The sequence below is a fragment of the Mesoplodon mirus genome, assembly GCF_964341445.2.
Source record: "Mesoplodon mirus genome assembly, chromosome: 2".
Taxonomy (NCBI): domain Eukaryota; kingdom Metazoa; phylum Chordata; class Mammalia; order Artiodactyla; family Ziphiidae; genus Mesoplodon; species Mesoplodon mirus.
Genome location: NC_138977.1, coordinates 86,496,709 through 86,640,887, shown reverse-complemented (window position 1 = coordinate 86,640,887; position 144,179 = coordinate 86,496,709). Strand labels below are relative to the sequence as shown.

At 36.4% G+C, this 144,179-nt stretch overlaps 1 pseudogene across 1 annotated transcript; it reads left to right on the top strand.

The window, feature by feature from the left end:
• Positions 1 to 126,150: 126,150 nt before the first annotated feature.
• LOC309797262 (5'-AMP-activated protein kinase subunit beta-2-like) lies at positions 126,151 to 127,581 on the top strand (annotated as a pseudogene). Its single transcript has one exon. The product of its transcript is annotated as a 5'-AMP-activated protein kinase subunit beta-2-like (transcript).
• The last annotated feature ends 16,598 nt before the right edge of the window (positions 127,582 to 144,179 follow it).

The window sequence follows — 144,179 nt, the reverse complement described above, 5'->3', positions numbered from 1 at the left end:
AAACTTGCATCTCACTGTTCTGCAGGGTGGGAAATTCAAGATCAAGCCACTAGCAGATTGAATGTCTGGTGAAAGTTCCCATCCTAATTCTTAGATAGCCATCTACTTGCTACACCCTCACATGGTGGAAGGGGTGAGGGGGCTTTCTGGGTCTCTTTTTTAAGGGTACTAATCTCATTCATGAGGGATCCACACTCATGGCCTAATCACCTCCTAATACCATCACCTGGGGGTTAGGATTACAACATCTGAATTTTGGAGGGACAGAAACATTTAGACCATAGCACCTGGTAATACTGTTATCTAAGGAGAATGAGGAGAGTTGCCCCAAACAACCCATAGTTGATTTCCATGAGAAGTGTAGTGCCACACAAGGCAAGCCCAGTCTGAAATCATTAAACAAAAATCCTGAGACTACATGATTTTCATTTTAAACAAACGAGAATAGAGAATTGTCATATAGCACTTTCATGACAGTCTTTCAAATAGAATGTCATAAAGATTCAGGTCCTTCTTATTTACTTTCCAAAATGAATGTGATCCTAAAAAAATGCAAACTTTAAGAAAATGGAATTAGACAATCCATGCTAATATTCATCTGGGAAAAAATGAGCAAGCAACTACCTTAGAGAGTTCTTCAAAAAAAGAGCAAACTATTTAGATGGACTAGCCCAAATATATCCAATTAAACTAGTAATTAAAAGTGTGCAAGGTACCACACAAATAGGCAGACAGATCCATAGTACACAATAAAAAAGAGGCTAATGAAAATATACATAAAAATTAAGGATATAATTAAGGTAATATCTCAAATCATTAAAATAGTTTTTTTAAAAGCAAGAAATCATCTGAGACAGTTCATATGACCTCTCTGAACATACCACAAGACCTATAAATACAATGTAATTTTTAATAAACTGCAGTCTGTTAAGCATTGTACTTCTCTTTGTTCTCCCTTCTTTCTTTCCTCACTCCCTTTTGTCCTTCACTTCTATTGATACTTCCCTGGAGCTATAAGCTTTCCCTTAATAAAGTATTAGCACATTATATTTTTGTCTCAGGTTCTATTTTCTAGGCAATCTAAGTTAAGCTAGGGGTCAATGACCAGATGGTCATGGCAGCCACACTGGGGCCAGTTTCTTACTGGCTACAACGAGAGCCTTTCCAAAACCAAGCTTTGCCAAACGAGCCAAGAAGATCAAGAATAAGTTCTGAGTGCACGAGGACCCCAAGGACACACTGCTGTAATAATTCCAGGAGATCACCCACCTGAAATCTCATCTGGAGAAGAAGATTCTGGAAAAGTGTCTCTGGAGGAAGAGCAGCAGCATAAAGAACTATAGCATAAAAAGCAGCAGCATAAAAAGCAGCATGTCAGCCCTGGTGGGATACCATGAAGGACCAGTAATCAAGGTCTGGGAGGCCAAAGAGGAGGATAATAATAACAACCACCACCACCTACCCAGCCTCCTGGAGCTAGCCTTGGATAAAAACATGGATAATTAACTGCAGGTGCAGAAGTAGTAGAGCCTGGTGAGTGAGGAGAAGCAGAAGCTGCTAGAGATGAAGGAGAAGATGCTGGAAGACCTACAGCAGGAGCAGCAGGCCACAGAGCTGCTTATAGCCAAGTACAAGGCCATGGAGAGCAAGCTTCTCCATTGGGGCAAGAACATCATGGATCACACCAAACAGCAGCAGAAGATACTGAAACTAAAGAGTGAGGAGACTGCTAAGCAGAAATGCCAGGAGCAGGAAATACAGCAGGAGGTGATGACCTGAGATGAAGAGACCATGTAGTTCTGGGGCAGAAGTCAAACCCAAGAAACTCGAGAAGCTCCATGCCAAGCAGCAGGAAGTGAAGGCAGAGATCCAGGACCAGTAATGATGAGTATATCTGCATGTAGCAGGACCTGGAGAAGGCACAGAATGAGGAGACCTGGGAACTCAAGTTCAAGTACCTAATCGTCAAGAACTTCATCTCCCCTGAGGAGAAGGACAAGATCATAAACCAGGTTTTTCTGGACTGTGAGGAGGAGCAGTAGAAGGTCCAACCACCTGTACCAGCTGGGTTTAATAACAGCCAAAAGAAGCAGCAGCCCATGTCTTCAGTGGACTACATGAGGCCTATCAGCTGGCACACTCAGTTACCATGGCAATGGGGTCCCACTCCAGCCACGGGGCTGAAAGTATAATGTTTTTGGAGTTGGATATATCCCCTTCAGATGCGTTTGTGATGGAATCCTCTCATGACTAAGAACAAGAACCCATGCACTATATATGGAGAGGCTCATGCAGCTAAAACAGCTTTCTGGAAATAACATCCAGGTCTAAAGTCTGAAAGTCCAGGTCCTCGTGCCAGAGTCCTCAGCGGCCTCCACCCTCCACCACACATACCTCACTGGCCTCTGCTACTCTGCACCCTGCGACAGTGCTAGACCAAAATGACAATCTGCAGTCAGGCTGCCCATCCAACAGACTCCTGGGGTGGGGCAGCCAACCCTAGATCATCTCATCACCTGCTTGGTGTATATGTGCATGTATGTGTGCGTATGGGTGAGAGGGTGAAAATCTGGCAGACCATGCCTCTACCTGTTCTTCTTAGCCCCTTTTATTTCATTAATGTTTTATTTATGGAGCTCAGTGTGGGAAGAGGTGTCCTTGCCTGAGCTTTCTTGGCCTTCCATGGTCACTGCATAGCCTCCTTTTCTTCTGACATTAGACACCCGCAGTGAGACCTTAAGCTTCGTCCCACCATCTGCCCCCAGAAGGGAAGGTGGCTAGTGCCTATGAAGAAAGTAGTTTTTCAAACTGGTTTACTCCATAATCTCCATCTCCTTCAGATTGACAGTGAGCATCTCCTAATCACTTTCTGGGACTAGAGAAAAATCCAGTTGTCTACTGAGGACAAGAGACATCTTGAGAGGGTTGGGCCTGTGCTCCCAAAAGAGAAAACTTCACTCTCAACTTTCCTGGCTTCAGACAACCTCTTTCAGCTTCTTAGGCGCCTTTTCAAGGATTTAAATGAACTTACCACACAGCCCATGCTCGGCAAGAACTCATAGCTTCCCAAATTCTGCTTTCTGCTCACCTTTCCAACCCATGGGTGGGAATTGTGCACCATCCAGTTGCTGCCTCCTTGGGACCTGAAAATGGAATAGTAATGGAGACAATGTGGACAATCATAAAGGGAAGTACCTCCTCCAGGTCCCTTTGTTTCTATCCTCTCCAGGAAGTAACTTTGGTCAACAAATGATCAAGCCAACTCCCCATGTTTGAGATGTTGCTCCTTTCTGCTTTGATCATTTTCCCTGCAGCTTCCTGGATCCCACTTCACAGTGGGATGGATTAACATCATTTTCCCCCTGGCTAAACATAGGTATTGAAACCTGTTGCTTTCCCCCCCTCATTTAGTACAGGTGACTGAGACCCAGGCACAATCTACAACTTTGCTTATCACCCCTGTTTCTGAATCACATTTGTTGGGCATCATTTTGTTGAAAACTGACCCTTTCTTCAGCATTGTGCAAACTGATCCCTAGATAAGTACTCCTCACCTTCTTTTGTGACATCCCAAGATGTCTCCACGTATCTCAGGTGATAAGCAAATTTCTACCAAAAAGGGAGGGGGGGAGGGTAACCCAGAACACAGCTGGAGGGGCACAAGCAGGGCTGTGCTCCTGGCTTAGGGACACAAGTTCCAACTTGATGTTGATGTAGGGGTGGGTGGTGACCATGGGGGCAACATCCATGTGGAATAATAGTGTAAGGTCCCTATCTGCCTTCTACAGGGACTCAGAGTAGCAGGTGTCCCTGTGCTGACACTTAACCTCAAGTAGGCTGAGGGTCAGGTGGGTGGCCTGGACTTATCACATTGGACATGGGCTCCTACAGTCGTCTACCCAACCTGAGTTTGCATCTCTGTTTCCAGTGCTCCGAGGGGTCACAGAGAGACGGTCCAGGAGAGGAAGACAGGCAGGGTGCCACGGAGGGCAGAGGGAGTGTTCCTTTTGCCCACCATGGTTTAAGGCATTCCTCTGAGGCGGCGTGTCCTTCAGAACAGTCTGCATTCTGAGCCAGGCCGGGCACTAGAGTGGTGGCTAGAGGCTGGGCAGGTGGGCAAGAAGAGGGAGACGCAGGGTCCCCCAGCTTAGGGATCTGCCCTGAAAGCACAAATATCTGCTACGAACTGACCAGCCACTGACCCTTGGGGCAGACATTCAACTCCACCTGCAGTGGCCTGGGGCTGTGTCCCCAGTGTGTTCTTGAAACAAAAGGAAACTCCGGAGTGCCATTCTGTGTTCCCAGTAAGGCAGCAGGGTTGGGGGTGGGGTGGGGGGGCGGAGAGTCTCCTTACTGACCCCTGGAACACGTCCATCTCTGAGAAAGCGGGGTTCAACACCGCTTATTCTCACCTTCGTGCGTATGTGTACTGTGCTCTTTGCGCATGGTGTTTTTTGCGGTCGTCGCTGTTGTTTTACAAGTTTACTTTGACCACTGAACTGAAGAAACTTGTTTTCATTGTTGTTGACTTCATAAAGTTCTCCTTCTTCTTTCTCATTACAGAAGGAAAAGACACGGAATCCCGAAAGGAAGGGAGAGCCCCTCCCCACGGCGGTAACGAGGAGGGGAGGGTCCTCAGGCCTCGGGCCCACGGGATGAGGGGCGGGGAGCGCCGAGCTCGCAGAAGAGGCTGACGGCGGCTGTGTTGCCACAGAAAATCGGCCCCAGCGTCCTGGCAGCCCAAGCGGGCGGCGCTCTGGGCGAGCTGAGGGCGCTGACGGTGGTGCTGCTGGGGTCGGAGCGGCTGTAGTCGCAAAGGGAGAGAGAGGGTGCGGGTCCCGCCGGGGATGAAAGCCGTGCGGCGGCGCGCAAGCTTCCTCAGGAGGTCCTCAGCTGCGCCCGACGAGCTTCCCACAGGTGGTCCTCGCAACTTCTCGCGCGTGCGCAGAGAGGCGGTGCTGCGCCAGCTCGCCGGAGGCGCGGACTTCGAACTTCGGCAAGTCGTGCTGCCAGCCGCCAGCGAAGGGCAGTGTCCCTGTGTGAGTTCTCAGCCCCAAAACGTTCTCGCACCCTGCGTAGTGGCACTTGTGCTTTCTCTTCGGGCTCCGGTCTCTTCTGTCCCCTTGTAGGAGGCTGGGCTCGCTGCTGCCTGGCGTCTTGCTCAGGCTTCGGCTTCAGCTGGGCTGGCGTTCTGGCTTGTTGCTCGCGGGGCGAAGGTGGGGGCGCCTCTGCGCCTGCGCCGCCACCTTGGGGCGGGTTGCGGGGCGTTGGGGGGGTACGCGGAGGGAGGGCAGGGGTCCCACTACTGGCCCCCACGCTGCGCTCTGCCGGGGCGCGCACCTGCGCTCGCCGGTTGAAGCACGCCGGGACCCCTGCCACTGGGAAGTGGAAAGCCCCGTCCTTGCCTTCCTGGCCTCCCAGGAAGCGGGACAGCGTGGCGGGTCAGCAGCTGGTGGGCCCTTCTGACCTTGTGCAGCCGAGTGGCTGGGCAAGGACAGGAAAGAACCAGAACAAACTTCTAGTTATAAAATAAATAACTAATGGAGATGTAACAGTACAGCATGGTGACTTCAGTTAATATTGTATTGTATCTTTAAAGTTGCTAAGAGAGTGGATCTTAGGAGTTCTCGTTACAAGGGAAAAACCCAGCTGTTTTGAATTCTTTATCAGGGATGTTTTTAGGATCCGTTACTAGCAGATTATTGTGATCCCTTGTTGGTGTTATGTTTCCATGATTTTTTATGTTTCTTGTACTTCTTGCAGTTGCTGTCCTTCCATTAGAAGTAACAGTCACTTCTAGTCTTTACTGACCGATTTTAGGAAAGAAATACCTTCCCACTGCCTGCTAGGAATTCTTAGGCTTTCTCAGTCCTTCTGTGGATACACCTGCCTCACACTTCTTGCTTCCCCTTGTGGCAGAATTCTTAAGTTTAGGTGCCTTCTCTGCATCCTGCAACACACCAAGCAGGTTGCTGACAGCCTCCCTTCTGCTTTCCCAGTGGTGACGCTAGAGCTAAAATTACTGGTTGCTTCCTGGCCTTCAGATTGAGGCTGATTTTATGCAGTGCTCACTAGCCACCTGCCAAAGCTTGTTTGCCTCCATCAGGAGTGTGCACAAGGAGCTGGCCACACAGTTTGGGGTGTGTGTGGTGAGTTGCACAGAGCACTGGGGGTGTCCATGGGCCAGTTGGGAAGATACACCGGTGAGGCTTCCCCAGTGGCTGTTGGGCAGGCTTCTTGATGGAGTCCAAGATGCAGTAAACAGGATCCGGATCCACGTCCCTCTAAGGCCCTGAGACTCCTCTGCCACTCTCACAGCATCTTCCCTACCCCAAGTAGTGCTGCTCATGACTCAGTTCTCTGGATGGGGTGAAGAAGAAATGGGCTTCTTGGGCAGCATCTCACTTGGCTGGGGAATCTGAGTACTCATTCATATGCTTTCACTTTCTCCATGTGAGAAATCATGGGCTAAGATGGTCTATTTTGGCACTAATCTGTGCTGCCTTGAGGGAGGGATTATGCAGGTAAAGTCAGACTGTCCCTTTTACCCTCTCTAGTGCATCCAAACTCTTTTTTTTTTGTTTCCCTCCAACAGTATGCTGGAAGTACGCTACAGGGTTCCTGGACTTCTACAAAGGCACTCTCATCCTTGGGTCTAACTCTGTGTTCTCCAGGGGCCCTCAGACCACGCTGAAGGATGAGAGCCAGTTTACAGGGCACTGCAGGGTCCACAGCCAGGACCAAGGTATGTATGAATATGACCTAAAGCATGGTGGTCAGCAATTTATGATGGTTGATGTGGTCTGGGTTCCAACGACACTAAATTTCTAAACAAACAAAAAAACGAGCACGTTCTGGATGTCCCGATTTGATTTGTGATTGATTGAACTTTGAATCATAGGAGTGTGATAACACTCATAACCACTGAAATTAATATTTTATGGATCATTAAAATCAAAACAAAACAAATGAAGTTCAAACAATGTTATTTTTTTTGCAATAGTTCTATTAGTAATTTCTTATAAATATAACTAGATTATTTAAAATTAAAAAGTATACTTAATATTGCTTTTGTGTTTTCTACGTGTATAACCGTCTTTGGTGCCATACAGACTTGAGTAAAATTAGTAAATATTTTTATAGACTCCCACTGTCATTGATTCAATAGATCCATGAACTTTCAGACAGTGTTTATTACTTTTAATGAATTTTGCTGTTAGAATATCATGTTAGGTGTAATTCATTGAACTGAAGATGATATTCTCTTTTTTTCACTTTCAAAAAGAAATAGATTTTATTTTTTATTATTTTTAAAAATTTTATTGGATTATAGTTGATTTACAATGTTCTGTTAGTTTCAGGTGTACATCAAAGTGATTCAGTTATACATATACATATATTCATTCTTTTTCAGATTCTTTTTTCGTATAGATTATCACAGAATATTGAGTAGATGTCCCTGTGCTATACAGTAGGTCCTTGTTGGTTATCTATATATGGTAGTGTGTGTATGTTAATCCCAAGCTCCTGATTTATTCCCCCCCACACACACTTCCCCTTTGGTAACCATAAGTTTGTTTTCAATATCTGTTTCTGTTTTGTAAATAAGTTCATTTGTATCATTTTTAAAAATTAGATTTCACATATAAGTGATATCATATGATATTTGTCTTTCTCTGTCTGACGCACTTCACTTAGTATGATAATCTCTAGGTACAGTCATGTAGCTGCAGATGGCATTAGTTCTTTTTTATGGCTGAGAAATATTCCATTGTATATATGTACCACATCTTCTTTTATCCATTCCTCTGTCGATGGGCATTTAGGTTGCTTCCTTTTCTTGGCTATTGTAAATAGTGCTGCAATGAACATTGGGATGCATGTATCTTTTCAAATTATGGTTTTCTCTGGATATATGCCCAGGAGTGGGATTGCTGAATCATATGGTAGCTCTATTTTTAGCTTTTTAAGGAACCTCCATACCGTTCTCCATAGTGGTTGTACCAATTTACATTCCCACCAACAGTGTAGGAGGGTTCCCTTTTCTCCACACCCTCTCCAGCATGTATTGTGTGTAGACTTTTTGATGATGGCCATTCTGACCTGTGTGAGATGATACCTCATTGTAGCTTTAATTTGCATTTCTCTGATAATTAATGATATTGAGCATCTTTTCATGTGCTTTTTGGCCATCTGTATATCTTCTTTGGAGAAATGTCTATTTAGATCTTCTGCCCAGTTTTTGATTGGGTTATTTGTTCTTTGATATTGAGCTGCATGAGCTGTTTGTATATTTTGGAGATTAATCCCTTGTCAGTCACTTCATTTGCAAATATTTTCTCCCATTCTGTGGGTTATCTTTTTGTTTTATTTATGGTTCCCTTTGCTGTGCAAAAGCTTTTAAGTTTAGCTAGGTCCCATTTGTTTATTTTTGTTTTTATTTTCATTACTCGAGGAGGTGGATCAAAAAAGATCTTGCTGTGATTTATGTCAAAGAGTGTTCTGCCTATGTTTTCCTCAAAGAGTTTTATAGTGTCCAGCCTTACATTTAGATCTTTAATCCATTTTGAGTTTATTTTTGTGTATGGTGTTAGAGAATGTTCTAATTTCATTCTTTTACATGTAGCTGTCGAGTTTTCCCAACACCACTTATTGAAGAATTTGTCTTCTCCATTATATATTCTTGCCTCCTTTATCATAGATCAATTGAACATAGGTGCATGAGTTTATTTCTGGGCTTTCTATCCTGTTCCACTGATAGATATTTCTGTTTTTGTGCCAGTACCATACTGATTTTTATTACTGTAGCTTTGTAGTATAGTCTGAAGTCAGGGAGCCTGATACCTGCAGCTCCATTTTTCTTTCTGAGGTTTGCTTTGGCTATTTGTGTTTCCATACAAATTAAAAAATTTTTTGTTCTAGTTCTGTGAAAAATGCCATTGGCAATTTGATTGGGATTGTGTTGAATCTGTAGATTGCCTGGGGTAGTATAGTCATTTTCACAATATAGAGTTAGTGTGCTAGGCCCCACTGTATGTGTAACCTTGTGTGTGCCCTTCAAGAGTGGAGTTTCTGTTTCCCCTAGTCCTGTGGAGCTCCTGCGCTCAAGCCCCACTGGCCTTCAAAGCCAAATGCTCTGGTGGTTCCTCCTTCCAATGCCAGATCCTCAGGCTGGGGAACCTGACTTGGGGCTCAGGTCTCTCACTCTTGGGGGAGAACCTCTGTGATATAATTATTTTCCAGTTTGTGGGTTGCCCACATGGTGGGGATGGAATTTGATTATCTCAAAGTGCCCCTCCTACAGTCTTGTGGCTTCTTCTTTGTCTTTTAAATGTAAAATATCTTTTTTGGTAGGTCCCAGTCTTTTTTGTTGATGGTTGTTCAGCAGTTAGTTGTGATTTTGGTGTTTTCGTGAGGGGAGGTGAACTCAAATCCTTCTAATTCACCATCTTTTCTGGAATTGAGGGGCTGCTGTTAGTTTGGATGCTTGCTGCCTCCTCAGCGTGTGCTGGCTGTTATTCCCTTGATATGGGGGTGTGCAGGTGCAGTGGCCCTTGTGTACTTCTGGTATGGTGGGGGCAGGGTGTGGATCCTGCTCATGGATCTCATATGGGCAGCTGCTTGCTGTCCGTGCACTCTGGGACAGCAGGGGCAGCACTTGGCGCCTGCTCACTGGTCTTGTAGCAGTGGCCCATGTCCACCTCTGGAGCCCATGATGGCAGCTGTGGCGACTCTGAAGATAATATTCTTATTTTACTCTCTTGGGAAATAGAAAAATAGATAATGTTGATACCATAACATACATCTCCCAAAGTGCTTCTTCTAACCAAACAATTAGTGAACTATTCAGGTGTATTCACTGCATGCATCATTACGGAGTTGGCATATAATGTTTAATTTGTGAGTGAGAGCAAGATATGTCGCCTGGAATACAGTGATATGCACTTTGGCCTTCAAAGCAGTCTTCACAGAAGACTCAAAAAAATCCTAAGGCCCCTGCAGTAATCTTGTATGGAATGCAAATAACATTTTTTAAAGGTTGTTCTGCTTCAGGACAAAATATTTTTGACCTAATGCTAAAACAGGACTTCAATACAAAGATGCAGGTGAAGGTTCTTAAATAAACACACAACAATAAATTTCATGGATTTTGCATGTGTTTTAAATATTTGTATATACCATTAGGGTGTGACCTTAAATTGTTAAAATGTATTAGTTCATCTCATTTCTACATTTCAGCACATAATGCATACTCAGTATATGATTTTAATTACTTTGCTTATAGTTAATATGCTCTGATTATTATTTTTTCTATTGTAAATTTACGTTGTCCTGAGTTATACCATATTACATATATTTAATGAAATTATAGATAGTTTTATAATTCATTAAAATGTTATTACATTCTGATGCCAAGTAAATTTGTTTTTCTATTATACATATCAGGTAGGATATATTAATACACATATCAGTTAGGATATATGCAGTGGTGACAGCACTAAATCTCAAAGTAACTTAAACAAAATCAATTAATTTCTCTCCATATTATGGCAGAAATTGCTAATAAAACTTTTAGACTTATAATGCTCTTTTAGCTGACAATTAAAAAATAATGAGAGCTAATCTCCCTCAGTATGCATCTTAATTGCCTCAAATAACTGCTTTTGCTTAATTTATATGTCTGCCTCTGATCTAATCATTATGAATACTCTGATTGGGCAGTCTGGGTTTTAGGTTCATCTCTGTAGGCATGAGAGGTAAGTTTTTCTGAAAGAAAAAAAAAAAGAAGCTTTCATTATAAGGAAAAAGGATATTGAATTTTCAGAGTTCATAATATTAAGTTTCCATAGTCTAACTCTCTAGCCTTATAGACTTCAGCCTACCCCTTCAGGGATTTGGCCTCAAACTTCACATATAACCTCTGACAGTCATGGGAGCTTTGATCTCTCTCAATCTACTTCTGCTACTTCCTGTACTCAGTAATAGTAGATGTGAAGGAGTCTACCCTAGGTCCCAAGATTGAAAGTTTCTCAGTTTCTCCAGGACAGGAAGATCTGAACATTCCATTGCCTTGATGAAAACCCATGAGTCCTTCATTGCTCTTAGTATAAGTCAAATCACAATCCTTTTCTCTGGTTTATTTTCTTGTTCTTATATCTCTCCAGCTACATCTTTCAAAAACTCTTCATCCAAAGCTCTATTCTTCAGTAATATTGAATTTTTTGTGTGTTCTTTAAAAGTACTATTTTTTTAACTTATTCATTATTTATTTATTTTTAACATCTTTATTGGAATATAATTGCTTTACAATGGTGTGTTAGTTTCTGCTTTATAACAAAGTGAATCAGTTATACATATACATATGTCCCCCTACCTCTTCCCTCTTGCATCTCCCTCCCTCCCACCCTCCCTATCCCACTCCTCTAGGTGGTCACAAAGCACCGAGCTGATCTCCCTGTGCTGTGCGGCTGCTTCCCACTAGCTAATCTATTTTACGTTTGGTAGTGTATATATTTCCATGCCACTGTCTCACTTTGTCCCAGCTTACCCTTCCCCCTCCCCGTATCCTCAAGTCCATTTTCTAGTAGGTCTGCATTTTTATTCTATGTTATTTCACATGACATCTGAATATGCTCTTCCCTCTGCTGGAATCCATCTGCCTCAGTGTCTTCACTAAGCTAACATATAGTCATTTGTATTCTTTTATTATATATCATTTACTCTGGAAAGTGCATTCCTCCAAAATAAAGCTGGCAGCCAATTGGTCAGATTTTCCGATTACACTCTAAATCTGATCCTTTGCTTTTTTTCTCCCAACATTGCATATGTACGTTATAAAATAAAGTGAAAACACATATTAGGGCCAAGAGGTTAAAATGCCTGTGAATATGACCACATGCCCAAGTCTGAACTCTAGATACTAAAAGTTTAGGACAAAGGTCTTCATGTTATCATTAGCAGAAGTTACACCATGAAGCAGTTTTCAAATTCTGTAAGGTAAACGATGGGACTTCCCTATCTCTCATAATTCTGGTCAATGACGTAGTTGCTTTAACTTATAAAATTATATAAATGGGTGGATATTTTTCCAGTTATGCCAAAATGTAATGTTTAGAGTCACAAAAGTAACAGAATCAAGATAGGTGAAGGGAGAGGTAGTGGGGAGAGATGCTTAAAGTAAAGCAAGAGGCATGTTTGCTAATTAGTATTTCCTCGTTGCCTGCTCTGATCTCCTCTTCATTCTGACAGTGCTTCATGAACAGTTTTATCTATGTCTTTGTGCTATTTTTATATCCTCCACAATCCAGTGTAAGAGTTCCCTCCCACATGTTAAAGTTAATCACAGTAACTCAATGTCCTCCTGATTTAGAGATAAGCAAATATCCTGACATTTCACCCACTCAGGAGTTAATAAATGTTCCTCAAATTATTGATAGAATCAGTTGTTCACTCTCCCTTGCAAAATTTTTAGAGTAGTAAATTGATTCCTCAGCTATGCTCAGAAACATTATTAAAACAAAATAATATAGGCTGGCAGTGATTATTGCTCCACTGACTTTCTCTGACTATCTTCTGTTACCCAAAACAAAGAGAATTGTTTCATTATTGTTTGTGACTTTTCATTTGTTCAGAAGCTGGGGTGATTTATAATCAAATTTCAGCAATGGTAAGGCAAAATAAAGGTAGCAAACCACTATGGAGCCAACAAAGAACACCTCTGAGACCAAGGGTTGCTATCTCACTGCTTCCCAGATTATGCACCTCTTTGAGATATATTGTACATTCAGGCATAAATAGAGTGAGACCATGATATCTTTATAGGACTTGACCATAGTGAAAGGATAAACCTTACTTTCACCTCTGTGCATTTTGTCCTACCCACATTGCCTAGAGGCAGTGTGATGATTTGCCTATAAGATTAAATGATCAATGAATTGATGAATCATATTTCTAATTTATTAAAGTATAATTAACAGTATTTTAATTATGTAGTTCTATGAGTTATGACAAATATACATACTGATGTAACCATAACCACAGTCAAGATACATAACATTTTCCATCTCCCCAAAAAGTCCCTGTATGTCACTTTTCAGGCAACCCTTCCCTTATCCCTGATTCAGATATCTGCTGTGACTATAGATTAGTTTTGCTTCCTCTAGAATTTTATATGTATGATGTATTAATCTCCTGAGGCATCTGTAAAAAATCACCACAAACGTGGTGGCTTAAAACAGCAGAGAATGTCGAATTTATAGTTGTTGTGGGAAAATGGTTATCTTAAATAGAAAATTTAAAAAATGTAGCAAAATAGATGCAAGTACTGTACACTGAAAATACTAAATATTGGTAAGAAAAAAATAAGGCAATACTTTCCCTTTTATTTGGGGAATCCATCAGAAGGGTACACATGAAGGGGAGATATATGAAGCATGAGAGAGATTCCACCTGCCATTGTTGGAGGAAGTGGGGATATATGGAAACATGAGAAGGAAGGTGTGTGGCCTCTAGGAGCAAAGACCAGCCCTTTGCTGACAGGCAGCAAGGAAATGGGTTCCTACTACAAGTGAAAGAAAATGAATCCTGCCAGTTGAATGAGCCTGGGGTCAGATTCCTCCCTAGAGCCTCCAGAAAGGAGCACAGCCCTACTGGGTATTATAAGCAAAAGCAGAGAGAACATGGTATATTAGACATCTGTAATATAAGAGGCAACAGTCAGAAGTTACAATGTATTTATTATGGTCTTAAGTATTTTGCCTCTTTTATCCCATGGAAAAGCCAATGCTTATATTCCAGGTGCTAGAGGGAAAAAAAATAGGCATAGCAAATTTTGGCTCTTATGTGTCTTTCCTTCTGTTCCACTTTTTCTCACACAGTTGATTTGTTCCAAATCTATGCCAATAATGGACACTCTTTAGATGAAAAAGAAACAAAAACTGTGCTTGCCTATGTAAACAAAAGGTTAAAATGAAATAGCAAAAGATAGCTGAACAAAATTAGCTATTCAGGCTGATTTATTTGCATTGTAAAACTGTTTTTTTTTCCAAACTGCTTATAATTTAAATTATAGAACTTTGCTTAAGAAGGTTTAATATACCTCATTTTATTGCTGTAGAATTTAGAAGAAAATAATATATGATGGCTTTCCCAAAATCTCTACTAGAGAGGAGAGTACTGTAATCTGTAATAGAACCTAGGACCTCTTATTTCTCTAAAAATTAATATCTGTCCCCAATTTAACAAAAATTTATATTCCTATACATTATATTTTGTTAGAATGAATCCTATTTATATTCAATAGTTAATCTAAAAGAATATGTTACTTCAAATTGTATATTAAAAAAGCTAAACATTAATATAAAATAGATTTAAAACAATCTATTAATTGCAAAATATTAGCCATTAATTTTTCAACATACTATATGGTTCTCTTTTTTGCCTGTTTATTGAGCCTAGTATTTGATTATAGTGATAAAATGCATTATAAGAATTATTACAATAATTAGTCATTATGCAGTTAGTTTGGAAACCAAACCAGGCATAAATGTAGCAATAATCACAGAGTCTAGAGTACTTTAACCTAAAATAAAAAAATTCTAAACTTTCACATTTAATCTAAATTGAATTTATATGGTTAAAGAGTGTATCCAGGGAGTTTCTTTCATTAAAGTTATCATTAGCTTTAATTTTTAAAGATTTCTCCCTTATATGACAGAGTATCTACTTAGAGACTTCTTCTGTAAACCAATATTCATACCACCATCTGGATTTATAATTGAAGTGCTCTAAACTAAATTATTGTAACTTCACTGCACTTGGCAGTGTCGTTGTGATTAGAGCTGACAAGAGCTAGTGTACATTTTGTGTCTGCTGATAGAGATTCCTGTATGTTGCCAATGTAGCATAATGTTCTGCTTAAGTATAGTTCTTTGGGAAAAAGGACAGAAATATGAAAAGCAAATGAGATAAGGAGAATAGAATAGAAAGTGAGAAAGGAAAAGAAATGAGAATGAAAGCTCTTCCTCTTAGGAAAAATGAAGCAAATGATTTATGGACTTCAAGGTCTAATTGCTGCCATAAGACTGCATAGGTTACATTAGTCTAATGTGGATTGCAAGCAAATGGAAAGTATTGGTTTGAGCAGACTTACACACAGTGTGAACATTTCTGATATAGAAACATTTCCTTAAAGAAGAACCCTCTAAAATGTGCCTTTAGAGATATCTTAAATGATGTACTCAAGCGTAGCACTAGGTTCTAGATGAACTTTAGTATTAAACACAATGTCAAGATGTGCTTTATCAAGGCAATCCAAGTTTTATATCAAACTATAGCATAAGTATTTTATAATTTGATACATTTGTATTATGTTACATTGAATAGGCCTATCTGATAGAGGAAGGATGAGCATGAGAGTGATCTTATGTATGATAAAAGCTAGTAGGTTTTCTTCTAAATGTTCTAGAAAAATCCTTTACAGATTTATTTCATTCTTTCCCTTGAAATTCATCTCTCAAGAATTTCCTGAATTACTGCTAACCCTGCATTTTGCTAAAATATTAAAATTCTTATTCCAATATACTAAGAAATTGGGAACATAATAATAAAATAATGCATTTTTTAGGACATGGAATCCAAAAGTGAGGATATAGTTTAAAAATAAAATAGCTGCAGATTTTAATGTTGGTATTTTAAAAAGTTCCAGATATTTATAGCATGAGTTTTACCAAGAGAATAGTCAAATGATGAATCCAGTCTAGCATTACATAAGAAGTTTTCATTTTTTCACTATTATCACCATATTTTGGGAGGGCAGCATGGTGTAATAAATAGTTCTTGGGACTTGGCAACAGTAAGATCTCAATTAGTATCCCATTTCTGCCATTTATTGACTTTATAAACGTGGTCAAATTACTCATACTCTTGGGAGATCTGTCTCCTTAAATGCAAACCATGGTTAATAAAGACTAGATTATGTGGAGGATTAAATATGTGAAGGAGATGGTGCATGAAAGTGTATCTATTTCCCTTCCCTTTTACTGTCTTCACTGGGATAAGGAGCCCTTGTAAATCAGAGAAAGGATATACCCATTTAATTTATGTGACCCTTAACACGATTTTTTAAATTATATGCCTCGAGAAATCAAGGGAAATATAAAGAATGATAAGTCAGAATACTCACTTAATGAATAAATAAAAATTACCCTGTCCTCAACATTGGAAGACTTGAATCATAAGGATTCACCTGGGGAATTTGTAATGTATGAATATTTTGGACCCCACTCAAGCTTCTTAACTGAGGGTGAGAGGAAGCAAGTGACCAGAAACTGCTTACTGATCAAACTGCCAGACTCTGGCCCATGGGGAAAAAAGATAAAAAAGGATCTAAGATACACACATGGTAACAAAACTTGAAGTGACTAGTTATGCTGATTCTGTTTCTTCTGACTCCTGATATGGAGCTCATATAGTTAACATTTTGTTCAGAGCAAAGGTTCTCAAATGTTTATATTCAAACTAATCATTTGAGAGAACTTGTCAAATATTGTGAAACAGCTCCCAAACTGCTGAATAAAAACCACAGTAAATCAGGGAAACATCTAAATATTTATAAAGGTTCCGACATAATTCTAATACAAGTTTATATTTGAGGACCATTGTCTAGAGAATGACTTTGCCAAGAAACAAATTTGTAACCTATATCTGACTGAATAATATATTGCCAATAATTGACCCCCAAATCTCAGGACAAGTCTTCAACTGAATGACAGAAATACTCAGGAATCCATTAGTTCATATACTTATGCACTTTGACAGATGTTCTTATTATAGTACATGGGTAATGGGATTGTTAGCATATTAAATTTTGAAGAGATATGGTACAATAGATGCTTGGTTGCTCAGCTCATTGACTACCCTGCACAAGAGGAAAAATTTAGAATCCTCACCAGGAAGGTTTGAGTTGATTCCTTGGCGCGTATTTGCTGACACTGGACAAAAAAATAGCCTAATTAAATCTGTTTGAAAACGTTTGACTGCGAAAGAACAGTTTCAAACCTACTCTATATTAATCTTCAAAATAAAGGACCTTAGAATAAAATATATGGTTAGAAACTTTGACATATTTAATTTCCATTTTAAGAAACTTAAAGATATTGCTAGTCCTGATTTGGGGCATAAAACAATCTTGAAAAATATTCGAAAAGGCTATTCTTCAACTAATTATGAGTTCTATGACTGTCTCATTGGTGATCAGATTTTGGGGTAGGAAGATCTTTTTAAATTAATATTTAATAATATAGAACCAAAATGAATTAAAAACTAATAGTACCTTTGCTGTTTCAATCAAATGGGTTCCATATTTAAGTAATTATTGTATATCTTCTTCTTTATGTAAAACAAATATGTAAAATAGGTAAAAGAGCCCAACTTTTGTTGGTGTGACTCAGATTTAGGGAACAGAAACAAGTGCCTACTTGCTTACCCCTCTCTGCTAGAGGGATGAGAATAGTTTGAAATCTACCCAGCCTGTATTAAAAGAATATGTTGAATCCAAATACACTACATTCTTGGTATTCAAGGACATTATAAACAACTGTTTTAGTATTGAGCAGAGTCTAAGGAATTCTAGGATGTATGTGTGTTTAAGTGCCCTTGTATATTTGTAATGTGATATTTATATATTTGTAAATTTTGGTAGAACACCTGAGACTCTATTATAGGCTTGTTTCACTTAACTAATGAGTAAACCTGCACATGTCTGTGTTTCATCACAGTGTTGCTTATTCGGTTATTCATTCCATATCTAGTACCCTGGCTAGATAAAAGTAAAAACTAATAAATAATAATACGTATTTCTGAGAATTACCTAGAAAAGCAAGATAGCTCTCCTTGCAAGATACGAAAATGGAACTGAAAGCAAAGCTTCTTAACTAGAACATAGATGGTTTTTATAAATTTGGTTTGTGACTCAGAAAGCTCTACATGCTCTATACAGAAATACAGAGAAAATCTTTCATAAATGTTCTAGCCTGTGCATGGTTGTTCATAGCTTAAAAGAGAATACTTTATGAGAGTTAAAAAGATAATTATTGCGTGGTATGAAGATGTGCACAGGAAACACGTGATTCTGGATGCAAATATAACTTAGGAAGAAGCCAGAAGCCTGTAAAAAAAAAAAAAAAGTTTCCATGTAACCACAGGTGCTGAAGGTACCAGCACAGCATTTGAAGAAACCAAATTTATGAGCAAAGATTGATTCAAGAATTTTGAGAGCCATTTAAATTTGCATAATGTGAAGATAGTAGGAAAGGAGGCATCAGTTGAATACATAACTGAGAAAGTATTCCCTACTAAGGCAGAGTTCAACACAAAGAGATGAGCCATAGGCAGAACAAATTTCACTTAGAATTAAACCATTCAAAAATGGAAGAAACTCTGTTTCTAAATATACATTCATGCTGTTTTTAGTGAACACATAAACACATAAGATACAGCAGCAATCACAATTATTTACCAAGTTATAGGTTTGCCAGTTCAGCTCATAATTGTATTTCTATAATAATCATACATTAAATTATAGAATATTGTTTATTTTACAAGAAAAAACAAATTAATTCAATATCAAATCAATTCAATTAAAATCAAATTAAATTTCTTACCTTGCAGTTTGAAGCTTAATTTAAATATTTGCTAAAATATAATATTTTGTGAGGGGGTTTAAATATATTAGTGATTTTCACAAATTTGGAGATTTGCAAAGGTCTTGTAAAATATTGCTCACAAATGTTGCCGGCTGTTCATTCTTTTAAGATACTAATTAAATAGTAGACTTCTACTTTAAATAGTATATCAGTTTATTTGAAACTTTCTATATAAAAAATGTGACTTCTAGAAGGATAAAAGCTTTCAGTTTGCTAATTGCATTATGTATGTGGACTTTCCTTTAATTTTTTCACTAAAGAACTTTACCAGTTTAATGATTTTTTGAGTTATGCTGTTAAAGTTTGTTTTTGTTTTTCTGTGAAACATAGAAGCCTATATACCTATTCTTGCTCTGAGGAGATTGTTTCACCCTCTAAACTATATATATCAGAATAGGCTAGACCTATGCTGTAGTACCGATTTTTCTGCTATATCTCAGTGGCTAGACAAAAGTGTATTCTTTGCTCATTCTATAATAATTTCTGTGCAGTTTGGGGTGTTTCTTAGCAAAATATGTCTTCCACATGGAAGCTCAACAAAAGTTTAGATAATTTCCATCTTATGGCTCCACTCTTTTGAGGTAAAGCCTTACCCATTATTTTCTTGGCAGGGGAGGAGCAAGAGAATAGAACTCTCTAATGACTTATTTTCTGTCTTAGCCTAGAAATGACACATTTCTCCCTCTCACATTTTAATGACAAGTGAGTACTTCCTAATTAAAAGAAATATTGAACTTCAGTCTCTTTTGTACAAGGAAAGGAAACATAGATATAATGATGAGCACTAGTAATCTCTACCTCAAAAACTTAACTCAAATTTACAGTGTTTCTTGCTTAAGAAAGTAAAATCAATCAAATACTAGGGCAATGACATGAGGAACTAGATAAAACTGTGGTTTGTAACATCATTTAGTATATTTTCCACAATGAATCTAATAGATTTGCAAAACAAATGAGGGGAAATATCCTATTTTAAGTAAAATATTGGCTAGCATAATGATTGGTTCCTAAATATAAAGTTTTTCCACATAACCTCCACATAAATAAAGCCAACTATAATCCATGCCTAGAACACAATTAGGAGACACAGTCTCCTAAAAACTCCAATCTACATATGGGGGAAAACATCCAAAATCAATGTAGCCTACTCTGTAACCTTTTTCTAAGTAGAGAAACAGGAAGATTATCTGTGAAATAGATTGAGCAACAGAATCTTTATGGTAGGAGACACAGATAGCATTATCCTTGAAGGAGAAAGTCTGACACTGAGTGACAGAAATATTGGAACGTGGTCAGTGCCTGTGGATCAGAACAATGACTATTAGGGAACCAAAAGGAAAGACTGGAACATATGTGCAATCAGAGATTAAAAAAAAAGTAGAAAAGCATCACTTTGGTGGATGATAGAGGCTACATGAAGAGGAGGGATTATTGGAAGCTTGGTAGTAAAGAGATAAAGGGGAGACAGGGAAAGCTGTGAAAAATATGGAACCTTCAGAAACAAAAGAATATCACAGCATCAGAAGAGATTCTACATTTCCCGTACCCCCAACACACATACAGGAAAAAGACAGCAATTAGTAAAGAAGCTTCACTGTGCTATCCAAATATGGTAAGCTTGAACTAAGAATCTTAGCAAACCAAACCATTCAGCCTCATCTACATATAATTGACTATAATTAATGTTTAAGAACAATAAAGGGTACTTTAAAAGTATACAGAAAAAGTCACATAGCATCCACTTCAGATCTACTATAAGGAGAAGGAAGGTGACTGTCAAAACCTTTGAGCAGATGAAAACACACACCAAAAACAGTTATGAAGCAGAAGAAAATTATAACACAACTCTAATATAAATTACATAACATTAAATAAACAATGACAAAAATGAAAGAACACTGAATCAAAGTCAACAATTCAGAGTATAAATGGTTCATAAATAAGGTAAAAAACTGGAAACATGTATTAACCTTGAAAACAGTGCACTAAGCGAAAGAAGCCAATCGCAAAAGACAACATATCTTTTGTTTCCATTTATGTGAAATGTCCAGAATAGGCAAATTTTTAGAAACAGGAAGTAGACTAATGGTTATCTAGGGCTGGAGAGATGGTTGGGAAGTAACTGCTAATGGACATTTTTGGGGGTGTTGAAATGGTAAAAATGGTCTGAATTTATATTATGGTGATGTTTGCAGAATTCTGTGAATATCCTAAAAACCACTGAATTACACACTTTACATTTGTGAATTTTGTGGTATGTGGATTATTTCTTAATAAAGCTATAAAATACACACACACAGAAAACTTTAAATTAGATTGACTGAACTGAGGAAAGAAATCAAAGGAAAAGACAGAAACAAAGGCTGAATTTAAAAATTCTCGAGGGAGAATAATTTGAAAGTGTAGTAAAGGAACTTGAAGAAGGGAGTAAAAACAAAGAAGAGAACTAGAATGAAATAAAATAAGAGAGAAAAACATGAGAGATAGCCATAGTTTTGGAATATAGGGAACAAAGACACATCATAAGTATCATGGGAATGTCTGAAGAAAAAAATCACAAGAATAAAACTAAACTAACGTTCAGCATTATAATCAAAGAAAAGTCTCTGGAATTCAAAGATGGCCTGAATCAACATTTGAAAGGGTTCACTTAAATCTTGTTAAATTGACTAAGAATGATGAATCTTGACATAAAGGTATGTAACAAATAGATTAAAAATAAAGATAACAGAAATCTCTAATCTTTCAGATAAAATGACTAATCACTTACAAAGGAAAGGAAAGAAGTATGATGTGTGTAGCAACATGCAAACCAAGTGCTAATGAAGCAGTGTTGTCCATTTATGTCAGTGGGGTGTTAAAGTCTCCTACTATTATTGTATTATTGTCAATTTCTCCATCTATGTCTGTTAGTATTTGTTTTATATACTTATGTGCTCCTATACTGGACGTATATTATGTTACCGACTGTAATGTCCTTTTCTTGTATTGATTCCTTTATCATTATATAACACCATTCTTTCTTTTTAACATCTTTATTGAAGTATAATTGCTTTAAAATGGTGTGTTAGTTTCTGCTTTATAACAAAGTAAATCACCTATACATATACATATGTTCCCATATCTCTTCACTCTTGCGTCTCCCTCCCTCCCACCCCTCTAGGTGGTCACAAAGCACCGAGCTGATCTCCCTGTGCTATGCGGCTGCTTCCCACTAGCTATCTATTTTATGTTTGGTAGTGTATATATGTCCATGCCACTCTCTCACTTTGTCACAGTTTACCCTTCCCCCTCTGCACGTCCTCAAGTCCATTCTCTAGTAGGTCTGTGTCTTTATTCCCGTCTTACCCCTAGGTTCTTCAAGACATTTTTTTCCCCCTTAGATTCCATATATATGTGTTAGCATATGGTATTTGTCTTTCTCTTTCTGACTTACTTCACTCTGTATGACAGACTCTAGGTCCATCCACCTCACTACAAATAACTCAATTTCGTTTCCTTTTATGGCTGAGTAATATTCCATTGTATATATGTGCCACATCTTCTATATCCATTCATCCGATGATGGACACTTAGGTTGCTTCCATCTCCTGGCTATTGTAAGTAGAGCTGCAATGAACATTTTGATACATTACTCTTTTTGAATTATGGTTTTCTCAGGGTATATGCCCCGTACTGGGATTGCTGGGTCATATGGTAGTTCTATTTGTAGATTTTTAAGGAACCTCCATACTGTTCTCCATAGTGGCTGTACCAATTCACATTCCCACCAGCAGTGCAAGAGTGTTCCCTTTTCTCCACACCCTCTCCAGCATTTATTGTTTCTAGATTTTTTGATGATGGCCACTCTGACCAGTGTGAGATGATATATCATTGTAGTTTTGATTTGCATTTCTCTAATGATTAATGATGTTGAGCATTGTTTCATGTGTTTGTTGGCAATCTGTATATGTTTTTTGGAGAAATGTCTGTTGAGGTCTTCTGCCCATTTTTGAATTGGGTTGTTTGTTTTTTTGTTACTGAGCTGCATGAGCTGCTTGTAAATTTTGGAGATTAATCCTTTGTCAGTTGCTTCATTTGCAAATATTTTCTCCCATTCTGAGGGTTGTCTTTGGTCTTGTTTATGGTTTTCTTTGCTGTGCAAAAGCTTTTAAGTTTCATTAGGTCCCATTTGTTTATTTTTATTTTTATTTCCATTTCACTAGGAGGTGGGTCAAAAAGGATCTTGCTGTGATTTATGTCATAGAGTGTTCTGCCTGTGTTTTCTTCTAAGAGTTTGATACTTTTCTGGCCTCACATTTAGGTCTTTAATCCATTTTGAGCTTATTTTTGTGTATGGTGTTAGGGAATGATCTAATCTCATACTTTTACAGGTATCTATCCAGTTTTCCTAGCACCACTTATTGAACAGGCTGTCCTTTCTCCACTGTACATTCCTGCCTCCTTTATCAAAGATAAGCTGACCATATGTGCATGGGTTTATCTCTGGGCTTTGTATGCTGTTCCATTGATCTGTATTTCTTTTTTTTTTTTTTTTTTTCCCCCGATACGTGGGCCTCTCACTGTTGTGGCCTCTCCCGTTGCGGAGCACAGGCTCCGGACGCGCAGGCTCAGCAGCCATGGCTCACGGGCCCAGCCGCTCCGCGGCATGTGGGATCTTCCCAGACCGGGGTACGAACCTGTGTCTCCTGCATCGGCAGGCAGACTCTCAACCACTGCGCCACCAGGGAAGCCCCATTGATCTGTATTTCTGTTTTTGTGCCCGTACCATACTCTCTTGATTACTGTAGCTTTGTAGTATAGTCTGAAGTCAGGGAGCCTGATTCCTCCAGCTCCATTTTTCGTTCTCAAGATTGCTTTGGCTATTCGGGGTCTTTTGTGTTTCCATACAAATTGCAAAATTTTTTGTTCCAGTTCTGTGGAAAATGCCAGTGGTAGTTTGATAGGGATTGCATTGAATCTGTAGATTGCTTTGGGCAGTAGAGTCATTTTCACAGTGTTGATTCTTCCAGTCCAAGAAAATGGTATATCTCTCCATCTATTTGTATCATCTTTAGTTTCTTTCATCAGTGTCTTATAATTTTCTGCATACAGGTCTTTTGTCTCCTTAGGTAGGTTTATTCCTAGATACTTAATTCTTTTTGTTGCAGTGGTAAATGGGAGTGATTTCTTAATTTCACTTTCAGATTTTTCATCATTAGTGTACAGAAATGCCAGAGATTTCTGTGCATTAACTTTGTATCCTGCTACTTTACCAAATTCATTGATTAGCTCTAGTAGTTTTCTGGTAGCATCTTTAGGATTCTCTATGTATAGTATCATGTCATCTGCAAACAGTGACAGCTTTACTTCTTCTTTTCCGATTTGGATTCCTTTTATTTCCTTTTTTTCTCTGATTGCTGTGGCTAAAACTTCCAAAACTATGTTGAATAAGAGTGGTGAGAGTGGGCAACCTTGTCTTGTTCCTGATCTTAGTGGAAATGGTTTCAGTTTTTCACCATTGAATATGATGTTGGTTGTGGGTTTGTCATATATGGCCTTTATTATGTTGAGGAAAGTTCCTTCTATGACTACTTTCTGCAGGGTTTTTTTTTTATCATAAATGGTGTTGAATTTTGTCAAAAGATTTCTTTGCATTTATTGAGATGATCATATGTTTTTTTCTCCTTCAATTTGTTAATATGGTGTATCACGTTGATTGATTTGTGTATATTGAAGAATCCTTACATTCCTCGAATAAACCACACTTGATCATGGTGTATGATCCTTTTTTTTTTTTTTTTTTTTTTTTTTTTTTCCGTACGCGGGCCTCTCACTGTTGTGGCCTCTCCCGTTGCGGAGCACAGGCTCCGGATGCGCAGGCTCAGCGGCCATGGCTCACGGGCCCAGCCGCTCCGCGGCATATGGGATCTTCCCAGACCGGGGCACGAACCCGTATCCCCTGCATCGGCAGGCGGACTCTCAACCACTGCGCCACCAGGGAGGCCCGTATGATCCTTTTAATGTGCTGTTGGATTCTGTTTGCTAGTATTTTGTTGAGGATTTTTGCATCTATGTTCATCAGTGATATTGGCCTATAGTTTTCTTTCTTTGTGACATCTTTGTCTGGTTTTGGTATCAGGGTGATGGTGGCCTCGTAGAATGATTTTGGGAGTGTTCCTCCCTCTGCTATATTTTGGAAGAGTTTGAGAAGGATGGGTGTTAGCTCTTCTCTAAATGTTTGATAGAATTCGCCTGTGAAGCAATGTGGTCCTGGGCTTTTGTTTGTTGGAAGATTTTCAATCACAGTTTCAATTTCAGTGCTTGTGTTTGGTCTGTTCATATTTTCTATTTCTTCCTGATTCAGTCTTGGCGGGTTGTGCATTTCTAAGAATTTGTCCATTTCTTCCAGGTTGTCCATTTTATTGGCATATATTTGCTTGTAGTAATCTCTCATGATCTTTTTTTTTTTGTTTTTTTTTGCGTTACACGGGCCTCTCACTGCTGTGGCCTCTCCCGTTGTGGAGCACAGGCTTCGGACATGCAGGCTCAGCCGCCATGGCACACGGGCCCAGCCGCTCTGCAGCATGTGTGAAATTCCCGGACCAGGGCACGAACCCGTATCCCCTGCATCGGCAGGCGGACTCTCTACCACTGCGCCACCAGGGAAGCCCTCTCATGATCTTTTGTATTTCTGCAGTGTCAGTTGTTACTTCTCCTTTTTCATTTCTAGTTCTATTGATGTGAGTCTTCTCCCTTTTTTTCTTGATTTGTCTGGCTAATGGGTTATCAATTTTGTTTATCTCTCAAAGAACTAGCTTTTAGTTTTTTTGATCTTTGCTATCATTTCCTTCATTTCTTTTTCATTTATTTCTGATCTGATTTTTATGATTTCTTTCCTTCTGCTAACTTTAGCGTTTTTTTGTTCTTCTTTCTCTAATTGCTTTAGGTGCAGGGTCAGGTTGTTTATTCGAGATGTTTCCTGTTTCTTAAGGTAGGATTGTATTGGTATAAACTTCCCTCTTAGAACTGATTTTGCTGCATCCCATAGGTTTTGGGTCATCGTGTCTCCATTGTCATTTGTTTCTAGGTATTTTTTAATTTCCTCTTTGATTTCTTCAGTGATCACTTCGTTATTTAGTGTATTGTTTAGCCTCCATGTGTTTGTATTTTTTACATATCTTTTCCTGTAATTGATATCTAGTCTCATAGCATTGTTGTTGGAAAAGATACTTGATACAACTTCAATTTTCTTAAATTTACCAAGGCTTGATTTGTGACCCAAAATATGATCGATCCTGGAGAATATTCCATGAGCACTTGAGAAAAATGTGTATTCTGTGGTTTTTGGATGGAATATCCTATAAATATCAATTAAGTCCATCTTGTTTAATGTATCATTTAAAGCTTGTGTTTCCTTATTTATTTTCATTTTGGATGATCTGTCCTTTGGTGAAGTGGGGTGTTAAAATCCCCTAATATGAATGTGTTACTGTTGATATCCCCTTTTATGGCTGTTAGCATTTGCCTTATATATTGAGCTTCTCCTGTGTTGGGTGCATAAATATTTACAATTGTTATATCTTCTTCTTGGATCAATCCCTTGATCATTATGTAGTATCCTTCTTTGTGTCTTGTAATAGTCTTTATTTTAAAGTGTATTTTGTCTGATATGAGAATTGCTACTCCAGCTTTCTTTTGATTTCCATTTGCATGGAATATCTTTTTCCATCTCCTCACTTTCAGTCTGTATGTGTCCCTAGGTCTGAAGTGGGTCTCTTGTAGAAAGCATATATATGGGTCTTGTTTTTGTATCCTTTTAGCCAGTCTGTCTCTTTTGGTGGGAGCATTTAATCCATTTACATTTAACGTAATTATCAATATGTGTTACTATTCCCATTTTCTTAATTGCTTTGGGTTTGTTATTGCAGGTCTTTTCCTCCTTCTTGTGTTTCTTGCCTAGAGAAGTTCCTTTAGCATTTGTTGTAAAGTTGGTTTGGTGATGCTGAACTCTCTCAGCTTCTCCTTATCTGTAAAGGTTTTAATTTCTCCATCAAATCTGAATTTGATCCAAATTGAATTTGTTCCAAATTGAATTTGAATGAGATCCTTGCTGGGTAGAGTAATGTTGGTTGTAGGTTTTTCTCCTTCATCACTTTAAATATATCCTGCCACTCCCTTCTGTCTTGCAGCATTTCTGCTGAAAGATCAGCTGTTAACCTTATGGGGATTCCCTTGTGTGTTATTTGTTGTTTTTCCCTTGCTGCTTTTAATATGTTTTCTTTGTATTTAATTTTTGATAGTTTGATTAATATGTGTCTTGATGTGCCTCTCCTTGGATTCCTTCTGTATGGGACTCTCTGTGCTTCCTGGACTTGATTAAGTATTTCCTTTTCCATATTAGGGAAGTTTTCAACTATAATCTCTTCAAATATTTTCTCAGTCCCTTTCTTTTCCTCTTCTTCTTCTGGGACCCCTGTAATTCGAATGTTGTTTTGTTTAATGTTGTCCTAGAGGTCTCTGAGACTGTCCTCAGTTCTTTAAATGATTTTTTCTTTATTCTACTCTGCAGTAGATATTTTCACTAGTTTATCTTCCAGGTCACTTATCCGTTCTTCTCCCTCAGTTATTCTGCTATTGATCCCTTCTAGAGTATTTTTAATTTCATTTTTTGTGTTGTTCATCGTTGCTTGTTTCCTCTTTAGTTCTTCTAGGTCCTTGTTAAATGTTTATTGCATTTTATCTATTCTATTTCCACGATTTTGGATCATCTTTACTCTCATTATCCTGAATTCTTTTTGAGGTAGACTGCCTATTTCCTCTTCATTTGTTAGGTCTGGCGGGTTTTTATCTTGCTCCTTCATCTGCTGTGTGTTTTCCTGTCTTCTCATTTTGCTTATCTTACTGTGTTTGTGGTCTCCTTTTTGCAGGCTGCAGGTTCTTAGTTCCCGTTGGTTTTTGTGTCTGCCCCCAGTGGCTAAGGTTGGTTCAGTGGGTTGTGTAGGCTTCCTGGTGGAGGGGACTAGTGCCTGTGTTCTGGTGGGTCAGGCTGAATCTTGTGTTTCGGGTGGGCAGGTCCACGTCTGGTGGTGTTTTTTGGGGTGTCTGTGTCCTTATTATGATTTTAGGCAGCCTCTCTGCTAATGGGTGGGGTTGTGTTCCTGTCTTGCTAGTTGTTTGGCAGAGGGTGTCTAGCACTGTATCTTGCTGGTCGTGGAGTGAAGCTGGGTCTTGGTGTTGAGATGGAGATGTCTGGGAGATTTTCACCGTTTGATATTACGTGGAGCTGGGAAGTCTTTTGTGGACCAGTGTCCTGAAATTGGCTCTCCCACGTCAGAGGCACAGCACTGACTCCTGGCTGCAGCACCAAGAGCCTTTCATCCACACGGCTCCGAATAAAAGGGAGAAAAATTGGAAAGGAAGGATCGAAGGAAGGAGGGAAGGAAGGAAGAGGATAAAATAAAATAAAGTAAGATAAAATAGTTATTAAAATAAAAAATTATTATTAAGAAAAAAAATTTTTTAAGTAAAAACAAACAAACAAAGATACAAACAAACAAAAATGGATGGACAGAACCGTAGGACAAATGGTGAAAGCAAAGCTATACAGATAAAATCTCACACAGAAACATACACATACACACTCACAAAAAGAGGAAAAGGGGAAAAAATAATATATCTTGCTCTTAAAGTCCACCTCCTCAATTTGGGATGATTCGTTGTCTATTTAGGTATTCCACCGATGCAGGGTACATCAAGTTGATTGTGGAGATTTAATCCTCTGCTCCTGAGGCTGCTGGGAGAAATTTCCCTTTTTCTTCTTTATTCGCACAGCTCCCGTTGTTCAGCTATGGATTTGGCTCCACCTCTGCGTGTTGGTTGCCTGAGGGCATCTGTTCTTTGCTCGGACAGGACAGGGTTAAAGGAGCAGTTGATTCGGGGGCTCTGACTCACTCAGGCCGGGGGGAGGGAGGGGCACGGAGTGCGGGGTTAGCCTGCGGCAGCAGAGGCCAGCATGACTTTGCCCCATCCTGAGGCGTGCCGTGTGTCCTCCCGTGGAAGTTGTCCCTGTATCACGGGGCCCTGGCAGTGGTGGGCTGTGCAGGCTACCCGGAGGGGCGGCATATAACACCCTTCTTTGTGTTTCCTTATGGCCTTTGTTTTAAAGTCAATTTGTCTGATATAAGTATTGCTACCCCTGCTTTCATTTTTGTTTGCATGAAATATCTTTTTCCATCTCCTTACTTTTGGTTTGTGTGTGTCTTTCATCCTGACTAGTGTCTCCTGTCTGACACTAGTTACTTTCACCCTGACAAGTGTCTGTTGTAAGTGGTATATTGAAAGGTCTTTTTTTCTCTTTTTTCTCTCTCTCTTTTTTTTAATCCAGTCTATTGCTCTATGTCTTTTGATCAGAGCATTTAGTCCATTGACATTTAAAGTAAGTATAGGTATATATTTATTGCTATTTTATTCCTTGTTTTGCAGTTGATATTTTAGTTCTTCTTTGTTCATTTCTTCTTTTTGTTTTTCCTCTTGTAATTTGATGATTTTCTTTTGTAGTATACTTGAGTTTCTTTTTGGTTTTTGTGGATCTGTTTTAGGTTTTTGAATTGTCATTACCCTGGTTTTCAAGTATGTTAACCTGTAACTATATCTACTTGCTTTAAATTGGTATTCATTCAAGTTCAACACATTCTAAAACAAATACATTTTTATACTCCCCTCCTCTGCATTTTGTGATCTTGATGTCCTGTTTTACATCTTCATGGTTACCCCCTTACTGTTTATTGTGGTTATAATCATTTTTATAATTTTTTGATTTTTCAGAAATCTTTATACGGTCTTATTTATGTGATCTTCAATTCTTTTACATATTTGCCTTTCCTATTACGATTTTCCCTTTCTCATAGATTTTTATGTCTTTTCTACCTAGAGAAGACTCTTCAATCTTGTTTTGCGTGCTGGTTTAGTATTGCTGAATTCTTTTAGTTTTTGCTTCCCTGAGAAATGCTTTATCTTTCCTATTCTAAATGATAATCTTGATGGGTAGAGTATCCTAGGTTGCAAGTTTTTCCCTGCCAGGACTTTGAATACATCATACCACTCCCTTCTGGCCTTCAAAGTTTCTGCAGATAAATGCTGATAGCCTTATGGGGGTTTACTTGTAGCTGACTGTTTCTTTTGCTGCCATTAAAATTCTCTTTTTTAACTTTTACCATTTTGATTATGATATACCTTGGTGGTATGTATTGGGTTCATCTTGTTTGATTTGTGCTTTCTGTACCTGGATATCTGTTTCCTTCTTTAGGTTTGGGAAGTTTTCAGCCATAATTTCTTCAAATACATTTTTGATCCCCTTCTCTTTCTCTTCTCCTTCTGGAACCCCTATTATGCATAGGTTGGCATGTTTTGTATTATTGCATAGATTTCATATGTTACTTTATTATTTTTTTAAATTTATCTCTCTGTCTGCTGTTATGATTGAGTGATTTCCACTATTCTATCTTCCAGATCACTTATTTATTCTTCTGTGTCATTTAGTCAGCTATTCATTGCTTCTAGATTGGTTTTTATCTTGGCAATTGAATTGTCTATTTTTGATTGGTTCATCTTTATAGTTTCAAAGTCCTTGTTACAGTGATTTGTGGTTTTATTGATGAGTTTTCTTAATTCAATTAACATGTTTACTACCACCTTTCCTAACTCAGGGTCTAGTAGACTGGTGAGCTCTGTTTCATTATTTGTTCTTTCAGGGGATTTCTTTTGTTCTTTTAATTGGGAATACTTCCTCTGCTTTTTCATTTTACTTACCCTTTTCTGTTATTATATATTTAGGAAGAGCAGTTATCTATTGTGGTCTTAAAGGGATTTTTTATGTGGGTGCATCCCTGTGTAGACTGTGTGTGTCCAGTGGTTTTGGCGTGAGGGCTGGTTTTTGTAGGATACAAGCCGGGTCTTTCCTCAGGGTGTTCTGGCTGTTATCTCCTTGATAGGACGTGTGGTTGTTGTTGTTGGAATATCTGAATCTTGTGCCAGGTGTGAGGTGAGGCTTCCTCTCTGCTCCATGACTGCTGCTGCCCTGTCAAGGGTGCAGTCTGCTCCCCAGTTGTTGGAATAGAACCCCTGAGGGTCAGGTTCAATCAGGCTCCCTTGCCCTTGAGTGCATACCCTGGCCCCAAGGAGGTGATTGCAGAAGCAAGTGAGGCCTGTGCAGTCACAGAGGACCTATGTGCTGCCTTTGTAGGCATCTGTGGTTCCACCCAGAAGAATCCCAAGTTCACATCTCTTTCTCTGTTTTGTTAGTCCCAGATCTAGTGCAAGGCTGTATTGTGGAAGAGGCTGGGCCTGGGGGTAGGAGTATTGTGGCTACAGAAATTGAGGTAGCTGCACTGCCACCAGAAATTTGGGCTGCTTCTCTGGCAGTCTTCCCCCAGGACCTGTCTGCCCCAGATCTAGTGCTAATGTGGAATGTGTAGTGCCGGATCTGATGTACACTCACTGGGAGAGGAGTCTCTGTGTACTCCTGAGTGTACTGACAATGGCTGCTGTTGCCCTGCCTAGATCACCTCCCGGGCCTCCTGGGCTGTCTCTATGAGCTAGATCGAGTCTTCTCCCAGAGTCCTCTCCTAGGGTCTGTCTGCACAATATTCAGCACTTCACAGCCTTGCACTCCTGTGGCGCCCCCCCACATGCACACTGACAGTGTCCGCCACGACTACACTAGGATCACACTCCAGGTCCCCACAGTCTGTCCCTGCACAGCTAGACTGAGTTTTTTCTCAGTGCTTGGTTGGCCCAGATTTTGCACCAGGCTATGTTGTGTAGTGAGCAGGGCCGTGGTGTTAGCTCCATTTGGGTTGAGAAGTGTAGTGAGGAGGCAGTCACCATTGCAAGGCTCTCTCTGCCCTGATTGTTGTAAAGTCAGCATGTGCACACTCCTCACAAGTAGCGTCTAGGCTTCTCCAGCCCTTCTATCTGTCCTAGCAGTTATCCCTGAAGGTAAGTGGACTGGTCTGTTCCATGCAGGACCCTAGGACCAGGATGCCAGAATGTTGCTCAACCTGCTTGCTTGCCAGGTGAAGGTCCACTCATGTGGACCTTCTCTGCCTTTCAGATTTCTCCCAGGGGTTCAGGTGCCTATCAAATGCCTCTTCTTACCCATCTTACCCAGCTACATGGAGATCTTTCCTACAGCTTTGGGTTTATAGGAATTATTCTGCCAGTTTCCAATTCATTTTCTATGAGATTTGTTCCACATGTAGATGGATTTTGTGTATTTGTGGAAGAAGGTGAGCTCCTTGTCCTCTTACATCTTGATCCCCCTCTGTGAAATGAAGATACTCACTTTATTTCTAAGCCATGCACATGTGGAAGGTGAAAGGATGGAGAAAGATATTTCATGCAAATAGTAACCAAATGAGATTAGGGTGACTATATTATTTTCAGAAAAAAATAAAATTTAAATAAAAAATTGTTTTAAGAGAGATAAAGGGACCTTGTATATAAAAGGATCAGTTATATAAAAGGGTCAGTCCATCAAGGAGATATAAAAATTAAAAATATATATGCAGCAAATCTCAGAAGTCCTAAATTTGTGAAGAAAACATTATGAGAATTGAAGGGAGAAGTGTATAGTTCTACAGTAATAGAAGTAGACTTCAGTACCCTAGTTTTAATAGTAGATAGAACAACTGGACAAAAGATCAGTAAGGAAATAGAAGACTTGAACAACATTATGGAATAATTGGACATAACAGACATTTATAGAACACCCCATGCAACAACAGAACAATACAGTGTCCAGGATAGACCAAATGTTGTGTCACTAAATAAATATTAATAACTTATAAAAGATTGAAATCAAACTATCTTTTCTGATATCAGTGGAGTGCAACTAGAAATAAACTGAAATGTGTGGAAAACTGGAAAATGCACAAATATGTGGAAATTAAAAATACATAGATTTAAACAATCAATGGATCAAAGAAGAAATAACAAGATAAATTAAGAAAATATCCTGAGATAAATGAAAAGGAAAATAAAACATACAAAACCTTATGGGATGCAGTGAAAACAAAGAGGGATACTTATGGCTATAAATGCTTCCATTAAAAAAAATCAGATCAACAACATAAATTTATATCAAAAATAACTGTGAAAAGAACAAACTAAAACTTAGCCAAGGGAAAGAAATAATAAAATATAAAACAGAGATCAATAAAAAAGAGGACAGAAAAACAGCAAAGAAAATCAATGAAACCAATATTTGATTCTACAAAAAGATCAACAAAATTGACAAACTATAAGAAGACGCAAATAACAAAATTCCGAAATGAAAGAGGGGAAACTACTACTGATTTTGTAGAAATAAAAAGGACTATAAGAGAGTGCTATGAACAGTTGTATGCCAACAGATGGTATAACCTAGATGAAAAAGACAAATACCAAGAAATGACCTACTAAGACTAAACCATATAGAAATTGAAAACTTGAATAGACCTGTAACAAATAAGAAGATTAAATCAGTCATCAAAATTTTCCTAACAAAGAAACGCCCAGTACTTGTTGCCTTCACTGGTGAATGCTACCATACACTTTAAGACTTAGTACCAGTCCTTTTTCAAAGTCTTCCAAAAAATTGAAGAAGATGTAACACTTCGAAAGCCATTTTATGAGGCCAGCATTACTCTGATACCAAAGCCAGACAAAGATATTACAAGAAAGGAAAATTATAGGCCAATACCTCTGATGAATGTTGAAATACAAATTCTCGACAAAATACCAGCAAAAAGAATTTAACATGACCAAGTAGTATTTATTCCTGGAATGCAAGAATGGTTCAACATATGAAAATCAGTCATGTAATATACCACATTAACAGAACAAAGAAAAAAAACCCCTAAAATCAGCTCGACTTATGTGGAAAAAGCATTTGCCAAGATTCAGCACCTTTTTGGGATAAAAATGTTCAGCAAACTAGGAAAAGAAGAAAACTACCTCAACATAATAAAAGTCATGTGTGAAAAACCCAAATTAATATCATACTTTATGGTGAAAGATTGGGAGCTTTTCCTCAAAGATCAGGAGAAAGACAAGGATGCCTGCTATGACCACTTGTAGTAAACATATAACTGGAAGTCCTAACCAGAGCAGTGAAGTTAAAAAAAAATTATATATATATATATATATATATATATATATATATATATATATATATATATGTCCAAATTGGAAACAAAGAAGTAAAATTATCTCTGTTCACAGACATTTTATATTTAAAAAACCCTAAAGATTCCATATACACAAAAAAAAACCCTGCTAGGTCTAATAAATTAATTCAGCAAAGTTGCAAGAATCATTTGCAATTTTATACACTGTCAAAGGGCAATCACAAATGGAAAATAGAAAAGCAATTTTATTTATAAGAGCATAAAAAAATAAAATATTTCAGAATAAAATTAACCAAGGAGGTGAAAGCCTTTGTATACTGTAACAAACAAAATTTTGGTGAAAGAAATTAAAGAAGAAATGAATAAATGGAAAGATATCACAGGTTCATGGCTTGGAAGACTTAATATTATGTCAGTACTACCCAAAGCGATTTAGAGATTTAATGAAATCCTTATCAAAATCCTAGTGATGTTTTTGCAGATGTAGAAAACTTCATCTTAAAATTTACATGGAATCTCAGTAGACTCCAAATAGCATAATAATCTTGAAAAATAAAAACAAATTAGGAAGTCTCATGCTTCCTGATTTCAAAATTTCATACTAAACTACAATAATTAAAACAGTGTAATATGGCATAAATACAGACATATGGACCAGTGAAGTAGAATGAAGAACCCAGTAATAAACCTTTGCATATATGACCAAATAAATGATTTTTGGCAAGGGTGCCCATACTATTCAACAGGGAAAGGACACTCTTTTAAACAAATTGTGTTGAGAAAACTGGATACCCACCTGCAAAAGAATGAAGGTGGATTTTTACCTTAAACCATATACAAAAAATAACTCAAAATGGATCAAAACCTAAATGTAAAAGCTAAACTATATAACTATTAGGAGAAAACATAAGGGGGAAGCTTCATGACGTTGGGTTTGGCGGTAATTTCTTGGATATGACACCAGAAACATAGACAACAATAATTTAAAAAAAAAGATAAATTTGACTTCATCAAAATTAAAAACTTTTGTGCATCAGAGGGTGCTATCAACAGAGTGAATAACCCATGAATTGGGAGAAAATGTTTGCAAACCACGTATCTGAAAAGGAATTAATATCCAGAATATAAAAGGGACTCCTAAAACTATACAAGATCAAAACAAAATCCCAAAGAACCCATTTACAAAATTGGCAAAGGTCTTCAGTAGACATTCCTCAAAGTTAAGTTATATAAATGATTAATAAGCACATGAAAGATGCTCAACATGTCTAATTATTAGGGAAATGCAAACTGAAACCAGAATGACACACCATCTCACAACCGTTAAGATGGCTATTATGAAAACAAAGAAACAAACAGAAAATAACAAGCATTAGTGGTGCCATGGAGGAATTGGAACCCTTCTACATTGCTGGTGGGAATGTAAAATGGAGTAACTGCTCTGGAAGTCAGTATGGTGGTTCTTCAAAAAAACATAGAATTACTGCATAATACAGCAATTCCCCTTCTGGGTATATAACAAAGGTAACTAAAAATAGGGACTCTAATATATTTGTATATGCATGTTCACAGCAGCATTATTCACAATAGCCTAAATAAGGAAGCAATCCAAGTGCAGATTGACAAATTAATAACTAAGATGAAGCATATACACACTGTAGAATATTATCTACCATCAAAAATGAAGGAAATTCTGTTTTATGCTAGACACATATGGTCTTTTTAGATATGAAAAATAAGCCAGTCATGAAAGAACAAATTCTGTATGATTACACTTGCATGAGTTACCTAGAGAACTCAGATTCATAGAGACAGAAATTAGAATGGTAGATTCCAGGGCTGGGGAGTTATTGTTTAATGGGTATGGAATTTCGTTTAGGAAGATGAAAAAAGTCTGGAGTTGGAGTGTAGTGACTTTTTAAAAACAATGTGAATATATTTAAGGCCACTGAAATGTATACCTAAAAATAGCTAAAATAGCAAATTTTATGTTTTGTATATTTTACTAAAATTTAAAAAATTAAAAGAATCTAATACATATATAGTTGAGCTGTAGTAAACAAGTAAGTAAATACACAAGACTCATGGAATACTATTTCTAAAAATCTTTTCTAAAGAATTGAGTAAGGACAAGATTCATCCTATTAAATTCTGGCAGTGCAGCTGAATTTCAGCATTGAATGTATTAACTGAATACTTATAAAAGTAGGGACAACATTTCAGAATAACATGTAAATATTATATATTTGATAAAAATACAGTGGAAAATTTGGGTGAACTGAAAGAGACAAGAAAAATAGCATATTCTTTCTAATAGTAAGTAGTCAAAGAAATCATATAAAAAATTTGCTAATAATCCAAGTATTAGAAGCACAGGAAAATCCTAGTATGTACAGACATACATTGTTTTATTGTGCTTCGTTCTATTACACTTCACAGATATTTCATTTTTTACAAATTGAAGGTTTGTGGTAACTGTGCCTCAAACAAGTCTGTCGGTGCTGTTTTCCCAGCAGCATTTGCTCATTTCCTGTCTCTATGTCACATTTTAGTAATTCTCACAGTATTTCAAACTTTTCATAGTATTATATTTGTTGATCTTTGATGTTACTATTGTAATTATTTTGGGGTGCCACAAACTGCACCCATATAAAACAGGGAACTTAGTAAATGTGTGACTGCTTCACCAGCTGGCCAGTGCCCTGTATCTCTCCTTTTCCTAAGGCCTCTCTATTCCCTAAAATACAACAATATTGACTTAGGCTAATTAATAACCCTACAAAGGCCTCTAAGTGTTCAAGTGAAAAGAAAGAGTCACATGTCTCTCACTTTAATCAAAAGCTAGAAATGATTAAACTTAGTGAGGAAGGTATGTCTAAAGCCAAGAGAGGCTGAAAGTGAGGCCTCTTGTGCCAAAAAGTCAAGTTGTGAATGCAAAGGAAAAGTTCTTAAAGGAAATTTAGTGATACACCAATGGACGTACAGATTAGAAAGGGAAACAGCTCTCTTGCTGATACGGAGAAGGTTTAGTGGTCTGGATAGAAGATCAAACAAAGTACAATATTCCCTTAAGTCAAAGCCTAATCCAGAGTAAGGCCCTAACTCTCTTCAATTCTGTGAAGGCTGAGAGAGGTAAGGAAGCTGCAGAAGGAAAGTTTGAAGCTAGCAGAGGCTGGTTCATGAGGTTTAAGGAAAGAAATCATATCCATAACATAAAAGTGCAAGGTGAAACAGCAAGTGCTGATGTAGAAGCTGCAGCAAGTTATCCAGAAGATCTAGCTGAGATAATTAATGGAGATGGCCCCACTAAACAGTAGATTTTCAATGTAGGCAAAACAGCCTTATATTAAAAGAAGGTGCCATCTAGGACTTTCATAGTTAGAGAGGAGAAGTCAATGCCTGACTTCAAAGCTTCAAAGGACAGGCTGAATCTCTTGTTAGGGGCTAAGGCAACTGATGATATTAAGTTGAATCCAGTGTTCATTTACCACTTGGAAAACCCTGAGGGCCTTAAGAATTATGCTCAATCTACTCTGTCTGTGCACTGTAAATGGAAGAACAAAGCCCTAGATGATAGCATATCTGCTTACAACATGGCTTGTTGAGTATTTTAAGCCTACTGTTGAGATCTACTTCTCAGGAAAAGATTTCTTTCAAAATATTACTGCTCATTAACAATGCACCTGGTCACTCAAGAGCTCTGATGGAGATGTACAGTGAGATTAATGTTGTTTTCATGCCTGCTAACACAACATTTATTCTGCAGCCCATGGATCAAGGAGTCAAGTTTTATTACTTAAGAGGCACATTTTTTAAAGCTATAGCTTCCATAGATAGTGATTCATCTGATGCATCTGGGCAAAGTCAATTCAAAACCTTCTGTAAAGGATTTACCAGTGTAGATGCCGTTAAAAATATTCACAATTCATGGGAAGTGGTCAAAATGTCGACATTAACAGGGGTTTGGAAGATGTTTATTCCTACCCTCATGGGTGACTTTGAAGGGTTTAAGACTTTAGCAGAGGAAGTATCTGGTGGGAATATCAGGAGAACTAGAATTAGAAGTGGAGCCTGAAGATGTGACTGAATTGTTGCAGCCTCATGAGAAAACTTGAATGGATGAGGAGTTGAATTTCTTCTGGATGAGCAAAGAGAGTGATTTCTTGAGATGGAATCTGCTCCTGGTGAAGTTGCTGTGAAGATTGGTGAAATGATAACAGAGTGTTCAGAATATTACATAAAAATAGTTGATAAAGCAGCATGGTTTGAGAGGATTGACTCTGATTTTGAAAGAAGTCCTGTGAGTAAGATACTCTCAAATGGCATTGCATGCCACAGGGAAATTGTTTGTGAAAGAGAGTCAACTGATGTGGCAGACTTCATTGTTGTCTTATTTTAAGACACTGCCACAGCCTCCCCAGGCTTCAGCAACTGCCACCCTGACCAGTCAGCAGCCATCAACACTGAGGCAGTATCCTCCACCAGCAAAAAGATTATGACCTACTGAAGGCTCAGAGAATTGTTAGCATTTTTTAGCCTAAAGTATTTTTTAAAGGTTTGTACATTGTTTTTTAGACATAATGCTATTTATTGCACACTTAACAGACTGTAGTATAGTGTATACATTTATTTGTACTGGGAAACCAAAAAATTCATTTGACCTGCTTTATTGCAATATTTGCTTCATTGTGGTGTTTTAGAACCAAATACACAGTATCTCCAAGTGATGCCCGTAGTCTTAAATATTTTATAAATGAACAGAATCTCATAACAAAGCTATTGGACCACATACACATCCCAGTGTAAACATAGAGAACAAAAAAAAAAGGTGGGATATATACAAATGAAAGTAGAAATTAGCTAAAAGAGGAAAGTAGTAGAACTATTGAATAAATCAAAAATTAGTTCTTTGACAGAATAAAAAATCAAACATTGACAATTAAGAAGAGATACAAAATACAAATATACAAAATAAGAGGGAAATGAGAGGGAGAAATAAATGAGAAAATGATTGAGATAAGGAAAATTTTGAAAAACAATGTTGATAAATTTTGATAAATTTGCATAAAAGCTTATAAATGCTATGTAAAATTAGATTATAATAAATATTTTCTAAGAAATTTAATTAGTATTTATTAAATGGACACTAGTAGAGATACAGAGATAATAAAAACAAATATCCACAGGAGAATTATAGAAAGTTATCACAAAGAACCACATTAAAAAGCACTAGGCTAGATGTTTTTCAGGAGAATTTATTAAACCTCAAAGAATAGATGATTCCTGGTTACCTTACTTCTTTCTGTAGCCTAGAAGACTAAAATCATCCAGATTCTATTTCTTAAACAAGTATATTTGATGCCTAATCCTAATAAAGATTGCACAAGGCAAAAAAGTACAGATTAATTCCATTTGTGAATATCAATGCAAAGTCCCTTAATAGGAAAAAAGCAAGTAGACTTAACATTTAAAAAATCAATGGAACAGTATAGAAAGCCCAGAGATAAACCCACGCACATGTGGTCACCTTATCTTTGATAAAGGAGGCAAGAATATACAATGGAGAGGAGACAGTCTCTTCAATAAGTGGTGCAGGGAAAACTGGACAGCTACACGTAAAAGAATAAAATTAGAACACTCCTTAACACCATACACAAAAATAAACTCAAAATAGATTAAAGACCTAAATATAAGGCCAGACGCTAGAAAACTCTTAGAGGAAAACATAGGCAGAACACTCTATGACATAAATCACAACAAGATCCTTTTTGACCTACCTTCTAGAGAAATGGAAATAAAAACAAAAATAAACACATGGGACCTAATGAAACTTAAAAGTTTTTGCACAGCAAAGGAAACCATAAACAAGACCAAAAGACAACCCTCAGAATGGGAGAAAATATTTGCAAATGAAGCAACTGACAAAGGATTAATCTCCAAAATTTATAAGCAGCTCATGCAGCTCAATATCAATAAAAAAACAAAAAGCCCAGTGCAACAATGGGCAGAAGACCTAAACAGACATTTCTCCAAAGAAATGCCAACAAACACATGATTGCCAACAAACACATGAAAGGATGCTCAACATCACTAATCATTAGAGAAATGCAAATCAAAACTAACTACCATACAACCCAGCAATCCCACTACTGGGCACATACCCTGAGAAAACCATAATTCAAAAAGAGTCATGTACCACAATGACCAGGACATTGGCAGACATGGAGAGACTAGCATGGAGGCTGTGATTCAGGAGTCCCAGGATGGGGCTGAACCAGGAGGCAGAGGTGTTGGGGGCGGAGAAGGGGCTGGAGTCTGGTCGTAGCCAAAGGAAGAAATAACAGGATGGCCGGGGGAGAAAGCTGAGGCCTGAGAGGTGGTGGCCCTGCCTCTTCCCGCCCATCACGCGCTCCTGTGGTCCCCACCTGCTCAGCACCAGGGTCGGCCAGGTGAGCAGCGGCCCCAGGCTCAGGTGTCTGGATGGCTGGTTGGAACAGGGGCCTGTGCAGAGGGTTACGGGCCATTGAGGCCAAGTCCTGGGCATCCGCCCTCCACTGGATAGGCGGGAGACCTGTGTCCAGGTGGAGGAGAGCATGGCCTTGGCCTGCGCCCTGGCTTCCCATGGGGGCTGTGGGCAGGCAGGAGGGCCATCTCCTTCAAGGCACTTTCCTCTGTCCCTGAAGGCCGCTGTCTCCCAGGCAGGAGACAATAGAGCTGGAACTCGAACCCAGCACCTCCTCCAAGCTCCAGACATCCACACCCTCTGGTCCCCAGGCAGCTGAGATGTGGGACGCAGGCCAACCCTGCTTTGCTGAGCAGGAGGACCAAGCACCAGAGCTGCAAGCTGGGGGTCCCGCCTTTACAGCCAGTCCTGCAGACCCCTCGGAGGGGCTCAGAGCAAGGGCTCCCCACCCAGGGGACCCAGGAGCCCCATCTCACCCACTCCTTGAAAGCCTAGTTTTCCCTATGTCAAATGGGAATCAGAAGAACAAGTATCCTTGTATCTTACTGAGAATTGTCTAGATCCCTGGCTTTCAAGCCTTTTTGAATATTATCTAAAGTGAGAAATACATCTTATATCCTGTCCCCCCCCCAAAAAAAGCTGTTCATTGCAGCTGTATTTACAACAGCCAGGACATGGAAGCAACCTAAGTGTCCATCGACAGATGAATAGATAAAGAAGCTGTGGCATATATATACAATGGAATATTACTCAGCCAAAAAAAGAAACAAAATTGAGTTATTTGTAGTGAGGTGGGTGGACCTAGAGTCTGTCATACAGAGTGAAGTAAGTCAGAAAGAAAAACAAATACCGTATGCTGACACATATATGTGGAATCTAAAGGAAAAAAAATGGTTCTGAAGAACCTAGGGGCAGGACAGGAATAAAGACGCAGATGTAGAGAAAGACTTGAGGAAACGGGAAGGGGGAAGGGTAAGCGGGGACGAAGTGAGAGAGTGGCATGGACATATATACACTACCAAATGTAAAACAGATAGCTAGTGGGAAGCGGCCACATAGCACAGGGAGATCAGCTGGGTGCTTTGTGACCACCTAGAGGGGTAGGGGTGGGATAGGGAAGGTGGGAGGGAGACGCAAGAGGGAGGAGATATGGGGATATATGTATATGTATAGCTGATTCACTTTGTTATACAGCAGAAACTAACACACCATTGTAAAGCAATTATACTTCAATAAATATGTTTTAAAAAAGTACATTAAAAATACAATGCAACCATAGCAACTAGCCAGTGTTTGTTATAGTTCGGTTTTCTGGTCATGGACTATCTGTTTTACCTTCCCTCCCACACCACCTTCTCAAGTGATGCAACCCTAGCATACATTATCCAAATGGAAGTTCAGGGTTTCTGGGTGATTTACAGTCATTTTCTTTACAACTGAAGGTTATGCTTTATGACAGAATAATATATGCATAATAAAGAGAACTTATCTACGTGCACCCTCCTCAACACACACCCAAAATACAATGGTGTAGTGAAAACAGGATAATTGCAGTTAAAACTTCCACTACAAAAAAAAAGAAAAGAAAAAAGGAAATATTTAGAAATACACAGCAGTCTGGATCATAGCAATAATAAATTACTGCTGGGCCCAATGTGGAAAATCTCTCAACCCTGGCATAACAGGATCCTAATTCTGTTTTGTGAATAACTCACCAGTACACTATTCTCCAAGGCTTTCTAATGCCACCCTGTGGGACTGTTCCTTTCCTTTTCCATTATTATCCATAGACATATATGAAGTGGCTGCTAGGGTATATCCTTCTTTAGGGGCTGCCCAGTTTTTAGAGTCCATTTCTTACTTGTTCAAGTTTAGAGGTGGAGGGTTGATTTAAGATTAAAATAAGTAATACATTTTAAAAATTGGCTTTGATCTAATGACAAGAGAATTCCTCAAAGACATTGAGCTTCAGATCTATCTGCTTCCTGTCCATTTATGTACCAGCAACTACCTAACCACATCCAAAATAATTTCCTAATTCTAATCGTAAATTCTTCCCCCCCCTCTTAAATGCTGAACACCTTTGAACACCTCAAGGTTATCTGAAATAATGGGCTTATCTATTTAGAAAAACTGTTAATCTTAGCTTTGCACAAGGCTGTGTGATTTTGTTTTCCTGATAATCTGTTGCTCAAATCTGACTCTTATAAGTCCAGAAGCAGCCAGAATTTTCCTAACTTTTGAGAGTCTCCAAATGTTAGGACTCTTTGTTTGCTTTCATTTCATTTTGTAAACTGTATAATTATTTCTTGAACTTATCTCTTTCATAAAATATATTCCGGAAGCATAAAATAAAGGCCAGTGCATACTGTCATTTTAATTTTCACATTTCCTAGAACTACAACTTAGTAGGCATGTGGTCAGTCTACTATATCCAGGGCAACAGCCTTAAATGATGTACTGCCACTGTCCAAGGAGTTGACATGTTTCTGAGCTCTGATATCAATTTCTCAGATACTGTATCTGATTGCTAGGCCAATGCCATATAGTTTATGTTTATACTGGGAAATTGTTTTACTTCAAAGTACCATTTTTATAATGAAGAAAGCACTGTTGCTAGATAACAGACAAAAATGTGTAGTGGCACAGTCATAACAGGATTTTATTTTAAGCTCATATAAAGTTCATTTGGCGTCCCCAATCTGTTAGTTCTTCTCTTCCGAGACATGACAAAACACCAAGCCCCTTCTGTCATGAGGGAAGATGCCTATGCTATCTTTACCATGTGTCTTTCAGAGTCACTGTACATATTAATCTCAAGACAGTACAAGGAGAAGGAGAATGGAAAACTATTCCAGGTCAGTTTTTATCACCCAAGGTTAGAAGTGGCCCCATCCCTTCTGTTCACATTCTGTTTGTTCAGATTCTTCCAGCAACACGTTATTGTTACCTTGTGCTTAGCATTAGCCCTGAGGTGGCTGGAAGGTTTCTCTGTGTTCCTGTTCCACTTTCTGCTTTCAGTTGCCTCTGCACAGCTGTGCACAGAGGTAGTTTCTCTTTCCATGCTCTGTCCTGCAGCAGCACACTGCATTTCTCTGGTGCAACCTCAGTTTTAGTAAGGGTCTATGTGTCTAGGCTGTGGGAATAGATAGCACCTTCTCAGGGTTTCTGGCAGTACTCTCTATGACTAGAACTTGATTTCTATCTGTGGTAGGTTTTAGAAAGAAGAGAAGGAGAAAAAGAGAATTCCCTGTCCCTCCCTAAATAGTAGCAAACTTCTGTTTATATCAGTGCTGGGTCCAGGGGTTTTTCATGGACCTTTCCTAGGCACAAAGGACTTTTATCCTTCCTCTAGAAGTTGTATATATTTGCCTGCTTTATGGCATCAGTGAAGAGAATTTCCTATCCTTAGACAGATTTTGCCTCTACCACTCCCAAAAAGACCATAGGGTTGAGAGGATGTTTTTCACTGTCACCTCCACTTCAGTAGCTAAAGACTTGCTTCCTATGGGAAGAAGTTCCAGGGCAGGCATTGTGGCTGAAAATCATCTCATGCATGCCTGTACCACTGAGGGAATTCACTCTTGTCTTCAGCCCTGCTTAATCTTTCTCCTAAGCATCTGGAGGAAGCCTGTGGGAAGAGCTCTCCACATGTCTGTGGCTCTCAGTTATGCTAAACTAATAGCATAGCCCAGCTCGGTCACAATGATTCATCATTTCAGCCAACGTCTCATCCTTTTATTGAAGCACCTATATCTTCTGTGCTTTGAGAAAAATGAAACAGTTCATTTGTCCCTTTTCTCCTGGGAGAGGTTTGTCACTTGAAATTAAGTCACTTGGTGGTCTACAGACAAGTATTCTGTACTTTCCAGGAAAGTTATGCTTTTGTAAATGGTATGCCTTTTTTGGTTGTTAGGATAGAAGTCACATTCTCTTGCTTTTCACATCTTAAGTGGAAGCAAAACTCTCTTGATTATTTGCTATGTCTTTTTAACTACACTGTAAGCACCATAAAGGTTTTATTTATTACTGTAAATTGAAGTATGTAACACTTCGGATATAACAAGAATTAGACTCAAAATTTTAATGAATGAATAAATAGTACATTAATGAGAATATATAATGTTCTAAAAGGAAAATAAATAATATGTGTTTATACACACACATATCCTCTCTTCCCCCAAAGCTACAAACTTTTTTTTACTCTCATATCTCTGAATTTTATGCCTCTATGGCACTTGTTACAATTATATCGTATGTTTGTGTGGAGATGTAGGTATAAATATTGGATTAATGTTTTTTTCTCTCACCAGAGTTCACAAGGATATATTTTTGTTTACTATTGTTTTCCTAACACTTAGAACACTATCAAAAGCAGGCCCTCAAATACTTGTTGAATGGATCAATAAATGCCAATGATGCAAAATAGGCAACATCAGGGAGATAGCAGAAAAATCATAAAATAACAAAGTATTTTCATTTCAAACATGACAAGAAAAGTTTAGGCAACTGTATTTGAAAGAGGTATTTAAAAAATTCAGTTCAGGCTCTTTGTTGTATACATGAAGAAATTAAGGGCAGGAGAAATTAAATAACTCAAGGTCATAGATTTCGTTAGTGGCTGAGTCTGGAATAGAAACTAGGTCTCCTGACTCTAAATGCATTGCTCTCTTGACTAGTTGCTCCGAGCAAAACACTTTAAGTCATTGGTTTATGGATATAAAATTGACCATGTTGAGAAATAGGGAAAAAGGAAAATAGGCTTCTAAAATATGTCTCAGCCATGAAACCCAATCAGATGGCTATGTTGCAGCAGCTGTCTCAGGGAAGTTATATTCAGAAAAGGCAATGCATCACCAGGTCTCTTAATCCCATTGGGCAGTAAATGATTTCACAGTGTATCAGGCAGCACAGCAACTGACATTTCAATATTTCCTCCTGAAGGGAAGATGAATGCAAAATAGCTTTACCTTCATGCTCTAGCTGGTGATTTCCCTGCTGTGCCCTTTATAACATAGGTAGGGAAAAAAAAAAAAAAAAAGAAAGGGCATGAATAGAGTCTGCCAGCTATTCCAGGTATTCATAAGCTCAGAAAAAAATCTAAAGTTTCTACTAATAACAATAATAATAATAATATCCAATAATAATTCTTAACATGAACTGAATGTAATACAAATTGATTATTACTTAAATTCTTAAAACCTTCAACCAGCAATCATAAAAGACCAACAGTCTTTTTTTTGTGTGATTAACTGATAAATACATAGGCTTAGAGAGTTTAAAGGTCTCAGAGAGCTGGAAAGTGGTAGGTATCTAATTGATTCAGTTCAAAGTTACTATAATGTACATAAACAATACAGGCATAGAATGTAAAAACATAATTAATGTAAGAATCTCTAAAGTATCATCTGGATGCCTTTGTTAGTTTCTTGATTGTCATGGTCAAGGCCTAAATCCCATGTCGTGAAAAGAAATCAACTTTTAATTCTTTTTAAGAGTACATGAAATCATCTCCCAAGAAACTGTATGATGGTTTTCAAACTACCATCTTTATCAGCTCTGACCAATTAGAAGATAATTAGACCTAGCTCTTTAATTTCACTTTTTTTTTGTTAACCACACGTTAAAAATAAAAAGGAGCAGGTAATATTAAATTTTGTAATATATTTTATTTAACTCAATATGTTAAAGATGTTTTTCAATTCAACTTGTAATAAAAAAAATACCACAGAGACTTTCCTGGTCCAGTGGTAAAGAATCAGCCTTCCAATGCAGGGGATGCAGGTTTGATCCCTGGTCGGGGAACTAAGATCCCACCTGCCATGGGGCAACTAAGCCCACGTGCCACAACTACTGGGCCCACATGTCTCAACTAGAGAGCCTGTGTGCCACAACTACAGAGCGCATGCACTCTGGAGCCCACGTGCCACAACTAGAGAGAGAAAAACCCACATGCCACAACTAGAGAGAAGCCTGTGTGCTGCAAGGAAGAGCCCAGGTGCTGCAACGAAAGATCCCGTATGCAACAATGAAGATCCCGCGTGCCGCAACTAAGGCCCAATGCAGCCAAAAATAAATAAATAATAAAAATTAAAACAAACAAAAGCCCCCAAACAAAGCTTGGCTCATTAAAAAAAAAAAATACTACAAATAAGATGTTTTACATTTTCCATACTAAGTCTTTGAAATCCACTGTATTATTTTACAGTTATCTCATCATATTTTAGTTACTTTCCAAGTAAGTTTTTTCTAATATATAATGTCCACTAATGTATGTTGCATTTATATTAAAAACATCATCACAGTAACAGTAGTGTCTTTAAAATGCAGACATTTGGAAGAAAATGTCAAACATATATAGTTGTTTATAGGTTTGCCAGTAAACCATGCTTGAATTGTCTTTTGATCTGAATATTAGATTTTTTACGACAGCATTTCTAGAATAAATTGCATCTTTTCTTTTTTCTCATATGTTTTACAATTAAGAAAAATAGTTTTGAATAATGCATTTCTTCTCTGTTCAAGTAGCAGCTAACACCTACACTGCTGTCTGCTATTAAGTATAATTGTTATTTCCATTATCTGGTGTCCAAGTCATTTTCTGTGTCTGTGAATACTGTCTTCATTACCATCTTTGACTTATTTAACATTGCTTCTCAACCTAATTTTTAGACTGTATATCACCTTTATTTCCGTACTGTGAAAAATTTTCTGTAGTACTGTTTAATAATGATTTTTTCCAAAGGTGATAATTCTTCCAGGAAGCCCATTATTAATTATCTTCTGAGATCTACTTTTCAGTTGTTCCTAATATGTTTTGCCTTCAAATGAATAAATACTTTCAGTTAATCACATGTTATTATGTCATAATATTGCTTGAATATATTTTTGTCACATCCCCTTACTGGTACTGAATTTCACTAGAAAAAATAGTTGAACTTCTATAATCAGAAAAGGACCATATCTTTCAACATTCTGGAATGCAGTTTTTGCAAAATAATAGAAAATCAATTAAGAAGAAACTCAATAAATAAGTACCTCCCATAATACAGTTTTACTTATGCGAAACAAGAATCATTTTTATAGCAAATGGTATTTTATAAAAGTCAAATTTATTTCATAGCAACGAACAAAACAAGTGAGGTAGGAACTGTAATGTTGCTTGGTACTGACTATGTTAGGATGCTGAAACTGAGAATTCAAGTATCACTCATAAGCAAGTGAAAATCACTTCAATATTTTTTTTTTTTTTTTTTTTTTTTTTTTTTGCTGTACGCGGGCCTCTCACTGCTGTGGCCTCTCCCGTTGCGGAGCACAGGCTCCGGACACACAGGCTCCGCGGCCACGGCTCGCGGGCCCAGCCGCTCCGCGGCATGTGGGATCTTCCGGGATCGGGGCACGAACCCGTGTCCCCTGCATCGGCAGGCGGACTCTCAACCACTGCGCCACCAGGGAAGCCCTTCAATATTTTTTTAAATCTATTTCATTACCGTTTTATGAATCCTACAAGTAGCCCATCTTGTACAGTAGATGTTGGATATTTCAGAACTAGGAATTCTGAACCTGTAAGGCTGTAACTCCATGAAATTATTCATTCAAATCCATGTCTTTCTTTTTTCGTCTGAGCATTCATGTTTACTTTTCTCTTTCTTCTCATTCTTTGTTTTCTTCTTCCCTCAATCTCTGATTCTAATATCACACGTCCTAAACTTTTCTTTGTCCACACACTGCTTCTCACGATAGACAAGGTGAAAGAAAGGAACAGGAAAAAAGAATATAATATTGTGGGAAATACATTTAAAAAAGGAGGTGAATAAAGATCCAGGTTGCAAAGGAAGCCCTTCCATTTTCTAGATGTTTTCCCTGCTTGCTAGTGGGTGATAACTCCAGCAGCTAACATGCATTGTGTGATAGCTCTGTGCCAGGCACTATTCAAAGTCTTTTATAAATATTAGCTGATTTAATTCTGAAAAGTCTATGAGGTATATCAAATTATTATTTCTATCTAATAGATACTAAAGCCTAGAAGGACTAAGAAATTTTTCCAGAGTCACATGACTAGTGAGTGCCAGGGCCAGGATTTGACTCCAAAGTTTGGTCCCAGAGCATGAGCATGGTTAATAACTCATGATTTTCTGCTTCTTAACTGCTCTGGAGTTGGGAAATTGTTTATATAACAAAGTATTATTTAGTGACAAAGTTTTACAAAAAATTTCTTTTCATTAGCTAAGTGATTGAGAGCTAACTGTAGATACATAATATTATTTTGCAACAACCAAATATTTCCTTTACTGCACTGATGTATATTGTGAATCTCCAAGAATGCTATATAAAATATTTCATTTTACAAATACATTTGACCTCAGATCTCTTTTATTGAAGAAATATTATTCTATTATGGCAAGCAAATACACAAAAATTGAAAGAATATTGAATTTACAGATAACACATGTTGATTTTGGACTTATAACACATTATTACAGTGGCCTTTGATTATCACTTAATTTTCTTAGTGAAATTCCTTCACCAAGCTGTGTAGGGTGAAATTTGCTTATTTAGCATACATTTATAATACACAACTAATTTTCTATCAAAAAAGCAGTCATTGCTGACATTGACACTTCTCAAATAAGACATTGACGTTTTATAGATGAAGACTGACATACAATAGCTATGTCACTTGCTATAAGTTACTTAACCTCTCTGAGCCTGTTTCCTTACTCCCACATTAAGAATGTTGCTCTAGATAACTTATAAGGGACTTCATAGCAGAGAATTGAACAAGTTGGTTTGGAGCCCTTACTAGCTCTCATCCCACTTAAAGGCAAATCCTGGAGTATCCCAGAAAATGTCCCTGTAGCTACACAGACACCACAGAAAATCACCTATCCAAATTCACGTAATAGTTGTTTTTGTTTATTTTTTTAAATAGGCTTCTTAAAATCATTACTAGGTTCACAGCAAAATTAAGTGGAAGGTACTGTGATTTCCTGATACACCCCCTGCCTCCATAAATGGATAGCCTCCCCCATTATCAGTATCACCCACCAGAGTGGTATATGTTTCAATATATGGCCTTACATTGACACATCATTACCCTGCAAAGCTCATAGTTTACATTATGACTCACTCTTGGTTTTGTGCATTCTATGGGTTTGGATAAATGTATAATGACATGTATCCAACATTATGGTACCGTACAGAGTATTTTTACTGGCCTAAAAATGCTCTTTGCTCTGCTTATTTATCTTTCCCTCACCCCTAATTCCTGGCAACAACTGATCTTTTTACTGTCTCCAAGGTTTGTCTTTTCCAGAATGTCATAGATTTGGAATCATAAAGTAGGTAACCTCTTCAGTTGATCTTTCATTTAGTAATATGCATTTAAGTTTCCTTCATGTATTTTAAGGGCTTGAGAGCTCATTTCTTTTTAGCACTGAATAAGATTCCATTATCTGGATGTAAAACAATTTCTTTATCCATTCACCTACTGAAATACAACTTGATTGCTTTCAAGTTTTGGCAATTATGAATAAGACTGCTCTAAACATCTGTATGCGGGTTTTTGTATAGACATAAGTTTTCACCTCTTTTGGGTGAATACCAAGGAGCATGATTACTGAATCAGAACATGTTTAATTTTGTAAGAAATCACCAAACTTTGAAAGTTTCTGTACCATTTTGCATTCCCATAAGCAATGAGTGAGAGTTCCTGTTGTTCCACATCAGTGTCAGAATTTGTAGTTGTCAGTGTTCTGTGTTTTGGCCATTCCAATAAGGGTGTAGTGGTAGCTCATAGTTGTTTACTTAAGTTTTGTGTCTGGTTTCCATCCTAAACGCTAGCATTTAGCTAGCATCTTTAAATCCAGAACATTTGGTTTGATGTTCTGGCTTTACTCTCTGCCTTTACTTTCTGTTTTGCCCTCCAATGTAGTCATTCCCATTTTCCTTGACTCTACACGGGGCTGTTTTAACGTCATTTCTGAATCACTTTGACACCCAGCTCTGTTTCCTATAACCCTTATCTTTTACCTCATATCCCAAGTCATACATACCTAGGAGGGTAAAATAAATAACCACTGCCTACCTGAAAGTGATCCAGCCAATAGAATATCAGTTAGGTGCCCTGCCAGTTTTTGAGGAAAATAACTAGGCTCCACAACCAGGAATAAAGGGTTTTATTTATCGGTTGTTTGGTACACTGAACACAAAATACAGACAGATTTTGGCTTAACAGTAGTTTTCAACTGTGAAATTATTAACTGAAAAGAATAATGGCTTAGGGCTCAGAGTGACTGGTGTTGAATTAGAATTTACCACTTACTAGCTCTTTGGTCTTAGACAACTGAATTTGCTCCTCTCTACCTCAGTTACCTTTTCTATAAGTTTGCAGTACTAATTTTTTTAATTGAAATATCACTGATTTACAGTGAGTTAATTTCTGCTGTACAGTAAAATGATTCAGTTATATATATATATATATATATATATATATATATATATATATATGTCTTTTTTATATTATTTTCCATTCTTTTCCATTGTGGTTTATCACAGAAGACTGAATATAGTTTTCTGTGCTGTACAGTAGGAGCTTGTTCATCCATTCTACATATAATAGTGTGCATCTGCTAACCCCAAGCTCCCAATCCCTCTGTCCCCCACCCCCTTGCCCTTGGCAACCACGTCTCTTCTTTATGTCTGTGGATTTGTTTCTGTTTCATAGATAAGTTCATCTGTGTCATATTTTTGATTCCATGTATAAGTGATATCATATGGTATTTGTCTTTCATTTTCTGACTTACTTCACTTAGTTTGATAATCTCTGATCATCCATGTTGCTGCAAATAGCATGATTTCATTCTTTTTTTATGGCTGAGTAGTATTCCACTGTATACATGTACCACATCTCCTTTATCCATTCATCTGTTGATGGATATTTAGGTTATTTCCATGTCTTGGCTATTATGAATAGTGCTGCTATGAACATAGGGTGGATGTATCTTTTTGAATTATAGTTTTGTCCAGATATATACCCAGGAAAGGGATTGCTGCATCAGATGGCAAGTCTATTCTTAGTTTTTTGAGGAACCTCCATACTGTTTTCCATAGTGGCTGCACCAACTTACATTCCCACCAACAGTGTAGGAGGGTTCCCTTTTCTCCACACCCTCTCCAGCATTTGTTGTTTGTAGACTTTTTAATGATGGCTATTCTGACCAGAGGGAGGTGGTACCTCATTGTAGTTTTCATTTGCATTTCTCTAATAATTAGGGATGTTGAGCATCTTTTCATCTGCCTGTTTGTCATCTGTATGTCTTCTTTGGAGAAATGTCAATTTAGGTCTTCTGCCCATTTTTCGATTGGGTTGTTTATTTTTTTGTTGTTGGTTGTATGAGCAGTTTGAGTATTTTGGAAATTAAGCCCTTATCAAGTCTCATCATTTGCAAATAAAATATCTCAATCTGTAGGTTGACTTTTTGTTTGGTTTGTGGTTTCCTTTACTGTACAAAAGCTTGTAAGTTTGATTATGTCCCTTTTGTTTATTTTTGCTTTTATTTTTATTTTCTTGGGAGACTGACCTAAGAAAACATGGGTATAATTTATGTCAGAGAATGTTTTGCCTATGTTCTCCTCTAAGTTTTATGGTGTCATGTCTTATTTAAGTCTTTAAGCCATTTTGAGTTTATTTTTGTGTATGGTGTGAGGATATGTTCTAACTTCATTGATTTACGTGCAGCTGTCAAACTTTCCCAGCACTACTGCCTAAAGAGACTGTCTTTTCTCCATTGTGCATTCTTGCCTCTTTTGTCAAAGATGAACTGACCATAGGTGTGTGGGTTTATTTCCGGGCTCTCTATTCTGTTCCATTGATCCATTTGTCTGTTTTTTGTGCCAGTTCCACACTGTTTTGATTACTATAGCTTTGTAGTATTGTCTGAAGTCTGGGAGGGTTATGCCTCCTGCTTTGTTCTTTTTCCTCAGGATTGCTTTGGCAATTCCGGGTCTTTTATGGTTCCATATAAATTTTTGGATTTTTTTTCTAGTTCTGTGAAAAATGTCATGGGTAATTTGATAGGGATCACATTAAATCTGTAGATTGCTCTGGGTAGTATGACCTTTTTAACAATATTAATTCTTCCAATCCGAGAGCATGGGATATCTTTCCATTTCTTTGAATCCTCTTTAATTTTCTTTATTGATGTTTTATAGTTCTCATGTAGGTCTTTCACCTCCTTGGTTAGGTTTATTTCTAAGTATTTTATTTTTTGGGGTGCAATTTTAAAAGGGATTTTTTTTTTACATTCCCTTTTTTCTATTTCATTGTTAGTGTAAAGAAATGCAACTGATTTCTGTATGTTAATCTTGTTTCCTGCTACCTTTCTGAGTTTGTTCTAGTAGTTTTTGTGTGGAGTCTTTAGGGTATTCTATAGATAATACCGTGTCATCTGCATGTAATGAAAATTTTACCTCTTACCATCCAATTTGGATACCTTTTATTTCTTTTTCTTGTCTGATTGCTGTGGTTAGGACTTCCAATACTGTGTTGAATAGAAGTCGTGAGAGTGGGCATCCTTGTCTTATTTCCAGATTTTAGCAGGAAGGCTTTCAGTATTGAGTATTATATTGACTTTGGGTTTGTCATAAGTAGCTTTCATTATGTTGAGATATGTTCCATCTATACCCACTTTGGTAAGAGTTTTTATCATGAATGGATGTTGAATTTTATCAATTTTTTTTTCTGGATCTATTGAGATGATCATGTGGTTTCTGACTCTTCTTTTGTTAATGTGGTTTATTACATTGATTGATTTGCATATGTTGAACCATCCTTGTTAACTTGGGATGAATCCCACTTGGTCATGGTACATGATCTTTTTTATGTGTTGTTGGATTTGGTTTGCTAGTATTTTTTTGGGAATTTTTGCATTTATATGCATCAAAGCTTTTGGCCTGTAATTTTCCTTTTTGGTAGTGTCTTTGTCTGGTTTTGGTATCAGGGTGACGGTGGTTTCATAGAATGTCTTTGAGAGTGTTCTTCTTCTTCAGTCTTTTAGAAGAGTTTGAGAAGGATCAGTATAAGTTCTTCTTTGTATGTTTGGTAGAATTCACCTGTGAAGCCATCTGGCCCTGGACTTTTGTTTGTAAGGAGTTTGTTGTTGTTGTTGTCTTTATTTCTGAGTCTAATTTGCTTCTAGTGATCAGTCTGTTGAAATTATCTATATATTCTTAATTCAGTTTTGGTGGGCTGTATGTTTCTAGAAACTTGTCCCTTCTAGGTTGTCCAATTTGTTGTCGTATATTTGTTAATAGTATTCTGTAGTTTTTTTAAATTTCTGAGATATTGGTTATTATTTCTTCTTTTGCATGTCCTATTTTATTTGGTTCCTCTCCTTGGTGAACCCAGCCAGAGGTTTGTTAATTTTGTTTACCCTTTCAAGAACTAGCTATTGGTTTTATTAAGTTTTTCTATTGCTTTTTAATTTTTTAAAATTTATTTCCTCTAAGATCTTTATTATTTCCTTCCTTATGCTGACTATAGGTTTTGTTGTTCTTTTTCTGATTCTTTTAGTTGGTAGGTTGGGTTGTTTCTTTGAGATTTTTCTTGTTTTGTGAGGAAGTCCTGTATCACCATGAGCCATGCCTGTATCACCATGAACTTCCCTCTAAGAACTGCTTTTGCTGCATCCAATATATTTTATATGGTTGTGTTTTCATTGTCATTTTTCTCAAGGTATTATTTAATTTCCTCTTTGATTTCACTGTTGACCAATTGCTAAGCAACAGTAGCATGTTGTTTAGTCTCCACATAATCGTTTTTTTTCTCATTTCTTTTTCTTTGGTTGATTTCTACTTTCATGCTGTTGTGGTCATAAAAGATACCTGAAATAATTTCTGTACTCTTAAATTTGTTGTGGCTTGTTTTGTGCCCTAGTATGTGGTCAGTCCTAGAGAATGTTCCATGTGTGCTTGAAAAAAATGTGTGTTCTGTTTTTTTTTTTTTTTTTTTTGGATGTAGTATCAATTAAGTCTAACTGTTCTATTGTATCGTTTAGGATCTCTGTTGCCTTATTGATTTTCTGTCTAGAAAATCTGTCCGTCTATGTGAGTGGGGTGTTACAGTCTCCTACTGTTATTGTATTCCTGTCAATGGAGTAATCATTCTTAATTCACAAAGTTATAAGTGCATATAAGTGGGAAAAATATTTTAAATGCCCAGTTCAGTGCCTAGCATGTAGAAGGTATCTAATGATACTCATTTCCTTTGTCTTTCTGAGCCTTCTTTCTTAGATCATCAGTGTTTCTACTTTTCTTGACTTCCCAGAACTTGTCATCTAATCTGCTGATAACACTTTCTATAGAGCTTTCAGTCCTCGTTCACTATGTAAATTCTTTTTGACTGAGCTTTGATATCTGAACGTTTTTTGACTGAGCTTTGGTATTGTCAGCTTTTACTAGAATAATCAGACTTCTAACATGTTTACTATATTTAACCAAAAAAAAAGTATATCCATTGACTGTTTATGTACAGTATATAATATTTTATTGCATAAAGATGTTTAAAACAAAGTTTCAAGCCTCAAAGGGAACAGAAGTACCATGTGCCTCAGAAATTCTTTATGAGAAAATTATTATCCTTGCTGTTTTACATATCAGTTAAGACCACAGTGGCTCAGAGAAATGATGTGAATTCCCAAAGAGCAAATTAGGCTGACTTGGGACTTAACCTTGTGGCATGTATCAATAAATAATGCCAGATGTGTAAGATTGACTTAAGAGTACTCCTCAGGACAGGGCACATTACCATCATTAGATACCTCTTATATTATTTTCCTTTTCTATTCATTATTTCCATTTCATTCCTATCCTCATTATAAGTACTGTGATGGAAACAGAATCTCTCAGATTACCTGCTCAAGAAGTACTTGTGACCCCAGCTGTCAGCACATAGACTCTAACTGTTAATATCATTAGGATCTGACTCAGCTGCAGAGAACCAGGGGGCACCCAGAGCAGGAGTATAAAGACATGTCCTTTTCAGCTTCCAAAAGACAATTCTGAGGTTTTATATATGTTCCAAGTCTTCCTGTAGACTGGCTAGATTTTATCGGTCTTGCATCATAGTTACACTTCTTCCTCCATCCAAATTTGCTTTCTCCCTCCATTTTTCACAGGTCTTGATCCCTGCATGTCATATTCCATCATGGTATCTGTTCCCTGAGAGCCCAACCTAACACAATAGGCATCAGCTTTAATATTTATGACATATGAAAGTATCTGTTTCCCCAGTCCTCACAAACAGAATGTGTTTTCATGCTTTTTACTTTTAATGAACTGTGGATATTATTGTGTAGAAGCAGGTTATCAGGGAATTAGTCAAACCAGCTGCCAGGAGTAAGTTTTCCTAAAGAAAAAAAATGTGTGTATGTGAGAGAGAGCATCTCTCTTCAGCATACTTTTAAAATCCCCTCCCAGTTCAAACTACCAGTTTACAACACGTTATATTTCACACATTCCATTATAAGCCATGGAGACATTAAACTGACAGATGGGAGCATTCTGCTTTCAAATACAAGCTTTTCCCCAGTTTGGTTCAACAGCATCATCCCAGATATGTATGACTTACCATTGAGTGAGCTTGAATATTTTTTCATATATTAGAGGACAAATTTTATATGTATTTTTGTAAATTACCTATTAATGTCTTTTTTCCATTTCAGTATCAGTTTTTTGAACCTTTGTCCCTCAATTTTTAAGATCTCTTCAAGTTCTTATTTTCATTTCCTTTGAATATATACTCAAAAGTTGGATTGCTGAATCATATAGTAGTTCTAATTTTAATTTTATTATTCTCCATATATTGTGCACCTTTTCTTAATAACAGCTACTAAAATGTCCATCATTTCACCACTTAATTCTGGAGCTTCATTAATAATACATCAATTTCTAATACATGGATTTTTAAAAATTATCTACTTGTCTATTTGTATATTTTCAAAGCACACTACAGGACATTAAATTATCTAGAAAAAGGATTGCTATGATCTTATAGTTTACATTTAGTATGGGATTGATGCTCTCCCATATTCCATTCATTTTATAGTAGACCTGTCCAGTAGAACTTTCTGCAACATTGGTAATATTCTGTATCTTCACTCTTCAATACAAGATTCATTAATCATATATGGCTATTTAACAGTTGAGATGTGGCTTAGTATGGCTAAAAAACTGTTTTTAATCATATTTATACTTAATTAATTTACTCTAATTCATAGAAGTCCAGTGTTGTTAGTGGCTACCATATTGGACAAAGAAATTCTGTAAGATAAGTACCAGTGAGAGATAGAAACATTTTAATATTTTGTACTTGACTTCATAGTTTTTTTTTTTTTTTTGTGTGTGTGTGTGTGTGTTATGCGGGCCTCTCACTGTTGTGGTCTCTCCCGTTGTGGAGCACAGGCTCCGGATGCGCTGGCTCAGTGGCCATGGCTCACGGGCCCAGCTGCTCTGCGACATGTGGGATCTTCCCGGACCGGGGAACGAACCCGTGTCCCCTGCATCGGCAGGCGGACTCTCAACCACTGTGCCACCAGGGAAGCCCCATAGGTGTCATTTTTGAACTAGGATTTTGAACTAGAAACTTCTCTCTTTGAGTGTTCTGTATTGTATCCCATATCTTTCTTTCGGCTCGTGCTGGAAAGTATATGGCATCTTGTGCAGAAGAATGGAAGAGTATTCTAAAGAGAATAGAGAAATTTAGGAAAAGTGCTATTACATTTGGCTTAAAACACTCAGTTTTTACTCTCTCTAGTTTGATGTCAGATCTGATTCCTTTATCAAAGAAGTATCTTCCAAGATGACACAACCTTTGTTTTCCTTCCATTTATAGTTTGTGTGCATATTTTTGAGCGTGTAGTATAATAAAAAGTAAAAAAAAAAGGATAATTATCTTAAATGTGTTCTAAAACATTGTTTTTAACTTATCTGCTAAATTTAAAAATACAGTGATAGTAGTGATAAGCCTTTTGATCAGTGTTCTCCCCACGTAATGCTCAATATTGTTTTATTTTTTTTTATGATCATGAAGTATTCTGGTGATTTTAAAGTCAGCAGGAATTAATATCTGAATCTTATTATACATTCTGTTACTAGTTCCAATTTTTTCTTTATCTGTTTCTTAGGAAACTAGACAAAATAGTTCCCTCTCCCAATTCATAAACTTTTTTTTGTAGATACTCCGTGACATGGTAGGAGTACAAATACTCAATTAGCTTTGGCTATCTGTGTTTGGACCTATGTGCATCTATTAAATGTTATCTTTTCATTCTATGGCAAGAATTTAAAACTGCTGAACCTGAGATGTTGAGAGAAGGCATGATCTTTCCAGTCTTCTGATTTTTCATTCATCTCTGTGTCTTCACCACCCAGAACTACATGTCCATTTTTGCATTTTCTTCAATGGAATGTGTGAGGCTGTTGGATTTTGTGCATCTTTTTAAATCTTGTATTTGCATTGGACACCACCATTCTCACTTCCTTTTCCACACTGATTTTTCTCGGTATACTTCTTTTTTATCATAGCATCACACAAAACTCAACTTTGCAAAAATATAGACGTATCAAAGACATGGAGCACAATCAGACGTTAAAACTGCCAACTACCTGAAGCTTGTTAGTTCAAAGTGTCTGACAGATGTTACTGCGTTTCCCTTCTTTAGATTTCTTGAATGTTCCAAGATGTTCACAAACTCAGAGTTTTCATTTGCTCTTCTTGCTCCTTGGAATTCTTCCTGTTCTTCTTCACATGCTGGCTTGTTCTCTTAGCCCATGTCTTCTACTTAAATTTACAAAGCATTTTTAACAAACCATTTACTTAATTGAAAATTTTATCTAAAATGTTTGAATATATGTTCATAAGTGAAAAGATCTTTGATTTCTATTCTCATACTTTTCCTATGGTTCTGAAATGAATGCTACACAAGCTTAAAAAATATAGTGTGTAGGGCTTCCCTGGTGGTGCAGTGGTTGAGAGTCCGCCTGCCGATGCAGGGGACAGGGGTTCGTGCCCCGGTCCGGGAAGATCCCACATGCCGTGGAGCGGCTGGGCCCGTGAGCCATGGCCGCTGAGCCTGCGTGTCCGGAGCCTGTGCTCTGCAATGGGAGAGGCCACAACGGTGAGAGGCCCGCGTACCGCCAAAAAAAAAAAAAAATACAGTGCGTATTACAATGGGTTTATATCATCCTTGTGTATTAGGTGAAATTCACCAGGGGAAAAAAGGGAACAAGTAGGACTAAGGAATTTTAGGGTGGTGTGGTGACATTTTAATTATTTTATTAGTTACTAAAAAGTCAGTAGCTGATTCATGATTTCTATTTTCCTGTAAATTTTTGTATTTTATATTTTTACATAAATGCTTTCTTTTCAAATATATTTGCAAATTTACAATGATTACATTTCTTATAGTATTCTTTTATCATTTTATAAATCTCTGATATGTCAGAAGCTATTTTACATTATTTTTTTCTGAATTTTGCTCACTCTTATTTTCTTTTTACCTTTATTAATGCTGCCAAAGATTTATAAATCATACTAAGCATTTTAAAGAACCAGCCTTGTTTTTTTATATTTTTGCTATTGTCTACTTCCCTATATAGTTCATGGATTTACTCACACAAATATACCTCAACAGTTTCTAAGCTTGCTATCTTTATTCCACTCTTATTATTTCTGAAGAATCTGTTATATTTACACATTAATCACTACCACAGAACTAAAAAAATCTGTCACAGTAACAAGTGTCCTTCATTTTGCTGAACATAAGGGGACATTTTCTATAAATCCTCTTAAGCAAATATCTCACTATAACTTACTCTCTTTTCTTTTTTTCTGATTCCTTTACACTAAAATCCTAAATACATTTATCTATACTATCGTCCCTATTTTGTCTTCTCTCATTTTACCTTGATCCCATTCCAGTAAGAATTTTGACCCCCTTAGAATGATGAAATATACTTTGTCAGTGTCAACAGTGCCATATCACTATATTCAAGGTCAAGTTTCAGTTTTCATCTTACTTACCTGGTTGTAGCTATTGATACAATTGCTCATTCTTGAAGCACATCCTTAGCTTGGCTTCACAGATGCCACTGTCAGTCTTCTAACAATACAAACCTTATCCCTTGGTTGGTTTACTTGTTTCTTAATGTACGTGAAACCATGCCCACAGGGTTAAAAATCCCATTCTGAAACCATGCCCCATAGTGTTAACAGAAACTGGTGACTTACAGAAATCCTTGAACTTGTCTTACAGAACAGTAAATAAGGGAACAGCTGGTTAAAAACTGGCTGAAACTGGGGATGGAACCAGTGTGTCTGAACCAAGTCTGCACAGTAGACTTGCTTGTCTATAGATGACCTTTTGATGTCACAGTGCCAAGTTCCCCCACATGTTTAATACCAACTCCCAAAATTTGCACATGTGACCCATGAAGAGGCATGAAACCTGCTTGTACCTGCGTATAAGAACTTAACAGCACTTCCTTGAACTTTGTATCCAACTGCTCTCCTCCTTTCTTTACCACTCCAAAACCCTAACCCTTAAATATCCACCTCACTTGCCACTGTGGAGACGGATTTGAGCCCTACCTCCTGTCTTACCAATCAACTTTGCAATAAGGCTTTTTCTTTTCTTAAAAGCCAGTGCCATAGTATTGGCTTCTATGTGTGTCAGACAGTGAGCCCTTTGCTGACATATACACATGTAGTAATACTAAAAATTGGTCAAGTCTAATGGCTGTACATTTATTCGTGTGGTAATAATTGCCTATATTTATTTTCCTTAAATTCAGGCTCATATTCATTTCCTATTCAGTATCTCCAGTTTACTATCCAATAAACTTCTCATACTCAATACATTCTAAGTCATTCTCTGATCTTTTCCAACCCATGGCCCCAGTCTGTTCTATGTATAGACTTCATCATCTCAGTAAATTTCTCTACTCCTCATCCAGGTGCTCAGGACAAAAAACATTATCCAAATCCAAAAAGAATCGAATATAGAAAAACATAGTTTAACAAATTAGGTCTATTATGTTTTAGAAAGTTTCATAAAAGTAGAAACCTTGAAAATGCAGGTTGCTTGTAGTTTGGGAAAAATGCATTAACTTTTTTATAACACAAGGCAAAACTTTTGACCTAAAAATAAAAAGAATATTATGTTTTAGAAATACTCATGTATTACATATTTTAAAGTGCTGGGACCAAGTATAGTTTCATAAAAAGAGTAATAATTTGGGCCAGGATGACATGGGGAGCTTTTCCTTTGGCAGGGCCATAAGAATTTATGTTTTTCCCAAATGCAGCAAGATTTTGGCTATGTTTATATAGTAATAAATTCAATTTTGTCTTCTATGTGTAAACAGATATTAAATATCCTAATATCAATAAAAGCTATCTAAAATACTGCCTGAGCTCAGGAAGACAGCTATAACTTGACAATTTAGGAGAACTTACTTATTATAGCATACATTTTTACTTTAAATTTAAATAATAAGCAAAGTCAACAAATTAACGATACTGAAGAGACCAAACAGATGGGAATCTATAAAGTAGCTATAAAATATTAATATCTGTATTACTCATAATCTGTAGTTCTGGCTCTATTTCTATTAAGTTTCACTACTTTTATGTAATTATAAAGTAATTACATGAAACATGCAGTTGTGGGAAATCACTGGAGCCCAAGTGATTGTGTTTCTAATCAAGAGGAAAAGCATTAAGAAGGCATCATTTCATATATTTGAAATTGTGGCAAAATATAAAAATGGCTAGAATCCCAATTTTCCAAAATGTTTAACGTTAATCTAATATATTGACAAAATTTTACAACCTTTTAATCTAAAACTGGTCATGAAATGAAACTCAAAACTTTACTCAGTACTAGTCTTTTTTTCTGCCACAATTCTGTAGTAGACAACCTCTAAGATGGTCCCAAATAATCCTCACCCCATGTTTTTCAAGTTCTTATAAGTCCTCTCCCCCTTGTGTGTGGGCTGATTTTAGTGATGCACTTTATTTATTTATTCATTTCTAATGAACACAGCAAGTGATGGGATGCTATTTCTGGGATTAGGTTTCAAAGTACTTTGACTTCTTTCTTGCTCTCCCTTCTCTCACTTTCTTACTCTGATAGAAATCAGTTGACATGTGAGACGCTCTATGGAGAGGTGCACATGGCAAGGAACCAACGTTGCTGGCCAGTACCCTTGAGGACCTAAGTTCTGCCAACAATTCTGCTTGTAGGTGAAACTTCAGATAAGCAGCCTTGTGAGAGACCCTGAGACAAAACTAACCTGTGCCCAGACTACTAACCCAGAAAAACTATGAGATAATAATTATTTGTTATTTTAAGCCACTAATTTTTTGGAGTAATTTATTATGTAACAATAAATAACTAGGATAAATCCCAACAGAGGTAGTATTTCCATATCTGCTTTTAATCCATAAATTCAGGATAAATAACTTTGTGATGTTTCAGGTAATATTATCTACAACTTATTCACTAGTGTTTGTTCTGTGGCACATAGTTCATGATCAGTAAGTATCATTAAAATTCACTAAAGCAAAGAGCATATGTTATTTAGATTTAAAACTAGGAGGGACAAAGTTTTACCTTCTGTTAGGCAACAATTCTTCTGAAATGTAATGTTTATGTATGACATTTAAAGGGCTGGGTCAGTATATGTTTCAGAACTGGTTAAACTTAGAGAGTAGACTAGTAGAAAGTTTTAAAATAAACACTTAGTGATGCTATTAAGCAAAAATTGGATGGGGTGAAATTGTATTACATTTAGGATGAACATAATAAATGTCTTTCTAATTAGAAATTTTGGGGTTTTTCCCTAGTATTGATACATTTTGAGATTGTGGGGTTTATTTATTATATACACACAAAGGGTGGAGAGATATTGAGAGAGAGAGTAAAAACAAAATAGGATGAGATGTGACTTTCAAAATAAGTTAATCATTACAGGATAACATTAACAAAGGTGTGCAGTACCATATATATATATATATATATATATTAATTGAAGTATAGTTAATCTACAATGTTGTGCTAATTTCTACTGTATAACAAAGTGACTCAGTTTTACACATATACATATTCTTTTCCATTATGGCTTATCCCGGGAGATTGGATATAGTTCCCTGTGTTATACAGTAGGACCTTGTTTATCCATTCTAAATGTAAGTGTGCATCTACTAACTCCAAACTACCACTCCATCCCTTTCCCTCCCACACTCTCACTTAGCAACCACAAGTCTGTTCTCTATGTCTGCAAGTCTGTTTCTGTTTCATAGATAAGTTCATTTGTGCCATATTTTAGATTCCACATATAAGTGATATCATATGATATTTGTCTTTCTCTTTCTGACTTCACTTAGTATGTAATTTCAAGTCTCATCCATGTTGCTTTAAATGTCATTATTTCATTCTTTTTTATGGCTGAATAGTATTCCATTTGATATATGCACCACATCTTCTTTATCCATTCATCTGTTGATGGACATTTAGGTTTCTTCCATGTCTTGGCTGTTGTAAACAGCACTGAAGTGAACATTGGGGTGCATGTATCTTTTTGAATTACAGTTTTGTCTGGATATATGCCCAGGAGTTAGACTGCTGGCTCATATAGTAATTCTATTTTTAGTTTCCTGAGGATCTTCCATACTGTTTTCCATAGTGGCTCCACCAACAGTGTAGGAGTGTTCGCTTTGCTCCACATCCTCTCCAGCATTTGTTATCTGTAGACTTTTTAATGATGGCCATTCTGACCAGTGGGAGGTGGTACCTCACTGTAGTTTTCATTTGAGGATTTCTCTAATAATTAGTGATGTTGATCGTCTTTTCATGTGCCTACTGGCCATCTGTATGTCTTCTTTGGATAAATGTCTATTTAGGTCTTCTACCCATTTTTTGGTTGGGTTGTTTATTTTTTTGTTGTTGAGTTGTGTGAGCTGTTTGTATATTTTGGAGATTAAATTCGTGTTAGTCACATTGATTGCAAATATTTTCTCCCCTTCTGTGGGTTTTCTTTTTGTTTTGTTTATGGTTTCCTTTGCTGTGCAAAAGCTTGTAAGTTTGATTAGGTGCCGTTTGTTTATTTTTGTTTTTATTTCTATTGCCTTGAGAGAGTGACCTAAGAAAACATTGGTACAGTTTATGTCAGAGAATATTTTGCCTGTGATCTCTTCTAGGAGTTTTATGGTGTCATGTCTTATGTTTAAGTCTTTAAGCCATTTTGAGTTTATTTTTGTGTATGGTATGAGGGTATGTTCTAACTTCATCAATTTACACGCAACCATCCAATTTTCCCTGCACCACTCCCTGAAGAGACTGTCTTTTTCCCATTTTATATTCTTGCCTCCTTTGTCGAAGATTAATTGATGGTAGGTGTATGGGTTTATATCTGGGCTCTCTATTCTGTTCCATTGATCCATATGTCTCTTTTTGTACCAATATCACACTGCTGTTTTCATTACTGTAGCTTTGTTACTGTAACTTTGTAGTATTGTCTGAAGTCTGGGAGAGTTTTGCCTCCTGCTTTGTTCTTTTTCCTCAGGATTGCTTTGGCAATTCTGGGTCTTTTATGCTTCCATATATATTTTTGGCTTATTTTTTCTAGTTCTGTGAAAAATGTTATGCATAATTTGATAGGGATCACATTAAAACTATATAGTGCTTTGGGCAGTATGGCCATTTTAACAATATTAATTCTTCCAATCCAAGAGCATGGAATATCTTTCAATTTCTTTGAATCCTCTTTAATTTTCTTTATTAATGTTTTATAGTTCTCAGCATATACGGTTTTCACATCTTTGGTTAGCCTTATTCCTAAGTTTTTTTTTTTTTTTGGTGCAATTTTAAAAGATTGTTTTTTTGACTTTTACTTTCTGATATTTCATTGTTAGTATAAAGAAATGCAACCAATTTCTGAATATTAATTTTGTATCCTGCTACTTTGTTGAATTTATTATCAGTTCTAGTAGTTTTTGTGTGAAGTCCTTAGGGTTTTCTATATATAGTATCATGTTATCTGCATATAGTATCAATTATACCTCTTCCCTTCCAATTTGGATACCTTTCATTTCTTTTTCTTGTCTAATTGCTGTGGCTAGGATTTACAATACTGTATTGAATAGAATTGGTGAGAGTGGTCATCCTTGTCTTGTTCTAGATTTTAGTGGGAAGGCTTTCAGCTTTTCACCATTGAGTATTATATGGCTGTGGGTTTGTTATTAATGACTTTTATTATGTTGAGATATGTTCCCTCTGTACCCACCTTGGTAAGAGTTTTTATCATGAATGGATGTTGAATTTTGTCAAATGCATTTTCTGCATCTATTGAGATGATCATAGATATTACATTGATTGATATTCATATGTTGAACCATCCTTGTTAACTTGGGATGAATCCCACTTGGTCATGGTATATGATCTTTTTTATGTGTTGTTGGATTTGGTGTGCTAGTATTTTGTTGGGGACTTTTGCATCTATATGCATCAAAAGTATTGTTCTGTAATTTTCCTTTTTGGTAGTGTTTTTTTCTGCTTTTGGTATCAGGGTGATGGTGGCTTCATAGAATGTCTTTGGGAGTGTTCTTCCTCTTCAGTCTTTTAGAAGACTTTTAGAAGGATCGATACAAGTTCTTTTTATGTTTGGTAGAATTCACCCTTAAGCCATCTGGTCCTGGACTTTTGTTTGTAGGGAATTGTTGTTGTTGTTGTTTTTATTACAGAGTCTAATTTACTTCTAGTGATCAGTCTATTCAAATTATCTATATGTTCTTGATTCAGTTTCGGTGGGCTGTATGTTTTTAGAAACTTTTCCCTTTCTTCTAGGTTGTCCAATTTGTTGTCATGTAATTGTTCATAGTATTCTCTTTTTTTAAATTTCTGCATTATTGTTTATTAACTCTCCTATTGCATTGCTTATTTTGTTTATGTGGTTCCTCTTTCTTCTTGGTGAGCCTGGCTAGAGGCTTTTCAATTTTGTTTAGCCTTTCAAAGAACCAGCTCCTGGTTTTATGATTTTTTTCTTTTATTTTTCTTTAATCTCTTATTGATTTCCTTTCTGATCTTTATTATTCCCTTCCTTCTGCTGACTGTAGGCTTTGTTTGTTCTTCTTTTTCTAATTATTTTAGGAGACAGGTTAGGTTGTTTGAGATTTTTCTTGTTTTTTGAGGAAGGCCTGTATCACTATGAACTTCTCTCTAAAACTGCTTTTGCTGCATCCCATTGATTTTGTGTGGTTGTGTTTTTTTGTCCTTTGTCTCAAGGTTTTTTTTTTTTTTTGCGGTATGCGGACCTGTCACTGTTGTGGCCTCTCCCGTTGTGGAGCACAGGCTCCGGACACGCAGGCTTAGCAGCCATGGCTCACAGGCCCAGCCGCTCCGCAGCATGTGGGATCTTCCCAGACTGGGGCACGAACCCGTGTCCCCTGCATCGGCAGGCAGACCCTCAACCACTACGCCACCAGGGAAGCCCTGAAGGTATTTTTTTAATTTCCTTTTTGATTTCCTCATTGACCTATTGGCTTTTTAGTAGCATGTTGTTAGTTTCCATGTAATCATTTTTTTTTTCCCTGTGGTTGATTTCTAGTTTCATGCTGTTGAGGTGAGAGAAGACACTTGAAATAATTTCTATACTCTTATATTTGTTGAGCTTAGTTTTGTGCCCTAGAGAATGTTCTATGTGCATTTAAAAAGAATGTGTATTCTGGTGTTTTTTTGTATGTAATGTCCTGAAAATATCAATTAAGTCTAACTGTTCTATTGTATCATTTAGGATCACTGTTGCCTTAAGATTTTCTGTCTAGAAGATCTGTCCATCGATGTGAGTAGGGTGTTAAAGTCTCCTACTCTTATTGTAGTCCCATCAATTTCTCCCTTTAGGTCCGTTAGTATTTTTTTTTAATGTATCTGGGTGCTCCTGTATTAGATGCATATATGTACAGGTGTAAAATCCTCCTCTTGTATTGATCCTTTTATCATTTTAGTTTCCTTTATCTTTCTTTACGGCCTTTGTTTTAAAGTCTATTTTGTCTGATATGAGTATTGCGACTCCCACTTTCTTATCATTTCCATTTTCATGAAATATCTTTTTCCATCCCATCAGTTTTAATCTATATATGTCCTTTACCCTAGGTGGGTCTCTTGTAGGCAGCATATTGTAGGCTCTTTTTTTTTTTAATCCAGTCCACCAGTCTTTGTCTTTCTATTGGACAGTTCAGTCTGTTGACATTTAAGATAATTATTGATACATCTGTGTTTATTGCCTTTTTAAACCTTGTGTTCCAGTTGATTCTATGTTTCTTCTTTGTTCCCTTTTTTTGTGTGTGTGTGTGGTTTGATGATTTCCTTTCATTTTATGCTTGTATTCTCTTCTTTTTTTGTTTTTGTGAATATGTTGTCTGTTTTTGATTTGTGGTTACCCTGTTTTACAAGTATGTTAACCCCTTCCAATATCTGCTTGATTTAGACTGATAGTCATATAGGCTCAAACAGATTCTGGAAAAAAAAAATTTTTTTTCTTACTCTCCTTTCCTGATTTTATGATTTTGATGTCCTTTTTTACATCTTCATGTTTATCCTTTTGCTGTTCCTTGGGTTTTTCATCGCTTTCACAAGTAAGTTTTTTTTTCTTTTTTAATGTGTATGTTGTCTTATTTAAGTGATTTATTTTCCAATTGTGACTTCTTCTTTCCTATATCTTCTTGCTTCTTTTCTATTTAGGAAGACCTCTCAATATTTCTTTTAGAATAGGCTTTGTATTGCTATATTCTTTTAGTTTTTGCTAGTCTGAGAAATTCTTTATCTCTCCTCCTATTCTAAATGACAATCTTGCTGGGTAGTATATCGTAGGTTTGCAGATTTTTCCCTTACAAGACTTTAAGTATATTTTGCCATTCCCTTCTGGCCTGCAATATTTTTGTAGAGAAATCAGCTGGTAGCCTTATGAGGGTTCCTTTGTAATTAATTCTTTGTTTTTCACTTGCTGCCTTTAGAATCTTCTCTTTATCTTCAACTTTTGCCATTTTTGTTATATGTCTTGGTGTGGGTCTGAGCTCCTCTTGTTTGGGACCCTCTGTTCTTCTTGTATCTGGATATATGTTTCCTTCTTTAGGTTTGGAAAGTTTTCAGCCATAATTTCTTCAAATACATTTTCAATCCCCTTTCCTCTTTCTTCTCCTTCTGGAATCCCTATTATGCATAGATTGGCATGTTTTATATTATCCCATAGGTCTCATATTGTTTTCATTTTTTTCATTTGTCTTTCTGTCTGCTGTTCTGATTGTGTAATTTCCAGTATTTCATCTTCCAGATCACCTATTCTTTCTTCTGCATGATTAATTTTGCTATTCATTGCCTTTATCTCAGCTTTCTTCTAGGCAAATGAATTTTCTAATTTTTTTGGCTCCTGCTTATAGTTTCTAGTTCCTTTTTACAGTAATCTACATTTCTGTCTATAGCCTTTATTCCTTCAGTATTTTCTTTACCTCCTTTCTTGAACTTGGTTTCTATTAGACCAAAGAGGTCTGTTACATTGTTTGTTCCTTCAGGGGGATTCTCTTGGTCTTTTAACTGGGAGTGGTTCCTCTGCTTCTTCATTTTACTTATATTTCTTTTACTTTGTGAGTTTAGGAGAAACAGTTATCTACTGCAGTCTTAGAGGGCTATTTATATGCCAGAGTGTCCCAGCATAGCTTATGTGGGTATAATATTTTTTTTGTGCAAGGGCTGCTTTTAGTTTGGATGCTTGCTAGCTCTTCCCTTAGCATGTGCTGGCCATTATCCCCTTGAGTAGGGGGTGTGCAGGTGCGTTGCTCTTGCAGGCTCCCAGAAAAGCGGGGGCAGAGACTGGCACTGGCTCCTGGGACCCTTGGCAGTGGCAGAGGTCTGTGCTTACCTCTGTAATCTGAGATGGCAGCAGCGGCTCGCGCCTGCCCCTGGAGCTCTTATAGGCAGTACCCTGACACTTGAGAGTACATACGTGCAGAGAAAGAAGCTCCTATGGTGGTCCTGCCCCCCTCCTCCTGTGCACCTCAACAATGGCACCTTGCTTCTCTGGCAGGCCTAGGCTCATTCCCGTACTCCCTTAGTTGGGATGCACCACACCTCAGCGCCCTCAGGCTCTCTCCACATAGCCAACCCCAGTCCTTTCCCCAGGTCTGACCTCCAAAGCCCGAGCCTCAGCACCCAGCCCCCGCCTGCACAAGCACAGGAGCGTCTCAGGCTGGGGAGCACAGGGCTGTGGCACCAATCATCTGTGCAGGTGTCTCTCTGCTTTGCCCTCTGCACATTGGTTGCAGTGCTCTTCTCTGAGGCTTCAAAGCTCCCCCCTGCCATCCTGTCCTGGCTGATTTCTCCACCAGTGAGGGGACAGCACAGTGTGTGGAAATCTTTCCTCTTTCACAGTTCCCTCCCACGGGTGCAGGTCCTGTCCTGATTCCTTTCTCTTTTTTTTCTTTTGTCCTACCCAGTTATGTGGAGATTTTCTTGTCCTTTTAGAAATCTAAGGTCTTCTGCCAGCACTCATTAGATGTTCTGTGAGCATTGTTCCACATGTAGATGAATTTGTGGGAGAAGGTAAGCTCCATGTTCTACTCCTCCGCCATGTTAATCTGTTTCCTGGCATATTTTTTTTTCCTTTGTGACTTATTTTATTGAAAGTCAACTAATCATAGTGGCTGTAATGAGATACAAATACAAACTACTTGGAGAATTGGTTTCCTTTTTTAATGCATGCCTTAAACCCTCAACCAGTGAAGATATATTTCATGACCTATAATTATTTCCTCTAGGAGTCTATCCACATTTAAATTTCCACATTTTACTTTTAAGTACCTGCTATGTGTCATAAATTTATTTTGTGACTTTATATGTCAAGAACAAATCTTCCTAACTTACAGCTTTGGTTTATATAATGAGTTCAAAAGGCTGCCATCTATTTTAATGATTTTAGTGATTTTCTTTTTTCTTAGTTTTAAATGGTTAAATAATTAAACCAGTTCATAATATTATGTGGAAAATATAGGAATAAATTGTACAAATGTCATCACAACATAAATACAAGATAATGAATCCTCATGTATATATCTTCATTATGTTTTTAAAATATCTTTATATTTTAGAAGAGGCACTTTATTATGAATTTCATCAGTACTAGTCACATTTATACATTCTCATCTATACTAAACATATCACCTACTTACAAACATCTACTTTTTTAGTTCTACAAATGATAATGTGAGCCTAAAGGACAAGGGCTTTTGAGTGATAGAGGTAGGAATTGAACCCACTTCACCTGCTCTCAATTCAGTGCATCTCATGCATGGCTCATATTGTACGTTTTATTATCTGTCCCAGTAAGTCTCAGTAGTTGAGAACCTAATCATATTTTTAGTAGAAAAGCATATAAGGGATGGAGAAAATAACACTTGCCAAGAATTTGTATTTCTATCTTTATTGAAATATAATTGACATGTATTATACATGTATAAAACATTGTATAAGTTTAATGTGTACATCATGTTGATTTGATACACATATATATTGCAAAATGCTTACCATCATAGCATTAGTTAACATCTCAGTTATTTCTCATAATTACCATTTCTTTTTGTGGTGACAACATTTTGTATCTACTCTTTTAGCAGCTTTCAAATATATAATACACTGTTGTTTTGTATAATCACCATGCTGTACGTTAGATACCCAGGACTTATAATTGAAGTTTGTACCCTTTGAATAACATCTCCCCATTTTACCCATTCCCCAGTCCCTGGCAACCATCAGTCTACTCTCTGTTTCTACAGGTCCAGCTTTTTCTGATTGTATAAGTGATACCATACAGTATTTTCTTTCTCTGTCTGATTTATTTCACTTAACATAATGCCCTCAAGGTGCATCCCTGTTGTGCAAATTTCAGGATGTTCTTTTTACAGCTAAATAATATTCCATTATATATATATACACACCATATCTTCTTTATTCATTCATCCATTCATGGGCACTTAGATTGCTTCCACATCTTAACTATTGTGAATATTGATGCAGTGAACGTGGGTGTGTAGATATCTCTTTATAATCTGTCTCATTTCCTTTGGATATATACCCAGAAGTGGGATTGCTGGATCATATGATAGTCCTGGTTTTAATTTTTTGAGGAGTCTCCACACATAAAAAGATACATACTCATGTAGTTGGAAATTAAGTTTTTTAAAAAAATGGGGCATTTAATATATACTAGATAATTTCCAAGTACTTAAAATCATTAACCCATTTAATCTTCACAATAACTCCATGATATGCATACAAATATTTTGTATGATTTGCAGATGAATGGGGATACTGAGAATTTAAATAACTTGCCAAAGGTCACCAAGTTATTATATTGCAGACACTTTGAGCCTAGCACACTGGTTCCAAACCCATGATCTTAATCATTACACTGTATTTCTCATTCTTAAGGCTACTCATTTCAGGGCAACATGTTTGATAGTCTGAATAAACTTCAGGGTCAAATAAGCCAACATTTATTTTATTTTTTTTTTGCGGTATGCAGGCCTCTCACTGTCGTGGCCTCTCCCGTTGTGGAGCACAGGTTCCAGACGCGCAGGCTCAGCGGCCGTGGCTCACAGGCCTAGCCACTCCACGGCATGTGAGATCTTCCTGGGCCGGGGCATGAACCCATATCCCCTGCATCGGCAGGCGGACTCTCAACCACTGCGCCACCAGGGAATCCCCTAAGCCAATATTTTTGTTTAATTTTTAAAATTATTTTGGCTTATGTGCTCTTGTTATAACCAAGAAACTGAGAATTACTCTAAATATCCCGATTATGGGTTTAGAATCCTGTACATTTTATGATTATGTTCATCCTTTCAAATTCACAGCGTCTTAAAATAGCAACAATTAAAAAAAACCCCACAAATCTTTGAATGCATTTTACAAACACAATTTAGGAAGTTGGGCTACTATTTTCCTCTGTTTAAATCTTTCTGGGCTGCTGATTCGAACAATATGATTTAGGGTTTTTCCCCTAAGGATTAGGAAGCAATTAGTCCTAATGTGAAGGAATGACAGTCAATGCATCTTGCACACAGGAAACATAGGATTTAATATTTGTCCTTGATAAATACAACTTCCTACTCAGTATTTCTGACATAGTTTTACAATGTTACTTGTAAAAAAACTTCCTAGGGCTAGTGACCACAGGCTTTGTTACCAAACCAAACTTTGGCCTACTCACCAGACATGCAAAAAAGCCAATCTACTGACACCGGGTTGTGAAGGAAAGTACAGTGTTGATTGAGGGCACCAAGCAAGGAGAATGGGCAGTTTGTGCTCCAAAGACCTGAACTCCCTGATGGCTTTAAGGGAAGGATTTTTTAAGGACAATGTGATCAGCTTATGCACAATTCTCTGATTGGTTGATGGTGAGGTAACTAACAAGGTGATGTTTCAGGGATCTCAGACACCAACCTCCTGGTTCCACCTGGCCTGGGGTCTTTGTGCTGGTGGTCAGCATGCAGTTAACTTCGTCTACCTGGTAGGGGTTTTAGTATCAGCAAAACAACTCAAGGATATGGCTCAAGATATTATCTATGGCCCTTGAGAAGGAACTAAAGGTCCTTGACTTTGTTTTAAAGCTAAACTATTATTATTTTGTCTTGCTTGACTGCTTTCCTTTATTTTTGCATTTTCTCACTTCTCTGATTAAATTTGCTCTTTGTAACTCATGGAAGGCAGAGGAGGCTAAAACTTTCTACAAACAAGAGCTGGGAGATCTAAGGTCGGGGGAGGTTGTCTGTCCCCAAGAGGGCCCCGCAGTGTCCTACTTGGTTTCAGTTTGAATAATTTTCTTTTATGTATGTAAAACTGAGACCTTTGTATTTTAAAATATTAGTGCTAAATTTGAAGGAGTTGACATTTAGATAACTAAGGAGGGAATGTTTTCAGCAAGACTGGGGTCAAATTCTTCTTAGACTAGACTGATTCACATAGAATGGAGCTGCCAGTGAAAGTCTAATGTGAACACATGGCATTTAATTTCCATGAAAATTTCAATATTCTGAGTAAAATGTGGCTATGAGTAAAATAATAAAATATAAGTGGAATAGCATTGCAATAGTACCGTACTGGATTTCAGCCACCAGCACTGGAAGGAGCTATTCAAAGAACATATGTCTTTTTGGCAAAATTCAAAGGCAGCTGCTCTGGTTAGTTTCATAATGCTCGTGAGATTTCCATTTGATTACAGAAATGATGTCTGCCCTCTGTTGCTAGGACTGTCATTTTGCATTTGCCCTACCTGTGATGTTACTTGTTAAACTGCTTTTAATGAGAAAAAATACTTCCTGAGAAAAGCTTTAGCAATCCTCACATATTCTTTTTCCAAATCTCATCCTTATTTGTATTCCCTATATGATGGATGACAAAAGTTGCAAACTCATAATATGATTGTTCTTATCATGCCATGGTCTCTTGTAAATGCTGTCCTTTTTTGAGGTGGTGACCTGTTATATTTCTCTCTGCTGTCCAATTATTTTCTTGTAAAGGACTGATAAGTTAAATATGTGCCTGCTGTTTTTCTCTCCAAGAGCAGTTGCTCCTTTTTACAAAAATTTAGAAACTCAGGACTTCTGCATCATAACAAAATGGAAGACTTCCTAATATTTTAATCTCTAAAAGTGAGATGCTAAGAGTCTCTGTACACAAATCTTAAATATGTATATATACAGTGAAGTATGTGCAAACTATTGAGACAGTAAATCTGGCTGGAATTGCTATTTTGTCATTTTTTGCTGATTATTTGGGCAGTATACATAGGATTTCTGAGTTTCAGTTTACTCATCTGCAAAATACTGAGACAAGTTAACATATATGTTGAGAAAATATAATATGCAGGTATATATTAAAATTTCTACATACAGAAAATAGGTGTATTAATCCGACATTAGCTATATCCCTGAGGACACTAAAGAAGTACAACTGACTACTAGGTGAGGAGTATCTCATTTAAGTGGTTTGTCTTTTGGAGAACATTTTCTATCAACATAACTCATTCTAGTTATCTAAAAAAAGTGACTTGTGGAAAAATTGTGTCTTGAAATATTTGTTTTTTTCTGGATTCACAGTTTTTCTGTGACAAAAGGAAAACATACAGGACAGATTACAATTTATAAATAAAAGTCAGTAAAACCAGTCAGGGTTATAGAACATTACTCAAAAGAGAAAATTGTTAGTTGGTTATGGAAATTGAAAGAGCAACACAGGTGCAGAGGTTAAGTGGAAATTATGCAGCCAAAATTTAAAAGAAACATTCAAGAAGTGTTTGAAAATGAAGGATCGTTATGGCAAATCAGAGTACCAATAAGAGTATGATCAGTGAACTAATTATATTATGTAAATTAAAGCATAATGAATAAAAGAAGCTTCTAAAGCTACCTTATTTTCAAATAATATAAGAGGTAATCTTTGGTGGCTTATGTGAAATGATGTCATTAGTGCATAAAATATTCAGAGTATCACATCCGTGCAATTAACAGTTATGTTGAATATTTTTTATTTACCCTTTCCAATCCATTTTCCACCTTTCTTCAATCTACTCTGTGCTCTGGTAATGCCAACTTCCATGGAATAAATAATTAGAACTCCCTTACCCACATCTAGTTGTGTTTAGCAACAGGGTTTGTTTGGCATGGTACAGAGGATAGGAATACAGCATAGTCAGAACATGTTACCTGCCCAGCTCCTTCCCTGCCATGTTGTGGGTTCCTCCACTAGACCTCAGCCCTCAGCTTCCGTTGAGCTATGTATTCTGAGCACGTATATGCAAATTGGGAGAAACTATTTGTATTAATGTAATTATTGTATTATCCCAACTATGCTAGACCAGTTCAGTATATGTAAACCTAGAAACAATGCCATAACACCTTAAAAAAGTAAATAATATAACAACAAAGTATCAGAAAGAGAAATTAAGGAAACAATTCCATTTAACTTTGCATCAAAAAGAATAAAATATTTAGGAATAAACCTACCTAAGGAGGCAAAAGACCTGTACTCCAAAAACTATAAAATGCTGATAAAAGAAATTGAAGACAACATATTTTCCATTATAGGATGGAAAGATCACAAGTTTTATATTTAACACACCAAAGTGTAAATTGTTGCTGCAGTTTTTACTTCCTGTGTAATTTTCATGTCCATTAACTTCAGTTTTCTAACCTGTAAGATAGTTTTGATAATACTAAATTTTCATAATAGTTGTAAAGAGATCATTTGAATAGGATTTAAGAATATAAGACAGATGGTTAGAAAGCACTATTTTGGTGTACAGTAGGAAGCCCCTATGCCTGAGACACCTAGGATCCATTTTACTAAAAATAATTTTTAACGAAATTACTTAAAATGTATTAGTTTTTCACATTTCTCTTTTTATTCCTTCCCCTTGCAAAAATTATGTTTCTATAATCTTGTGTTTGATATGTTTTACTTTCTTGTTATCCTTTAAAGCTCTGTGAAGAGTCATCATTTTTCCTCTAAGTATAACTTTGACTATTTAGAATTGCTTTGATGTATGCAATTCAAACTTTGATTCATTTACTCCCAGATTTTCATCCAAGAAAAATTGTTTTTTGAAAGGCAGAATTTTTTTTGAGATTAGTTTTTTTTCTCATTTTAAATTGTATTTATAGATTAAACACAATTATATGATTCTATTCTGTTATAGCAGTCATATTATTGGATTTTGACTTACAATTTATAAACAAAAACCAATGTGTAATAGAATTTCCAATCCCATTCACCAGTCAAAATAGAGCTAAATCATTTCTGAATATAGACTATCTAGAAATGGAGTTATAACTCTAGCTTTCCAGTAATTAAACTTCATTTTCCAATTATTAATATGTTTTTGATGTTCATAAAGTAAATAATATTGCTATGCATCTGGATTTTTTATGCTAAGCAGTGAAACAGAAGTTTCAAAAGGATATTCACCTGAGTAAGAATAATTTTGTAGGAACATATTTTGTGATCACTGTTTTATTTTTCTGGGTAGGCAACTCTTCCCATGCTCTGTGCTCAATGCTCTTTTGTAGATCCCCTTCTATTATTTTCATCTCCTTTCCTCTGCCTTTCTTTGCCTTCCAATTTCATTCTTCACGGTGCTTGGTCTCATCAGTTTTCATTGCCTGAACTGTCAGTGTGTGTGTGTGTGTGTGTGTGTGTAAGTATGTGTGCATATATATGTATGTGTGCATATATATTTGTGCATATATGTGTATGTGTGTGTATATATATATGCACACACATTCTGTGTATCTGTATATCTGTATCCTTCTGGCTCTTTCCTTGATATATGGACCTATAAATCTGTGAAATCAGCATCTCCACTTAAAGGTTCTCAGGAACCTCAAAAACTCAGCATGTGTCAAACTGACATCATTCTACCTGAATTTATTATATTGTGAATAGTATCACTTTCACTCCACTGTCCAGCCAAAATTCCAGTCTTCTTCCTTGTCTTGTCCCTCCTTCTTATCTTTCCCACAGCAAGTAAAGCACTCCAACCCTCTAATCCTTTGAATCCTATCATCCAAATATTTTTTTGAACCTATCCACTCTTCTATCGCATCTCTCCCCAAATTTCCACTACCATGATTTAGAACACAACCACTTCTTTCCTGGATTAATGTTTAGTCTTCTAATAAGTCTCTCTGCTCTGAGTTATTTCCATGTACACATGTTCTCCACACAGTACCCTATTTCTGTTTTATTTCTAATTATCATTCATTTGTTTTGAGTTAAAAGGAAGCTATTGTTGGATATTAATATCTCCAGTTATTAAAAACTACTCTGACATTCATATGGAGAAAGAGTTGGACAAAACTCATGTTTAAATTGGTTTCCAATAATTCTTATCATGAGGGAAACCACAAAGCCAGTTCAGAGGCTGTTGTGAGGTGGCGGTGGTGGGGGCAGTGGTGGCAAAATAATCTGAGCATTTGAGGTACCCATTCCTCCATTCCTGATTCACCCAAGATAGCTCTGCATTTATCTTCTTTGTATATTATAAGTCTGCATTATTTTTATTGAAGAAAAGATGTGACAATGGTTGGAAACTATTATGATATCATTTTTCCAAGTAAAATTGTTCTCTATTACAAATTCAATACAAATATGCTTACTATAGAATATCCCAATAAACAAATCCATATATCATGTTCCATCCCCTCAGAGTCCCAGAATTTCTCTGGAAATTATTTTTGTTTTCAGTAGAATGTAGTTTACTCATTTTTCTTATGTTAGGTCTGTTCTTTCTCTCTTTTGATGAGCAGATTTAGTGGACCCAGACACAAACTTCCCAATCAAATTAAATGATTAAAAACTAATTTAACTTATTAAATGTGTTCTTAATAGAGAATGCAAAGAGAAAATTTTCAAAAATATTTCCACAAGCGTACACTCAAAATAAAAGCAATTGATTTTATAGCTAAAACCCAAGAAGTAGGCCAAGTGAGCTAATTTTTTTTAAAAAGTGCTATCTCACGTTTTATAAACTCAGAAATTTCTTTCTTTTTTTGTTTGTGGTTTTGTATGCTCGTATTTGGGGTATGAATAGCTCTGGGCTAGGGGCACTGGTTATAGATAATACTAAGTTGCTTGGGGGTTTAGGATCTCGTATACACCATTACTTCTGTTTTGCTGGTTCTTTTTGCTGAAAAGCATGATTCTTGTGTGCCCTCCCTGGCTCACATTCCAGAAGCACACAGGAATACTTGCAACTCCTGTCTCCACAACCAGTGACTTGTCTGTTAACTACTACATTCTTTTATGCTGAGTGGAGCATAAAAGTGTAGCTCACTGCACTACTACTTCAGGCATCCATGATGAATCAATTAAGGATGTACTCGAGATAAAATCTCAGCTCAACTTTTAAATTTTTATTAAATATTTGCCCCATCACTTGGACTACACAATTTTGGAGTCGCCTTCTGCTAATATTTGCTGGATTAAAGAAGAATTTTCTCATTTGTAAGATCTTCATGCCCTCTCTGACCTTCAGTCTCTCCATCTTTTACTAGGACAGAAAAGTTGGAGAAAAGAAAGATTCCCAAAGATATCCATCCTCTGTGGCCTCTGTTAGTTCTGAGATATGTTCCTTTCAATCAACACCAGTGTGGATGTATCCTGTCACTATAGCAACCATCTGCTTTCAGTAAGTTATTTCTACTATCTCTGATTTTCATTACAGACTCTATTTTAGTAATTCTTTAGAAAATAAGATTGCCATATTTAGCATATTCCTAACCTTAGTGCTCTTATTTCCTAAATCAGCAATTTTCTGCTTTTAAAAAATTCTGAATACAATTTTACTTAAGTAACTCAAGATTTAAACAAACAGTAGAATTTTGTCAAAAGGACAAAATTTTGTGCAATGGCACAAAACTAGTTGATAATTGGATTTAAAGATCAAGACAGAGTCAGTGTTTTATTGGAAATGAAGATCTTCAAAATATTCTTTATTTGGTATTAGTAAGTAATTCCACCAACTCCTGCCCCAGTTTTAGAGTTAACATTGGCTGCTACTCTAGATGATCTGACTAGATTTCTTGGTTACTTATTAACTAGTACATGGCTGAAGTTTCCAGGTGGTTCTCACAGTGAAAATTTATGATTCTTCATGGCAAGCACAAAACAGTAGTTAGCCACATAAAAATTAGTGAATAATAAATTATGTCCAATATAAAAATTAGATGGTATAAATAAGCTATATATTTTAAAATGTAAATATATTATGCTTGTAAACTGTTATTTTATTTGAATAATCAACGAAAAGAAAGCAAAAGATAGTAATCAATGGATTTTATTACACTTAATCTTTTTAAGACTAATTTCTCTTTGGAACAACCATTTTCTCTAATCTCAGAGTTGATACGTATGAAATTATCAGCCATCCTCCTTTCTTTTTCTATTTGTTACCACAAAGTATCATGATTTTTAATCACATGGCTTCGTAATTTAATGTTGGGAAATCAAATTTTCTAATTCTGATTGAGCAGGCATTTTTAAAAAATTCAGCAAATGTGTATTTTTATTAGCAGGGCAGGGAATAGAGTGCAGTTGAGTTATGCAAGCACAGGGTTAGATCTTTTCTTTATTTAAAAGTTTTATATTTTGCTCATCATTGATTTTTTGCATTAAGTTGGATTTTTAAAATTGCATGAAAACATTCATCTTGAAAACTGAGTTTTTGCTACAACCTAAATTCTATACCTGAAGTGAGTACCTAACTTCTCTTGCCCTAACCACAGTCATGTTATTATCAAGATTCCTTGAGAAATTTGACTTATTCATTCATAGTATTTAAAGATTTGTTACTAAAAATGCTAAATAATAACTTATCATTCATGAAAATATGTTATTTTTAAAGAACATTTTCATTCCATAGTCAACAATAACAAATTGTTCATAATAACAAATCATTTTGGCTTTTCTTTGGATGACTTCCTAGGAAAGTGTGAAATCATAGCAGATAAGAAAATAATTGTCTTACATGAGCATTCTAATTATAAAAATTGAAATTATTTCTATCTCATGCATTTTTCTAAAGAGAAAACCCATTTGCTTACATAAAAGTTGTATTTTTATCTAGGATGGGCTTTTCAAAATGAATGAAAGTCTAGATATCAAGTCAGTCTTATGTTGTTATGCCACAGATATTCACAGAAGAAATACAGTTTTAAAAATGATTTACTCTGATTAAACCTATAACATTTTTTAGTGGTCTCTTCCTCATTTTAAAGAGGAGACTTCCACATTTAATTGCATATTTGACTAGCCTTGCCATAAGTGAGGCAATAAAAATAAAGTAAAGGGAGTTCAACATATGGTGAATTATGTGTTGGATTTGTCTATTCTGCTGGAGTGACACAGGGAGAGAAAAAAAAATTCCTGTAAATAAATAATTCTTTAAGACTTGAAGCTTTATATTTGTAGTTAGAAATAAGTAATTACTGAAAGACCATAATGTCCCTGTTGGATTTTATGAATCTAAAGATTATGTGGTTTAATTTGGATGTTTCATACATTGCTTGATATTTCATAATTCCTATGAAAATTGGTACATCTCTAGCATTTTTAATTATTCGATAAATATATTAGAGTATTTTACATTTATAGCAAGTAATACGGCATGGGAAAAAGTCCATGAGAGGGAAACAATTATATCAAGTAAAACATAATTGAATTCTGTTTCTCTGAGGCAGTGTATTGGGTATTTGACTTACTAATAGAAAATCACTTAACTTAAAAGAGCTATGTAAGTGAAAGCAAGTTTCTTTAGCATCTGGCTCCTACTGTTCTTATAAAAAGTTATGTGCTGCTGTTTTTTTATTCAGTGTTAATGTGAATAGAAGGAATTAAGTGCAAATGTATTTCACAGCATGATATGCTACAGGAAATAATGCCAAATACACGACAAGTAGAATTAGCAATTAAAATTAGGCATATAGTCATTATCAGAGTATGAGTAAATATATCTACACTCTTACTGACAACATCAATGAAGATAGCACTGAGAATAAGTGAAAGGTTCATTTCACTATTCAAGACAAATTATAATCTTCACTGAGGACCTCAATAACAACTGAACAAATTTTGCTCTGTGTGTGTGTACCTGTGTCCTGATTTTCATATAGGACAGTAATATGAGTAGTTACCTGATTATGTTAATTTCTGAAGTCACCAAGGACAAATCCTTTATACAAAATAAGTCTTGATTAAGAAAACTTTGTTACTGTATGCTCACTTACTAGTTAAGTGGCAACTGCTGCCACACCAACTCTTGGCGTTTAAAAGCTGAACTGGTGCCTCAGCAGAACTGTAGGGTTAGCAACTTTGTAGTTTCTCACAATAGTCAAATGCTTGGAATAATAAATACTTAAGTTCCACAATCGTCTTCTATCATCTTTTTGACACCGCCTTAAAGAAAAACCACATTAGATATCACATGATAATATGTCTGAATATCTATGTAGGGTTAGCAACTTTGTAGTTTCTCACAATAGTCAAATGCTTGGAATAATAAATACTTAAGTTCCACAATCGTCTTCTATCATCTTTTTGACACCGCCTTAAAGAAAAACCACATTAGATATCACATGATAATATGTCTGAATATCTATATAGATATATAGAGAAATCTCTCTATATATATGGAGAAAAACAAAGAATATTAATAAATAAAAGTTCAGTAATCTTTATAAGCATCATTCTTTAGTGCATATATTTAGCCAGCTCTTCACACACACTTCATGTAAATCACAGAAAGTCTTCTTCAGTCAACCAATAAATATTTGTTGTTATATGTGATGTGGAACTTACAAATATTAAAAATTTTGTTTCTCATTAGTATCGATATTTTCATCCAATAAATATTTCTGAGTGCTTATTCTGAATCCTTATGAAGAAATACTTATAGAATCCCTGAAAATTATCTATGAGAATATGTGAAAGGTGAACTATAGGAGGATTTCTTTATTTTTATATATCCAGTATTGCACCTATATACACACATAGAAACACACATAGATACATCCTTCCATATACACACATAAATATTGATACTTTCTACTTTTTTGTATCACTTGAACTAAAAAAATAATAATCCCCATTTACTGAGTCATAAATTATACATAAATCTGACTTTACAGTCTGGTCTCGCTTTGTTATACAGCAAAACTAACAAAACATTGTAAAGCAATTGTACTCTAATAAAGATGTTTTTTTTAAAAAAAAAAAAAAAAAGGAGTGAGAACTTCAAGTCACAGATTTACCTCTTCAATGAGGATGTGTCCTAATCTTGGGCACAGCTGAGAGATTGGAGCTAACAGAGACATGCATAACAAGGGCAAAAAGCAATAGAAAACCTTCCCTTTCTATTATATATGCCATAGTACTGTAGGTGAGATAGCTTTCCTGTCAACAGCAACTTGTCTAAAATGCAATAAAAATAAAATCTATTGTGTAACATTAACAATATATGAAATATCTAGTAAGAAAATAATAAGTTGCCTAAGATAAAAACTATAAAAGTCATTAAGTAACAGAAAAATTTTAAAAATGGCAGAACAATGCCATTGTAAGTCACATAGTAAACACATTAAAAGTATAAATCTGTAATTTACTGTGATCTCAGTAACAAAGATATTCTTATTTATTTTTCCAGAATTAACATGGTGGAATACCTATGTGAGAAAAACCTCAAATTATGTGGTTACTGAAAATTATGAAGTGTTTTTTCAAATATTAAAATGTATTCCATATCAGCAATAACCAAAATACAATTATTCTACCATAAGGATATACAAGCAGATTAATAAATCAACAAAAAGTCTAAAAGCAACACAAAGTCCATGTAGAAATATGACAAATGTGGCATCTCCTTATAATGTATCTACATCATAAATTAATATTAAAATATATATCCCTGCCCCATTTTATATAGTACTAAATGCCTGATGGATTTTAAAATGTGTGATGGATTTAAAATATAAATATAAAAAATAAGCTTTAAAAAAGTACTAAAAGATTAAATATGTGGTTGGAATATGTATGGTATTAGTGAAAAGAAGGACACAACAAGTAGAAAACAAAAAACTGGTATGCGTCTTACAGAAAAATGTAAATGCTATTAAAATAACTAAACAAGATACGTAGAATTTAAATTACAAAAAATAATTTGGAAAATTGTATAAATTATGCTCTAAATAAATCATATCCATAATACTTAAGTAACTTATAAATCAATACAGAATAGAAACAGGCACTTCCAAAAGAAGAAAAATAAAATGTTCAGTAAGAATAAATCCCAGTATGAATCAAATAGATGTGCAGTTAAAATGATGATAGAACATGCACCCCATTAGTAAAATTTTAACCGTAATGAAAATAAGCAGGTTGGTGAGCTGGGGAAATTGAATTGCTTCTAATTACTGGTGGAAGTATGAATTGTGGAACTCTTATAACTGTCAATACATTTAAAATACATTTATACTTTTATCTAGTCATTACAGTTCTAGAAATGTGTCCTATTAGAAATACAGTTCAGATATAGAGGTAAAATAAGTTTAACTCAATTTTATTTTAACATTAATGTGTAATCATAAATGTAAAGGATCAATAGTCAAATCTAATGTATTTATGTAAAGGAATAATAAATTTTAAAAAGCTGGGCTGCTGTTATAGGAGCAGACATGAATAGTAGATACTCTCTGAAATGAAGAAAATAATAATGTAAACCAATACAGGGATAGAGATTTTTATTCTGTAAGGTAACTCTGCTTAATCCACGTCAGGTGTGTATGTGTATTTGGAGGCCAATGACGTCTATGGCACGAAGCCATAGACTGCATACAAACGTGTCCATTTACATATCTACCATGAAGAACCATGGACAATAGTTATTGTTTTAGTGATACTGAAGGAAAATCAAAAGAAGTCATCTATACAACTCAAGACTTGAAAGGCTAGATGTTTCACAGAAATCTAATTTCTACTTTATTAAAAATGTTTATTATTAAGGCTATACTTACTAGTATTTTTTCAGACTTTATTTTAATTTCCCACATCCATTGACACAGCTGGGCACATCCTATATCTTAGTATGCTTCCCACCCTTCCAACATTCAGCAGGCTTTGACACTTTTCTAGTAAATTTTCCCTCATCTCTTTTATCACATCTTAGTCTTCTTTGTCCCTGTTTTTTCATCCAAAAATTTAACAATTGTTGTTCCACAAGATTTCAAAATAAACTCTTCTATTTGCACCTAAAACACCCAAACTTTGCCACTGTTCTACTTCTGTTAACTTTCTAACCACCTTTGCACCAATAATTATTATTATTTACTTTTACAACTTTATTGGAGTATAATTGCTTTACAGTGGTGTGTTAGTTTCTGCTTTATAACAAAGTGAATCAGTTATACAAATACATCTGTTCCCATATCCCTTCCCTCTTGCGTCTCCCTCCCTCCCACCCTCCCTATCCCACCCCTACCAGCCAGAATGGCGATAATCAAAAAATCTAGAAACAATAAATGCTGGAGAGGGTGTGGAGAAAAGGGAACACTCTTGCACTGCTGGTGGGAATGTGAATTGGTAGAGCCACTATAGAGAACAGTATGGAGGTTCCTTAAGAAACTACAAATAGAACTACCATATGACCCAGCAATCCCACTACTGGGCATATACACTGAGAAAACCATAATTCAAAAAGAGTCATGTACCAAAATGTTCATTGCAGCTCTATGTACAAGAGCCCGGAGATGGAAACAACCTAAGTGTCCATCATCTGATGAATGGATAAAGAAGATGTGGCACCAATAATTATTGACTTTATTTCTTTGCTCTAGAATTTCCAGTTAGAGTCAGCTACATATTTCCAACTACTAGTTTTCAGTACCCAGCTCAAAATTCCTTAATCTGAGCAGTCTGGCCCTAAATTCCATGTCTTATATTCTTAGTCTTTCTTTCTCCTGTGATCCTATGATGCTTTGAACATATTTTAATATAGTCTTATATAATCTGAAAATGATTTATTTATACATTTATCTCCACATGATACAGAATGACCTTTTTGTAGCAAATGCCTGTTTTGTTGTCCTATACACAATACCAGGATCACATTCAGTCATTAAATAATCATTTAAAGGAAAAAGAGTTTCCTAGTAAAATATCAGTGACAGTCATTCAGACAGCATAACTTCCTATGTCTATTCCACTAGAAGAAAACCTAAAATGATATTTTACCTAGAAATATGGTTCTTTCATATATTAAAGGTATCAGTAAAAGCGTGCCTTCCTAATAAATCATGTTGCAAGAAGTTCATGCCACTATGAAGGAATATAATGTGTAAAATGTCTTGGAGCAAGTCACTGAAGAACACAATAATAAAAGAACCATGGAATAAGAACAAAGAATATTTTCTTGCTTTAAAAAAACCCTATTTTTAGTGGATCTAGCTTAATTGAGTTGCTTTCTGAACACTTAACTCTAATGAAAAATAAATTTTGATGATTGAAGAGGAAGTATTCCAGTGATTACTTCAAGGTTTTCGACAATTCATCAGCAGGGGTCACAGAGATCTGAGAAGGCAGCAAGGAGAGAAATAGTATTGCACATTTGGTGCTTAAAATGAATGTACCATGAAGAATCCAACCCTTGAAAAACACTTGCTGTATGTAATCTGCTCAATGACCAAACTTGAGGAAGTCAAAGCAGGTGCTGTTAATCTGCCAAATCACACTCTCCTTTTCCTGGCTCGTGCTGGATGAAAGAAGAGAAAAGGGAGCATGGAGTCGGTCTCCATGGATCAAGGGCTGTGAAATGCTAAGAAATAGAATGAAAACAAAGGAATACCAGTGCCTAATATTCTGCTTTGCTAGTAACATGTGCCAGATGTAATGGTCCATTAGTTGCCAAAGAAAATTTTTCCCAAATGGAGATATGTGTCATTTATAATAGGGAATTATATAATAAAGTAAGTACTCAAGGAATAAGTGTAATCAGCTGGAGAATTACTTACAGGACTTATTGAAGGGCAGACAAAATGTGAAACAACTTAAAACAGAAGGGAAAAGATCAGCACAAAATACTTCTTTGTCACTAATATTTTGGGACATACTGATCAATTGTATTGATGTATTCTGGAAACGATTACACAGATAAAATGAGCCATAAAAATATTAAGTGATCCCTTTATACCGTGGGTTTAATATTCAGTCATTTTTAGAATTTTATGAACCATTACAATCAAACAATTTATGAACATTCAAAGACGTAAAAATCAGGGTCAGCATTCTGAAGAGTGGCTATTTTCCCAGCTATGATAATATATCTGCTGAATAGTCAAATAAGAGTTTTGCTCACATATCTCTGTGAACAATTCTTCAGCATATGGAATGTTGAGAGATTTAAAAGCAAAGTCATATAGACCTGACTAGATTCATTGTCAGAGCAAGTTCTTGAAGTTCTCTTTTACTTACAAATTATTGCTTTGGGATTATTTAGGATGCAGGATAAGGTTTCCATCAACCACAATCTAGCAGAATTTCATCAGGCAGTTGGACTATCAAATAAAATACTGTGCAAAGGTATTTCGGGATAATTAGTGAAGAAAACTGTCATTAGAATCTGTATATAGTTTTTATTAATAAACAACGTACTACTTTGCTACAAAATGAAAATGTTCTAGCCTCATTGTGAATTCATACAGATTTAGTCAGTGTACATAATAATTTTTGGCTTCATAAGTGAAAAGTTTCATCTAGAACACATTAAAGAAGAGACCAGACACTGAGTAGTAGCAGTACAATAAATGTAAAGATCCAAAGATTTTCACTAGAAAAAAAATCTGTAAAAATATTATAGTTGCATGCATTTATAAAGTAAAAGAAATTGAGACACAGAACATTTAGCTGTTATCTCAAAAAACTTCTGTATAAATGTGACTAAGATTATTGAAACAATAGTCTTTTGCTAAGTGGGTACATATATTTCACATTTACCTGACAGAATTATAGCTTTTCATACTGTGCAAAGCACTCTTCTAAACAACAGAACTCAAAATGAATAAAATATGATTCTTGTTTTCATAGAAGAAAAATAGTTAAGTCCACAGATTTTCATGTAACTATATCTAACTTGGAAATATGTGCATGCATACACATGTTATAAAGATTAAAACTATTCCTTCCCTATTTTATGAATAAAAGAACCTATAGATATCATTATTATGATTGAGCATTTCTGAAGAAGCTCAATAAGTTGGAGAGAAAGTACACTTCATCACTGCTTTTCATCTTCCTGCAGTTTTTTGTCATGTAGTAAAACCAGCAAAAGCTTCAACAGCAGAGGAGTGTCAGTAGGTAAGTAGGTGACCAGGAGGAGACTGGCATGATTAGAATAAATGCTGCTTAATGGGAATTAGTGGGAATTGCTGTTCTTGAGAAAGGCCAGGAAAACATGGAGGGAACATTGAAGCTTGTTAGCTCAAGATTGCTTTAAGTTTTATGCTGATTCAATGGCTTATCAGTAAAATAGTGAGATAGCTAGATAGACACGTGTTAACTTGGTTTTGGTCAACTTTAGTTCCAAATGCAGTGCCACATTAACAGATGTTTATTATTTATTTATTTGTATTTTGATTTTTAGCTATAGTCAAATTTTTTTTTATTATCCAGACCAATGGAGGGAAGGTTTGACATAGACACACCAAAATTAAAAAAATATGTATATATATGTATATATATACACAGACACACATATTCATATTTTGCTTTAGTGTGTGTAATTTTGTTCAAGCCCTAGCTGAAAAATTCTTAATTATGTTTAGCTTAGACAATATTCAAATTATTTGTCATTCATTGAAAACAGATAAATCACTGCCAATAGCCATTAAGCCTCCTGAGAAGCAGTGGGGAAACAGTAATTAATATTTTAGGGTACTCTACATTTTGATTTTTGAGGCAGAAAACATTGTATAACTTTGATCAAGTTAAAGATGGTGATATAGGAAGATTCTGGACTCACCACTTCCCAAGGACACAACAGATCTACAACTGCATATGAAATAATTCCCTCAAAAGGGACCTGAAAGTTTGAAGAACAGCCCCCACACCAGAGGGTAAAAAGACATCGTTGAGGTGGGTAGGAGAGGCAGAGATATGGTCTCTTCAAGGAAAAATCCACACCTCAGCCACAGTGATCTAGAGTCAAGAGAGATCACACAGGTATAGATCTTTTCCCTAAGGAGTGAGGGATTCAATCTCTATATCAGGCACCCCCACCCCCTAGATTCTTAACAGGAAAGACAAGCTCCCCAAACACCTAGCTTTGAAAAACAAGAGGGAATATACCCAGGAAAACTATAGAACTTCAGGGAACAGAAAATCCTCTCTTAAAGGGCTCACTCACAGATTCACTCTACCCCAAAACCAGGGCGAAAACACCACTTTGAAAAGCTCATGGACCATAGGTGACCCAATTATTAATATTGAAGCATCTTCCAGAGAGGCAGAAACCAGTTGGGACACTCCCTGGGAACTGAGACACTGGCAGGAGCCATTTTCATGATTTCAGGCTATTTGCTAATGCCAGTGCTGGTGGGCACCATTTTGGAATTTTCCATTTAACTTATTAGCACCAATGAATGCACCCCACTGAGATCCCTGCCTACCTCTACACCGTGGTCAGACCTCCCAGTAAGCCAAACAATAGCCCTGTCCACCAATACTCCACAGCAGCTGCAGCCCTGCCACAACAGGAAGATGCACACAGCCTACATAGGGGACGTGCTTTGAGTACCTGGCTCTGGTTAGCCAGGCAGAATTGTGCTTCTGGTCCCCACAGGCCACTCCTTCAAGACTGAGAGAGATAACTGATTTACCTAATACTTTGATACAAACAGAGAATTAGGCAAAATGAGGAGACACAGGTATGTTCCAATTGAAAGACCAAGACAAAACATAAGAAGTAGTAAATAAAAGAGATAAGCAGTTTACCAGATAAAGAGTTCATAGTAATGGTCATAAAAATGCTCATCAGACTCAGGAGAAGAATGGATAAACACAGTGAGAGCTTCACAAAAAAGACAGAAAATATTTTAAAAGTACCAAACAGGGCTTCCCTGGTGACGCAGTGGTTGGGAGTCCGCCTGCCGATGTGGGGGACACGGGTTTGCATCCTGGTCCAGGAGGATCCCACATGCCGCGGAGCAGCTGGGCCCGTGAGCCATGGCCGCTGAGCCTGTGCATCCGGAGCCTGTGCTCTGCAACAGGAGAGGCCGCAGTGGTGAGAGGCCCACGTACAGCAAAAAAAAAAAAAAAAAAAACACACAGAAATTATAACTGAACTAAAAAATACACTGGATGATTTCAACAGCAGAGTGGGTAAGGTATAAAAACAAATCAGCAAGCTAGAAAACAAAACAACAGAACTCACCCAAACAGAGTAGCAAAATGAAAAAAAAAGAATTGTAAAAAGAGAAGATACTTTAAGATACAACATCAAGTGGAATAACATTCACATTATAGGGGTCCCAGAAAGAGAAGAGAGAACAGTCCAGAAAAATTATTTAAAGAAATGGTGGCTAACTAATAAGAAACTGCTATATAAAATAAACAAATAAATAAAATTACCAGTGGCAAGCAAACAAACTAACAAAGAAGAAATGGTGTCTGAAAACTTCCCTAATCTGGGGAAGGAAACAGATATCCAGCTGTAGGAAACCCAGAGAGTTCCAAATAAGATGAAACCAAAGAGACATACTCCAAGACACATTCTAATTAAAATGGTAAAAATTAAGGATAGGACTTCCCTGGTTGCTCAGTGGTTGAGAGTCCACCTGCCGATGCAGGGGACACAGGTTCATGCCCCGGTCCGGGAAGATCCCACATGCCGCGGAGCAGCTAGGCCCGTGAGCCATGGCTGCTGAGCCTGTGTGTCTGGACCCTGTGCTCCACAACGGGAGAGGCCACAACAGTGAGAGGCCTGCGTACCGCAAAAAAAAAAAAAAAAAAAAAAAAAAAAATTAAGGGTAAAGAGAATCCTAAAAGCAACATCAGAAAAATAATTTATTACATTCAAGGAAAACCCCACAAGGCTATTAGATTTTTCAGCAGAACCTTTACAGCCAGAAGGGAGTGGTATGACATATTTAGAGTGCCAAAAGGGAAAAAAAAAATTCCAACCAGGAATTCTCAGCCCAGGATTATTACAATTTAGAATTGAGGAAGAGATTAAGAGTTTCCCAGATGAACAAAAGCTAATAGAGTTCATCACCACTAAACTTACCCTACAAGAAATATTAAGGGGACTTTATTAAGCTGAAAAGAAATGACACTAAATAATAATAAGAAAACATACAAAAGTGTAAATATCACTGGAAACGGTAAAGATATAATAAAATTAGTGGATCAGTCACTTATAAAGCAAGCATGAAGGTTAAAAGAGAAACTATAGAAAAAAATAACAAATTACAATAAATAAGAGATGGATAAAATAAAAAGATAGAAAATGTGTCATCAAAAGTAAAAATTGTGGTTGGGGTAAGTAAAAAGATAAAGGTTTGGAATGTGTTCAAATTTTAAAGTTCTATGAAACTAAAACAGATTACTACATACATAAAATGTTATATGTGAACCTCATGGTAACCACAAGGAAAGAAAAAACTTGTGTTAAATACACAAGAGAAAATGATGAAGGAATCTAAACATAACCCTAAAGAAAACCACCAAAACACAAGGGAAGAAGAGAAGAAAGGAACAGAGAGGAACTACGAAAACAGCCAGGAAGCAATTAGCAAACTGGCAATAAGTTCATACCTATCAATAACTACTTTAAGTGTGAATGGACTAAGTTTGCCAATCAAAAGACATAGAGTGGCTGAATGGGTCAAAAACAAGATCTATCTATATTGCTGCCTATAACAGACTCACTTCAGAAGAAAGGACACACCGAGACTGAAAATGAAGGGATGAAAAAAAAAGTAATCCATGCAAATGGAAATGAAACAAAAGCTGGAGCGGCTATACTGATATCAGACAAAGTATATTTTAAAACAAAGACTAAAAAAAGACAAGAAAAGTCATTATGTAATGACAAAATAGTTAACCCAGCAAGAAGAGATAACATTTATAAACGTATATGCACTCAACAAAGGAGCACCAAGATATGTGAAGCAAACATTAAAGGACTGAAAGGGAGAAATTATCAGTAATGTAATAATAGTATGGGGCTTTAACACCCACGTACATCAATGGGTAGATCATCTCTACAGAGAATCAATAAGGAAACATCAGACTTAGGTGACACATTAGATCAGATGAACTTAATAGATATGTAGAGAACATGCCATCCAAAAGCAACAGAATACACATTCTTCAGTTCATATGGAACATATTTTAGGATAGATCACTTGTTAGGTCATAAAACAAGTCTCAGTAAATCAAGAAGATTGAAATTATATCAAGCATCATCTGAGACTACTATTGTATGGTCATCTATCACAAGACATCAATCACAAGAATAAATAGGAAAAACCATGGAAACACAGAGATTAAAAAAACATGCTACTGAAAACCAGTGGGTCATCATAGAAATCAGAGGAGAAATAAAAAAATATCTAGAGATAAATGAAAACAGAAATATAACATAACAAAATTATGGGTTGCAGCAAAAGTGGTTCAAAGAGAGAGGTTCAGGGCTTCCCTGGTGGCACAGTGGTTGAGAGTCCACCTGCCGATGCAGGGGACATGGGTTTGTGCCCCGGTCTGGGAAGATCCCACATGCCACGGAGCGGCTAGGCCTGTGAGCCATGGCCACTGAGCCTGCGCGCCATGGCCACTGAGCCTGCGCGTCCGGAGCCTGTGCTCTGCAATGGGAGAGGCCACAACAGTGAGAGGCCAGCGTACCGCAAAAAAAAAAAAAAAAAAAAAAGGCTATTGACCACTCCTTCCTGTTTAATATACTTTTTTAATCTGGATTCCAGAATACCAAGATTTTATTTCTACCATATCAGTAGCTCTTTCCCAGTGTTATAGAAAATAAGTTTAAATCCTCTTTTAAATTGCTTCAAGAGTGCAGGGACCATGACTATTTGGTTCAACAGTACATAGTGCCTATAATGAATATTCTGCATGCAGAGGCCAACAACAAAGAAAAAGTGAGAAGTGCTTATTCTAGGAGAAAGAATCATGATAAAATATAAAAGCCAAGCTTAAGACTTTATGATCAGTAAAAGAGGGTTCTTTTCCTACATATATTACGTAGACAGTGGACTGTTATGCTTGTAAATGATCATTAAGAATATTAGAACAGTTTATGTGAGTAACTGCAAGTTCGTACATACTATGCTTGTTTTCATAACTCAGGTTGAAATGTATAATTCTATCAAATCTAATTATCCTTCTATGGAGGTCTTACCCTAGCATTTTTCAAAATGCTGGAGATTAGAGCATGAAGAGAGTTACGTGATATTTTTTCTTCATTAGACCATTTTTGGAGTACACTCAATGCAGAAGACATAAAATTTTCTGTAGAGTTTTATGATTTTATTAGACAGAAGCCACAACTGTTAAAGAAACAAATCATTCTGACATTTTAAAATCATGAAGAAGACTTTATTCAGGACTACTGTATTAGGTGTCAAGACTTTCACGGTAAGGGAGAGAGATGGAGCTCAACTGCAAATACAGCAAAGACAGCAGGTGATTTATAGTCAGTGAGCAGAATGAGGAAGGGCCAGTGGCTGGAATATTACTATGAGGAGACATCAAGAATATGGAGATTCTTGCTAAACTGACTTAGTAGGATTCTTGTCAAAACTGGCCTATGCAGCTGAAGATAAGGCCCACGGATGAGGTCTAGTCAAAAAGATATCACAGAGAAGCCTGTCTAAAGTTTGGCGAAGGAGAGAATCTTTGACCTCCATTTATCAAAGATTTAAGGGCTTCCAGATGTCCTATTGCTGTTATTGTTTCATAATATTACAGTTAACCAAAATTATCCAAACGTCATGATGCATTTAATAGCTCTATATTGAACCACATTACTTCTGTCTTCCAACCCAGACATATCACTCCAAGGTAAACATTCATCAACCTCTCCAAACCCACTTCAGCTACTTTTTTTTTCAGTTGTATTCCCGAGGTTCGTTTGCAGTTTTTAACCTTTGTTATCTCTTTGGATTAATACTTACTTTGTTCTCTACCTAGGACTTCTCTAAGTTGCTAGATTTTATACTAATATCATAGACTAGCATGTTTTGTTAAGTGTTCTCAATAGAAATATTCCTCATAAGCCCTGTATTTTTTCATTACCAAGGCTTTCCCCCTGTCTCAGAAGGGTATCTTGGCAAAATTGTTGGACTGATATGATATTTTAGTTTATTTAACTTAATAGTGTTATTAATTATAATAGTGATTTTAATTGACTTTTACTTAATAATCAGTTGATGTTTTTAAACTTTAAGAAGTGCCCAAGTTAACTGACTTCCTTGATAGAATATGTTTTATTAGTTTTTAAAATAAACTATGAAACAGTGTTTTGTCCATCCCTGATTCCATAACTTCTTCCCTCACCCTGCGAAGCTCTAATCCTGAAGGCTTTTACCAATAAGCTCAGCCTCACATTGGTTGTTTTTAAAAAAAAAAAAAAACACTTTGAGCAGAAGAGGAAGTACATAAGTAACTTAACAAGTCAAGCTTGTGAGATATGGATCTATTATCTAGCATGGTTCCTTTTCCAATGTGCCTATAGCAACTTGTAGACATAAAATATGTTCCCAGTTGCCATTCTAACACCCCGTATTGATTCAGTTTCTGAGTGTGATTTTTATACCAAACACCTCACTGAACAATGAGTTCTTGTAATAATCAAAGACCAAAGGTATTTTCTGAACCACAGACGATATGTTTAAGACTCATTTTTTCCAGTTTCTTCTGTATCCTTTCTCCCGTAGAATGGAATCTATTCAATATCCTAAATGAATTATCTCTCAAGTCTGGCTATATTATAGAGCATATCTAGGATCATAATGATACTGCTCACTAGACAATGCTTCTCGTAGCGTATGTCACAGTGTTGTGTAAGAGCCCATGTTTTCTAGCTATTCATCCAGTAAAATGTAATTTTCTTGAGAGCAAGATATTCTTATATCACAAAACTCAATCAAGTAATAATAGATAACCTGAATATTCCTATAAACATTTAAAAATATGGATCCATATTTTAAAATCTTCCAAAAAATAAGGCCCAGGTATATTGACTGGTAAATTCTACCAAAAGAAGAAGTTAAAAGAAGAAATAGCACCAATTCTATATAATCTTTCAGAAAATAGTACAGGAGGGAATAATATACTAAAATCTGAAGTATAAGAAAAATCCAGTATACTTTTTGAACATAGCTTTAAATATCTTCAACAAAATATTTGCAAACCAAATCCAGCAATATATGAAAAGAATAATAAATCAAGACTAAGTGATTTTGTATTGCATTTTTCTGATGATTAGTGATGTTAAGCACTTTTTCATATACCTGTTGACCATTGGTATGTCTTCTTTGGAGAAATGGCTGTTCAAGTCCTTCACCCATTTTTTAATTGGTTTACTTTTTTTTTTTGCTATTAAGTTGTAGGAGTTTCTTATATAATCTATATGTTAACTTCTTATCATATATAGGATTTATGAATATATTCTCCATAGGTTGTCCTTTTGCTCTGTTGACTGTTTCCTTTGCTATGCAGAAGATTTTTAGTTTGATGTAGTCCTACTTGTCTAATTTTGCTTTTGTTACCTGTTGTTTTTGTGTCATATGTAAAAAATCTGGCCAAGACCAATATCAAGAAAATTTTCCCCTATGTTTTCATCCAAGAGTTTTGTAGTTTCAGTTTTAATGTTTAAGTTTTTAAACATTAAAAACTTTGATGTTTTAAATTTTTAGTTAATTCTTGTGTATGGTGTAAGGTAAGGATCCAGTTTCATTGTTTTGCATGTGGATATCAAATTTTCCCACCACCATTTGTTGAACAGTATATTATTTCCCCATTATGCATTCTTGGCTCCTTTGTTAAATAGCAGATATATGTGTGGGTTGATTTCTGAGTTTTTTAATTCTATTCCATTTCTCTATATATCTGTCTTTATGCCAGGAAATGTAAAATGGTGCAGCTTCTATGGAAAATAGTATGGAGGTTCTTCAGAAAATTAAAAATAAAATTACTATATGATCTATCAACCCAACTTCTGGGTATAAATTGAAAATAATTGAAATCAGGATTTCAGAGAGGTATTTTGCACTCTTATGTTCATTGCAGCAATATTCACTAAATGGCAAAAATTAAAAATAAAGAATCTTAAAAACAGCAAAAGAAAAGCAACTAGTTACATACAATGGAACTTCCATAAGACTATCAGTGACTTCTCAGTAGAAACTTTACAGGCCAGAAGGAACTGGTGCAATATATTTAAAGTGATGAAAAGAAAAAACCTACAACCAAGAATATTATACCCACCAAGGCCATCATTCAGATTTTAAGGAGAGGAAAGAGTTTTACAAACAAGCAGAAACTGAAAAATCCAGCCACACTAAACCAGCTTTACAAGAAATGTTAGGACTTTTCTAAGTGGGGAAAAAAAAAGGTGACAATGAGAAATATGAAAATTAAGGAAAATCTCATTAGCAAAAGCAAACATACAGTAAACATAGTAGATCAACCACTTATAAAACTAGAAGGAAGGTTAAAAGACAAAAGTAATAAATCATTATAACAGTAAGTAGTTAAGGGACAAATAAAAAGGTATAAAACGTGAAAAAGAAAATGTGGGGGTAAAAATGCAGGTTTTTAAAAATGTGTTCAAACTTAAAATAATCATATATATGATTATGTATAGTTATATATGAACCTCATGGTAACCACAGACCAAAAGTCTATAATAAATATACACAAAAAAGAGAAAGGAATCCAAACAAACCATTAAAGATAGTCATCAAATCACAAGGTAAGAGAGCAAAAGAAGAAGAAAGAAACAAACAAAATCTACAACAAAAACCTGAAAAAATTTAATAAAATGACAAGTAAAAACTATCAATAATTACTTTAAATATAAATGACTAAATGCTCCCATCAAAAGACGTAGAGTGGCTGAATGGATTAAAAAAACAGGACCCATATACATGCTGCCTACAAGAGACTCACCTCAGATCTAAAAACACATCCAGACTGAAAGTGAGCAGATGTAAAACGATATTATATGCAAATGGATACAAATAGAAAGCTGGGTAGCAATACTTATAACAGACAAAATAGACTTTCACAAAAAAAAGACTTTAATAAAAAGACATTACATAATGATAAAGGAATCAGTCCAACAAGAAAGAAAAGATATATATATATATATACACATACATACATACATATATATATATATATATATATATATATATAATTTCTATTTGAAAGAAGCAGAATACACATTTTTTTTGCAAGTGCACATGGAGTGTTCTCCAGGATAGATCACATGCTATGCCACAAAACAAGTCTCAATAAATTTAAAATGATTGAAATCATACCAAGCATCTTGTCTGACCACAATATTATGAGACTAGAAATCAACTATAAGAACAACACTGCAAAAGTTATAAACATGAGGAGGCTAAAAAGTATGCTACTAAGCAACCAATGGGACACTGAAGAAATAAAAGAGGAAGTCAAAAATACCTGGCGACAAATGAAAATGGAAACACAATGATCCAAAATCTATAGGGTGAAGCAAAAGCCCTTCTAAGAGGGAAGTTTATAGCAATACAGGCCTATGTCAGGAAAAAAAAATCTCAAATAAACAATGTAACCTTACAATTATGGGACTAGAAGAAAAAAAAAACCCAAAGTTAGTGAAGGAAATAAATAAGAAGTATCAGAGCAGAAATAGAGACTAAAAACATCAAGAAAAGATCAGGGTTTCCCTGGTGGCGCAGTGGTTGAGAGTCTGCCTGCCGATGCAGGGGACATGGGTTCATGTCCTATTTACAACTGCATCAAAGAGATTAAAATACCTAGAAATCAATTAAACCAAAGAAGTGAAAGACCTGAACACTGAAAACTGTACAACATTGATGAAATAAATTGAAAAAGACACGAATTAATGGAAAAATATTCTCTGTACATGGGTTGAAATAATATTGTTAAAATGCCCATACTACTCACAATCTGCTATAGATTCAATGCAGTCATATCAAAATCCAATGACATTTTTCACAGAAATAGAACAAATAATACTAAATTTGTGTGGAGATACAAAAGATTCTGAATAGCCAAAACAATCTTGAGAAAGAAGAAAAAGATGTAGTTATTACAGTCCCTATATTCAAACTGTAGTAGAGGACTTTCGAAGATGGTAGAGGAGTAGGATGTGGAGTTTATTTCTCCCCACAAACGCATCAAGAATGCATGTACAAATGGAACAATTCTCACACAACACCTACTGAACACTAGCAGAGGATCTCAGACACCTAAAAGGACAAGAAAGATCCCCACATAACCAGGTAAGAGGAAAGAAAGAAGAAGGGGAAAGGAAGAGGTGGGGAAGCAGGGTGGGACCTGCACCCCTGGCAGGGAGCTTAGGGTGAAGAGAGGTCCCCACATATGGGGAAGCTCCCTCACTGATGGGGAGATCAGCTGGGACAGAAGAGGAGCTTTGGGGGCTTGGAGGGGAGCCCAGCAACCAGTCTGTGGCAGGCAGGATAGAGTGAGACTTACACAGATGGTCTGTGCCACAGTCCTGCATGTCTCAGCCTGAGATGGGTGTCTGCCAGTGTGCAAGGGGGCTGGTTGCTGGAACATGGGTTTGAGGAGCAGACCCAGGGAGGAGACTGCTGTTGACTGTGAGGAGACAGCCTGAGTGGATGTGAGTGAGGAACTCCACAACTGGGAATGCCCATGAAGGAAGCCCAGATCGCCAAAGAAGCAAAGTGCCATTGTTGATTGATGCACAGGGGTGGGGCCACCATTGCAGCATCTCTGCTCATGAACCAGCCCCTGTCTCCAAGGGCCCTAGGGAGGCCTCCTGCCGGAGCCAGCTTGCGCACTCCCACCGTCACTTACCCCCCACCCCGGGTGACCTGCTCGTCCTGACTGCCACCTGACAGCCTCGTGCATTCCAAGCATTACCCTAGCACCCACTCACCTGGATGCCCCAATCACTCACACATAGGCTCACACATTCCAATTGCTACTCCAACACCCTCCCACCTGGGCGCCCTGATTGCCCCGATCAGCACCTTGGCTCCTTCCTACCTGACGGGTGCATGTGCTCCAGCAACCTCTGGAAGAGATTCTGGTGGGAGAAACACACAAAGAGGTGGGGCGCAAACCAGAACTGAGACCCCAGGGGCTGTGTGACTGTGGAAGAAGAGCTGAAATCTCTCCTTGCAGCTGCACAAACTGTGGAGTTACACCTCCACTGATGGCATCCTAAATTCAGTGCCTGCAAAGCATCCAAAAGGACAAGTGTGCTGCAGTTAGGACAGGTCTGACTTTATCATCTGTGGGCTTTGTGGAGACATACATGTGGAGGTTGGGCCAGGCCAGAGTCTGAGCTGCCTCCGTAGCTCCCACAGCAGGTCCAGGTGCATGACTACTGCAGTCCTGGGACCTGACCTCAGTGGCTCTGCACCTGTAGCATGGTTAAAACAATGTGTGAGAGTCACCAGGGCCAATTGCCAGCATACCCACAGTTAAGGTGAGACCAAGAGCACTGCCAACAACACTGTACTTTCTCAGCCTACACAGTGAGCAAAAGGGGGCACAGCAGAGCACATTCACAGGTTAACAGCTCCAGAGGAGGAATACTCAGCGGCTTCTCTCCCAGTGGGAGTGCTCTAATCCCGCCTACCTCACACAACAGATCAGAAACACAGCTGAGAAACAGATCTGGGGGCCTCTAACAGCTAGGGAGCAGACCCCACCCCTGACAAGGCAGTGAAAACCACAGAGCAAAGAGGCCCTGCTCAATATCCAGGGCAGGCTCTGGTCACCACAACACCAATCAAACCCCCTATCAAAGGGATAATGGCACAGGCCTCTAGACCAACCTCACCCACCAGGGGTCAGACACCAGAAGCAAGAGAAACTACAATACTGCAGCCTGCAGAAAGGAGACCACAAACACAGCAAATTGGACAAAATGAGACAACAAAGAAATATGTTGCAAATGAAAGAGCAAGATAAAAATCTACAAGAACAAGTAAATGAAGAGGAGGTAGGAAATCTACCTGAAAAAGAATTCAGAGTAACGATAGTAAAGATGATCCAAGATCTCAGGAAAAGAATGGAGGCACGGATTGAAAATGTACAACAAATGTTTAATATAGAACTAGAAGAACTAAAGGACAAACAGAGGTGAACAATACAATAATTGAAAAGTACACTAGATGGAATCAATAGCAAAATAACTGAGGCAGAAGAAAAGATAAGTGAGCTTGAATATGGAATGGTGGAAATGACTGCTGCAGAACAAAATAAAGAAAAAAGAATGAAAAGAATTGAGGACAGTCTCAGAGACCAATGAGACAGCATTAAACACACCAACATTCGAATTATAGGGGTCCAAAAAGAAGAAGAAAAAGAGAAAGGGCCTGAGAAAATATTTGAAGACATTATAGTCAAAAACTTCCCTAACATGGGAAAGGAAACAATCACCCAAGTCCAGGGAGCACAGAGAGTCCCATACAGGATAAACCCAAAGAGGAGCACAACAAGACACATATTAATCAAACTATCAAAAATTAAATAGAAAAAATATTAAAAGCAGCAAGGGAAAAGCAACAAATAACATACAAGGGAATCCTCATATGGTTAACAGCTGATCTTTCAGCAGAAACTCTGCAAGCGAGAAGGGAGTGGCAGGACATATTTAAAGTGATGAAAGGGGAAAAATCTACAACCAAGATTACTCTACCCAGCAAGGATCTCATTCAGATTCAACAGAGAAATTAAAACCTTTACAGACAAGCAAAAGCTGAGAGAGTTCAGCACCACCAAACCAGCTTTACAACAAATGCTAAAGGAACGTCTCTAAGCAGGAAACAGAAGAGAAGTAAGAGACCTACGATAACAAACCCAAAACAATTAAGAAAATGGTAATAGGAATACACATATCAATAATTACTTTAAATGTACATGTACTAAATGCTCCAACCAAAAGACATAGACTGGCTGAATAGATACAAAAGCAAGACCCATATATATGCTGTCTCCAAGAGAAATACATCAGATCTGGGGACATATACAGACTGAAAGTGAGGGGATGGAAAAAGATATTCTATGCAAATGGAAATCAAAAGAAAGCTGGAGTAATAATACTCATATCAGACAAAATAGACGTTAAAATTAAGGGTCTAGAAGAGACAAGCTAGGATACTACATAATGAACAAGGGATCAATCCAAGAAGATATAACAATTGTAAATATATACACACCCAACATAGGAGCACCTCAATATATAAGGCAAATGTTAATAACCATAAAAGAGGAAATTGACAGTATCACAATACTAGTGGGGGACTTTAACACCCCACTGACACCAATGGACAGATCATCCAGACAGAAAATTAATAAGGAAACACAAGCCTTAAATGACACATTAGACCAGATAGACTTAATTGATATTTATAGGACATTCCATCCGAAAGCAGCAGAATACACTTTCTTCTCAAGTGCACACAGAACATTCTCCAGGATACCTCGCACTTTGGATCACAAGTCCGAGATATTGAGCCTTGGTAAATATAAGAAAATTGAAATCACATCGAGCACCTTTTCCAAGCAGAACACTGTGAGATTAGAAATCAATTACAGGGAAAAAAATGTAAAAAGCACAAACACATGGAGGCTAAACAATATTTACTAAATAACCAATGGATCACTGAGGAAATAAAAAAAAAATACCTAGAGTTAAATGACAGGGAAAACACAATGATCCAAAACCTATGGGATGCAACTAGAGCAGTTCTAAGAGAGAAGTTTATAGCAGTACAATCTTACCTCAAGAAACAAGAAAAAAACTCAAATAAACATCCTAACCTTACACCTAAAGCAACTAGAGAAAAAAGAGCAAACAAAACCCAACGTTAGTAGAAGGAAAGAAATCATAAAGATCAGAGCAGAAATAAGTGAAACAGAGACAAAGAAAACCATAGCAAAGATCAGTGAAACTAAAATCTGATTCTTTGAAAAGATAAACACAATTGATAAACCTTTAGCCAAACTCATCAAGAAAAAAAGGGAGAGGACTCAAATAAAATTGGAAATGAAAAAGAAGTTACAGTGGACACCACAAAAGTACAAAGGATCGTAGACTACTACAAGCAACTGTACACCAGTAAAATGGACAATGTGGAAGAAATGGACAAATTCTTAGAAAGGTACAGCCTTCCAAGACTGAACCAGGAAGAAATAGAAAATACAAACAGACCAATAACAAGTACTGAAATTGAAACTGATTCAGTTCTGAAACTGATTAAAAAATCTTTCAACAAAAGTCCATCACCAGGTGGTTTCACAGTTGAATTTGATCAAACATTTAGAGAAGAGTTAACACCTACCCTTCTGAAACTCAAAAAATTGCAGAGGATGGAACACTCCCAAGCTCATTCTGCAAGACCACCAACACCCTGACACTGAAACCTGACAAAATATTACCAAAAAAAAAAAAGAAATTACAGGCCACTATCACTGATGAACCTACATGCAGAAATCCTCAACAAAATACTAGCAAACAGAATCCAGCAACACATTAAAAGGATCATACACCATGATCAAGTGGGATTTATTCCATGGATGCAAGGATTTTTCAATATCCACAAATCAGTGTGATACACCACATCAACAATGTGAAAAATAAAAACTATATTGTCACCTCAATAGATGCAGAAAAAGCTTTTGACAAAATTCAACACCCATTTATGATAAAAACTCTCCAGAAACTGAGCATAGAGGAAACCTACCTGAACATAATAAAAGGCCATATATGACAGACCCACAGCAAACATCTTTCTCAGTGGTGAAAAACTGAAAGCATTTCCTCTAATATCAGGAGCAAGACAAGGATGTCCAGTATTGCTACTATAATTCAACATAATTTGGAAGTCCTAGACGTGGCAATCAGAGAAGAAAACAAAATAAAAGGAATCCAAATTGGAAAAGAAGAAGCAAAACTGTCACTGTTTGCATATGACATGATCCTATACATAGAAAATCCTAAATATGCCACCAGAAAACTACTAGAGCTCATCAATGAATTTGGTAAGATTGCAGGATACAAAATTAATGCACAGAAATCTCTTGTATTCTTATACACGAACAATGAAAGATCAGAAAGAGAAATCAAGGAAACAATCCCTTTTACCATTGCATCAAAAAAAAAAAAAAAAACCTAGGAATAATCCAACCTAAGGAGGCAAGAGACCTGAACTCAGAAAACTATAAGATACTGATGAAAGAAACAAAAGATCACACAAACAGATAGAGAAATATGCCATGTTCTTGGGTTGGAAGAATCAGTATTGTGAAAATGACTATACTACCCAAAGCAATCTATAGATTAAATGCAATACCTATCAAATTGCCAGTGGCATTTTTCTCAGAATGAGTACAAAATATGGAAATACAAAAGACCACAAATAGCCAACACAATCTTGAGAAAGAAAAACTGAACTGGAGAAATCAGACTCCCTGATTTCAGACTGTACTACAAAGCTACAGTAATCAAAACAGTATGGTACTGGCACAAAAACAGAAATATCAATCAGTGGAACAGGATAGAGGGCCGAAATATAAACCTTGGCACCTATGGTCACCTAATGTATGACAAAGGAGACAAGACTATACAATGGAGAAAAGTCAGTCTCTTCAATAAGTGGTTCTGGAGAAACTGAACAGCTACATGCAAACGAATGAAATTAGAACACTCCCTAACACCATACACAAAAATAAACTCAAAATGGATTAAAGACCTAAATGTAAGGCTGAATACTGTAAAACTCTTAGAGGAAAACATAGGCAGAACGCTCCATGATGTAAATCTCAGCAATATCTTTTTCAATCCTCCTCTTAGAGTAATGAAAATAAAAACAGAAATAACCAAATGGGGCCTAATGAAACTTAAAAGCTTTTGCACAGCAAAGGAAACCATAAGCAAAACAAAAAGGCAGCCCTCAGAATAGGAGAAAATATTGGCAAATGAAGCAACTGACAAGGGATGAATCTCCAAAATATACAAACAGCTCATGCAGCTCAATATTAAAAAAAAAACAAACAACCCAATCAAAAAATGGGTGGGTATCTAAGTAGACATTTCTGAAAAGAAGACATATAGATGGCTAAAAAGCACATGAAAAGATGCTTCACATCACTAATTATTACAGAAATGCAAATCAAAACTACAATGAGGTATCACTTCACACCAGTCAAAATGGCCATCATCAAAAAATCTACAAACAATAAATGCTGGAGAGGGTGTGGAGAAAAGGGAACCCTCCTACACTGTTGGTGATAATGTAAGTTGGTACAGCCACTATGGAGAACATTATGGAGGTTCCTTAGAAAACTAAAAATAGAGCTACCATATGATCTAGCAGTTCCACTCCTGAGCATATTTCCAGAGAAAAGCATAATTCGAAAAGATACATGCACCCCAATGTTCATTTCAGCACTATTTACAATAGCCAGGACATGGAAGCAACCTAACTGTCCATCAACAGAGGAATGGTTAAAGAAGATGTGGTACATTTATATACAGTGGAATACTACTCTGCCATATGGGCCTAGAGATTGTCATACTGAGTGAAGTTTGTCAGAGAAAAACAAATACCATATGATATCACTTTTATGTAGAATCTAAAAAAGGGGAACAAATGAATTTATCTACAAAACATAAATAGTTACAGATGTAGAAAACAAATTTATGGTTACCACGGGGTAAAGGAGGGAGGTATAAATTGGATGCTTGTGATTGACATATGCACCCTACTATATATTATAAAATAGATAACTAATAAGGAATTACTGTATAGCTCAGGGAACTCTACTCAATACTCTGTAATTGCCTATATGGGTAAAGAATCTAAAAAAGAGGGATATATGTATATGTACAACTGATTTACTTTACTGTACACCTGAAACTAATAACATTAAATCAACTATACTCCAAAAAATCAAAAAAATAAATAAATAAAAATAAAATCTGCTAAAGTTAAAAATACTATACTAAAAAGCTACAGTAATTGAAACAGTATGGTACTGGCAAAAAAATGGACACATAGGTCAGTGGAAGAGTATAGATCCCAGTATAAAACCCATTTGTATATGTTTAATTTAGACACAGGTGGCAGGAATATACAGTAGGGAAAAGATAGCCTCTTCAATAGTGGTGTTGGAAAAACTGGACAGCTACATGCAAAATAATGAAACTATATGACTTTCTCACACCATATACAAAACTAACCTCAAAATGGATTAAAGACTTAAATGTAAGATGTGAAACCATAACACTGCTAGAAGAAAACATAGGTACTACATTATTTGACCTTGGTCTTAGCAATATTTTTGGATATGTTTCCTCATGCAATGGACAAAAACAAACAATGAGACTACATCAAACGAAAAAGCTTTTGCGCAGGAAAGGAAACCATCAACAGAACAAAAAGGTAACCTAGTGAATGGGAGAAGGTATTTGCAAACTACATATCCGATAAGGAGTTACTATCCAAATTATACAAGGAACATGTGTAACTGAACATCAAGAAAAACAAACAACCTGATTAAAAAATGGGCAGAGGACCTGAACAGACTTTTTTCCAAAGAAGACATAACAGATGGCCAACAGACACATGAAAAGATGCTCACTGTCACTAATCATCAGGAAAATGCAAATCAAAACCATGAGATACCACCTCATACCTGTCATAATGTCTGTCATCAAAAAGACAAATAGCAAATGTTGTTGTAAATGTAGAGAAAAGAGAACCATTATGCAGCATTAGTGAGAATGAAAATTGGTCCAGTCACTATGGAAAACAGTATGGAATGTCCTCAAAATTAAAATAGAAATATAACTGTCATACTATCCAGAAATTTCACTCCTTGGCTATTTTTCTGAAGAAAACAGAAGCACTAATTTGAAAAGATAAATGAACCCCATGTTCATTGCAGCATTATTTACAATAGCCAAGACATGGAAGCAACCTAGGTGCCCATCAATAGATGAATGGATAAAGAAGATGTGATATTATATATGAATATATAGTTACTCAACCATAAAAAAGAATTGAACCTTGCCATTCTTGACAACAAGTATGAACCTGGAGTATATTATAAGAAGTGAAATAAGTCAGACAGAGAAACACAAATATGATATGACTTCACTTATATGCAAAATTAATTAAAAAATAACTCTTGAACAAACAAATCAGAAACAGACTCAGATATAGAGAAAAAACAGTTGGTTGCTAGAGGGGAGGGATGTGAGGAGATGAATGAAATTGGTGAGGGAGTTTAAGCAGTACAAACGTACAGTTACAAAATAAATGAGTCATAGGGATAAAATGTACAGAATGGGGTGTATAGAGTTGTTAATATTTCAATAGCTTTGTATGACAGATGGTAACTAGACTTATGATGGTGATCAATTTTGTAATGTATAGAAATATTGAGTTATTTTGTTGTGCACCTGGAACTAACATAGGTTTTTGGTAAATTATACTTCATTAAAAAATAATAACAAAAGACATAAATTTAAGACATAAATTTAAAACATAAAACAATGAAATTTTAGAGGAAAACATAGGATAAAGTTTTATAACCTTGGGTTAGGCAAAGAATTCTTAATGTGGCAACAAAAGATAAATCTTTAAAAGAAAAATATTGATAAATTAGATTTCAGAATTAAAAACCTTTGCTCAATGAAAAACACTATAAAGAGAATGAAAAGATAAGTAACAGGCAGGGAGGAAATATTTGCAGCCACATATCTAATAAAGAACTTATACCCAGAATATATAAAAATTTTTCAAAACTCAGTGATAAGTAAGTATACAACTCAATTTAAAAATGAGCAGAGGGCATGAGGAGATACTTGACCAAAAAAGATGTGCAGGTGGAAAATAAGTACATGGAAAGATGTTCAATCTCATTAATCATTAGAGAAATACAAGTTAAAAGTATAATGAGATACCAGTATACATCTATTACAATAGCTAAATTCATGAAATCTGACAGTATCAAGTGTTGTAGATACAGAGCCACTGTGACCTGTATACTTTGCACAAAATTATACAACTGCTCTAGAAAAGTTTGAGAATTTGTTATAAAATTACATATGCATTTACCATATGACTCAGAAATCCCACTTTTACGTAGAGGAGTGAAATGAGAATTCATATTCAAATCAAAGCCTATAAACAAGGTTTATACCTTTTTCATTCATAACTACCAAAAAACTGGCGACCATCAAAATGTCCTTCACTAAGTGAATGGTTAAAGAAACTGGTACATTCATACAATGGAATCTTTACTCCACGATGAAAAGAAATGAGCTGTCAATTACATGTAACACAGGGGTGACTCTGAAAGACATTATTCTGAATGAATAAGCCCATCTCAAAATGTTATGCACTATATGGTTCCATTTTATATGACTTTCTAGAAAAGATAAAACTATAGGACCTCAGAAAATATTGATGGTTTCCAGGGATTAGGGTGGGGGAGAGTGTTTGACTACAAAATGAATAGCAAGAGGAAAATTTTGGAGGTGATGGAAGTGTACTGCATACTGACTGTTTTGATGTTTATACAAATCTATATAAACTCATTATAATGTCAAACAAACAACAACAAAAAGTTAATTTTACTGCATGTTCCACATGTATGTAGGGTAGAAATGTGCTTTGCTTATCATATCACTCTGTCAGTCTGTATTGAAAGAACAGCCACCATCTCTAACATTGTCAGTCACCATGCCAAGGGGAAGAAATTAAAAGAAGAAAAAAGGAAAGAAAAGCATGCACTGTTGCTTAATGCTTCATCCTGAATGTTAAACTTGCCATTTCTGCTTATATGTCTTAAGAAAAAAGTCACATGGCCATATATAATTACAAGTTAGGCAGTTTAATACAGCCTTGTCACTAGAAAGAGACAGCTGGATTATTGAGAACAGTCTTAATGACTACCACACTTACTAAATAATAGAAATACTCAGAACAAATATATTGTACTCTACTATTCAAAAAAATGTGTTTCTTTTCCCTTGTTTTTCTCTTTTGAAAGGTAATGCAGAGATGTCTGGCCATTTGTCAAATTGCAAATGCATGATAGTACTTTTTGTAAGCTGAATTGGTGCTTTGTGATGAGAACTAAATGTTTGGTCATGTTCCACAATAGCAATGATTGTTGGTCTGCGGTGGGAATAATCTCAAACTGGCCTCAAAATCTCCTCCTTTATTAATTTAAAATAAGTATTACTCTACTTCCTACAACACAGAATTACTTTGGGTGAAATTTTGAGATAATAAAGGTGAAAATAATTAGAATTTTAAAATTCTATTCAATTATGGAAGTTAATCATTAATATTTTATTATATTATTATAATTATAGTCATTATAATCTTAAATTTTGCATAGTGCTTGAAGAGTTCTAAGTAGTTTTACCTATATGACTTCTTCACATTTCAGAATAGTAAATGCAGTTGTTCTGTCTTTATAAGCAGAGAAAATTAGATTCTTTAAAAACAGATATTTTTGAAGATTTTTGCTTCCAAGTCTGCCTAAAGAAAGTTTCTTTGATTTCCTTAGAGAAATATTCTTTCAATATGTATACTAATAAACATTCTCTTTTTGGTGATGTATATTCATTTCCTACTGGTGTTTATCAGTTAGTTATCTTCGGCTTCAGAATACCAGTATTTAATATCTGTAATCTCAAAGAAATCAATTTTCTTTCCTCTTTGCTATCCTATAGCCTTGCGTTCTTATAAAGGATTTTCTTGTACGTAGAAATTGAAAGATTAAAGAGACAGGGGAACAAGCAGATCATAGAATTATATTCTCTTTTAAAGTGACAATTGGAAAAGATCAAAAGAATTTATGAAAACTTTTCTTTTCTCAGAAAATTTGGTCATATTGATAAATCTCACATACAAATAAAACATTTAGAGTCATTTCTCCATAAGCTTTGAACAAACTAGCATTACAGAACATTTTCAAGTCCTTTTCCTTTGTATATATCAATGCCATGTCTCTCCATGTTTGAACTGGACAATAAGGGGTGATGAATTTGCTCATGTACTGTATAAAACCACTGACCTGAAACACAATAGAAAAACCCATCTTTGCATCAAATAATGTTTCTTTTGTGTATTTCTCTTTCTTTGTAAGATTAATTTCTTAAGCATGACAGTGTTTGCTTTATAAAATACTGCTGGCTTATTCCCAGAATAAGACTTTAAATAGGATCCTATGGAAAATCAATTTCTTGAGTAAGAGATCCTGATAATGTTTTTGTTTACTGTTGTTTATGTGCTGTGACCCATGGTGTATTACTAAGAAAATAGGAATCCTCCATCAACATAAAGTAATCAAGTGACATCTCTAATAAATCATATAGGTCAATAATGGCTTTTTTAAAATTAAAGATCAAATCACTCAGTTTAGAGATTGCAGAAAGCATACAATGCACAAAGGCTAAATTCCAAATATATGGCTGAAGACTTTTTTTTAGTATCATGACTTGCATATATTAGAAGCAATGATTCTGAAGTCCATTAGGAAAAAGACCACAAGAATAATGATGAGAGCTGTTTACTGAAATATTTTAATTGCTGGTCCTTGTTTTGTGTTGAGCCATTTAGTTCTAGTACTATCATATTCACCAGCAATAACTGTAATCCAGAAGTTGACTTCAAAACTCTACTCATTCCTATATACTGACCCCTGCAACTTTTGAACTTTATAGCTTTGCCTGGAGCTACGATCACACATGCCTTTTAGACTCATTTTTCTTTGATTAGTGAGACTGACTACTGAGGAAACTATAACAGTCAGCCAGGCACAGAAAAGCTCATGGCACCAAAAGTCACAAATAGTGCCAATCAAAAATAACAGGAAATTGCTCCAATCAAGATTAGAAAGAATGCTCTTTACCTATGAACTAAGTTTATTGCACAGCATATGTATCATTTAAAAATACATATGAATTTTAAACATGTCTCATAAACAGACATTTCTTTGTTGTCAAACACTTTCTATGTAGGCCACCTCTATGTGTTCCTATAAACTCTTGACAAAGCACTGCTTCTTTAGGTCTCAACATCTGTACCTATGCATTGTTGACAAATGAAAAGATAATCTCTTAAATTCCCTCTAGTGTTAACATTCTTTAATTCTGTGTCATTTTATTGTGCCAAACAGTTATTGAGTGAGGATTAAATCCAACCTTGAACTAAACAAAGTGTAGTAGGTAAAACTTGTAACTATGCAAGCCCTTTATCATAAACTGTGAATTACATAAAATTGTATAGAAATTGGACAAAGAAACTACAAATACGTAGGTGATACAGTTTATTTGGCTTTATTTCCACAAACTAAAGTGGCTTTGATATACAACTGGCACAGATATTTAATTATGGTCAGATAGAATGGCTTACCATAACATTTCCCCTCCCACCCCAAATTTAATTTGGGGTAAATTTCATCTAATATTTAAATAATTTACATTTAACAGTATGGCAATAAACCTATTAATTAATGGACCAAGGATTATATTTAATAGGTGTTCATAGTTTATGGGCATTTTTAGTTCATTTTCTCCTGCTTTTCCTCCTCCCATCCTTCTCTTCACCCTGCCATCACCCTTTCTCACTCTCTCCACTCCCCCCACCTTTCACTATTAGACTTTAGAAATGACCAAATATTCCATGAAGTTATGGAATCATGTTTATATAACATGATTCAATTCGTAGCATAAAACTTAGGTAATGAATAAATATTTGCTGCATGAGTGAAGGACATACTTCTTTTTGGGTATTTCTAAAAGTAGAAGAGCTTTGAATCACTTACCAATATTTTATCAGCACCTCCCTACATGGGAAATTAATATACTTGCATTTAGAAATATGTGCTTATCAGGTTTTTCAAATTTCAAAAGTCCTTATAATGCCTGCTTCTAATTCAGTTTGTTTTTAAAGTACATTTTTGTTCCCTTAAATAAAGCATTGACTATATGCATGCCACATCTTGCCAGGAAATGTGATTTCACTAATGCTCAGGGATTACAGAATTTCAGATATAAACCTCAGTGTTTAGGAAATGTTATCAAAAAATATGTGGTTATCCTTACCTTTCATCAGAGGACAAGAGCCTGAAGTGTGAGCTGAGACTGATCAACAGACATTTGTGTACACGTATTACAGTGTTTTAAAATTGCCGAGCTAACATTTAAAAATTAGGAAAGTTTACATAAATGTCTAGATTTTTGTTTCCTATTAAATTACGGAAGAGCTGGCAATGCTGGGCTCACATTTCCAGGTTGAAAACTTTTATCTAACTTAAGCAATCGTAATTCCTTCCTGGAACAAATCTAGGTAAAATGAGAATGAGGGAGGAGGTGGAGGTGAGAGAAGAACCATTTTAATAAACTAACCTTTTCTAATCTGATAATTTACTCTGTATTAATAGCTACTTACACTTCTTTTTTTAATTTTCTGTTTGTATTTTCCTCTCTTTTATTAAAATTGCAGGTGTATTAGCCTGGGTTCAAGATAGAGGCGAGAGAAAGAGACAGAGACAGAGACAGAAACAGAGAGATTATAAGGAATTGGTCCATGTGGATATGGAGACTGAGAAGTCCCAATTACCTACAGCCTGAAAACTGGAGACCCAGGAAAGCCAATGGTATAGATACAGTCTGGATCTGAAGGCAGGCGAGGATCAATGTCCATTAGGCAGGTGAAATGGGAGAGTATGGAAAAACATCAGGCAGAGATAGGAATTCCTTCTTATTTGTGGAAGGGTGGTGAGAATAACTATCTCTTAAACTTTCAAGTCCTTGATGGTGTCACTAATCCCTGAAATCTCTCCAGAATTTAGGCTACATTAGACAAAGCAGCATTACTTACGATTTATTGTTTCGATTTATTGTTTTCCTAGGTAGAGGCAGTTTAATTAGATTCAAATTGGCCTCTCCCACCATAATAGCCCTCACTCCAAAGGTCAAGGAACTAATTAACGAATTTTGCAAGCTTATAAGTATATTTATTCCAATTATGTATTCTGGAAAAGGGGAAATAACCACAGGATAGGTTCAGGGAACCACTGGGCCCACTGTGAGATGGACCTGAACTAAAACTCCATTGATCACCTGACTTCCATAAGCCCCTACTCTGACTGTTGGACCATAGTGATATTTTAGGTCTACTAGAATTAGTGTCAGTTCAGATCCAGTGTCAGGTAGTCCCTGAAATGTGTATTTCCAGTCCTGGAATACAAAGTTAACCTAGCAAAAGACTGTAGGTCCCTTTGGAGAAGACAAAGAGAAAGATTAATAGTATATATTTTTTGCAGTCCTCAAGGGTACCTGGCCTCCCCTGAATTCAAGGAGATCTGGGTCTCTTTCAGTGCACTCACAGAAACCTCAGGTTATTCTTTTGGTGCTTGAGCTGGGCATTCAAACCTCTGAGCTCATCTTTTTATTTCTCCATTTTGTCCAGTGACAGTAGGAACAAACAGCCAATCTTATTATATTTGTTAGTTTTCCAAAAATGGTCAAAAGTATCACATACATAGTTACCCAGTTCCTTGTTCCTTATAAGTGGTTGATTGGACGTATCCAATTGAGATACTTTGCAAATCTCTATTGACAGATTACACAATGTACTGTCAGTGCTTTCTCCGCTACTGGAAATACACTCATTAGTATTTTCAAATCTAATCAGATTACAGAGTCAGTTCCAGAAACACAAAAACCAGAACACTTAGCCATAAAATCCTGTTCCTCTGGAATCACACGAGATAAAAATCTGTTTTAATATGGTTCTCCAGAGATATAACATCTGTAATATATCTCATATATTATGTGTATATATATAAATATGTATAATATGTACATGTATAATATATGTTCATATATATGAAAATAGGTAATACATATATTTATTTCTCCTTATATTTTTAATTAATTTTAATTAATTTTATTTCTGACAAGTTTTACCTGCCCCGGATATTATAATCATTAAGAGAGAGTGACTGGAGCTAAACCACCAGGGTGTGACCTCATCTCTGAATTACTGGTTTATTTTTATTACTAGTTGCTTAACTCTGTATGTCTGTTTTCTCCTAAGTAAAAGAGAACGACACTAGTGGAGCTACCTTCATAGGGTTATTTATAGTATACAACAAGTGATACTTGTAAAGCACTAAGTACAATGTTTGGCATAGACTAAGTGCTCTCCATGTATGTTAATGATTGATTCACATATACATATATGTTCTACATCCATGTTTTATGGCTTTGCAATATTGTTGAGTTTCATTTTGAACGAGACTGTGTGTGTGTGTGTGTGTAAACCCATTGAAGATAACTGTGTTTCAGAAAATCAAGTTACAACAAAGAAACAAGATAGAAAGAGAGAGAGAAAAATAAAGAAGAGAAAGAGAGAGAGGCAGAAATGCAACCTGCACTAAGTTGAGATGCCAGGAAAAGCAGAATCTAGAATAGAAACCTGTAAGTGTTTGAGGATATCATGTGGAAAGCTTTGAACATTTAAAGATTATGGAACTAGGAGTATTAGCCAAATTTACATATAAGGGCAGAGTAGTGATGTGGTGTAAATGTAAACTCTGGAGCCAGATTACCTGCATTTGAATTTTGACTGTCATTTACTAGCTTTGCAAATTACTAAACATCTCTGTCCCTGAGTTCCCTATTCGTAAAATGGGGATAATAATAATAGTTACCTCATTGTATTGATTTGAGGTTAAAATAAGTTACTGCATGTAAAGTTATTAGAATAGTGATTGGAACATTACAAGTGATAGGTTAGCCATATTAGTAGTAGTATTTTAAATTATTTATTGTTATATATGAGGGGAAGATGAATTCCAGCACAGACTAAGTTAAAAACCACTATTTTAATCACCATTGCCTACTTGCAGAATCATTAAATTTCCATTGTCCTTAATTACTTCATATTGATCTTTGTTTTAAAAAGAGTACCTCTTACTATATATCTTCCATATTAAACACACTTCATTAAGTTAAAAATATTTACTGGATATTTATTACATCATAGACATCTTTTGAGATACCACAGATTCAGGGAAAAAAGAAATAGAAAAAAATCTCTGACTTTATGGAGTGGGAGAGATGAAAAATTAATATAACTAATAGATAAAATTTAGGATACATTAGACAATGATAAGTTTTTAAGGAGAAAAAATAAAACAGAAGAGTGAAAGAAAGTGTTGAGAAGTTATGAAATTGTATATAAGATGGTCAGGGAAGTGCTTATTAGTAGATAATTTTAAAATGAAAATTTAAATGAGGAGGTCCCATGTATGTTTTGGGGTAGAGCATTCCAGGTAAGAGGAACAGAAAATACAAAAGTCCTAAAAGGGAAAAAGTGTAGCTGTAGTATAATGAAAATGAGTGGAAATTGGAAGAGATAAGGTAAGAGAAGTAAAGGAAGTCTAAATGACCTTGTAGGTTATTGTAGAGTTTGACTTTTACTCAGAATGAAATGGGAATCACTCAAATCATTCTGAACAGAGGATGGCTATGGGAATCACTCAGATCATTCTGAACAGAGGATGGCTATGACCCGACTTAAATTTTTAAAAGATCACTTTGCCTACTCATTTGAGAATAGACAGTCACTTGACATAACCAAGAAAGTAAGAGTTTAGCTAAAAGGCAATAAAATACACTGGGAAAGTACAATGGCTGTCTGGACCAGGGTGGTAGCTTTGCAAATGATGAAACACCAAGTGAAGAAGTTGAAGTATATGTTTGTTTCTTGTCATTCACCCCATTGCCAAATGTCCACATCAAATATGTATGGAGAGCAGGGAATTATGTAGCAACATGCAAAACCAAAATTCTAATGGATATATTGAAAGTCATTTGGCACCTGAATCCACTGATGTCCTAACCCTCACCTCACCAAAAAAAAATTGTTTTCAGTAGCTATAACAACATTCAAATCTTTCTTGAGGAATATGTTTGTATGTACTATACCCTATGCTTACAATACATTTCCTTATATACTTTGCTCCTATATTAACTTTAAGCACCTTGATACCCTCTAGTCATAGCCTTTTTCTTACACTATCTGGATCCAATTATCCTCTGGTGTGCTACAAATTCAACTTATATATATTTCCATTTTAACCTTCTTTATAGACTCAAGAAATTGTTTCTGTTACCTACTAATAGGAAATTTCCTGAGAAGTAAGATTAAGATATTGTGCAGCCTTAACCTAACATAGTTCTTGGCAAAAACTATTAATTACATTTAAGTTATTGTAATAAATATTAACACTAAATATGGCAGAGAAGTGTATGAAGGGGTCAAATTATTTCAGCAAATGCTTTTGGTTCTCTGCCATCTCTTTCCAGTCACGCTTTCCAGGCATGAGAGTGGGGCTTCTTCCCTACCTTAGATTGGACCCAAGGGTTTTCTCTATTATCAGGAATATGCTTTCTTTCTTTATTTATTTTTTTACTATGTGTGGTGTACTCTGATAATTTCATTTTTTAAAATTTTATTGGTAATCGATATCTAGTCTCATAGTAGTAGTCAGGAAAGATATTTGATACAATTTCAATTTTCTTAAATTTACCAAAGTTTGATTTGTGGCCTGAGATATGATCTATCCTGGAGTATATTCCATGAACCCTTGAGAAGAAAGCGTATTCTGTTGTTTTTGCATGGAATGTCCTATAAATATCAATTAAGTCCATCTTCTTTAATATGTCACTTAATGCCTGTGTTTCCTTATTTATTTTTATTTTGGTTGATCTGTCCTTTGGTGAAAGTGGGGTGTGGAGACTAAACAATATGCTACTAAATAACTAAGAGATCACTGAACAAATCAAAGAGGGAATCAAAAAATACCTAAACACAAATGACAATGAAAACATGGCAACCCAAACCCCATGGGATGCAGAAAAAGCAGTTCTAGTGGGAAGTTTGTAGCAATACAGTCCTACCTCAAGAAACAAGAAAAATCTCAAATAAACAACTTAACCTTATACCTAAAGCAATTAGAGAAAGAAGAACAAAAACATCCCAAAGTTAGCAGAAGGAAAGAAATCATAAAGATCAGATCAGAAATAAATGAAAAAGAAATGAAGGAAACGATAACAAAGATCAATAAAACTAAAAGCTGGTTCTTTGAGAAGATAAACAAAATTGATAAACCATTAGCCAGCTTCATCAAGAAAAAAAGGGAGAAGACTCAAATCAACAGAATTAGAAATGAAAAAGGAGAAGTAACAGCTGACACTGCAGAAATACAAAGGATCATGAGAAATTACTACAAGCAACTATATACCAATAAAATGGACAACCTGGAAGAAATGGACAAATTCTTAGAAAAGCACAATCTTCTGAGAATGAACCAGGAAGAAGTAGAAAATATAAACAGACCAATCACAAGAACTGAAATAGAAACTGTGATTAAAAATCTTCCAACAAACTAAAGCCCAGGACCAGATGGCTTCACAGGTGAGTTCTGTCAAACATTTAGAGAAGAGCTAACACCTGTCCTTCTCAAACTCTTCCAAAATATAGCAGAGGGAGGAACACTCTCAAACTCATTCTACGAGGCCACCATCACCCTGACACCAAAACCAGACAAAGATGTCACAAAAAAAGAAAATTACAGGCCAATATCACTGATGAACATGGATGCAAAACTCCTCAACAAAATACTAGCAAACAGAATCCAACAGCACATTAAAAGGATCATACACCATGATGAAATGGGGTTTTTCCCAGGAGTGCAAGGATTCTTCAATATATGCAAATCAAACAATGTGATACACCATATTAACAAATTGAAGGATAAAAACCATATGAAAATCTCAATAGATGCATAAAAAGCTTTCGACAAAGTTCAACACCCATTTATGATAAAAACTCTCCAGAAGGTGGGCATAGAGGGAACTTAACTCAACATAATAAAGGCAACATACGACAAACCCACAACCAACATCGGTCTCAATGGTGGAAAACTAAAAGCATTTCCACTAAGATCAGGAACAAGACAAGGTTGCCCACTCTCACCACTCTTATTTAATATAGTTTTGGAAGTTTTAGCCACAGCAATCAGATAAGAAAAACAAAAGGAATGTAAATCTGAAAAGAAGAAGTAAAATTGTCACTGTTTGCAGATGACATGATACTATACATAGAGAATCCTAAAGATGCTACCAGAAAACTACTAGAGCTAATCAGTGAATTTGGTAAAGTAGCAGATTACAAAATTAAGGCACAGAAACCCCTTGCATTCCTATACACAAATGATAAAATATCTGAAATAGAAATTAAGGAAACATTGCCATTTACCACTACAACAATAAGAATAAAATACCTAGGAATAAACCTACCTAAGGAGACAAAAGACCTGTATGCAGAAAACTATAAGACACTGATGAAAGAAATTAAAGATGATACAAACAGATGAGAGATACACCACGTTCTTAGATTGGAAGAATCAATATTGTGAAAATGACTCTACTACCCAAAGCAGTCTGCAGATTCAATGCAATCCCTATCAAACTACCAATGGCATTTTTCACAGAACTAGAACAAAAAATTTCACAATTTATATGGAAACAGAAAATACCCTGAATACCCAAAGCAATCTTGAGAAACAAAAACAGAGCTGGAGGAATCAGGCTCCCTGACTTCAGACTATACTACAAAGCTACAGTAATCAATGGTACTGGTACAAAAACAGAAATATAGATCAATGGAACAGTATAGAAAGCCCAGAGATAAACTCATGTACATATGGTCACCTTATCTTTGATAAAAGAGGCGAGAATATGCAGTGGAGAAAAGGCAGCCACTTCAATAAGTTGTGCTGGGAAAACTGGACAGCTACATGTAAAAGAATGAAATTAGAACACTCCATAACACCATACACAAACATAAGCTCAAAATGGATTAAAGACCTAAATATAAGGCCAGACAGTATCAAACTCTTAGAGGAAAACATAGGCAGAACACCCTATGACATAAATCACAGCAAGATCCTTTTTGACCCACCTCCTAGAGAAATGAAAATAAAAACAAAAATAAACAGTTGGGACCTAATGAAACTTAAACGCTTTTGCACAGCAAAGGAAACCATAAACAAGACGAAAAGACAGCCCTCAAAATGGGAGAAAATATTTGCAAATGAAGCAACTGACAAAGGATTAATCAAGATATACAAGCATCTCATTCAGCTCAATATCAAAGAAACAAACAACCCATTCCGAAAATGGGCTGAAGACCTAAATAGACATTTCTCCAGAGAAGTTATACAGATTGCCAACAAACGCATGAAAGGATGTTCAACATCTCTAATCATTAGAGAAGTGCAAATCAGAACTACAATGAGGTATCACCTCACACCAGTCAGAATGGCCATCATCAAAAAATGTACAAACAACAGCCGCATAGCACAGGGAGATCAGCTTGGTGCTTTGTGACTGCCTGGAGGGGTGGGATAGGGAGGGTGGGAGGGAGATGCAAAAGGGAGGGGATATGGGAACATATGTATATGTATAACTGATTAAATTTGTTATAAAGCAAAAAATAAAATGTACAAACAATAAATGCTGGAGAGAGTGCAAAGAAAAGGGAGCCCTGTTGCACTGTTGATGGGAATGTAAATTGATACAGCCACTATGGAGAACAGTGTGGAGGTTCTTTAAAAAACTAAAAATAGAACTAACATCTGACCCAGTAATCCCACTGCTGTGCATATACCCTGAGAAAACCATAATTCAAAAAGAGTCATGTACCACAATGTTCATTGCAGCTCTGTCTACAATAACTGGGACATGGAAGGAACCTAAGTGTCCATTGACAGATGAATGGATAAAGAAGATGTGTCACATATATAAAATGGAATATTACTCAGCCATAAAAAGAAATGAAATTGAGTTATTTGTAGTAAGGTGGATGGAACTAGAGTCTGTCATACAGAATGAAGTTAGTCGGAAAGAGAAAAACAAACACTGTATGCTAACACATGTATATGGAATCTAAAAAAAAGAGAAAAAAATGGTTCTGAGGAACCTAGGGACAGGACAGGAATAAAGACCCAGACATAGGGAATGTAGTTGAGGACACAGGGAGGGGGAATGGTAAGATGGGACGAAGTGAGAGAGTAGCATTGACATATATACACTACCAAATGTAAAATAGATAGCTAGTGGGAAGCAGCCGCTTAGTTCAAGGAGATCAGCTCAGTGTTTTGTGACCACCTAGAGGGGTGGGAGAGGGAGGGTGGGAGGGAGACGCAAGAGAGAGGGGATATGGGGATATATGTATACGTTTAGCTGATTTACTTTGTTATACAACAGAAACTAACACAACAATGTAAAGCAGCTATGGTCCAATAAAGATGTTAAGAAAAAATTTTTATTATAGTATAGTTTGATTTACAGTATTATGTTAGTCTCTTCTGTACAGCAAGGTGAATTAGTTATACATATATCCACTCTTTTTTATATTCTTTTCCCATATAGGTCATTAGAGAGAGTATTTAATTGAGTTCCCTGTGCTATATAGTATGTTCTTATTAGTTATCTATTTTATATATAGTAATGTGTATATGTGAATCCCAGTCCCCCAATTTATCCCTTCCCACCCCTTCCCCCTTGGTAACCAGAAGTTTTGTGACTCTGTTTCTGTTTTGTAAATAAGTTCATTTGTACCAGTTTTTTAGATCACATATAAGTGATATCATATGATATTGTCTTTCTCTGTCTGACTTACTTCACTCAGTATGACAGTCTCTCTCTGTGTGCAGAGTAGGTCGATGGTGCTACAGACAGCCATTGCCAGGAGAACGACCAAAGACTAGCAAGAATTGTTGAATGAGTGCACCATCCTTCTTGAGTGAGGCAATTCTGGAAGAAACTTTACACAATTTCCCGTCCCCAGCATGATTGAGGTCCATTTGCTAATAATGGTAATATGTTCTTTAATGCACCTGTTTTAGTTACTTACTGATGCTTAAACAAATTATTCCCAAGCTTAGTGGCTTAAAACAACACAGATTTATTATGGTACAGGATGGTGGTCTAAAGTCCAAAGTAGTTCTCATTGGCTAAAATTAAGATGTCAGCAGGGCTGCATTCCTTCTTGAGGCTCTAGGAGAGAGTCCATTTCTTCACTTTTGCCAACTTCTAGAGGCCACTTGCATTCCTTGACAAGTGTTTCCTTCTTCAGTCTTCAACGTAAGTAAGGTAGTACCTTCAAATATCTCTTTGACTCTAATATTCCTGCCACCTTGTGGTATATTATACCTACACAGATGAACCAGGATAATCTTTCCATTTCAAGATCCTTAACTTAATCACACCTGCAGAGTTCCTTTTTCCTGTGAGTATGAGCTGACATATTCACAGATTCAGGGATTAGAACTCAGACCTCTTTAGGGAACTATTATTTTTCCCAATACCACATTTTAAATTGACTTCTTTTTTCTCTCTGAATTCTCTACTTTCCTAATAGTTTTGCCTGAGATCATCTCCCCAAAATCTCTTTCACTCAAATTTTAGTCTTAGCATCTGCTTTACAGAAACTAACCAGACAAATGTCACTGAAAAATTAAGTCATTCAATATTGAGTCAATACATATTTATCGAGCAGCTGTTAAAACTTCTGGGGATAGAACACAAACAAGATATAAAAGTCTCTATATTTTTGTAGTTTATACTCTAGTGAGGCATAAGTAATAAACAGATATATAACTTCATGAAATAATCAAGAAAAAATCAAATAGTCACATGTGCTTTCTAGAAAATTTAAAGTAAGTGAATGTGATTGTAATGCAAATAATGGTTAGGTGGCCATTTTAGATGGGGTGGTTAGAGAAGAGCTGTCCGGGAGGTGGCATTTAAGGTAAGATCAAACAACATAAGGGTGTTAGCATTGTAAGATTTAAAAGGAAGACTCTTCCAGGCAAATTAGAAAGCTAGGTTAAAGCCTTTAAAGTAAGAATTATATTGGCTTCATCAAGGACCAGAAATGTACTGCTAATGGGACTAGATTATAGTGGTAAAGGAGTATTAGAAAGAGATGCAGTCCGAGGGGTAAGTAACAGCCAGGTAATGTAATGTTATGTGTTTTAAATGTGCTGGGAAAATGTCAGAAGGTTTAAATAATAGATGAGTCTGTTTAAAAATTTTGTTTTGAAACAAATCACTTTGGCTCTGCAGAAGCAATAGATTTTGGGGGTTAAGAGTGTAAACAGGGAGACCAGATAGCAGCCTATTATAAAGAATGAGGAGAGAGATTTGGGGAGCTTGAATTAAGCATGCAGTGGTTAAGATAAATGGACAATGGAATAAGGGAAGGCCAGAGAATTAAATATAATGATCCAAAAGAGGAGATACAATTAATTGGGTAAAATGGAAAGGAATAAGCCTTAGTGATACTACTAAAGATTAGAGCGGGTTTAGAAGGAGTATGAGAGTAAAATAAAAGTAACTTGTCATAGGGAGTTTGTTCCAAATTGAAGATCAAAACTATCAAAATAGTAAAGAGAAAACTTTTAGTTATGAAATGAAATTAATTAGTAGAAAAGGAAGTAACATGTAATCCTCTAATTACTAATATATCAGGATATAAACAAATAATTATTAAGTTGGGAATAATTTAATATATTAGTATAATAGAAGACAGAAATAATCATGACAATTAGTTTTGTATTTTGTTAAACTGTCTTATAAACTAAAGCATAATTTGTTTTTCTACAACCCATGCTGTGAAATCTCATATACCCATAGCACTTAATTACATACAATTTTTGACATTTTCAAAGCTTAATAAATGTAACTTTCATATTTACTACAGTGTGTTTTTAACACTGGTTTTATATATAAAATTTCAATAGTAGCACTCAAGATCATAAAATATAAAAATTTCTTAGAAAAATAGTTTATCTACAGATATAAGTATATATTGTCCTGACAAGTACCACTGATAACATATTGCTAGGGATATATACATACATAATAAAATTATAAATACAAGCAAGGGAATGATACAGTATTCAAGTTTAGGATAGTGGTTACCCCTGAAGGGAGCAGATATGAAGTTGATGGAGGATCATACCCAAAGCTTCAACAATATCAGTATCACCATCTTTCTTAAATTTCCCAGTAGCTATAAGGACATTACTTTTACTTTCATGCTATAAAATTTAAATGTTAGATACATATACATTTGTATAAAATTCTTCAAAATCAAAAAGTAATACAAATACTTCAGTATTGAGAAAATCTGAATGTTATAAATTTCTTACTTATGACAAGAAAAGGCAAGCCAAACCAAATATCAATGACTTTTCTTGAACCTTTTACAAAATTGAAGTCATAGGACAGACCACCGTCTCCCAAAATGGAAAAACAGACCAGAGAGCCACTGCTAAGAGTCTGGTTATCTGGAACAGAAGCCACTAAAATTATAAACTGGTGGGAACATTTAAAATAATAGCTTCGACCAGTTGTTGTAAGTGTAGTATTGACCAGTGGAGAATGGGAAACTCCTGAGTGCTACAGTATTAATTCCCTGCTCACTCCCCTGAATCCTTCATGCATTTTATGCCACCAAGTTCTTATGGTAAAGAGCCAAGAAAGATCCTCTCATGGCTCTGGCTGTGGACAGAGCAATTAAACATTGTGAAATACTCTTCTCTAGCATTTCTGTCTTATTATAAGGTGGAGTGTTACGGGGAAGGCAGAACATGGTAGGGATGTGTAACTCCTTGTGATGGTTATAGCCAAAGGACACAGCCCCACTAAAAAGTATATTTAATTTTAAAATTATAGAACACTACTCTTCACTGACACCTGCATGTCCAGAATCATGCCAGTGGATTAGAACTGATAGGACTGCAAAACAGTCTCTCTGAGGAACAGTTGTTAATGAACTCAAAACAAGAGAGACAAAAATAAAGACAGTAGAGAAATGTGAAGCCTCTAGCACTTACAGTTATAACAAACATTAAACACAGCCCAACTCTTATCCAGAGTAACATAAAACCTCACACTAAATGTTTAGTTAATTCAGTTCCAGTTACCCATCATGTCTGGCTTTCACTGAAAAACTACAAGACATGCTAAAAGGGAAGAAAAAACACAGTTTTTAGGGACAATTCAAACATCTGAACCAGACTTACATATGAAACACATTTTGGAATTTTTAGACAGGGAATTTAAAATAATGATTAATAGGTTAAGAGATGAAAGGGAAAGAGAACAACATGTAAGAAGAAAAGGGTAATATAAAAAGAGTGATGGAAACTCTAAGAAAGAAAATTCTAGAAATATGAAACACTGTAAGACAAATAAAAAATGGCTTTGATGAGTTTGTCAGCAGACTAGTAATGACTGAGGAAAGAATCAGTAGGCTTAAAGACAGGTGAATAGAAATTTCTAAACTACAATACTGACATACAAAGAGAAAAAGAATAAAGCACACACAGAAAATCCAACAACTGCGGGGCAATTTTAAAAATTGTAACATACATGTAATTTGATTGCCAGAAGGTAAATAAAGAGAACAGAGTAGAAGAAATATTTGAAGTAAAATAGCCAAGAATTTTCAGAGATTAATGATAGACACCAAACCACAGATTCAGGAGGCTTAGAGAACACCAAACAGTATAAATACCAAGAAACAAAACAAAAAACTTCATCATATTCAAACTGCAGGAAACTAGAACAAAGAGAAACTCTTAAAAGAAAAATAAACTTACCTACAAAGGAACAAAGATATAAACAAAAGCAAAGCAGACTTCTCACAGAAACCATGCAAACAAAAAGAGTAGAGTGAAGTATTAAATTCTTTAAAGAAAAAACCCCACCACCCTAGAATTTATTAAAATTATACTTCAAAGGTTAAGGAAAATTACATCTGCAACTCAATCTGCAAATCAATCAGTGTGATACTCCACATTAACAAAAGGAAGAATAAAAATCATATGATCATCTCAATAGATGCAGAAAAATCTCTTGAAAAAATTCAACATCCATTTGTGATAAAATCTCTCAAAAAAGTGGCTATAGATGAAACATTCCTCAACATGATAAAGGCCATAAATGACAAGTCCGCAGCTAACATCTTACTCAATCTGAAAGATTTTACACTAAGATCAAGAACAAGACAAGGATGCCCAATCTTACCACTTTTATTCGACATAATACTGGAAGTCCTAGTCAAATCAGTTAGGCAAGAATAAGAAATAAAAGCCATCCAAATTGGAAAGAAGTAAAACAATCTCTATTTGCAGATGCTATAATATAGTATATAGAACACCTGCAGACTCCACCAAAAAAACTATTGGAACTAAGAAGTGAATTCAATAAAATTGCAGGATACAAAATCAAAATAGAAAAATCTGTTGCCTATCTATACACTAATAACAAATTATCGGAAAGAGGAATTAAGGGGAAAAAACATTTACAGTTCATCAAAAATAAGAAAATATCTAGGAATAAATCTAACCAAGGAGGTGAAAGACCTGTACTCTGAAAACTATAAGACATTGATGAAAGAAAGTAAAGATGAAACAAACAAATGGAAAGATACACTGTGTTGACGGATGGAAAGAATTAATATTGTTAAAATGCCATACTACCACAGGCAGTCTACAGATTCAGTGTAATCTTATCAAAATACCAATGGCATTTTTCACAGAAATAGAACAAATAATTCTAAAATTGTTATGGAAACACAAAACACCCTGAACAGCCAAAACAATCTTCAGAAAGAAGAAGAAAGCTGGAGGTATTGTGCTCCCTGATTTCAAACTATACTACATATAGCTACAGTAATCATAGCAACATGATAACTGGCACAAAAACAGCCATATAGATCAATGGAACAGAGTAGAGAGCCCAGAAATAAACCCACATTTATATGAGCAATAAATCTATGCTATGATAATGGAGACAAGAATATACAATGGGGAAAAGACAGCCTCTTCAATAAATGGTGTTATGAAAACTAGAGAGCTACATGCAAAAGAATCAAACTGAATGTAAGATCTGAAACCACAAAAGTCCTAGAAGAAAACGTAGGTGTTTATAAGTTCCTTAACATCAGTCTTGGTGATGATTTTTTGGATTTGACACCAAAAGCAAAGCCAAGAGAAGCAAAAATAAACAAGTGAGACTACATTAAGCTAATAAGCTTCTGCACAGCAAAGAACACCATCATCAAAATGAAAAGACAACTTACTGAATGGGAGAAAATATTTGCAAATCATAGATGAGGGTAGTTAATATCCAAAATCTATAAACAACTCATACAACTCAACAATAACAACAACAAAAATCAAACAACCTGATTTTAAAATGAGCAGAGGATCTGACTAGACATTTTTCCAAAGAAACCATACGGATGACCAACAGGTACATGAAAAGATGCTCAACATTACTAATCATCAGGGAAATGTAAATCAAAACCACAATGAGGGCTTCCCTGCTGGCGCAGTGGTTGAGAGTCCGCCTGCCAATGCTGGGGACACGGGTTCATGCCTCGGTCCAGGAGGATCCCACATGCCACAGAGCGGCTGGGCCTGTGAACCATGGCTGCTGGGCCTGCGCGTCTGGAGACTGTGCTCTGCAACGGGAGAGGCCACAACAGTGAGAGGCCCGCATACTGCAAAAAACAAAACAAAACAAAACAAAAAAACCCACAATGAGATATCACCTCATACCTGTTAGAATGGCTATTATCAAAAGACATGAAATAATAAGTGTTAGTGAGAATGTGAAAAAAAGGGAACCCTCGTGCACTATTAGTGGGAATGTAAATTGTTGCAGCCACTATGGAAAACACTATAGAAAGTTCCTCAAAAAATTAAAAATAGAACTATCATGTGATCCATCAGTTCTCCTTCTGGGTATTTATCTAAAAGAAATGAACTCACTAACCTGAAAAGATATCTGTACTCCCATGTTCATTGCAGCATTATTTACAGTAGCCAAGACATCAAGACCATCTACATGTCCACCAGCGGTTAAATTGATAAAGATGTGGTATACACACACACACACACACACACACACACACACAGGAATATTATTCAGACATAAAAAAGAAAGAAATGCTGCCATTTTTGACACCATGGGTGTATCTTGAGGGCATTATTCTAAATTAAATAAGTCACAGAAAGACAAATACCATATGATCCCACTTATATGTGGAATCTTAAAAAAAAAATCTCATAGAGGCAGACAACAGTTTGGTGGTTGCTAGAGGCTGGAGATGGGGAATGGGCAAAATGAGTGAAGAGGGTCAAATGGTATAAACTTCCAGTATAATATAAATAAGTCATGGGGATGTAATGTTCAGCATGGTGGCTATAGTTAATAATACTGTGTTATATATCTGAAAGTTGCTAAGAGAGTAGATCTTAAAAATTCTTATCAGGAGAGAAAAAATTGTAACTGTGTGTGATGATAGATATTGACTAGATGTATTGTGGTGATTATTTTGCAACTTATGCATATACTGAATTATTACGTGCAACTGAAACTAATATATGTCAATTATATCTTATTAGAAAATATAGTAAGAGTGATATTATTATAATAAAACAATATATCTAGTGTTATATTAATAGTATTATAATAAAATAACATATCTCAGAAAAATAGTATTATAGTGTTGTATTAATATTAGAGTATTATAATATTTATTATGATAAATTATAGTATTATAGTAAAGCAATATATCTACAGAAAAATGGTTCAAAAACTATTTGAGGGCTTCCCTGGTGGCGCAGTGGTTGAGAGTCTGCCTGCCGATGCAGGGGATACGGGTTTGTGCCCTGGTCCAGGAGGATCCCACATGCTGCAGAACAGCTGGGCCCGTGAGCCATGGCCGCTGGGCCTGCGCGTCTGGAGCCTGTGCTCCGCAATGGGAGAGGCCATGACAGTGAGAGGCCCGCATACTGCAAAACAAACAAACAAACAAACAAAAAACTATTTGAGTTTTAACTATTTTATTTGTATTATAATAGTATTAATATTAGTATTCATTAATAGCATTATTATAAAACAATATATCTACAGAATATTCATTAGTATTAATAGTATTATAATAAAATATTAATAGTATTATAATAAAACAGTATACAGAAAAATAGTTCAATAACTTTACCTACTGATTAATTTTCAAAATATTTTAGTTCAGATTCTTAAGTACTAAGAGAAAATGAAACATCCTTCATGATGAAAGCTCATGTATGTGATAGCAAGAGTGCATTATTTTAGGCATCATAGATATAGTGAGCAAGGCATTGATTTCTTCAGAGTCCCTTTAAAACTGTTGAGATAGTCTCAAATTGATTATTTTTTTAAATTTATTTACTTATATTTAGTATAATAATTAAATGTTTTTATGTGCCTAAGCACATTTTATGTGCCTATTCTAGAAAATTTATAAATCTTAATATTCATAAGAAGCCTATGATATAGTCATTGTTACTATTCTTACTTTAGTAACGAGGAAATTGAGACACAGAGAGTTGGAATAATGTCTCCCAAAGTCAGAGAGCAAGGATATGACACACCTGGGATTTGAATTCAGTCTCCAGAACTTGTTTCTTAATAACATATTTATGTGTTAAAGAAAACAGCAAAATGAAAACTGATAGGTGATAATTTTCTTATCAAATAACATCATTAGATTTTTATACAGTAAAATTTCATTATGTGTAAGGAAATATGTGGATTAAAATTTTCCCTTTCTAAGCATTCCCATAGCTGAAAAGTCATATAAGGTTAAATTGAATTAGATCTTCATGGTCAAATAATTTCAAAGACAATATTATAAAAAACATTTTCAAAATTTACAACAGAAATATTATAATGTGCAGCGGGCAGCTAGGGGGATTGGGGGTTCCTGGAGGCCAGGGAGGGAGGGCTCCCCTGTGCGCGGCTTTCCTGGGGCGGGGATTCCCTTGCCCGGGTCCCCAGACGCAGGGGCGGGGCAAGGGGCTCCCCAGATGCGACCGCCGGGGTCTCCCTAGCCCCATGTTGTTCCCCCTGGCAGGTGGCCCCCGACTCGAGCTGCACCGCCATGGGAAACACCACCAGCGACCGGGTGGCCAGGGAGCGCCACGGCACCAAGGCTGCACACGCCGAGGGCTCTGGCGGCCATGCCCTGGACAAGGAACATAAGATCATGGTGGGGAGCACCGATGACCCCAGCATCTTCAGCCTGCCGGATTCCAAGCTCCCTGGGGCAAAGAGTTTGTATCATGGCAGCAGGATTTGGAGGACTCCATAAAGCCCACACAGCAGGCCTGGCCCACTGTTATCCGCTGGTCTGAAGGAGGCAAGGAGGTCTTCATCTCTGGGTCCTTCAACAATTGGAGCACCAAGATTCCACTGATTAAGAGCCATAATGACTTTCTTGCCATCCTGGACCTCCCTGAGGGAGAGCACCAGTACAAGTTCTTTGTGGATGGACAATGGGTTCATGATCCATCAATGCCTGTGGTTACCAGTCAGCTTGGCACAATTAACAATTTGATCCATGTCAAGAAATCTGATTTTGAGGTGTTTGATGCTTTAAAGCTAGATTCAATAGAAAGCTCAGAGACATCTTGTCGAGACCTTTCCAGCTCACCCCCAGGGCCTTATGGTCAAGAAATGTATGTGTTTCGATCAGAGGAGAGATTCAAATCCCCATCCATCCTGCCTCCTCACCTTCTCCAAGTTATTCTTAACAAGGACACTAACATATCTTGTGATCCAGCCTTGCTCCCTGAGCCCAATCATGTTATGCTGAACCATCTCTATGCATTGTCCATTAAGGACAGTGTGATGGTCCTTAGCGCAACCCATCGCTACAAGAAGAAGTATGTCACTACTCTGCTGTACAAGCCCATCTGAAGGGATTCCTTCCTGCCTCCCAGGATTCAGGAGAAGCATCTCCCTTGCCTTTCTGGACTAGACCAGTCTTACCTGGGACTGGAAGGCTGATTTGCTTTGAGGCTAATATGTGTGTTTCAGAGCCTCTGAGTAGGATGCTCTGCTTTTGCATTTGATTGCAAATGAGAGCTTTAGGAGTTCATGGAATTTATTTTAAGAAAAAATCATATATATATATATATACACACACACACGAGAGGAAAGTTAATGGAAGCCTCCTAGCTAGATGTATTCTCTCTGCCTGTGGGAACTCACCAAGACCTGTTGGGGAGAGCTGCAGGAAGAACCATTACAGGAAGCTTTTTTCCTAAAGTGAATAAAGAGCAAACTCTCAGGATCCTTGTTGGGTGGAGATTCTATCACTGCTACCTTGGCTCTCCAAGGGATGCTCTTGTGCCAGACTGCTGCCCTACTTACAGCTGCCTCCTTGCAGGAGCAGCTTTTCTTGCATGGGTTCTCTGTATTCCCAGAGTATGTGTACAATCTGTGTTTTTTATATGATACCAGGTACCCCACAAGAACCCTTTTTCCTCTCATTTCACATTCTTGCTTTGTTAACCTCCTTCAGATCCTATATTTGACCCTTGCCTAACACAAAACTCAGTGGGTAAGTGACCCCTTTCAAAGGCTATGTGAGACCTGACCCACGTTACAGACTAGGGCTGCCACAAAGTCTCCTTTTTAAGCTCAGGACAGGCCCGTGACACTTTGTTACCACTTATTTTAACTTCTACTGAAGAAAATATGGCTCAGCATTATATGAAAGGCAGAATGCAGGTCTACTTTTTTGTTTTGGTTTGGTGACACAGTTCAGGCTGTATTGGCACATTCCCATACTTTTTCCCACCTGGTTTGGCCCTGCTTCCATGTTTTCTTTCACAGAGCAGATAGCTTTGAAGGTGGGAGTGAAACCGGGGGAAACTTCATGTCTTTCGTCCTTGGAAGATTTTTATGGGCCTACATTTTTCTTTTATCAAAAAATGCCTTTTCATTGGTCTTAAGAGACTGCATTTGGAGAACTTCAGGCTTATGATAAATTGCTCCCAATATTTTCTTCTCTAGTCTGGCCCCCTACAGTCTTACATTAATGAGGCTGACTCTGTGTACATCATTACAGTAAACATTGCTCTAGATACAGACCCATTCAGGCTCATTTCATGCACCTAAAAGGGTCCCTCAACTTAAAGATTCATTAAGCCAAGAGGCAAGAAATTACCCTTGGTGTTCCCAGCCATGAAAAGTATCCATTTCATGCACTAAATGCTAACAGAGTTATCTTGTTCTTCTGTATCTTGCAGAAAGTGTTGATGAAGTGGGGTCAGTGATTTCCATTTGCAGAGTAAAAAGTATCTATTCAGTCCACTCTTGAGACTCAGAGATAAGATATTTTCCCCCAAGTTTCTGTGGCTCTTCCATTACAGATAAATGCAAGCCAAACATTCAATACTGAAGGAGGCTAAACTTGTTGCTGGAGAGGCTCCTTGACTGCTAAGATGAGCCCAACCCCACTGAAAGGGCACCCACAGGTAAATTAGCTACCTCCTGTCTTTCGCATGTAAAGCTGATGATACAGTTGTCTTCGGGTATGTAGAACTCTTAGATCCTGTGTGTGAGGCAGTAGGGTATGGGATTGTTGTTGGGAATGAAGATTGCTAAGTGCTTCTTCGGTGGTTAGTTGCTGAGAGTAAATACTGCTTTAGCCACTCAAGGCCACCATCTGCCTCAAAAAGCTTTTGTGGAGAACGTTTTACGGTTCCAATCACCTTTAGAATGGTGTGCCATTTAAAAAATCCAGGCCAAATTCTGTTACTACCAACTCTCAGGATCTACATTGTCTTCAGTTATACTAGAATTTTTTTTTCCATTACCCATTTAACAAGTGGGACACTTAGGAGAATTTAAAATCTTGGTTGTCACCTAGAGGATTGTGTTGTACTCATATGTCTTGTCAGCAGTATTGACATGTAATTGTTTCTGTGTTCCTGTATTAAAATCTCTATTCTGCACAGATAGATCATTAGAGTGTGGCAGGAAAAGAGATTCCTTCCATTTCTCTCAGGCCAGAGGCTTCTGTGAAATGGGTCTGTCTCCAGTGACAGTAGGTTTTGGTGCTGGTGACCTTCAGATCTCCCTAATCTGGAAATGTGTAGAAAGTGTCAGTTTTCCAAATTCTGAGGTAATCTTTCAGTCAGATGTGGAACTGGAGCCTACCAGCTGGTATGGAAAGGGATCAGTAAGAGGAATTGGATGATGACTCATTCAGCCCTGTCCCTTCTCTATACTGCTGATTAACATACCATGGCCTTGAGAATTCCTATCATACTCTCAGTCTGTCCCCTAGAAATGGTTCTAAAAGGTTGAGAGGGAGGGAGGAAGGTACCCAAGAGTACAGTTCACTCATTCTTTTATATTGGTTAAAGGGATTGTTTATTTTCTGCAGAAGAATTTGACAGATTTTGAAAATGAATAAAGGAAAAAATTTTTTAGGGTTTTTTTAATTTGTTTTGCCTATAAGAGTTTCAGCGTCAAAGAGTAAGAATGTAATTCTTAGGGAGGGCTGACTCTTGAACTGTATCATGGTTTAGGAGTTATGGGAAAAAGAGAGTAACTGAGCTGAGGAGTGGTACTAGGAAAGTTAAGGCTTAAGTAACTCAGAACTAAAAATATCCTTTTTTAAATTAAATCAAACATATACCGGTGTCTTTGGATCTCATTGTACAGAATTTACTGTATAAAAAATCTTTTTCTTGTTTCTATTTTCTACACCTTCTCCTATGTTGTGCTTTAACTTCATGTGTCAGGCAGACTTTACCAGGGTCTAAAGTCAAACATTACCTAAAACAAATATTAGTCATCTTGCTGGTAAGGAGAACTTCTGTGTCATGGTTATTAGCTTGTTTTAAGCTTAGAGTTGAATGGGATTTAATCACTGTAGGCAAAACCCCTGAAGGTCATACCTGGCCTCAACAGTGTTGGCTTTTTTTCAAAACAGTGCTTATGTATGGTAAAGAAGCTCTGTAAAAGAAGAATCCAAGAGAGGTTTCTGACAGGATCCTACAAACCCAGGCTCACTCACTTCACCCCAATTATTTCTAGTCTCGTAGACCTAATGGATCTGAGATAAAATCTTTGAAAAGTGTTGGTACTCCACATATGCTGCTAAAATGAAGTTAAATTCAGAAAGAAGTGTTACCTCTAGACTGGGCTTATATTAATCTGGGTATAAATGAAGGAGACATATTAATGATAGAATCCCCTGCTGTTAATTGGGGAAGTAGAGCTTTTAAATTTTTGACCTCAACTAAAAATGATATGCAATAGTCTATGTTTGTGTATGTTTGAAATATATTCTATTCTCAGAGATTTCTAAATCCTCATGTTCTAGTGATTTGGGGCCTAGGCTTAAGAGCAGATACACAGGTGGTTCCTGCATTATTGTGACTCATTCTTAAAGCCAAGTTGTTGCTGTCTTCTAGGAACTGCTGACTCTAGTTACCCATGAGATGGAGGACCTGGGAGGGATAGGAGTTAGGGTCTTTTAAAACTCTGGATCTAGGCATTTGTCTCTCCTTAAGCACCAGTCACAACTGGAGGTTGAAGGGCTGTGATTTCTGCAATGAACTCAAACTTTTGGAGTAAAAAGGCCAATCTTTAAAAATTATAAGAAAACGGAAAGAAAAGGAAAGAACTCCAAGAGTCTGTTAACTTACGAAATCCAATTCTTCACAGTGGAATCCCTCTAGGATTCAAATTTGGGCTTTGTCTTGATTTGCTTTACTCAGTTGTGCTTTTTTTTTTTTTTTTTTGCGGTACACGGGCCTCTCACTGCTGTGGCCTCTCCCGTTGCGGAGCACGGGCTCCGGACGCGCGGGCTCGGTGGCCATGGCTCACGGGCCCGGCCGCTCCGCGGTGTGTGGGATCTTCCCGGACCGGGGCGCGGGCCCGTGTCCCCTGAATCGGCGGGTGGACTCCCTACCACTGTGCCACCAGGGAAGCCCCTCAGTTGTGCTTTGAATGAATAAGTTTTGTTAAAAATTAAATCTTGTTTTAGTTCCAACATTAGTTGGAGTCGAATTTTGTGTGGCACAGTGCTTTTGCAGTAAGATTGATATGAAAAACTAAATGCTATGTGGATTTTATAGTCAGGTTAAAATGGTCGAGGAGGTACCTACTATAAGTATTACATTATGTGTTCATCATCTTATTTCTTTTCTATTCCCATCTACAGAACACCTACCCAGGTTGTGGTTTTAGAACAGCCAAAGCTCACTAATGTTGATTAGTCCTAATCTCCACACTGGGCCCCATATGTGAAACTTGTTTAAATTTTGGTAAATTGGAGAATGTTGCTGTTACTACACTGAAGCATTTTGAGTGAGTACAGCTCTGTTATAAAGGGGGAATAAGACTATAAAGGGAATTAAACATGTGAGTCCTCCTTTAAATGGTGCTTTTTGTAACCTTTAGTGCTGCAATACAGAGCTGCTTTTCAGTATTTCACGAAGGAGTGGCATACAAGAATGAATTTTAAAGCTTTTCCCCAAATGTAATTTTTCACTGGACTCTGACATGTCTGAAAATTATGTGATATAACACATACAGAAATGTGAGGGGTTTTTTTCCGTAAAACTGTTGAATAAAAGTATTATACAGCAAAAAAAAAAAAAAAAAAGAAAGAAATATTATAATGTTTGTTATGAGTTGGAATGGAGTCTCTAGAATAAGTTGTCTAGGACAATGAATGTATTAAAGAACTATATTTGAGAATTAAGTAAAACGAATTTCAATAGATCTGGCATCAGCTATTTAACAAGGCACTTAAAGTATTAAAACATTGCTACTTTTGTTTGAACTTTCCATTATTTCTATGAATATTTATATGTCTTGTTGATTTAATATTATACTGAAATATCAAAACAATAAGAGAATAAAGTAATGTTAAAATATTCAGTATATGCGAATGATTTGCATTCTTTGGAAACAGTATTAAGAAAACAAGCATTTATAATAAAATGTGTTTTATTTAAATATATTTTATTTTAAAAATTATAAGACTAATAAAAGAAGATAATACTTTGCATATTTTAGGGAGGTAAAATAATAGATTAGGATTTACAGTATAATAAAAACCAGAATTAAATGATATAAAATGCCAGTTGCAAAATCTTAAATCACATATTAAAGTGTCAAGTCCTTGAAATAAGATGTGAAGCAGTGGTCAAACCATTATAGAAAACAAGACAAAATAATCATTTTGCACAAGATATTGCCTCACAAACACATACACATAATAAAATCAACTAGAAATTTATTAGAATTCAACTTTTTTGTTATTAGTGTTTTTAGGATATGTAAATTAGAAAGTATTTCAAAGTATCAATAGATTTTCTACATACCAGTTACATGATTTAAAATAAAATGAAAATAAATAAGAAGGCTTGTTCACAATAAAAATACACATATATAAAACACATAAAATGTTAAAACATTATACATTTACATATAAAGAAAAATCTACAGTTTTATCAAGAAGTAAAAAAGGCCTGAATAAATAGAAAGTATTTGAAATATATTCTTAATTTCATTTTGGATATTAGTATCAGAAATTATTTTAATACCTCTTAAGCATCTTAAATATTATTTAATAAGAAAATATAAGAATATAATATATTGAGTAATCAGTCTTTATTATTTTTAGAAGTATCATAAAACAATGTAGTTTTTAGGTGATAACTTGACACACTCAGTTTTCCTGTGCTTCTAAAAAAGTATGAGATCGGTTTGTAGCATCTGGCTCTCAGGGAGTTATAGCACCATGCAAAGGAATTGAGTGATGGATGAAATTCATTATTTCATAATGATGAAATTAATTTTTCATCATTATACATGCTTTTTAAATTTTTCAGAATAGCTGTCTTCACAAATTAACACATTCCAAATTACTAAAAAACATTTTTAAACATCTTACATTTTTATTTTTTCCAAATTTGCAAAAACTTTCATATATAATTCTGATTTCCATATACAAATGAATAGTTATTAACTTGACTAAATAATGTAAATTTCTATTAGTTTTCTAAATCATGCCTATCAATAGTTTTCCTTAAAACATCCTCCATAGGGAAGAACTGAACTATTCCTGGAAATTTGAATACCAAAATTAAGTTACAGTTTTGTTTTATTTTTATGGAAGCTTCATAATACTGTTTTCAAAATCACTATGGGCGAGTCTTAAAGAAAATAAGGTAATTGTTTTTGTTGGTGAACGTTCTGCCTATCACCTTCTTCTGCTATGGAGGTCAATAAGAATGTGCCCTGTTGGGAAGGAAAAGATTAATAGCAGGGCTGTTACTCACTTCTTCCACACAAAGATACCCAGAAGAATGAATTGCTCCAGCTGACTACCTGGTAAAAGTGCTGATGACCAGACCTTCCTGTAAACAAGTTAATGATGTGCGCTAAAAGAAAGATACCAAGGAATCCCTAACTCTGGAATATTATTTTAGCAGGGTGTACTTAGTCTTTCTAGATTGCTTATCGCCTTTAAAATAGGAGGAATGTGTACATTTATGAGGCATGACTGGCTGGAGAATGGGAGGCGTCACATAGCATTTTCCTATCTATGTAATTAATGGAGTATAAAATAGAGCAGTTACAAAACAGAAATGGCTTTGTTTGCGAAGAGTATTTTCACATGTGCTGCTCAAAAATTTACTTTAATCTGAAACCAAATCATGTCTTAGGCAGGAGAAAAGAGAATCTTGGAAACTGCCTCTGATTGTTTGGGGCTCTTCCAGGAAAGGATTGTTTAATCTGTGCCTGGTGCTTACCTGTACCCTTTGAATCACTGTTAAAGTCTGAAGTTGGAAGAGATCTGTCACTGTAATCTGATTTGACATTTAAACCTTTGTGGTAAAAAACATTGGTAGTAGCTATAGGCCCATGAATTATAATGGCTAAGGTACTACTTGACAAGAAAAATGATGAGTTTGGAAACATGATGTTGATTTGACGTAAGTGGCTCTCTATGCATCTTTGGTATGAAGTGGTAAAAGTCTCAACAATATTACAGTGGACAAGTCTTACCAATGGAATCAGGAGTAAATGATGTTAGACACAGAGGAATTGGCCAAGAAGATAGTCAGATAGGGCCTCCCTGGTGGCGCAGTGGTTGGGAGTCCGCCTGCCGATGCAGGGGATACGGGTTCGTGCCCCGGTCCGGGAGGATCCCATATGCCGCGGAGTGGCTGGGCCCGTGGGCCATGGCCGCTGGGCCTGCGCGTCCGGAGCCTGTGCTCCGCAACGGGAGAGGCCCCAACAGTGAGAGGCCCACATAACGCAAAAAAAAAAAGATAGATAATGCCAAGCAAAAAAAAGGTTAGCAAACACTGCTATGATTTCATGGTTCTTATATTATCCATGCTGAAAACGAGAGAGAGAGAGAGAGAGAGAGAGAGGATATATTTTAAGGAAGTTGGTGCATGGAATTGTGGAAGCTTGGTAAGCTTAAAATCTGCTGGGTAGACCAGCAGGCTAGAGACCCTGCTAGTAGGAAGAGTTTCAGAATTCTGCTGGCAAATTCCTTCTTGCTCAGAGGAGTTTAGTCTTTGTTCTATCAGGTCCTTCAACTGGTTGGCTGAGGCCCACCTGCATTATAGAACATAATCTTCTGTGTGCACATGGAATGAGAGGGAACCATGGTGTCTCTTCCTCTTATAAGGAAACTAGTCCTGTTGGATTAAAGCCCCACTCCTTTGACCTCACTTAACCTTTATTACTTCCTTATAGGCCCTACCACCAAATATAATCATAATGGGAGTTAGGACTTAAACTCCCAGTTGTAAGGAACACAGTTCAGTCCATAACAGTAGATACCAAGGATTAAATAAGGTAGTTCCCTTGATTGCTTCATCATACCTTGTATAGTAAAACGCTTCAAGAATTACAACACACTAAAGGTGTTTAGTATACTGTAATACATTTGGCAGCTGTGTCCTTTTTCTTTTCTATCTCATAGTCCACTAAGGCACAATTTGCATTTTCATGGAAAAATATTCAACATACATTTATGGTTTTTTCATGAGTATGTTTGACCTTATCACTGTACTATCATAATCTGGTACTGCAGGGTTCCAATTGAATAACCTTTAAGAGTAACTTAGTACAGGGGACTCCCCTGGTGGTGCAGTGGTTAAGAATCTGCCTGCCAATGCCGGAGACACGGGTTCAATCCCCGGTCCTGGAAGATCCCACATGCCGCGGAGCAACTAAGCCCGTGCGCCACAACTACTGAGCCTGCACTCTAGAGCCCACGAGCCACAACTACTGAGCCTGCATGCCACAACTACTGAAGCCTGCACGCCTAGAGCCTGTGTTCTGCAACAGAGAAACCACTGCAGTGAGGCAGTGAGGAGCCCGCACACCGCAACGAAGAGTAGCCCACACTCGCTGCAACTAGAGAAGAGCCCGCACGCAGCAACAAAGACCCAACGTAACCAAAAAATAATTAATTAATTAAAAGAAAAAGAGTAACTTAGTGTAAGAGTAACTTAGTGTAATACATTGATGATTACCTCCTTGGGAAGTAGGATAAAAGAAGTTGAGGACTCTAGACACCCATGTGGCCATGTGACAAATAGAGGCTGCTGAACTTTATTGCAAGTACTTGTGCAGTCTCATGGGATCTTCACTAGAATGGAGCAAACGGAAAGCTCTGGCCATACTGATGTTACTGTATACCCTATTAATAAGCAATATAGCCAGCCCAGAGAATCCCACCAGAGGAGGAAGGGTATGGATGAAAATGGGTAATAAATGAAAACAGGAGCTCCGTGCAGACAAGAAGGCAGTGGGTTATTGTTCCAGGAAAGGATGCAGTAAAATCATTCCCAAAAGACAATCCCCAATTAAGAGATTAAGATTAAGACCCTTAGCTATCTCCCTTAGGTCTGGAGCTAATTGTTGATATTGGGAAAAGCCATCAGATATTTTTGCTTCAGTTAAGGGAAATTTTACTCATGCTGATTTATGGATTTTGCCTTAAAGAATCCATCTGGATAGCTGGAGAAAAGTAACACAGTACCCACTGATATCTTAACTGACCCATATGTAGCCAAAACTACCATATAGCTTATAAGTTGTAGACTGTTTTACCATTTTGTTCATCATGAAACAAAAATACTTCTTTACACAGCTTCCCAGAAGGAGTCCAACCTTTGCTTCTCTTTGTTAAGGAAAAGCGTGATCGCTTTTCACAGAAAGATTCCCCATCATCTCCCAATGCCAGAGACTCTACCTGGTGACTGCCCCTCAGTACCTTACCAGGGACCCCTAAGTGATAAACCCTGACCTGTGATCAGCTGGTCTTCTGGAATTCCAGAGCTGTGTGCGTCTTTGTGATGAGCATGTGTCTGTGAACCCAGATGACAGGCATGCAGAAATCACACCTCATAAAAATATTTTCAATGTTAAAAAAAAATACTTTTTTTTACTCTGGGCAGTTTACTCCTGAACTGTCCAGAGTAAAGTTTCTTGAACATCAAAGCACATAATGTGGTCATGAATCAAGTTGATTCATCAAGACAGCTGCTTGGTTATTATAAGAAGCAGATTGCTGGGACCTGCCATATCTGCTAGAGCTTGGTGTGTTCTGTGAGTGTGTATGGAATTTCTTTAATAGCAGTATTAGAACCTGTGGAATTTTGTGGGAAATGTTCTTACAGATGGTATGGTAGCCATGTATCATTTATGAATCTCTTTGGAGCTTCAGAGGGACAGTGATGGGGCAGCTCTTTGGCACACACAGTGTGAACTATAGAATAAAACCAAATGATATTTTCATGTAGGTCGCAATATTCTTCAGTGCATGTGCATACCTGAGTGTACCCATATAATGATTCATCAAAGATAACAACAAATATTGTGGTATGACTTCCAAAGACCATGTGGGTCAATTCTATATGACAGATGAATCAGTTAACTGAGTCTTAAAGAGAAAAGGTTATGCTTTTAGAGTTAAACAAATAAATGTACTCACCTCTTCTTTCATTTAATAATTGTTGAGGACTGATAGTGTGCTAGATGCTGGGAATGCAATGGTGCAAAAGCAGACATGGTATTTTTGTTAGTTTTCATGTCTACTGTAACATTTTACCACAAATTACTGGCTTAAAACAACACGACTTTATTATGTTACAGTTCTGAATGTCAGAAGTCTGAAATAGGTCCTACTGGGCTAAAGTCAATGAGTCAGCAAGGCTGTGTTCCTTTCTGGATGTTCTAGGCAAGACTCTGGCTTGTTTTTGTTTGTTTGTTTCTTTTCCAGCTTCTAGCCACCTACTTTCCTTGGCTCACACCACTCTTCCATCTTCAAAGCCAGCAATGGCTAGTTGAGTCTTTCACATCACATCCCTCTAACACAGACTCTTCTGTCTCCCTCATCTGCATTTAAGGACCCTTGTGATCACACTGAACATGCCCATATAATCCAGGAAAAGGTCATGAAGGTCAGCCGATTAGCAACTTTAATTTCATCTGCAACTCCAATTCCCCGTTGTCATGTAAAATAACATATTCCTAGATTCTGGGGATTAAAACATTTTGGGGAACCATAATTCTGCCTATTACAGTATAATCCGTAAAGTCCAAAGGCACCCCGATTTTATATTCATCTTTCTGACTCTAGTGGCTTTGTTTTATTTAATAGCCACATAATTGTTTTTGTTGTTTCAAACATAATGTATTATACAAATGAAGTTAATAATCTTAATGTTATTGGCAATCTATAAATTATCATTTGTATGTCTTACAAATTGTGTGTTGCCAACAACATTATAGTACTAAGTAACCTCCCTATAGCACCAGCAATGCAAGTCAGAATGGTATTATTTTTGTCTCTATTTTAAGAAGGAGAAACTAACTATGGCACAGAAGAGTTTTACCATAGTTTTCTGTTTTTAAAGCCTTTGTATTCCAATCTAGCTTCAGATGTTCTGTATATTTTCATAGACTGACTTTCATTAATCTTTATATGGTAGGTAGGATAAATCCATAGCTACTAAGGAAACCCAAAGTTACCTTCAAATTTTTGCTCAAAGGTTATCTCCTCCAGATAAACTTCTTAGATCCTACCCATCCAAAACTAGTGTTTCCTTTCTGTAAAACCCCATAGTTTTTGTATTTATATAAGGGTACATCTGATTAATGTTCATCATACTGTTTCCAAGGTTTAACTTAAAACTCCTTGAACCACATACAGTGCTATGCAGTCACAGCAACTGATTCAATACAGTGTTTATAAGTTTTGATAATAGCTGCAAAACTTTTACCTTTGGTATAGTCCTGCTCAACTTTGAAAATCAGTAAAGTTGAGAAGAATTATTTTTACTTACCATATGAAGTCAGGAAGTCAAGACAGACTTACTAATTCTTATTATCCTCACCCATTTTTTTCCTCCGAACAAAGAGGTTATGTTACTCTGCGCCTTCTACTTGAAAAAGACCAAGCATACAAACATTTACAGAAGAAAAAAAAAAAAAAAAGGCCTTTTCAAAGAATAATGTAGGCAATTGTGTTGCCTGTCACATGCTTATGTCTTTTGTATTATTTATGTCTTTGGTGATTATTTGAGAAAATAGGGGAATTGGGATACCACATTTTAACTTATCATCTTGCAAGCAACCTAGAAAAAAGATACTGATAATGTAACACTTAAATAAGTTTCAACAAAATCAGCAATAGTTTACTATCCAAAAGAGAATACTTTTTGTCTTGAATTATTTTTGAGATTGTTAAGAAATAGAAATATTTTAAAGCTCATGTTTAGTTGTCAGTAATATTGATTTAACAGGAATTTTGCCTCACATTATTTCTTGTACGAAAGATTGCACTCTTAGTTCTTTTCAAGTGAATTATTCTTAAATATCAGGGCAACTAAGTGTGATTATAATGTAGCTTCATGGTGCTAGATAAATTAATCCAGTTCAATACAAAAACAAAAAAGTAGCATGTAGATTTTCCCTTTTCCATTTACATAAAAGTTGGTTTCTCAACCTGGAAGAGGATTTTGATAGATGTATATAGTTAATATAAGATTTTAAAAAAAGGAAATAGAAAATAGATTTTACTGTCCAGAACTCCAACTGTGAAATATCAGAAACCCAGCACAATTTATCCCTCCTCCTCTTTTATAGAGTCCTAAGTTGTTCATACATTATCCTAAATAAGTTTTACATTTCTTCTTTATTGGTGCTGATGACTGCTCTGTTGCATCACGGAAAACCTTATAACATGACTCCTGATGTCACCATGATTTCTGCCTCTGGGAAGTGCTACATTACTGTTTTTATTGTTACTCTGAGGCTCGCCTGGTCACCAGCAACCCAGACTCCAGTAATTCTTCCTGATGTTATATAGAGATTCAGGTTGTTACTAACGTAGGTCACGTTCACTCCTCATACCCAATCTCTTAGATCAGCTAATGTTAAACTGTTTAATCTCATAGCTGCCCTTGCTGCTCTTACTGAATTAAGGGAGCGCCCTCTCCCAATTGACTTAAACATGTGGTCATACTCCCCCAAATGATACACTTTATTGTATTAAAGTGATTATATTATTATGCTATTTTTATGTACTTTCATTTAATCCCCTTCCTTAAACAAGATAGCTTTCCTCAGAAAATGACTGGCATTGCACATTTTAATGCCCCAAATTATACACCCAAATGCCTACACACAAATATAAGACTCATAGTCCAAGAAGCAGCTCTGGGACATTAATTCTCCCGTATCTGAGGTTCATATGAGTATTTTACTTCTCAAGTATTCATCCCAATATTTAGACATCTCTCCGTTGACAAGCATACCTTTAGAAGGTTAGAAGGCATAATGATGGAATGATTAATAGCCCAGGTTCAGAGACGGGTCCTTTCAGTTCAAATCCATGGTATATTCTTTGCTGGCTATTTGGGGCACGTTCCTTGAACCCCATGTGCCTAAGTTTCCTTATCAGAAAACCTATGTAATAATAAACTAAGGGAATAAAAATAAGTTGTGACATACAGTATGATTTAAAATATCTGACATAGTAAGTGCTCAATAAACGTCAGTTACTTTTATGATTTCCAAGTTCAAGATAAAATCTTTTGTAACCTGAATTTTACCATTTTGTTATATAAATTATCAGTGAAACCAAATTTTTAATTAAATATTCACAGTGAGATCAGTACTTTATTAGGCATCATGAGACCATAAGAAGTTCATAAATTAGCACATGCCACATTCCAAGCTTGGCATTATGAACTTGCAGGATCGGCTAGAACGGTTTCTTAGAGTGAATTCAGCTCAACCACATTGCAACTCCACAGGCTGTAGCACAGATCCTCCGGGCAGGACATGTGTGCACGTTCAATACCAGCAAGATATCCATTCACTTCTTGTATGCTGGACTAAAGTAGAATCAGTCGGCAGGGAAGATTGATGAAACATTCTTAAGATTCGCTGTGGAAGAATTTAAGACAGACGTAGACATCGACTGCTAGGAAACTGTGTCTTTTGGCAGCCCATTGCAGCAGGCAGTTGCCATTTGGAGCCAAGTGTCGCAAAGCTGATGGAAGAAGAAACAGAGCCTACAACAATAATAGGTTGTATCAGGCATGACTCTCCAGGGGTCAGTGGATGGATGAACACAACCAGTATGGAGACCACTGAGAGATGCTGCCAGGCACAAGTTCATATGGACAGAATCACTATTAAACATGATATTACTACTTACTTGCAATCATGTGGCAAGTTATAATTAACAAAGCAATTTCCTAACACTTACAATAACCTTACAATAATACTGAGAGCTAGATTGACAGTTCTCATTTTGTAAACTGAGAAAGTGAAGCTAAGAGAGTTCAAGTTAGGTGCAGAATCCAAGAGCTACTAAGCCGCCAAACTATATCTAAAGCCAGGTTTTAAAAATTCTTAGAAATTATTTTTATTACACCAACTTTTATTTCATTTAAGAAAACAGCTATGAATGCATCAATAAGAAATGACACAGATAAGGAAAATCAATAAAAGTAAACATTATATAGTAAAGAAATCAAGGTGCCAGGGATAGTGTGATTATTGACAGTACTTCGGACTGAATCTTTAGATGTATTCTTCTCAGTTAATGGAAGTATTTTTATTCTAGCAAATAAAGGAAATTGATCCACACTCAAAGTTTGTCTCCAGCTATCACACTGACAGTATTACTTACCTTTGACAAATTCAATTTTAAGAGTTGTCATTAGATGGTAATTAGAACGGTTCAGTAGAGTTTACCTGTGCAATTTTTACATCTGTTAGTTAGTACAGAAGGAACCTTTTTTTAAGCCTCTATGTGTAATGCGAGGAATATTTTTTTCTCTTGCCTGAGACATCATTTATAGCTGCTCTGTTTGCAAGATCTTTGGATTGCATGTGGGGCTATGTACCTACCTCTAAACCTTCACCAAAATAAAGACATGGTCCCTAAAGTATTCTGTATTGCTGATTTGCCTTGCTTTTAGGATCAAAGTTTTCAGTAGTTCTCTGAACTATACCAACCAACCACTGGAAAGAAAAATGACACAATTTTGGTCCAGCTAAGATATAGCTTAAATAAATAAACTTAATAACATATCTTTCCAGGAATCAAAGAGCAATTTTTCTTTTACCTCTTAGCATGGATAGAGCTACAGTTCGTTTAGCAGAATTTTTTTCCCTCTCCCCTTGTTCCACCTGGTAATAGGACCTTGACTTACTCCTTCACCTAATAGGTCTGCAGTTTACCATCCTGAGAAATGTGAAGGATTCTTTAAATGTAAAGTTTAGGCTTTTGAATATAGGTTTACAAATTTAGTCATCTTTAACATTTTTGAAAAATTAAATCTACTTTAACAGATTTTTTGATAAATTAAGATTTTAATATCAGTTAAATTAAATGAATTGCCATTGCACTTCTTCCTGTTTTCTTAACAGCCATGACATTACTCATTGCTACAAAACTCTCACAGGACAAACCTACAGATTCCTAAACATCTTTACAAAGCTAAACCTTGACTGCTTTTGAGTATAAAATGGATATATTTTCCCTAATGTCTCTGTAGAAAGTAACTCTCAGCTTCATTTTTAGCAACACCTCCCTTTACACATCATTCTTTCCATGTCATATGCCAGAATTTCTGTTATTGCATATATCTCTATATAATTGCTGCTGCTTGGGTTTTAAGGAGTTTTATTGCAGAATAATAACTAGTTTTAAATATCTATATAAATTTTTTCATTGCTTTCTTTCCACAACTGATAGAAATAAATACTTTGCTTTCATATTTTCCTGTACTAAATTGTAAGATATGTTCCGTATCTTACTTCTATTCTATTCCATTTTGTTTTTTAAATCTGCTTGATACCCAAAATTGTAGACTGACGTGACACCAGTTACATTTATTTTATAAATTAATTTATGGAAAACAAGCATTATTATACTCATTAGTCCTCATATAAGAATACAATGCATCTCTGACTTTATTACAATTTCTTCTGCTCTTAAGGTTTTTTTTTTAACATCTTTATTGGAGTATAATTGCTTTAAATTGTGTTAGTTGCTGCTGTATAACAAGGTGAATCAGCTATAGGTATATATATCCCCATATCCCCTCCCTCTTGCGTCTCCCTCCCACCCTCCCTCCCTCTCCCACCTCTCTAGGTGGTCACAAAGCACCGAGCTGATCTCCCTGTGCTATGCAGCTGCTTCCAACTAGCTAGCTATTTCACATATGGTAGTGTATATATGTCAGTGCCACTGTCTCACTTCGTTCCAGCTTACCCTTCCCCCTCCCCGTGTCCTCAAGTCCATTCTCTACGTCTGCGTCTTTTTTCCTGTCCTGCCCCTAGGTTCTTCAGAACCATTTTTTTTTTCTTTAGATTCCATATATAAGTGTTAGCATACAGTATTTTTTTTTTCTCTTTCTGACTTCACTCTGTATGACAGATTCTAGGTCCATCCACCTCAATATAAATAACCCAATTTTGTTTCTCTATATGACTGAGTAATATTCCATTTTATATATGTGCCACATCTTCTTTATCCATTCATCTGATGATGGACACTTAGGTTGCTTCCATATCCTGGCTATTGTAAATAGTGCTGCAGTGAACGTTGTGGAATGTGACTCTTTTTGAATTCTGGTTTTCTCAGGGTATATGCCCAGTAGTGAGATTGCTGGGTCATATGGTAGTTCTATTTTTAGTTTCTTAAGGAACCTCCATACTGTTCTCCTTAGTGGCTGTATCAATTTACATTTCCACCAACAGTGCAAGAGGGTTCCCTTTTCGCCACACCCTCTCCAGCATTTATTGTTTGTAGATTTATTGATGATGGCCATTATGATCGGTATACGATGATACCTCATTGTACTTTTGATTTGCATTTCTCTAATGATTAGTGATGTTGACCATCCTTTCATGTGTTTGTTGGCAACCTGTGTATCTTCTCTGGGGAAATGTCTGTTCAGGTCTTCTGTCCATTTTTGGATTGCATTGTTTGTTTGTTTTTTATATTGAGCTGCATGAGTTGCTCGTATATTTTGGAGATTAATCCGTTGTCAGTTGCTTTGTTTGCAAATATTTTCTCCCATTTTTTTAAAATCCTTATTGGAGTATAATTGCTTTACAATGGTGTGTTACTTTCTGCTTTATAACAAAGTGAATTAGATATACATATACATATATCCCCATATCTCCTCCCTCTTGCATCTCCCTCCCACCCTCCATAGCCCACCCCTCTAGGTGATCACAAAGCACCAAACTGATAGTATATATAAGTCCATGCCACTATCTCACTGCGTCCCAGCTTACCCTTCCACCTCCCCGTGTCCTCAACTCCATTCTCTACGTCTGCGTCTTTATTCCTGTCCTGCGCCTACGTTCCTCAGAACCTTTTTTTTTTTACATTCCATATATACGTGCTAGCATATGGTATTTCTTTTT